At 47.7% G+C, this 144,179-nt stretch overlaps 1 protein-coding gene across 3 annotated transcripts; it reads right to left on the reverse strand.

Moving 5' to 3' along the window:
- Nucleotides 1–10,196: 10,196 nt before the first annotated feature.
- On the reverse strand, nucleotides 10,197–72,096 carry LOC126526611 (deoxyribonuclease TATDN1). Of its 3 annotated transcripts, none has more exons than XM_050174476.3 (10): nucleotides 71,851–72,096; nucleotides 66,863–66,926; nucleotides 64,057–64,151; nucleotides 49,266–49,329; nucleotides 48,039–48,191; nucleotides 37,114–37,286; nucleotides 30,368–30,444; nucleotides 28,417–28,487; nucleotides 18,053–18,185; nucleotides 10,197–10,418 (listed from the first exon to the last, which is right to left on the reverse strand). In XM_050174476.3, exons 2-10 carry the CDS (start codon nucleotides 66,906–66,908, stop codon nucleotides 10,277–10,279), a joined length of 954 nt encoding a protein of 317 aa, XP_050030433.2. In that variant the 5' UTR covers nucleotides 66,909–66,926; nucleotides 71,851–72,096; the 3' UTR covers nucleotides 10,197–10,276. The 3 variants fall into 3 exon arrangements, with proteins under 3 accessions (XP_050030433.2, XP_050030431.2, XP_050030434.2); XM_050174474.3 differs by lacking the exon at nucleotides 71,851–72,096 and adding an exon at nucleotides 71,493–71,761; XM_050174477.3 differs by lacking the exon at nucleotides 71,851–72,096 and adding an exon at nucleotides 71,218–71,322.
- Nucleotides 72,097–144,179: the final 72,083 nt, after the last annotated feature.

Here is a 144,179-nt window from a genome sequence, read left to right on the forward strand (position 1 = left end):
CCATTCCAGCAGATTGGGATGGATTTGTTGGGGCCGTTTCCGATATCAACATCCGGGAATAAGTGGATCGTCGTGGCGACGGACTATCTCACCCGCTTTGCTGAAACTAAAGCTCTACCAAAAGGCAGCGCAGCCGAAGTGGCGAAATTTTTCGTCGAGAACATCCTGCTGCGACATGGTGCCCCAGAAGTCCTCATCACCGACAGAGGAACGGCTTTTACAGCGGAGCTCACCCAAGCCATTCTGCAGTACAGCCAGACAAGCCACAGGAGGACAACTGCCTACCATCCGCAGACGAATGGTCTCACGGAGCGCCTGAACAAGACCCTCGTCGACATGCTAGCAATGTACGTTGACGTCGAACACAAGACGTGGGACGCGATCCTGCCGTACGTAACCTTTGCGTACAACACGGCGGTGCAAGAAACAACACAGATCGCGCCGTTTAAGCTGGTTTACGGCAGGAACCCGACGACGACGCTTGACGCCATGCTGCCGCACGTAACTGACGAAGAGAATGTTGACGTCGCTAGCTATCTCCAGCGCGCCGAAGAAGCCCGACAGCTCGCCCGCCTGCGAATCAAGAGCCAGCAGAGGACCGACAGCCGACACTACAACCTCCGACGACGCTTCGTCGTGTACCAGCCTGGCGACCGTGTTTGGGTCTGGACCCCGATACGCCGACGAGGACTCAGTGAGAAACTACTCCGACGCTATTTCGGACCCTACAAGGTCATCCGACGTAATGGCGCTCTGGACTATGAGGTCGTGCCAGACGGCATTTCGCATTCACAGCGGCGCCGCGCACGATCTGAAGTGGTCCACGTGGTGCGCCTTAAACCCTTTTACGGACGCTGACGAACTTCGTTATTTTTGTTCTTTTCTTTGCCACGAGTGCTTTCGTTTATTAACTTCGTTTGTTTGCAGCATCGGGTCGATGCTTTTTAAGAGGGGGGTATTGACACGTGTGCTTATCTTTACCGGCCGATCACGTTTCGCCGCTTAACAACTGTAATCGCACAGCGAGGGACGCGCCTGCATGTATCCGACGTTTCTGGAAAGTTATCGATGCTTCTACCCGGCTGTCTGTTGTCGCCGAACCTTGTGTTATCTGATTTCATCGCGTGACTCGAATGTTGTAGAACTTTGTGGAAGGCATGCGGGTCCCAACGATTAGTCTGGAACATTCGACGACTGTTGTATAAAAGCCGACGCGCTTGACCCGCTGATCAGATTTTCGACGATCGCCGAGCGTGTTCGCCGCTATCGTTGTGCTATAAGTGTAGCCTGATTTGTGGGCACAGGTTCGCCCAATAAAAGTTTGTTTTGTCGTTCACAGTATTGCTACTGTGTTATTCAACGTCACCACCACGTGACAATATACTTGCAGGGTAGTACGAGAGATGGTGAGAGTATTGCTCTGCTAACGCCACCTAACGGCGGGGTTACTTGGGCGCAAAAAGGAGAAGGCTCTTCCTCTTTGGCTCCGGATCGGCAAGCGGCGTGGACGTTCCGCGCGTGCGCCGAGAACTCCTGTGAGACCGTCAATGCTTCTACGAGACCGTCTTGCGAGGCCTATACCGGAATGGACGAAGACGATCGTTCGAACGCGCCACCGTTCGCGTGACCGTACGCGCGGACTTCCTCGATTTGTCGAGCGCCCATCGGCATGTTTTGTGGATAGCAACTCGGGTAGCAGGCATTGGCCTACGAAAGGTACAATAAATGCCCTTGTGATTGTTTGCACTACTGTGTTGTCGTTCCTTTGTCCCAAGAGCAAGTTAAGGTTAGAAGTTAAGTTAAGTGTCCCACAAGTTAAGGTTAGAAGTAATGGAAGAGAGTGAAAAATATCTATCATAACAACGACAGATAAGCCTGACAGCCTTTTTCTGTACTGATTCTAACAATTTGATGTCTATTTTATGATGGGGATTCCATGTGATAGAGGCGTACGTACTCCAATATTGGCCGTATTAGGGATATATAGGTTAACAGTGTAGTGTGTTTTGGTGCTGATCGGAGCGTGAGCAGCAAATAACCGAGGCGTCGAAGAGCCTTTTTGCATGTTAGTTCAACGTGCAAAGCCCAAGATATATCGCGTGAAAAAACAACTCTAAATTATTTATACTGGTTAACTCTCTATAAGGTTTGGCTGTTAAAGGAGTATGTAAAATCGGATATAGAACGACGCCTTGAAGATGTTAAAAGGACAGTTCTGCTGAAGTTGATGGTCATCTGCAACTGTTTGCATCAGCTGAAAAACCTTCCGAAACAAGTGTCAAGAGCGACGTGATTAGATGGACATTTGATGACTGTCACGAGCTGGAGTAGAAGAAGGAAAAGAATAGAGAAGAAGGAAGAAGGCTGAAGTGGCATGGAGAGAGATATATAACTTTATCATGTCCTTGATGGGGTTCAGGGGTGGCGGAGGTCGGGAGACTAACCCCAATCCCCCCCTTCCTCAGACGGCGGCCAGTCCTTGCTTTCTGGCGGCGTCTTCGGCCATCCGGACGGCCCAGAGCTGCTCCTATGGGTCCAAGCTGAGCAGCAAAGTCTCCCACTGCTCGGCCGTAGTTATGATGCGTGTGTTAGTGCGGTAGTTATTGGTTGGTGAGGCTTTGGGGCATTGCCAGATAATGTGATCGAGGTCAGCGCGGGCCTCGCACGCTTTGCAGAGTGGGGAGTATGCATCGGGGTAAATGCGGTTGTAAAGCACGGGGTTCGGGAAAGTTCACGTCTGAAGGAGTCGCCAAATGGTGGATAGATATTTATTCAGTGTTTTGTGTGCTGGGGGGTAGCGTAACCGCTCTCTGCGGTAGTGAAGGAGAATTTCTCTGGACGTGACCATTCGGTCCCGCGCGTGACCGCGATGCAGAACAGAGGGCTGGTCGGGATCGGAAGACACAGGATAAGGATGATGCGCCCGGTGTGCGAGAGCTCGGGCGGCATCGTGGGCGGCTTCGTTTCCTGCCAGACCCGAGTCACCAGGGGCCCAGGTGATCTGGATGCGGCGTTGCATAGAGGGAGAAGTGCCAGAGAGTATATCTTCTGCGCTTGGGGCGCTGTCAGTCCTCTTGTGTAGTTGCGAATGGCCGTTTTTGAGTCGCTGATGATGCAGCGTGCATTAGTAGCCGCGTAGGTCAAAGCGATGGCCGTTTCTTCTCCTTCTTCGGGTTGCGTGGTGAGCGTTGAGGCGGCCGCAGCGAGGCGGTACTGCGAGCCTGCGACTGCGGCTAACGCCATGGCGTTTTGGTTGGGGTGTCCCGCTGTGTCCACGTAGGCTACGTCAGCGGCTTCGTCGTAGCGCTTTTGTAGTTGTTTAGCTCTTTTTGCACGTCGCTCCGGATCGTGTTCAGGGTGCATATTGCGAGGTATAAGCGGGGTAACTAGCTGAGCGCGAATGCTTGGAGGGATGGGTACTTTTGGTCCGAATTGGGTGGTGTAGGTTATGCCTAGGGTGCCTAGAATGTGCCTGCCCGTGGTGTAATTGGCGAGTCATTCGTATTGGCTAATACGCTGCGCTTCATTAAGCTCGTCTATGGTGCTGTGAATGCCGAGGGCGTCCAGTTTCTCGTTAGAGGTGGAGATGGGAAGATGTAGGGCTTGTTTATAGGCTCTCTTGATCATGGTATTGAGTTTGAGCTTGTCAGTTGCATTCAGGCTGAGGTACGGGGCGACATAGGTGATCCTACTCAGGGCGTAGGTGGTTACCAGGCCTATAAGGTTGTTTTCTTTCATGCCGTGATGTCGATTTGCGATGCGTGCAATGAGGCGAGTGGTTTGGTGTACATGAGTATCTGATTGCTTGAGTATCTCTGTATTCCTGCCGTTTTGTTGGATGCGTAAGCCAAGGATACGGATACTATAGGTACAGTAGGTATGCGTTGCTGGTGCACGTGGAGTTCTATCTCGGGCGGGAGAGGGTCTGGACGTCTACCTCCCCAATTCGGCTTGTACAGAAGGAGCTCCAATTTCTGTGGGGAGCATGCTAGGCCTCGCGGTTCTACGTATGCAACTACCTCGATAATGGCTTGCTGCAGCATGTCCTGGATGTCCCCGTCGCTGCCCCCGGTGACCCACAGAGTGATATCGTCTGCGTAGAGGCTATGTTTGAGGTTGGGGATGCTAGCTAATGCAGGCGGTAGTCCGAGCAAGGCCACGTTAAACAGAAAAGGGGACAGAACCGATCCTTGCAGCGTGCCTTTGCTGCTGAATGGAATAATTGGCGACCGCAACCCTCCGATGGTAATGGTGGCCGTGCGACCTGTAAGAAAATTCTTCACGTAGTTATATGTTCGATGTCCAACCTGGAGTTGTGCCAGTTGGTTCAGTATGCCCTCATGCATGACGTTATCGAAGGCCTTGGTTAGGTCTAGCCCCAAGATGACTCTGGTGTCCAGCCTGGAGCTTTTATCGCCATCGATAATTTGGTGCTTGAGCTGAATCATAATATCTTGAGCAGAAAGTTTCGGGCGGAAGCCAACCATGGTATTGGGGAAGAGGTCGTTGTCGTTCATATGTCTGCGTAAGCGTGTGAGGATGACGTGTTCGAGGACCTTTCCGACACATGAAGTAAGGGAGATAGGGCGGAGGTTTTCGAGTAGGCGCTTCCCTGGTTTTGGAATCATAATTTTGGCTTCTTTCCATTGTGAGGGGAGGTTTCCAGTTTCCCAGTACGCGTTAAAATAAGCTGTGAGGGCTAGTATAGAATCATCATCTAGGTTGCGAAGCATTTTATTAGTAACACCATCAGGTCCCGGGGCTGAGTTAGGGCGGAGTGCTAGGATGGCTTCACGTACCTCTGCTGCTTGTATAGGCGCGTCCAGGTGGTCGTGAGCGGGGCCAGTGTATGCTGGAGCGGGTGTAGTAAGTTGAGGTCCTACGTATCGATCTATCAGCTCTTGAAGAACTTGTGCGTCCGTGCCCGGATGGGTGTGAATGATTTTTTGCAAGTTGTGCTGTTGTGTGTTCTTGCTTTTGGCCGAATCGAGGAGGCAACGGAGCATATTCCACGTTTTGGGCAGGTTTGGTTGCCGCTCCATGCTGTCGCATGTGCTGTGCCAATTTTGACGAGTAAGTTGTTGCGCATAGTTTTCGATGTCATGGGTGAGAGTGCTAATACGTTTCCTGGGCGTTTGGTTGAGCTTGTTGTTTTTGTATCTGCGTTGCAGACTGGCGAGGGCTTCCAACATATGCAGTAACTTGCTATCTGCCTCCTGCAGATTGGCTTTCTCAGGCACCAATTTAGTGGCTTCGCTCACGTCTTGCAGCAAAGATGCGACCCAATCTTCGAAAGGGGTTTCGGTACCGGAGAAAAAGGTGAGAGCTCTGTCTTGCCGGAAAGCGTCCCAGTTCGTTATGCGGAGTTCACGGCCCTTAGGCTTTGGCGGGCCCGTTCGAACTGTTGTTTGGATTAAATAGTGGTCGCTGCCCAAGTTTTCTTGCGTGTTGATCCAGTCTGCTTGTGGAATTCGTTTTGCGAATGCCAAGTCCGGAGTAGTGTCTCTGCTAACGCTGTTTCCCATACGAGTGGGACAAGTTGGATCCGTGACAAGAGTAAGACCTAGATTCTGTCCGTCAAGCCATAGTTGTCTTCCCTTTCGGCGGTCCACTGGGTATCCCCATGCCACCGCAGGAGCGTTTAGGTACCCTACAATGAGCAGGGGTGCTCCCCTGGCTACTTGATCCGCTTTGGTTAAAAGTCGTAGAAACCTATGTTGTTCTTTGGGGCTGCTGTACACATTGAGGATGAAGAGGCTCTGTTGCGTGTGCCTTGTAGACGGGATGATCTCCAGAAAAATGTGGGCTGCTGTATCAATGCCTGTGTGATGCTGTATAACCGGAATGTTTCGCTTAACTAGTGTGGTTACTTAGGGCCTGCGGTTATCATCGCAAACTGCGGTGTACGCCGCGTATCCCGACAACTTAGCCGGTTCTGCAGTCTCTTGTAATGCGATAACATCGGGGGAAGGATGTGGTGCGAGAGAGGCAATGTATTGCTCTAAGTGTGCTCGTTTGCGCCGGAAGCCCCGGCAGTTCCACTGCCAAATGCAGTAGGTAACACGTTCGGGATTACTCGCAGCCATCTTCGTCGGGACGCGAGTACGGCTTCTTTAGGGGACCTGCTCTGGGGCGGAGTAGGGTATAGGAGCGAGGTGGGAAATGGTAGAACACCACTAGAGGAGAAGGCAGAAGTCCGCTAGGTCGTCCAGTGGTATCTTTGAGGCAAGAAAACCAGCAAAGCGCATGGTTTCTTCCCTCAAAAAGCCTTAAACGTGCGCCCGAACAAGTATTGTCTAAACTTGCCGACAGCCCAAGCTAGTGCGAGGTACTCGCGCTCAGTGATCGAAAATTTGCACTCTGAAGAGGAAAGAAGGCGACTGGCATAGGCATGGACGCGGTCTCGTCCTTGTTGTTGCTGGACAAGAACAGCGGTGATGCGATGTCCACTGGCGTCGGTGCGGAGTTCAGTGGGGGATGACGGGTCAAAATGGGCCAAGATGGGTGGTGACGTAAGTAAAGTCGTGAGCGTGTGAAACGCGGTGACCCGCCGTGGTTGCTCAGTGGCTATGGTGTTGGGCTGCTGAGCACGAGGTCGCGGGATCGAATCCCGGCCACGGCGGCCGCATTTCGATGGGGGCAAATTGCGAAAACACCCGTGTGCTTAGATTTAGGTGCACGGTAAACAACCCCAGGTGGTCGAAATTTCCGGAGTTCTCCACTACAGCGTGCCTCATAATCAGAAAGTGGTTTTGGCACGTAAAACCCCGTATTTTTTTTTTTTGAAACGCAGTGGCCTGTTAGGACCCCACGAAAAAGACGTGTCCTTCTTCAAAAGTTGCGTGAGTGGACGGGCAACGTTGGCGAAGTTCTTGATAAAACGTCGAAAATAGGAGCGCAAGCCGACAAAGCTCCGTACGTCTTTAGTAGGACGTGGCATAGGGAAGTCTTTGACAAAGCGAATTTTTTCTGGATCAGCCTGCACGCCTTCAACCCTCACAAGGTGGCCAAGCACAGTGATTTCGCGACGGCCAAAATGGCATTTGGCACAGTTGGGCTAAAGGCCTGCTTGCCGGAAAATTTCGAGAACTGCCGACAAGCGGCTAAGGCGGCTTTCAAATGTTGGTGAGAAAACATCGCCAAGGTAACAGAGGCATGATGACCATTTCTATCCACGAAGGACGGAGTCCATCATTCTTTCAAATGTGGCAGGGGCATTACACAGTCCAAAGGGCATTACCTTAAACTGGTAAATCCCATCGGGCGTAACAAATGCGGCCTTTTCACAGTCTTATCATCGACGGATATCTGCCAGTATCCTGATCTATAGAAGTAGGCAGAGCCGTGTAGACAGTCGAGAGCGTCATCCATCCGCGGCAGATGGTAGACGTCCTTGCGCGTTACTTTGTTTAAGCGCGGCGGTAGTCCACGCAGAAGCGCCAGCTGCCATCTTTCATCTTGACTAGGACGACCGGTGATGCCCATGGACTGCATGAAGGTTAAATGATATCCTTGGTGAGCACCTTGTCGACTTCACGCTGTGTCACTTCTCGCTCGGCATAAGACACGCGATAAGGACGTCGTCTGATTGGGCTGGCGTCCCTAGTTATGATCTTATGAGTGACCACAGATGTCTGTGCCAAAGGACGGTCATTCAAGTCGAAGATGTCGCGGTAGGACTTCAATATGCGCCGCATATCGGCTGTCTGAGCAGCAAGGTCAGAGGTTATCATCTTGTCAATATCACCGTCGACGAGATTGTGCGAGAAAGGGGAAGGGGTAAAGGACAAAGAAGCGTGGCAGCACGGTAGGTCTAGCTGAAGCAAGCCGGTCCCACAGTCAATAAGGGCAGAATGGGCAGACAGAAAATCCATACCGAGGATGAGTTCATGGGAGCGTTTCTCGAGCATGGTAAGTAGTACGCTTGTGGATCGGTCAGCAACACTTATTCGAGCGGAGCACATCCCTAGCAAGGGAAACGTTCCGCCATCGGCGATGCGAATGAACGGTACTGTGGGTGATGTTAGGACCTTCTTAAGGCGGCGACGGAGCTCCGAATTCATCACTGAAATCTGAGCCCCAGTATCCACTAGAGCAACATTTGCGCCATCCAGTTTAACGTCTATCAGGTGTTTTCTGGTCTGCAGTGTGGTCAGAGGATTTGGCAGGCGAGTCGTCGACGCAGCATCATCTCTGGGAGCTGCGCCGTCTAGTTTTCCAGAGGGAGTCATTCAATCGACGACGTAGGGCGGCGGAATTGGGGCGAGCGAGATTATTGGCGACGAGACAACGGTGAATGGAACTGGTAACCACATGGGGATGGTGAACGACGATACGGCATTGAAGGAGTCATTGAGGCAGGGTTGCCATGTGTTATTAGCGTGTCAGTTAAGTTTGTCCATAAATGATAATTCTTCTCGGGGTCAAAATGTTCTTTCTTTATTAAAGGGACACTAAAGGTTACTATGAAGTCCAGTTAAAGTGATAAAGCAATGCTCTAGAACGTCTAAGGCGTCAATATAATCGCGAACAGAGCTTTAGTAACTGAGAAATTGAGGTAAATGCATGACACGATGACGAAGGCAGTCCTCATCATAAATTATGTCACTAGTAATCAACTACTCGTATTAGAAAGATCATTTCATTAGGTTATAAGACGGAATAAAATGCTACTTGTCGACTTCTCTTCATTTCTAAGAAAAAATAACATTTTGACGTTACCCTCGAGTAGTATGGGCAATCGAAAGGTTTCGTTTTCGCTCGACTCTGCGCCGTGCACGCTTTGAAGTTTCAGTTGTTTCGTTATCGCGTCGTGCTGCGCTAGTTCTGCTGGCTCGCGAAACTTGCATTTGGAACAAGCAGCGAGAATGCTACGTCCATGTGATGTCGTGGGATGCGCGAACGATCTGCGGAACTTGGTCAAGGGCAGTAGCAGCGGCGAATCCAACGTTACTTATCACTGTTTGCCAACGAGCGAACCTCTCCGTTCGAAGTGGTTAAGTGCCGTACCTTTGCCACAGCGCGTTGGCAAAGAGCCGAAAAATCGCATAGTGTGCTCGCTGCACTTTTCTCCAGAGGATTGCGAGTTCAACCCCGACTTACTGGAGTCGTGCGGAGTGCCTTTCAAAGCAATGCTTTCCCGTAGCGCTGTTCCGTCGGTCTTGCCTGCATTCTCCGAAGCGCAAGAACAACTGCTGGTCGAAGACGGGGCGGTGAGTGTGGTACTTGGTTTTCACGAAGGAAAAGCTACAAATTTACAGCCATGACATACAGTTGGCGTCGTAGTACTACACAACTACGCCGGCAGCGCGAGCCCTCAGCAGCAGGTCACGTTCATCAGTGCTTAAATCGCTGAAGTCGAGCTCAGCATTGCGAGCCAATGTGTCGTTGTCAGCAGGGTCGTCCATTGCAACGAGCGTCAAAGTTGGCGTCATAAAATAAAGAACGAGCTTATCGTCACGCGCTTGCCCTTCCGCTAGCCAGCATAGTTCCGCTTTCGCGCTGCTGTCGGCTCTGCATTGGCTCTGTTTCTGGCCGCACGTTGGCGTTTAGCGCAGAAAAGCCGTAGCGCCGTCTGCGGGCGCAGTTTTACTCACCGACGGCGCAACGTCACTACGAGGCCATGACGTCGCTACTCCTCAATAGGAGGGCGGGCGATTTCAACTGCGCTAGAGGTACGCGGATGCTTCAGAACGCATTTTCACTTAAAATAAGTCTTTTCTTCGCATAAAACAAGCATTTCGAGGTTTCTGGGATGGTATTTCAACAGTTCATGTTGACTTTATATTAACCTTTAGTGACCCTTTAAGTTTGGCAAGCATGTCCCGGATAATATGCCACAACAGTGCTAAATTACCGGAGCAGTGGCAGCATGTTATGCACTTCAAAGCAAGTGCGGGCAAGCCAATCAGATGCTCCACTTTGCACATGCTTTGAGGAGAAATCAGAGCCTGCAGAGAAAAGAAAGATGTTATAGTAGCACCAATTTGCAATGATTTGTGGAGGGCTAGAATCTGCCATTGCAAGCATTGAAATGCTATGTGCGACAGTGAGAAGGCAGACAAGAGACTACAGTCTAGCATTGCAAACGTTGGCACATCATGCACGATTGTGAAAATGCAGATGTATAAAACACTTGTTAAAAAGCAATATCAACGATAGAGCAGCCTCCGCACATCGTAAATGACACAAAGGCATTGTGAAGTGTTTGCATAGACATATTTATCTGACGAAACACAGTTTCCCCTGCGTTGTCTTCATCACAGCTCATTCACTTTTACTGAAGGAACTGTGCTGGGTCACTGGCCACCAGTTCCTCCTCACCAGGAAAGAAGAGGCGGCAGGTGTTGATGTGGACTTGTTTAGCCAGGGCATCAGGGTCTTCCCCACGGATACCTGCCAAGACTTCCAGCACTTGCCTGCACATGACATCATTTACCATTATTTTCCTACACATGCACCCACTGTTTTATAAATATGCTATGGCTTGGTGACTGTTGTGTGTTTTGTGTATCCTGTGTATACACAGGATACACAAATTTTTCACCATACCCACTTAGAATAGCATCCTACATGCTAGGCGTGCCACAGGGCAAACCTCTCCAGAATTTATTGGAGCCCTTTCTATGTATGTATGTAGATATGTACTGGTACCTGTACATATAAAACTGGCAGCTCTCTACTGTATACGTAGAAAACAGGAAAAATGCAAACATTATACTAATCCACAAAAAGGGCGACATTAAAAATTGAAAAATTATAGGCCCATTAGCTTACTTCTAGTATTATATAAAATATTCACCAAGATAATCTCCAATAGAATAAGGGCAACACTGGAGTTTAGTCAACCAAGGGAACAGGCTGGCTTCGGGAAGGGATACTCTACAATGGATTACATCCATGTCATTAATCAGGTAATTGAGAAATTCGCAGAATACAACCAGCCTCTCTATATGGCTTTCATAGATTACAAAAAGGCATTTGATTCAGTAGAGATACCAGCAGTAATACAGGCATTACGTAATCAAGCAGTACCGACCGCTGATGTAAATATCTTCAAAAATATCTACAGAGATTCCACAGCTACCTTAATTTGATGTAGTAGTTCTGCGGAAACCCGCAAGGTGGAGAGAAGTAATGAATAAAGGGAAAATCGGACATCCACCCGTTCGTAGCAATTGCTACAAAGGAAGCCCACACAGGTTCCTCGAAAGAAAAGCCTCAGAGTTGAAGAAAAATTCGTCCTGGTCCGGGACTCGAACCTGGGACCACCGCCTTTCCGGGGCAGCCGCTCTACCATCTGAGCTAACCAGGCAGCTAGCAGATGGCAGGGCGAAGTCGAATTTGTCGACAACACGAAGCAAAGGCAAGAGTTTGACGTAGTAGTTCTGCAGAAACCCGCAAGGTGGAGAGAAGTAATGAATAAAGGGAAAATCGGACATCCACCCGTTCGTAGCAATTGCTACAAAGGAAACCCATACGGGTTCCTCGAAAGAAAAGCCTCAGAGATGAATTCGCCCTGCCATCTGCTAGCCGCCTGGTTAGCTCAGATGGTAGAGTGGCTGCCCCGGAAAGGCGGTGGTCCTGGGTTCGAGTCCCGGACCAGGACGAATTTTTCTTCAACTCTGAGGCTTTTCTTTCGAGGAACCTGTATGGGCTTCCTTTGTAGCAATTGCTACGAACGGGTGGATGTCCGATTTTCCCTTTATTCAGCTACCTTAATTCTACACAAGAAAAGTAAGAAGATACTTATAAAGAAAGGGGTCAGACAAGGAGACACAATCTCTCCAATGCTATTCACTGCGTGCTTGGAAGAAGTCTTCAATCTATTAAACTGGGAAGGCTTAGGAGTAAGGATCGACGGCGAATATCTCAGCAACCTTCAGGTTGCCGAGGACATGGTTCTATTTAGCAACACTGCAGACAAGTCACAACAAATGATTGAGGACCTTAACAGAGAGAGTGTAAGAGTGGAGTTGAAGAATAATATGCAGAAGAGAAAGATAATGATGAATAGCCGGGCAAAAGAACAGGAGTTCAGTATCGCCAGTTAGCCTCTAGAGTCTGTGAAGGAGTACGTTCACCTAGGTCAATTAATCGCAGGTAACCCTGATCATGAGAAGGAAATTCATACAAGAATAAAAATTGGTTGGATCGCATACGGCTGCATACACTGTCAGCTCCTAACTAGAAGTTTACCATTATCATTGAAAAGGGAGGTGTACAATCAGCGCATTTTACTGGTGCTGAGATATGCATGGGACAGGAACTTGGACAAAGAAGCTAGAGAACAAGGACCACGTGAAGAGCAATGGAATGAAGAATGCTAGGCATAACGTTGAGACAGAAAGAGAGCGGTTTGGATCAGAAAGCAAACGGGTATAGACGATATTCTAATTGACATCAAGAGAAAAAGAATGGTTTTGGGCAGGTCATGTAATGCGCAGGGTAGATAACTGGTGGACCATTAGGGTTACAGAATGGATGCTGAGAGAACGGAAGTGCAGTCAAAACAAGGTGGGGCGATGAAATTAGGAAATTCGTGGGCGCTAGTTGGAATCGGTTGGCGCAGAATAGGGGTAATTCGAAATTGCATGTATGTATAAATACATACATACATACTTACATACATACATACGTATTCATATATGTTACGGCACAGTGACATTATCCTGAAACAACACTAAACACTAAATGGTTTGCTCATAAACCTGAAACCATAGCCTCAGTTTCACTTTATACTTCTCTTTCACATTGACCTATCTGCATCATTGCCTTTAGCCCACAATGTTATATATAAATACTTTAATACAGAAAGTTGGGCTAGTAGGTAACATAATTACAGTAGATGCAACAACACGAAAAGAGATGACTACTTGCCCACACAATGTACTAAAATCGCAAATGGCTAAACATAGTTGAAAATCCATGATGTCAGGCCGATGTGCCAGGCTGAAGTGCCAAAGCTGAGCGTCTGGCACAAAGTTAACATGCGAAATGAAAGTTAGCATTTCCATTTGGTACAAAAGTTTCTGTATTGTTGTTCCAACCATTGCTTGTCAAATGAACGAAAACGGAGCTTTTAAAGATTATGTTCCCATACTAAACTAATATGGTTGTACCCACATATAACAATACTCAAGTGCCACGAAAATTCCACTGTTATAATCGCGATAATTGTTATAACTGGGCTGCATGAAAAAATCAAAATAGGAGGACGGCGGAGCTGTTGTGAGAAAATTATATGGTGGTGCCCCTCCCCGCCACCTTCCTCTATCTGGCTGCCGATTGTGTTCACTCGTTTAACTGCTTCCTGGGCACTCCGATTGCATGTAACAAGCCACGGCTGTCGGCATTAAAGAATAACAACTGCAAAGAGGGGTCACAGGTGGCAAGCGATATACGAGCACTGCCAAGGCATCGCTTAAGTGGCCCCGAAAAGGGCCTTAAAGAATTGCGAGAAGGCTGCCGCGACAGCCTGTCAGCTTCAGAAATTCAGAAGAAACACTGAGGCGAGATCGCCACAAGCATCTCGCCACGTACTTCTCACTGGCTTGCACGAGAAAACCCCATGTCCGTCAGCCTTGCATGCTTTACGCGAAGCTTGCCTACATCCTTCTCCAAAGCACCCAGGTGCTCCACCTAGTGCAGTGGAAGGTGCCTCGCAAGAACTTCGGAGGGACTAAATCGTCTGCCGGCCCTCCTGTGAGGACAACGTTGAGGCAGCCTGCCCTACTGCGTCATCGCTGCCGTCGTCGCCGTCACTGACGCAAACATGTTCGCGACGATCGCCTCATCCATTAGAAGCACTTAGTTTCCAAATCTGTAGCCGTGCACTTTCTTTTCACCGGCAATGTCGTGCATTGCCGATAATCATCGGGCAGATCAGCCATCTTCCGTTTCGGCGGAAAGTCAAACGAGACTGAGAAACCACGTGGCCAGGAACGATTTCGAAGCAAAAAAGACGAACGCGAGCAATTGAGCTGCTGGCAGAACTGCGCTGAATGAGGAGCCAGTAAGCAACATGCGAGCAAGCTGGGAGCAGCGCAGTTGACGCGGTCCATTCGTGTTCGGAGGGGTGCAAGGGCGATGGGAGAGAGGCACATGGAGACGGCTGGAAAATGAGCACGCAGCGGCTGTTGGTGGTGGTGGTAAACTTGAGCAACGGCCCATCGTGCAGCAGCTCGAATTTCTCATTTTCTTTTTTTTATTTTCAAGGATTTCGCATTTCGCCACCTTTCGGCTTCGGACAACCAGCAGCCAGACTTCATCGTTATAACCAATAATGCGGCATCGAGGCATTATAGTAAGTGGGTTATTTCACCATAGAAAACATACAAAAGTTGACGGTGCAGCAGCTTCTCATTGCTATAACTGATATATTGTTAAAACCGGTATCATTATACGAAAGTGGGTTCGACTGTATATTTCATTCTCATTTACTGTGAAATACCAAGCATGGGCCCATGTCCCAATAAGTACCCACCCCACGCTTTTGGATCATTTCAAAAACAAGTCAGGGACACATCAAGCACCCGTCATACTATTTTAGGCAAAAAACAAACAAACAAAAAAAGAACATGCTAATGACACAACAGGCTCCCAATCACCGCGGGAAGTCAGTGCTTCCTCGAATGTGAAGCGACTGACACCAGCAGTGAGTCATAACGGCACAGTCGAAGGGCTGCAGTGTTAAATGGGTCACTAAAAAACAACGTATGAGGGGAAAGGAGCAAGAATGAAGATGCCTTGGAAAGGGGGATTTAGCGAATTGCAAGCCACACAGAGTGCTTCTTGTTTTGGTCAGTTCCGCATTATTTGCACTGTAGTGCTTCCATTTGCTTGGTCTGCTTGTCTGGACAATGCATTCGTACACAGTTGCTAAAAAGGTTGAGGTCGTGCAACAGCATCAGCGCCTTGGAAAGAATGCAAGTCGGACATCGCATGAATTTCATACTGTCAGTAGAAGAGTGCACGAGTGGAACTCAAAGTATGAACTCCTGTAAGAAGTAGTAGTAGTATACAAATTTTATTGAAGATTAGATCCAGGTTCAGTGAGTGGGTCCCATAGTCCAGGGTCCCACTGGTGATTGCAGCATGCCAGACTTTAACTATGGAAAATTGTGGCTGAAATGCAAGCTGAGTGATGGAGCACATGTCTTCAATGAAGAGGTCTATGGTGCCCTATTAAAATTCTTGGAAGGCAAACAGAGGGCTGGTCGTGTGGTCAGTACCGGCTTTTAGAAAAACAAGCACTGAACATTGCCGACGAATTGAACCTGGGGAATTCCAAAGAAGTGTCACAGTACCTAAAGTGGTGGAAGAAACGGTTTAGTGCGTCCATACAAATGTGTACAAATGTGAATGCCTGCCGTAGTGGAATTGTAGCTTTACACACTCGTAATGACCACACAGAATATAATGCATAGATTATGGAGCAGACTAGGGTTAGGATGGACAGTCTTGGAAGGGTATTTCTAACGATGCCATAAAGATATTTGCGTAATTTGGCGCCATCTTCGTTCCCATGGAGGTTCCCCTGATTTGCAGATAATGCTTGTCCTCGAACTCAAAGTGATTACATTTCAGTACTAAATTTAGAAGAGCCTCAACTGAATCTTTCACTAATTGCCTAGGTTGGCTGGAGCCAGCATAAGCTAAACTGTGGAGGCTATGCCCTCGGCGTGAGGTATGTTGGTGTACAAAGATGCGACATCCATAGTGACCAAGTAAACCCCCACCGGTACCGTCAGGTTTGATACCTCCCGAAGGAAGTCATTTCTGTCTTTCATGTACGAGGGGAATGAAGATGGAATGTGCTTAATGAGACTATCAATAAAGCCGGATATTTTCTCAGTCACTGTTCCATTACTGGAAACGATAGGCCGACCGGGATTGTTTATTTTGTGAATTTTGGGTAGTAAGTAGAATTGGCCGGGGCCAGAGTTTCTTAGTATCAACGCTTTGAACGTCTTACCGGTTATCTGCCCTGCCTTGTGCAGAGTGGTTAAGATGTCCCTTCGTTCGCTTTCAAATTTCTCAGTAGGATTGCTTGGGAGTTCTGTATAAAAGTTAGAGTTGCCCAGTTGACTGAAACCTTCGGCTAAGTAATCCAAGTATTTATCGCGTGCCTCGCCAGGTGTCCATAATTATTCGGAGAGTTCAGGTAGCTGATCACGACGCCCCTCTGTAGTTTTTCTATCATAAAAGTACAGTCGAACCCGACTATATCAAACCCGTTTACATCTAATTCTTCTATATATATCGAACAATTTCTGGACAAGGTACAGTTACCATGAGTATATACAGCAAAAATTCCGCTTACATCGAACAAAAATAGCAGCGACTCCCGATATATCGAACGTCAAGCGGCGGAAAAATGCCCCCAGATGTTGGCTTTCCCTCGCAGTGGCAGAGAAACCTGGCGGCATGGCTACATCCAACCACTCTCCCTACCGTGACCGCGCTGTGTTGAGCGAGCCGTCGACAACCCCCTGCAAAAAATTATCCTGGCCCACTCGCAGCGCTTGCTCAGACAGCCAATCAGAGGCTCTTGTGCCCTCGTCATGCAAGATCGCGAAAGTGCGAGTTGTCTTGCTGCTTTTCTGGTTCATTGTGTGTGCGTCTTGTGGGCCTTCTCCCACATTGTTGCCGTGATGAAGCGGCAGAATTCGCCTTTTGACATGAAGCTCGAAATCATAAATCGGGTTGAACACGGTGACAAGTCGGGCGTCCCCGCAGCGTGCAAGATTCCGAGGAGCACTCTCAGCACGATCTTGAAGAATAAGGGGGAGATTAGGGCTAGAGCGAAGAAACTCGCGACCCGGTGCCCGTGGCGCCCAACGTGTACGTATGGCCGTGTATGAGTGGTTCACTGGAAATTGCTTCAGCCGTGCCGGCTTGTGCGCGCTTGGTGATGACTGTAAATTCTGATGAATGCGACGAAGCCGTTGCCGGTGTTGCCGAAGTTTGGAGTGAGCTATCAGAATTCCCGGAAGCTGTTGACGGATCCACGGTGGACGAGTTTGTGAGTGCAAATGATGATGTCGCGACCATGGGAGAGCCCAAAAACGAAGACTGCATTGCCGATATCGTACCGAGCACAAGTGAAAGTGGGCACAATGAGGAAAGCAACGACGGTCCTTTGCCCACATCCTCCGAAGCGATTAGTGAGCCTGCACTAGCCCAGTGCTTCTGTGCGAATGCGTAAAGTTGCAGCCTCAGCGGCTCCGACTCCTTAGAGAATGTGGAGCAGTGCGTGCGTCGCAGGCAGCAAAATTGCCAGAGCAGAAGAAAATGCAGGAATATTTCATGCGAAACAGCTAGTTTCATGAATAAAGTGATTTTGTAAATGGTATGTGCTTTTATGACATCCAATTATTTAGCAGGCTTATATCGAATTATGCTCTATATCAAACTGATAGGCGTTTTATTGCGAGTTCGATATAGCCAGGTACGAATGTAGTCGAACGTTTTGATATTTGCACACCCCTAATCTTTTTCACGTTTCGGCGGTTCAGTTTCAGTAAAGGTTCTTGAAACTTCTTGAGTTCAGTTTCTGGCTTTATTAGAATAAATACGATGTAGTCCATTTTCAGCGATAAAAAGTTAACTAGGAACAAGCAGACAACATCAGATAACATCATGGCGAGCTGAACCAGAAATTACAAGGCGGCGTCGCCACCCATCTTTCATTTTTTATTTCTGTCTGGCTTGTCATGCCTTTTCTCTCAGTAAGAGTACTCTTGGTTTTTGTGGAAGGCTAATTTACTGGCACAGCTAAACTAATCTTTCTCCTTAGTGTTTCCATGGAATAGGCAAGACAGAATGCCAACAATGCAGAGGGGTCAAAGGGGTTAGACGTTCCAGCTTCCACACTTTGTTGCCTTGTTTGTAAACAAAGCCAAGATGTCTAACCCCTTTGGCTACTCCACATTGGAAGGTGGCATTTTACCTCGCCCATGATTAATATGAGCCTGTCTTGTCTTATCGGGCATTTCGTAACAATGGCATTCACTCTAAGCAGCACCCAACTGTCAACCCCATGGCTCACACAAGGTTTGCAGGTTCGTTGCGGCCTTTGACCATGAATCCAGCCTCAAATCGCTCCTTCTTTTTGGCCGGAAATGATGTTCGGATCAGCTTGGCTCCAGCATGTGTGGGACGGATCTCGCACCACGGGCAATCTGCATAGAGATGCACATCTATGTCAAGTACATGAAAAAAAAGAAGAAAAAAACTAAACCCTCTTTTACGGATACTTTACAGCCTCTTACTGTGACAGCATGTAGCAAAATGTCGATGCGCAGCACACAATAACTGCCATTTTTTTATTGGCGTTTTTACGAATCTTTACATACACCTCGTGCTCCTACTGATAAAGTGAAATCCTAATTCAATATGTCTTAATTCGAATCAACGGACAGCTTGAACTGCTTTGTTGGCCTTGGCAAATCCATACAAGCATTTGAATTTTAAAAAAGGTCCCCTGAACTTGAAGTCTGAAAATTATGTAGTCGTTATTTCAAGTAACATTTTTTCAGTCTCACGGAACGCCTTTCAAACACACTTGAGCCAGAAGCCAAGATTTGATGAATCTCTAGTCAGTGCAATGTCATATACTGTGTATTTTAGCTTTGAGTGATAAGTTAGCGGGGCACATTAAGCCCACAGTGTATGCACCGTAGAACCACAGTAGACATCCTGTGTGATCAACGTTTTAGCATACAGAAATAAATTCGAGTTTTATAGTACCAATGCGTGACAACGTTAAATACTGTGATTCCATCTGATAGGTGCATATCAAAACACTTTTCACCACTTCGTAGCCCTTCTGGCCTAACAGCAAACACTTAATCTCAATAACAACAAATCGCAGCTAATACTTTGTCTTCAACAGGAGATGAGACCAAGCAAAGGATGATTTTACCATTAATCTCATGCTGCCACAATAGAGTGGAAGTGGCAACGTTGAATTTAGATTGAAAGAGGCAGTATGGGCGCAGCCGTGTTGTTACACAATGATGATCACCAGAGGTAGCTGCTGCTGCAACTGTAGATGTCCTGCAATTAACGCTAGCCACGGGTCACCAGTCACAGTTCATAGAAGCAAACGGGTACACTTATCTATTTTTGAATTCCAAGACTGAATTATCAGCACTCTCTCCATAAACCGCGCTTCTGAGACACTGCTACGAAAATACAGTCAAACACATTGTTATAATAAAACTGCAAACAAAAGATATATTTGCTATATCTAACATTTATTATAAGAGCATATTCAATACACGTTGATATTGACCATAAACATTTTAACTTTACTTCATTACATCCAATAATTCGTTATATGTGTATTCACTAAATATCAACGTTCAACCATACGGTAAAAGCTTGGTAATTCAAATTTCACGGGGATGCTCACTGATTTCGAATAAATTAAGTTCTAACTAACAGAAGTGATAAGAGAAGGTTATAGCTAAAGATGAAAGGAGCGGGAACACCTCTTGAACCATCACCTTATATTTATGAGAGAAATCTGTGATTGTTTTCTGCTTCACTTTCCCCTTCAAGAGTTCAAATGTATTGGAAAGCATCTTCCTCTTCAAAACTGAATAAGCTAGCGTTATCAGCAAATTATGCGTCGCGTGCCGCTGCTCATGGTGTGTTTGATTAGGCACGTGGTGTGTAATCTTGCTTATAACCTGAGTGCCAGTAGAAGGCTTCGATGGTATCTCCAGCCATGCATTCGCAAGTTGTTAACAGACCTGAGGTCTGTACCTGAACAGGAATGCGATCGTTCTGCTCAGGTCCACCAGCCTCCGGTACTTGCCACGCAACGAATACATGGTGGCATGTGCGGTGTAGGTGTGGACGCCGTGGCAGAAACGTCCCAAAGCACACAACAAAGATGATAAAAAATGGCACAGCTTATCTCACTTGCTCGACCTTTGTGACTGGCAAGTTGCCCGACTGGCCAAATCAGTGGCATGTTCCACTGTCGATGCTGCTGCAACTGACCATTTGAAAAAATAAACGTAAGAACATGGTGGCCATGATGTGTTTCTGGCTCCTTTAATCATTTAAAGCACAGCCTTTGAGATCTGAGGGAGTTGTTGCTGGGGCGTGGATCGATGACGATGGTGATAAGCACATCGCGCCATCTGGGAAAGTGACAACCAGTGCGAGCCATGAGCCGGCCACGGTGGCACACAGTTTGAATTATCTGTGTGGCACGGTCAATTCTCATGCAAATTAATGAGCTCTTTAGTAGATGAAGTTCTACGGATCTCGGCAGGACAGTGCCAGTAAGCTTGAATTATCCAAAATTTCAAATGAATGAGGTGTGAATTAACGAGCTTTTACTGTGGTATGTAAGGCCGACACTAGCGCTCAGCGATACGTTTCTGTTAATGGTATTGCAGCTGTACCACAAGAAGACTAGGCATTTTCTTTAAAAGGGTGCTTTCTTTAGTTTGAACATGAGTTTATTTGATTAACTTTCTGGTTGAATTTCAATTACCAAGGTTCTAGCGCACAACATTCTGTACATACGGCCATAATTAAGTGGCATGTGGCTGTTTAAGCATGACAAAGACAACAGAAATGCATGGCAGCTAGTTCCTTTTATCGCGTTGCTGAAGTAAACCAAGGATGCCTTAACTGTACGAGAGAATTCATCGCAACAGAGTGCATCTCAAAGGCAGTCTGTAGTATGCAGGAAGAAGGGGCAGAGGTGATAGAAGAAGCAGTGACTGTGGAAAACACTTCAGAACGTGCATTCACATCCAGTGATCAGATAGAGTGTTAGCGAGTGACAAACGGTGCAAGTGGGGGAGAGTACAAATGGTAGTGAGTGCCGACAAGTTTGTGTCGACACAAATTACGAAGAGGCCGTGAGTAGCTTGGAGAACATAGCCAGTGGTCTATTTGTGTTACAGAATGGGTGCCAAGAGAAGGGAAGTGCAGTCAAGGAAGGCAGAGAATTAGGTGATGCAATGAAGTTACGAAATTTGCAGGCATTAAGATGCGGTCCACTGGTGCAAGACAGGAGCAGCTGGAGATGGTTGGAAGGTGCCTTCCTCCTGCAGTGGACTTTTATACGGTTAAACCTCGGTATAACGAAGTCGGTAAAATCGTCAATTGGCTTCATTATATAAAAATATTGCTACACTGAAATTTGACCTTGTCTGCAAATCAGTACGATCAACAATGGATTTTTGTTACACAGAAGGGGCCACTAAATTTTTTTAATTATTGGGCAACGGGAAAAAAGCACATTTGAACGAGAGAAAGATTACTTTTGTTAAATTGAATAGTCAGCAACAAGAGATACAGCTTTATGCAGTGTCAACAATCTCTTCACCTCATTGGTACAAAGTGAAGCCAGTAACGCTTTCATGTCCACTCCACCCCCACAGCTGACAGTGCTGCCCGCAGAGGGACGTCACTATCATAAAAAGCACCAGCAGCAGGGAGTGACTGCTTTGTCTGCCTCCCGCTTAAACGCGTCTCCGAAACCTGTGATTAAACAACCTCCAGTACTAAACGTGTGGGAAGACAGCGCACACGGAGCCACGCCATTCGGCACACCTACTCTTTGCAGACGTGGCAGATTACCTCTGAAACGGGGCGCAATGGCTGCGTATGTTCCCAGCCGCACTGGCAGCCATGGCCGCACTAGAAAAAAAGACGTGCGGCAGCCTGCCATCCGCCCTTACGTGCGCTTGATAGCATTACCCCAAGCTCGCCCCCTTCTTCCCCTTTCTCCTTGCTCGTGCAGAAAGACGGCGCTCATCAAGCAGCCATCCTTCTTGGCTCATGCTCAAGCGCTTTCGCTCACACCTAAAGCACACAGTGCGCAGAGAGCGATAGGACCTCCTCACACATGGATTTTATACGGAAGATGACGCCACCGTTTTGGCAGTTGCTCTTGGTTGTGCAGCATGCAATGTGAGAGGTGCATTCGCAAGCAGTCGCTTGTAGTTCAATTATTTAACCATCTTCATGTGGGGAAGTTTCCATTTATTGTCTTGGTATCCCTTCGTGGCAGAAGTGAAATTTCCTCAAACAGTTAAACCTTGATACAACGAACTTCAATATAACGAAATTCTCTATATAACAAAGTATTGACTTTTTTTTATAATTAATTGTCCACAGAACACCCTGTACTTTGAACCTCAATATAATGAAGTGTGTTTATATACCATTTCAATATAATAAAGTTTCACTGCCACTGCAAAGAAATCAGCAGGCAGTCAGCATGGCTCAGCACATACGCAGCAAGCGCCCTGTTTTAGAGGTAACCTGCCACGTGTGCAAAGACTGGGCGAGCTGAGATGGCGTGGCACTGTGTGCCTTCTTCCCACGTGTTTAGCGCCGCAAGTTGTGCAATCTGGAGTTTTGGAGACATGTTGAAATGAGAGGAAGGTGAAGCATAGCTCACCGCTGCCAACGTTTTTCATGATAGGGTCGTCCCACTGTCGGCGACACTGTTAGACGCGGGGTCGGAGTGGACACGAAAGTGTGGCTGGCTTCGCTTCGTACTGTTAATGTGAAGATATCTTCGAGATAGCATGAAGCCTTACCTTTCGTCTCAGACCCTTTAATTCAACAAAATGACTTTTTCCCTCAAACTTGCCGTTTTTGACTGCCCGATAATTCAGAAAATTTTGTGGCCCCTTCAGTGGAAGGAAAATCCATCGACGATTGTACTTATTTGTTTCAACGATTGAATTTCAGTGTGGTTGACTTACGTTAATTCGACCCTGACGGGACTGATGAAACTGGATAAAGTATTTAGCAGGTCGAATGAAACAAGTTGCAGAAAACCACCAACACACACCACTGATTCATCTGCCGGTATTTGCCCGATTCTAACATGCCCCCGAATCAGTTGGGTCGCCACTATTTATTTGTCCAAAGTAAAAAACTAACGTTGAATTGACATTAAAGCTCCTAAGCAAAGCAGAAATCTAACGCGCACCGGATTTTTCAGCAAGAATAATGTGTTGCACAATGGCAACCGGTTACCTAAAGACTGCTCTTCCGCAATACAGCCGTGTTATGCGGTAAAGCATACAAATGCCGTTAGGGCGATTTTGGTTTCTTGTACAATTGCACGACGCAGGCAGTTTTCAACCCAGTTCTCGTAAAAAAAGAAGAAATATGTGCATTGAATTAGGTAAATACCATAATAAGACATTGCGAGCTTCGGTTATTGCTTGAAAATATAAACTGTACGTCACGATGGCGGGCATTGTACTGACACTGCTGAGTGGTTTGCAAGGCCGTCAGTCGAGCACGGGCAAGCTGGCGTGCATGGTCAGCGAGGGCGATGGCGTCGCGCGCATACTCGGTTGTTGAGATCGCAGCAGGAGGAAGTCCCATGTCTAGGGGCAAGGTAGGTTCGCGACCGTGCAGTAGATAAAATGGAGAAAATACAGCAGTGTCGTGCCAGGAAGAATTGTGTGCAAATGTGACGTGAGGGAGTGCAATATCCCAGTCGTGACGGTCCTTTAAAACGTACTTGGACAGCATATCGGTAAGAGTACGGATTAACCGCTCTGTCAGGTTTGAGGATGGTATGAGGTAGTCAGCTTGTGTTGAATGGAGCAAGAACGTACAATGTCGGCGCTAACTTTCGAGAGGGAGTTTCGACCACGGTCAGTAAGCAGCTGTCGCGGGGCGCCATGAAGCAAGACAATGTCACACAAGAGAAAGTCCGCGACGTCAGTGGCGCAACTGGCAGGGAGAGCCCGCGTGATAGCGTATCGGGTGGCGTAATCAGTTGCGACGGCTACCCATTTGTTCCCAGAGGATGACGTGGGAAATGGACCGAGGAGGTCTAATCCAACACGAAAGAACGGTTGCACAGGGATGGTGATCGGCTGGAGATAACCGGAAGGTAGCACCTGAGGTGTTTTTCGACGCTTGCAGGGATCACAGGCAGCAACATAGCGTCGAACGGAGCGAGCGAGACCAGGCCAATAGAAGCAGTGGCAGACGCGGTCGTACGTGCGGGTTACCCCAAGATGTCCTGCAGCGGGTGCGTCATGCATCTCAAAGACCACAGTCTGTCGTAGCTTTTTTGGCCCGACAAGAAGAAGATCAGAGCCGTCAGGGAGGAAGTTCCTTCGATACAGAATGCCGCCCTGGAGGACATATCGGCAAACGGATGTGTCGGTAGGTGTAGAGCCCAGACGCTCGATAAGTGCTCGCAGCGATAGGTCTCGGTACTGCTCATCGGCGATGTTAGCGAAGGCAGACACAGAGAAAATGCCGTCGGCGGTACTACTGTTGGCGTCGTCAGGCTCGTCTACCGGGTAGCGAGACAGGCAGCCAGCGTGCTTGTGTAGTCGGCCAGATTTGTAAGTGACAGAGTACGAATATTCTTGGAGGCGTAAGGCCCAGCGACCAAGTCTTCCTGTAGGATCTTTCAGTGAGCATAACCAGCAAAGCACGTGATGGTCTGTGACAACGGAAAAGGGTCGGCCATATAAGTATGGGCAGAACTTCACAACCGCCCAAACTAGGGCCAGACACTCATGCTCAGTGATGGAATAATTGCGCTCCAAGGGTGAGAGGAGCCTGCTGGCATAAGCGATAACACGGTCGTTGCCGCGCTGGCGTTGTGCCAGTACTGCGCCACTTCCGTGACCGCTGGCATCAGTATGGACTTCAGAAGGCGCAGAAGGATCGAAATGGGCCAGAACGGGAGGCGTTGTGAGAAAGTCGATAGATGCGAGAATGCAGATCGCCCCACTGGAGAGGGGCGTCTTTCTTCAAAAGCTCGGTTAGTGGACGTGCTACGGCGGCAAAATTTTTCATGAAACGGCGGAAGTACGAGCAAAGGCCGATGAAGCTGCGCACATCCTTGACGCACTTTGGAACAGGGAAGTGCGTAACAGCATGGACCTTGCCTGGGTCCAGTTGCACTCCGTTCACGTCAACGAGATGTCCAAGGACGGTAATCTGGCGACAGCCGAATTGGCACTTTGATGCGTTGAGCTGCAGACCAGTTTGATGAAAAACATCCGGACTGCTGAGAGACGCTCGAGGTGCGTAGTGAACGTTGGGGAGAATACTATAATGTCGTCCGAGTAGCACAGGCATGTGGACCATTTGAAACCGTGAAGAAGGGAGTCCATCATGCGTTCAAAAGTTGCAGGAGGGTTACATAGACCGAACGGCATCACTTTGAATTGATAAAGACCGTCAGGTGTTACAAAAGCAGTCTTCTCGCAGTCGAGATCGTCCACGGCAATCTGCCACTAGCCGGAGCGAAGGTCAATAGAGGAGAAATAGCGAGCACCGTGGAGGCAGTCAAGGGCGTCATCAATCCGAGGTAGGGGATACACGTCCTTTTTGGTAACCCTGTTAAGGTGCCGATAATCCACGAAAAGCGCCATGAGCCATCCTTCTTTTTGACCAGTACAACAGGTGACGCCCATGGACTACATGACGGTTCAATAATGTTCTTGGCAAGCATTTTGCCAACTTCTGCATGAATAACTCGACGCTCAGCTGGTGACACTCGATACGGGCGGCGATGAATAGGAGGGGCATCGCCGGTATTAATGCGATGTTTGACAGCTGTAGTTTGGGCCAAAGGACGATCGTTAAAGTAAAAAATATCGTGGTAGGAAAACAGAACGCAGTAGAGTTCACGAGCGTGCTCGGACGGCAAGTCGGGCGCAATCATTTTCTGTAAGTCAGCGATGGTACAATTTGCCGACTGCGATGGTAGAGGAGCATCGGATGAAGTGTCGTCTACTGCAATGGATGCTACTGAGTGATCCGCGAATGAGCAAGGCTGGGCCAGAGACATCCCGCGTGGCAGCACTTGTGTCGTCAAGCCAAAGTTGACCACTGGCAGGCAGACGCAATTCGCCGTAATAGATAAAACTGTATGAGGTACTGTGATCCCGTGTGTAAGTAGCACGTCTTGCATAGGAGCCGCGATGTAGCGACTGTCGGGGACTGGTGGGGATGACACTAAGTCAACGTAAGTCAGTGCCGAAGGTGGCAAGCGAACGAAGTCGACGGAACTGAAGCGACTGGGGTGTGGTTCAGCGGGATCCAGAACAGGCAGGTCGAGGCGGAGAGTACTGGCGGAGCAATCGATGAGAGCAGAATGTGCGGAGAGGAAGTCTAAGCAGAGGATGATATCGTGGGGACAGTGAGCGATGACTGTGAATGGCACGATTGTTGAGCGATCGGCAAAGGAGATGCGGGCGGTACACATACCAATTACGGGGGCCGTTCCACCCTCGGCGGCACGAACAGGCGTCGTGGCGGGCGTGATAATTTTCTTGAGCCTGTTACGAAGGTCAGCGCTCATTACTGACAAATGCGCCCCAGCGTCTACAAGTGCAGACACAGAAACACCGTCGACTTGCACGTCCACAAGGTTCAGATGAGTGGGCAACGTCAGTAGAGGATTTGGCGGCGTAGGGAGCAATGCAGCATCACCTCGAGGCGCTGCATTGTCTAGTTTTCCGGCTGGGAGCGGCGTCCGAAGGGAGTCGGCGAATAGGAGCGACGGGGCTGGGGAGAGCGAGATTGTCGTCGTTGGGGCAAAGGCCAACGAGAATAGGGGCGGTTCGGTGCAGGAGAATCAGCGGCGGCATTATCGGAGCGTGTGGCATAGGGACGAGAAGGGCCACCTGGGGGGCTAGAGTAGGCAGTATAAGTAGACCGGGTCGGGGAACTCCAGTGACTGCGACAGTGAGAAATATGCCTGATTCGATGGTAGTGAAAACTAATGGGCTTGTCGTCAGCAGTGCGCCATTCAGATGGGTTGCGGAAACTTGGTGGGTAAGAAGATGCGGGACGGGGCGGAATCGAAGAAGCCGGGCGGGTATCAGGGCAATGGGCCGAGCAGATGGTGTGAAGACCCATGTTTGCGAATTCCTGGCGGACAACCGCCTGGATCAGCGAAATTGTGACTGCAGATGCGTTGGTGGGACTGGAGTCGAAGGCAGCCGGATAGGCGGCCTCGATCTCACGCCGGACGATCCTGGTAACATCGACAGTGTTGTTGGGACAAGGAGCGTTGGCACAGGAAGATGTCGCTGGGGTGTTGGGGAGACAGGCAAACTGCTGGTCAATACATCGGCTTTTAGCGAGTTCTCTTTTATAAGCGGCACTCTTTTATAACTGCATCCACCGTCACCTCGTTGTTGCAAACGAGCAAGTTGAAGGCGTCATCGGCAATGCCTTTGAGGATGTGGGAAACCTTGTCTGACTCAGTCATGTGTGAGTCAACTTTGCGGCCCAGAGCCAAGACGTCCTGAATGTACGCGACATAGGGCTGTGTTGACGTCTGCAAGCAGCCGGATAACGCCTTCTGCGCGGCAAGTTGGTGACCGTAGGGGTTGCCGAATAAGTCTTGAAGCTTTTGCTTAAGGCAATCCCAACTGGTGGGCTCATCTTCGTGCGTCCGAAACCAAACTCGAGGTGTGCCACCGAGGTAAAAGACTACGTTGGCGAGCATGATAGTATGGTCCCACCGGTTATTGCGGCTGACGTGTTCGTACAGGCTGATCCAGTCATCGACGTCTTCCCCATCTTTGCCCGAGAATACGCCAGCATCACGGGGAGCAGGGAGAGTGATGTAGGTCGTCGAAGTGGCAGCTGGTGTCGGAGCCGGCAGATTCGAGTTGTCGTCGCCGGGAGCCATGAAGGAAGGCTCGAAGTACTGTCCACTGCGAAGCTCCGTGACGAGGTACAGGGAGCGTCCACCTCCACTAGATATGTTACGTAGAAAGACGCAGATGAAAAGCTATATAGAAGCATATTTACAAGAAAATACGCCGCACTTTGCCAAGAGGCAACAGCCCACGCTAGCCTCTAATCGTCATCGTCGTCTTCACACTGCTCGCCTTTTCGTGATCGCAAATACTGTTCCATAGCAATATAAATAAACTTCGACATAAAGAAGCAAGGTGCAGATTTTACTTACTATGGTTGATTGAGGTTGAACTGCATTGACATCGTGTATAAACACACTTTGTTATAGTGTTGAGATTCCAAGTACATGGTGTTTTATGAACAAGTTAAATAAATTGTTGTATACTAGAGAGCCTTGTTATATCAAGGTACAAGTGTACAGGAAGATGATGATAATGATGAATATCAATAGGCGGGACTACAAATGAGGCACCGACAGTGATATTGAGTGGATGCGAGTACGAACGTGAGTGACTGTAGGTGAGTGAGTGCCAGGGAGTGGGAGTGAGTGCGAGTATAAACGTGGCTGGGTGCTGGTAAGTGTGAATGGAAGTGACTATGAACACTATGAGCAACCGCCGCCGAGTGTGATTGCACATGAGTGTGACCGAGTCTTTCAAGATATTGGTGAGTGAGCATGACTTACTCTGTCATCCTATGCTCACAGAGCACATGCACATTGCCCACCTGTCTCGATGAGAAGTCGTTCCCTGGGGATAGTGGCAGCCACCGCCAGGTTCTCAGCAGTCTTGAGGGAGCTGTCAAAAAGAAGGAGCTGTCACTCACATACAACCTGGTAAGCCAGTTGTCTTCACCTGGGGTGACTGGTCGAGCAAGTGGCTAGACTAAAGCCCTAGTCACACAGAAAACTGTAGTGAGCAACTTCGTTATTAACTTTAGCAAAGTTTAATGCATAATGTTTAGGAAACGCTGTTGCTGCCTCGACAAAGACAAGTTCCCCGGCCGAAATGTTGGCTCAGTCAACATTCCTTGCTTTGCCACTGTTCATCACTTTATGCCTCCATTTTCTTGCGAACCTCTCTCTTGTTTGGGAAGATTTAATGCCATTTGAATACAATGACATTTAAAAAAAAACAAGTCACATTAGGTTCCAGCAGTGCCATGTGGAAAAAACGTTAAGTAGTTCACAAAGATGGCATTCAAAGGTCAGAATGTATGCACAAAGCTTTCTAAATATAGCTGTCTTTTCATGAAATTCTTCTGTGACACGATATTACCGTATTTATTCGAGTATAAGGCGACATTTTTTTCCAAAGCCCTTAGCCCCCAAGTCCTCCCTTACATTTCAGGATAATAGATTCAGTTACTGTGTAGTTATGGCGGCAGCAGCGCCACATTTCAGGCGATCCAGATTATAAACGGCCCTGAAAATTGTACCAACCAAAATAGGAGGGAAGCCAGTACCGTATTTCCACCCGTACAACCTGCACCAAGAATCTCGCACGTTTAACAGTAAAAGCAGAGGATAAGACGTATGCGAATTCTGCTTTGACGTGTGTCTTCACAGTAGTGTGAATTTCACCTTATAGCATGGCTTCAGGGCACCGCGGTGCATGCTGCTTTAAAGCCAGCCCTCAAGAGAATGTTACCATCAAACCAGTTTCGTTATCTCCTAGGGAACACCTCCCTACCCCTCCCTCAGTGTGTTAAAGCTCCCTTCCCCTCTATTCCATGGTTGTCATTTTGTGTTTTGGCTGTGTTAATTCAGTATTTTGGGGAAATCCCCGCCAAGTCCAACTAATCTGTCTGCTATCTATATCACCGTATGGGAGTGTGCACATTTCATATCTAAGTTGTTTCTCTTGGGTCTCCCAACTGAACTTTCGCCTTGTAACTGTGACCACCTTATAATCAAATAAACACCGCATCCGAAATTGTGAAAAGAAATGGTCAAATTATTGTTAAAGATCTTAGCTGTCCACATGTTTTCTCCGCAAGAAAAGACTCACTACTGCTTGTGCTGCCCCATGAAGTGTGCGCTGCCTTCTACCAGAAGCACAACAGAACACTGAGACAAAAGCAGCTCGTCTATGGCACTGCAGCAGAAAACGAAAAGCACTGTCTATGGGCTGTTGCCAATTTCACCTGCTTCAGGAACTTGTGAGTAGAGTAAACTTCCTCAAAGCAAGTGTCCATCTAGTGTCCTTTTGCCATAAGAATACTCCAAAGGTAACATGAACGAATGAAAGGCGAAACTTTTTTTTGCAAATCGTATTTATTTTTAGTAAAACTCGACGCAACATCAGTAACATCTTAGAATAAGCCAAATTTCATAAACTCTATGGAAATTTCGGTAATGTTGGCAGGTATGCCAGAAGGAAGCAGATTGTTGCAGTTTCTTTCTCGCTCACTTCCTATCGTCATCATACATTGTCGTTTCTAAATGTCCCGGGCTCATATTGTAGAAACCCATGAAGGACCACACAGGAAGAACGGTCAATGAAAAAGTATAATGGTATTATGGAACAACAAAGGGATGATGGTGACAGTGGTTGAGTGAGGAATGAATTTCAACACGGAAAGACAAAATAACGGGGATGAAGCCCTATACCTCTGTTCAGCTTTGTCTGTCTAACTGGTTTGCTGAAAGTGGGCAGGAGGAGGCAAGAGTGCTCACCAGCCATTGATGCCAATGAAGAGGCCCAAGTCCAGGAATGCAGCTGCCTCTTCCTTGCTGCCATCAAATGAATGCACCTGCAACACAAAGTTCACCCACGAATGGAACAACACTACCCAGCAGAACTTAAGTAACGTGAGGTATAAGCGAGAAGAACAGGGAAAACAGACGGGCTCAATTCTTAAAATGCGAGAGCATTGTTTGCCTGCCCCTATCCACCTCAATCCACCATCTGGTCTTGATATTATGACTGCGTTATAACAACCAAGAAAATCTAGCCCCTACAAGAAACTGGACACAGGCCTGTAACACTGTAAGGGAGTACCTATCCTCGATGCTATGTTAACATTTGTGAAGCAGTGCAAAATATGTGCGACAGTAGAGCAAAAGAGCTCCATCGTGATTCCACAACATTAACGCACATGCCCAGTTCGCACGTTAATGGTTAGAAAGTCTCCAGGGATGCAGAGAGCATGTGGCTGGAAAAATGACACAGCCAAACGTATACATGTACTGTCATGCAATTGGCTATAATGGAAGTTGAATAAAGTGTGTTTGGCTTAGTAACATCGGCCTTCGAGCTAGTTGGTACATGACCAGAAGGGCTTGAGGTGCAAAACAAGACGAAGACTAAAAAGAGACACCATCGAAATTATAACTTGGACAACAAATCATAGGTGGGCTGCGTCAGAAGTTTCTCACAGTGGCAACAATATGAATCCAACTGAGAATGAAGCCAGAGAAAGCAAAGGGGAAGTTAACAGTTGTTCTCAATAGAGTTTTCAGCACAGATTACTGGAAGGAACTTTGACAATGCAATTGCCGAGCTACCAAGGGAATAATGGGTTAGTACAACATCGATTTGCCTTTACTTTATGCTTGTGGTTTCGGAAATAACTTGTGGCTTTACTTACTGTGCTTTTGTCTGTCGTTATTGCCCTAAATCTTGAGGCGATCCTGTTTGTCTAAATGTAGAAGGCAATGAGACTTTGCACAGATGCATAATCATTGACAATTGTTGAATTTATAATAGAATATTTTGTTGAAAGTGATCAACGTGCAAAGTCGCAAAGCTGTTTGAGGCCAGATGCACGAGTTTTACGCAAATCCATGTACTAGCCATGATTCACACGCATGCAACTTCTATCCACTCTAGTGCAAGGGTTGCAAGATGAAAGCAAACAAAAAGACTACTAGCCACTGGCATGAAGAGTCACAACAGATGCGTAAGAATAATTTATTCATTTATATTAAATATTGCCAAACTCACGTGAGAGTACAGCAAGTGGGCACACATAGGGGTCCCACGTATGTGGTGCGTTACCATGTTGCTCATCAGAGAAACTTTCTTTACCACTGATTATACATTCCTTAAATAATATTGAGGGCATACATACTGAATCTGCTGTTACCATTCAGGGGCATTATAAGGAAACTGTACTGAAAAATTATAAAAGAGACATTAGGCTTCGCAATAATTGCAGTCAAACTTCTTACACGAGTTACAAAGAAAGAACATTATTCCACACTATTAAACATAAAAGGCATGTCAAAAATGGAACCACAACCACCAGCAATGGGTCAAAAGTTTCTGCTCCCCTACTTTTTGCTTCTTCAAGACAACACAGACAGCTTTCCTGGGGACAAAACTGTCATCTCCACCTACATCCATCACATATGGGGTGCCATAGACGTTTCACATTTTTAAGATAATGAGACTTCATATACAAAGTATTTGCAGGATGTTGTGCGCAGATGGACATTAGGTATGACGCAAAGAACCCAGCATAACCAAAGGTGCAGAGCACTGATCCTATATTCACAACACTGTTGAGGGGTTGCAAGCTCAGTTTTAAAAACTCGGTTGCTTCTACAAAACCGTCCTATGACAAATCACAAGTCAGTGACTTCATTGAACAACTGGAATCCGGCCTGCAATAAATCACTTCTTTCTCTCCCCACTGCCTATGACACTGCCAGAAAAGGAAGACACGAAGAATGACCAGCTGAAATGTTGCCACTTACGTAATGCTGTTCTCCCAACATTTTAAGGTGAATGAGCTAGCCAACAGGGAACATGGGAACGTGAACCTCTTGGGCTATATTTCTAGTGCTTAGCACAGAAACTTGGAACAAAGCAGACGAAAGTCAAGTCACACAAAGTGCTCGTGTGTTTTGACTTTTGTCCGTTTCATCCAAAGTTTCTGCGTTAAGCACTACAAAAGATGTACCAACAAGAATAAAACTCTGCTACTCCCACAATGCCGTTCCCTAAAATGTACAAGGGCATGGCAGCGACAGTTGCTTCAAAATGCAGATTGAGGTGGCACATTCACGACGGCGATGGAATTCAACAGCCTAAGCGGCATTCGAGGTACACATTACGGCCATTATTCCGTACTTTGCCACACTAAGTGCCCCAGCGACAATGGCCACGCCACATTCTGGTGAGGGTCCAACACTGCAAAACTTTCAATATCGTGTGTTATCGAGACAAGAGGCAGCGACTGTTTTCACCCCTGCAACTAAGCTGCTCCAAAGCCCTCTGCCTTGCTTTGCTATCCTTTACACCGTCATGCGGCTACGGCATAAAAAAATGGAGAAAAGAAACCATTGGTGGTTCGCACATAAACAAAATACAGTCAAACCTCGATATATTGAACATGAATATATCAAATTATTGCATATAGCAAACACTTTCTATATCACCTGGAAAATTGCATGCATTTTTAATTTTTTATTTCGAACGGGGTTGGACGTAAAATGGGTATATCGAACTCTACCGTCCCAGACCATGTGCGCTCTGTTGACAAGCGATAAGCTTTCCCGCAACAGCCTCGAAGATAGCGGTGGCGCGATGGCCGTTCCCGACTGCTCACACATAGATTGCGTCGAGGGCGCCATTAGAACGTAACGGCACACACACGTGGCGGCTTGGCTAGTTCGATAGCGTCAATGACGCATTGCATTTGTCGCACTGACCCCTCCTCAGTGCCACGCTCTGTGCTTGCCGTGCCTCGCAAGATTCGCATCCACAAAGACAGTGCGCACTCACTGCGCTCACTCCTCGAAGCATATTGAAACACTGCCAATAACAAAGTATTCAGTGGCGTCTGCCAAGGCATCCTTGGCAGGCGCCACTGAATACTTTTTACTAAGCGCTCCAAACAACAATCCCCTATCGCACCCTTGGTTCATTGATTGATTTGCAGAAATTTCTGACGTGTCTTTTACGTGACTTCATATATTGAATTCTGGCTATATTGAACTCTTTCGTGATCACCACGCTGTTTAATATATAGAGGTTCAACTGTAATACTGCAGCTTAAGCAATCTTCACATGCAAAAATTAGCCAGCACAAATGGGCTGTATGCCACCTATGAAGCACAGCAAGCATTATCATGAAAGAAGTGAAAATACAGAAAGCCCCCCCCCAAAAAAAAGACCAACACGACCCGAACAAATGGCAAGCACAATGCCATGAAAAGTTTCCCTTTGATAGCAATGTCATTTAAATAAAGTTTCTGGGGTGGAGACAGTGTCTTGGAAGTGATGCCGAGCCACAGCCCTCTAACACCCCTGTCAGACAGGCTAGTTTAGTGTCCCTTTGAGCGAGTGCACATTGTTGTTGGCGCCATTCGCAGATTTTCGCACGGAAAGGTTTAGTGACACTGCAGTAGAATGCCCTTGCCTAGCACTGCGGTCGTCTAAGCGCATAGCCTCAATGCTCAGTAGATGGTGGGCACTGATTCTGGAGCCAGTTGTTTTGTTATTTCATGTGTTCTATGCACCCCCATTAACAAAATGGCAATTCTACCTTTGCCAACAAAATCCGCATTGTTTCTCAGGCACCGACACTTCTCTGCTGTCATGCGGTGCATCGCTTAGGTGTGAGATAAAATGCTGTCTGGTCTTCGCTCCTGAGAAATGATCCGTGTTGGGGCTATTTTGCAACTGCAAACGTTGGCTACAGTAACAAGTAGGTATATAATGTGCTGGCTGATTTATCGATCAGCAATGCCATAAATTATAAATGAGACTTTCCTTTCTCATCAAGCTGCACACCACCACAGTGGTGTGCACTGCAGTGAATTGCCTTTGCTGAAAGTGTCACTAAATTTGCCTGTCTGACTCCAGTACTGTTAGCAGGAGCATGGCAATACATCATCCTTTAGTGGAGAGTAGCGAGTGCTTTCTCCTCACTCGATGCAACTTAAGTTGGCTACTATTTTTACTTGCCTAAGACCCCTCGGTATTTCTTGTCAAAATCTTTGCAAGGTGTGGCTCTTACATGAGTTGCGCATATGACTATCACGTAAAACAGCGGAAGGTGTTGCAAATGATGCACAGAATAATGCAAACACTGGCTGCACACATACTTATTGCAGATTCAGCACCAACGATCAAGTTCCACTTCATTCCTCATCAGTCCTGCTTCTTGAGCTTAAGACCTCATTAGCACACTCCACAAAATGCTTGCTGTGCAGCTGCATGCACAGTGCCTGGTAACTTTGCTGAATTTTTGTTCTTAATATCAGAGCTCAAAGACCTCTTACGCGCTAAATAAGGTAATTTCAACATATGTATCGTGCCCATGCCATACCGATAATAATCCCCACAAGGATCACGATACAGATTATGCTCATGATCATGTCCTTGTGCAAGTGTTCCTAGGAAGAAACTTCACAACTTTTACGAGGACATGATGTCAATATCCAAAGGTAATGTGTGGCCTAAGACAGCAAGGTCCAAATTCTTAATGATCCAGCTTTGACCGGAAAACCACTAAATTTACCTCTGTTGGTATAAATGTGCAAGGGCTTCAACTCCAGAAAATATTTTCAATAGAGTTAAACCTCGATATAGCGAAGTATATTACTTTTCATAACCACTTGTCCATAAAACACCATATATTTATAACCTCAACATAACGAAGTGAGTTTGCATGCGATTTCAATATAAAAAAATTTCACTGCCGCCACAAAGGAATGCCGAGACAATAAATGGAAGCTTCGAAGTATGCAGATGGTCAAATGATTGAATTAGAAGTGGCTATTTGCAAACGCAGCTTTCAAATTGTATGCCGCGTGACAAGAGCAACAACCGAACTGGAGCCGCATCATGTTCTGTATAAAGTCCAAGTGCAATAAGATCCTATCGTGCCCTGCCCACTTCGTGCTTTAGGTGCGAGTGAAAGTGTGCAAGGGTGAGAACAGAAAGGTGGTGGCTTCACACACCAGTGCCGCCTCCCTGCGAGAACAAAGGGAAAGACGGGGAGGGAGCGAGCTCGCAGTAACCCAATCAAGTGCGCACGAGGAACGAGGCGAGGAGTAAGTTGGCGCGTGGCTACGCAAGGCTGTAAGGCCAACCGAGAGCATATGCAGCCGTGCTCCCTATTTATAGGCATTGTGCCGCGTGTGCAAAGAGTGGGCGTGCTGAGACGGCATGGCACTATGTAAGCTGTCTTACCGCACGTTTAGTATCGGAGGTTGCATAATCTCGAGTTTCAGTGACTCGTTGAAGCGAGAGGCAGACGAAACATATGCTCCACGCTGCCGGCGCTTTTCACGATAGCGTCATCCCGGCATGGCCGATGCTATCAGCCGCGGGGGTGGAGTACTCCGCACGGGAAAGGCTGGCTGACTTCGCTTATCATCGACGTGGCTTGAAACCGTATCATTCGTCACCGGCTCCCGAATTCATCAAAATGAATTGTTTTCTTATTTATATTAGCTTTTTTTTAATTTCCCCATAAGTCAGAAAATACAATGGCCCCTTTCCTTGTAAGAAAAATCGATCGGCAACTGTACTTATTTGCATAAAAGGTCGAATTGCAATATTACAAAATTTCGATATAGTGAAGCAAAGTGCTCACTGCGGTATATTGATGAACCATGTGGCAGCTCTTACAGTTGTGCAGGTTTCCTACACCGTCCCTTTACCATAACATCTACCCCAACGCCTTCACACCGCGCTGCAAAACACGCCATGCGCCACATGCAGATTTCGACCGCATTATCTGTGCATGTCCTGCAGCACCACGCACCATCAAAGCACAGCCCCGATCCTATATTCAGAATCGCCATGCCGGAGCAGTGAGAGGCCGTGCTGCTCAGTGAATGTCTGGAGGACTAACTCTGGGTAGTCCAGTTGGCCCCCGCTGCCGCCGACACTTAAGGTGTGGCCACTGCCTGAGGAAGGGAGGCTCCAGTGGGGCTAGCTTCCCAGCGCCCCCGCCTCCACTGAACCCAGCAAGGACTTTCGATAAAGCTTTGTCTCTCATCTCTCGCACCCTGACTTTACCTTTAAATTTTTTGAATTATTTGAATGGGTTATGCTTGCGAATATATGGTAATTAAAAAGTGATTCAGCAATTTCTTGTTTATTAGTCGAATATATATTTCGTTTTCTTCTGTAATGTCCACCTCTTTGAGTATTCCAGCCAATGACTGGAATTAAGCTATCTGCTGCAGGCAATTTTTAAAATATTTTGTGTAGTCTAAATAATTGAAGGGAGACTAAAACCGCGCGAGAAAATGAGGACAAGCGAAAGAAACACACAACACACCACAAGCGCAGTGGTGTTTCTTTCGCTTGTCCTCGTTTTTTCTTGCAATTTTAATCTCCCTTCAAGTATGAACCAAGCAGTCCTCAAGAAGGTCCTACTGTAGTCTAAATAAGTACACTCGGTACAGTCTCTCAAGGCACAGACAGCCCAAGTCATGTGAAGTAAGGTGGCACTGACCACGGCACCGGTGAAGAGGCCCCTGTTGCGACTGAGAACGTCCAGCAGGTCGGGCGAGGCCTTGCGGCAGTGCAGGAACAGTGGCAGGCCTCCACTGGGGCGCACCAACTGAAGCTGCAGCTCCAGGTAGCGCAGCTGCGTCTCACGGTCACAGAACTGCAGCCGCTCATAGTCTGCATGCAACACAATTGGGAAACAACACTGTTACCCACAGAGTTTCTTACAATACAACCTAGTGAGAAATCTGGCAGCACTGTCAATACATGTTTCAGGGCGGGCACACAGCCACCATAGTTTTTAAAAGCCAAGATGTGAAAGCTTCAGCTTCCGCATTACAGCTGAACATAGCTTAGCCTAAAAGTGATAGCGATGCAAATAAAGCTTCCTTCGAATGAAATGTTAATTTTACGCAGATTCCACACATGTGGGAATCCAGCAACCTTGTGGTCGAGCTAGCTGGTGAAACCTCAAGGCTAGACACAGGGCTAAAAGAGTCCATGAAACGGTTAGAATAAATTTTGTGTACACGTAGCGTACAGCTACAGTAAAACATTCGGGCCACAATTTAGGTGAAGCATCTGATATTAGGAGAGCTACAAATGATTACAAGTTACCCTCCTCCATGGCCATGCTTTTTCTCCTCAACTCAATCACCGAGCGATTGGGGCAGCTCTGCCTTCACTGGCTCTGTGTCACGATGTGACGTCGTGACGTCTACTTCGGTTGCCTTGGAGCCAGCACGTGAGGCCTCTCCACCCTCTCCACTAGCTGCCTGGCAGCCGTTCACCAGCAAGAGCTATCCAAGCAGCATGCATTCCAAGCGTTCTGTCACAGCGCCGAGCAAGTCCAGTTTTCTGGTAAACACAGGCAAGCTGGGTGTTTTGACAAATGGGTGGAGGAGTAACTCTGCACACTACTACCACTGCAATGAAGGGGCTTTAGCATAAATGTCAGCACCCTGAATGATGCCACCAGCTGGTGGCACAGAGCTAATACAGTCAAACCTCAATATATCAAATGGATATACCGAATTATTGCTTATATCGAACACTTTCTATATCACCTGGAAAAAGGCATGTATCTTTAATTTTTTATTTCGAACAGGCTCAGACGTAAAATAGATATATCGAACTCTGCCACCCTAGACCACGTGCACTGTTGACAGGCAGTGAGCTTTCCCGCAACACTCTCAAAGATAGCGGTAGCACGATGGGCGTTCCCAACTGCTGCGCACAATAACTGCACACACAATCGTGGCGAGGGTGCCATTTGAACTTAGCGGCGCACACACGTGGCGGCTTGGCTAGTACGACGACGTCAACGACACATTGCATTTGCCGCACTGACTCCTCCTTGGTGCAGTGCTCTGTGCGTGCCGTGCCTCACAAGGAATTGCGGTTTGCATCCATAAAGACATGCAACAGCACGCGCTTGCTGGGCTCACTCATAGACGACACTTCATATTTTGTTATTGACAGTGTTTCAAAATGCTTCGATTGACGGACGTGGAGATTGCAGCAGAATTAACGGCCAAATTAAGACGCTGCCGAGGTTGATGCCGCAGGCGCTGATGTTGCCCTGTTCTGGACTTCACCTGAGGATGCAGGTGCTTTGGCCCTTCTACGCCACAACCGGCCTATAACTTCTGGATCTTTTAAGACTATGTAGAGGACTCAGGTTTAAGCACATGCCTGCCAATAAGAAGCAGACTACACTGTTAAAGTACTTTCAGCCAAATAAATAAATACTTTGTGTGAAGCTTTAAGTGAGTATTTACTGCACCACAATTGGGGCACGATCGGGTATCGTTTGGAGTGCGCATTCAGTTGTGTCGCACGTAATTAGCCTAGACCGTGCCGACTTTGCGCGGATGATGAAAGTGGCACATCCTATGCTAATTGTGTGTGGCGCAATCGACCGTGCACTCCCAGCTGACAAAGTCGATGCGGCCTAGGCCAAATGCGCACGGCGCAACCGAACGCACACTCCGAACAATGATTCCCGTTCGCATCCTTAGTTCATTGCTCGATTTGCAGCATCCTTGGTTCATTGACTGATTCACAGAAGATTTTGAAGCATTTTTTACATGATTGTATATATCGAATTCTGGCTACATCGAACTATTTTGCGATTACTGTGCTGTTCGATATATCAAGGTTCGACCAAGTGTAGAACATTTTGAACATTTAAAAAGACATTATGTTCATGATTAGGCTGCTGCTGAAAATTTACACAAGCAGCAATGTTGAATACACTTGTTTATTGCTATATTAGCTGTGTGTTTGTCTAGTTGAGCTCTGTGCCAGCAGGTGGCGGCACCCTGCAGGCTGCTCATGTTGGCACCTCTGCCTATCTGACAACTGCATTTACTGAAGCACTGGACATGCTAAAACTCTCTATTGTGGAAGTAATCCTCTAGTCTGAAGTGACAGCCACAAACGCATATATCCTGCCATTGATCTGGTAACATGCTGTTCGGATACCGATCAGGTACTCCGCTCGCCTGTTGCCTTGCAGAGGTACACGGTGTCGGAGCTTGACATGTCGCTAATCGCTAGATTTGTAGCCCACAATGCAGCAAGGGCAATGCGTGGCCTTTATGAAAAGAAACCACAAGACTAACACTCATCGTGCAGCAAATGTCAACATGGAGCGTGTTGTAACACAAGCAGACGGCACTTGGGGCCCTATAACGTAAAACTATCCAATATGTTTTTATTCCATTCTCCTGACGTCAAACTTGCATAACTGCCGACGCAAGCATCGGGCGGTCACCCGCAGGGTTGTCTGAACAGACCAATCAAACGCTCTCCTCATTCATAGGAGGTCACTTTTGTTTGCTTGAAAATCGAATAACATTGCCTACACTGAGCGGCTTGTCTTTTGTAATTGGCTGACAAGAGGCTAGGAGCATGCTCAAGTGGAGAGGGATTCGATGGGGCCGAGCCACTGCACTGAAAATCGATAACCGGATGAAGAGGGTGGTGCCAGCGTCTGCAATTGGTCCGCTTTCCCTTACTTAGCTTGTGGTGGCTGGTCGAAAATCCTGGCAGCATGCAACGGAAGCTTACGAATGACGCTAGAACGGATCGCCAGCAAAGAAGGGTTGGGAGAACAAGACCGTAAACGTGCCAAAAGTGCTCGAAAATGTTACACGGCCACGCAAAAAGATTTATTATACACAAATAAACCTATGCTCTCTGGCAGGTGCGAGTAGCCAGTGCCTGAGCGATCGGCGGCAGCCATATTTTATTCCTTTCGGAATGATGCTGCCTGCGGCTATTCAGAAGAAAATTCACGGCATATTAATGCGTCTTTAACGCGTACACGTCACTTTGACGTGATGTGTTCTTGCGGTTTTGTGATGTCGCGTGACAGGCAGGTGAAGTGGGTGCAACCCAAAAACTTTTGACCAACTGCGGAGGGCTGATTGCAGAATTGGAATAGAAAAGTTTCGAATAGAATTATGTTATAGTGCCCTTGCTGTCTGTCAGAAGTACTTGAGTGTAGTGATAAATTTTCGTTGTGTATTCTCTTTCTGATACTTTCTTTTACAGAAACAAATTAACAAACATTCCAACTACTATTGCGAGCAACATTTGATCACCATAACGTTGGATAAGTTATCGATGATGCAAGCTGCATAGCTAATCGGATAGCTCGCCAAACTGACATCAAATGTGCTGGCTACGTAGATTGTAATTGAGATGCTGAAAGCTCAGGGGAGCGGTGCCGCTGCCATTGGTAGCGATGCACATTTTAAAAATCTTATAAATTACACGCTGTACGGAGAGCAGTTAAATGTGTCACTTCACGATTAGAAGATCCTACCCTATTGACTCAGTATGTTTGTACAATATCGTCAAAATCATTTCAGGGTGCCTTTAAGGCATAACAAACAACTGGATAGGGACATGAGAAGAAGACAGACAGTCTTTCCATTGCCCCTAACAGTTTAGGGACCACATCTAGGCTCTGGGAATTATTGTAAACAAAGCTTTGGTAGATTGTCAGAATGAAACGGCACCTCTCAATGAGAGATGTGTAGCAGTCTCTAGAGACCACACCATATAAACGTTCGAATGCCACAAAGCTCTTCTGCGAGAGCATATCTGTGTAACGGAAGCATTAAGACAGTGATGTCCTCCAAGGACTGGGCCTGGCCATGGGCTAACATTAAAAATGAGATATTTGACTAACAATGGGTATCTACAATGAGCCATGCTTATCCTGACCTCTCTTCTCCTTCCCAAATGAGCTTTTCCTTCTCTTTTCCAAATTATGATGATGCAACAAACATGACAGGATCACGACCCCGACCACATACCTAGTGGCCTACTTGGTCTACTTGGTCTACTTGGTCAACTTGAACTTGACAACTTGACCTACTTGGTCAGTGTAAAATGTATGACAACTATAGCAATTTTAATTTTTTCATTTAATATTGTTTTTAATTTGCTGAGAAATTCTGCTATCAGACACGAGACAGGAGGGTCTCAGGAATATAGAATTTCCATAACCCTGACATGGTTGAAAAATCGCCTCAGTACCAGCTTAATCAATCAAAACCAATGACCTAAACAACCAATCAATCAATCATTTAAACCAGGGGTCTCCAAACTACGGTGCACGCTGGACCTGGCTCGCGGATACCTCCCAACTAGCCCGAGGCTGGCGGTGGTCTATCCAATGATGGCTGGGCCCGCAAAGCCTTTGCTGCAATTCCACCTGGGAGCAGGACTTCTCCACAAAACCTTGCGCTATTTCCTTCCTTCCTGGGAGCTGGCTTCACTGTAGTTACATGATCACGTCACGACGGCACCTCATCTGAGGCTGTGCCGAGGAATCGGGAGCCTCACGCCACCATGTCAGAAGACGCACCAAAGTTTTCTCGACTTCACCCAGGCGCGCTAGAATGAGAGACCTTTAGCCCACTTTTGGCTCTCAAAACTACAGCACATGTGCCGTGCCCCGGCTAACACTAGCCAAGCTGTTCAAAGAAAAGAAATATTTAAAATACACGGTGCCAGATATTATCTTAGGACCTATGGTGTTCGGTCGTCAGACCTCCGATGATGGAACAATGTAAGTAAAATTGTATTTTGCACACTGTTCTTTGAATCTTTTATTTTTCTTTGATCAGCTTGGCTAACATTAGCTGGAACACCCTTTAAAGCTCCTTTACTCCCTCCTGTTATTGTAGATGGTACAATAACAGGAGAGGACAACTTAAAAATATTTGAAAAGACTGTTTACATATCTACTGTAGCGGGGAAACCTAAATTCTGCAACACACAGGCGGAAATTTATGGTCGCTCTAAAAAAATTGCAGTAAATTTTTGTGCAAGTGGGTCACTCGGATCAGTTTAAATCTTGCAAAAAAGAATGACCCAAGAGGGTCGTATCTGGTGAAAAAAATTTACCCCCAAAGGTTTACTATACGTTGCTAAAGCTTTAGTAATTATGTGAAATTTTTTTGCGACTCGATGCATATTGTACTTCGTGCCTTGTTGCGGCGCTGTCACACATTGTCATTGCCATATGTGCGATTTCATCTCCCATTTCCTGTAACTATGGAGGTTCCTGTGCACTCTAGAAGGCCTTTGATATGCCTGATGTGTTCTATGTAGGAGCTATGGGCACATTGTGGGCATTACGTAGATATGGAGTTCTCACATAGAACACTTGCAACCATTTAGCTCTGAAGTTTTCAACCCCACTTAATGACTTTTTAGGGCTTAAGAATTTTGTCGATTCATTATTTAGTAATTAGTAGATCAGTCACAAGTAATTATTCAACCAGGTTAATCGACCCAACCATGCAAAAAAATTAGCTTAGTGTCCAGTCAAAAATGTTTCTGCGCAACTAATAATATCCTGGAGTAACTTGTCTTCCTACAGAGTAAGGTATCCATTGCAGTATTGATTATTGGTCATAAAAAAACATACCACAAACTATAACAACTGACATAACTTAAGAGTGCAAGAAAAGAAAACCTACATGGCATGAAAGAAATAAAATAGACACGAGACAAGGGGGAAAGTGCTTTTTAGTCATACATGTATAGCAAAAAATGGGGTGGCTTTTCAAACAGGTAGTCGCACAACATTTCTAACTAATTTTATTGAGTAAGCTTACACTACAACTTACAGAAATTTCTTTTTTTACTGGTGACTGTTAGAATTTAAACACTGTCAAAAATAAATAGCACAATACACAGGACAGAGAGCAAAACAAACCAACAAGAGCGCTGTCTGCCCTGTGTATTGCACTGTTTTACGTAGTTTCTTCCATTCTCGTTTCAGTGCCGTTCAAGCTCGTTGAAAATGTCTAGTGTACTTAGCCGCGTTCACGGCTGTCTGCTTAAGTGCAGTTCAGAACCAAGTTGTTAGAACCATCTGTAAATCTATAATGACACACTGCTACCTATCGCAATCAGTAAAACCCGTCTATCACACATAATTCAAGGAATGTTTTAGACACGTAGGGTTTACGAAAAGGGCTTCGACTGACACTACTGACATATCTTGCACTGACTTTCTAGTGAGAACACCCAAAAAATAATCTAAACTGGACCAATTCCTAACATCTGTTTTAGTACTCATCTACTGGATATACATGGCGTTTTTAAAAAAGTGGACGAGATTTCCCCTTTGTAAACCTACTTACATATGAATTTGCTGATATCTATCTCGCAAACATACTCAGGCAACTTAATACGCTAACAGATGTTAGCACTGTACAATTCATAACATACTAAATGTACAAGAATTTATCTGCAGCAACTTTCGAAGCGCGCTGCCGAAACGTGCTTGCTTAGATGCCCCCCTTTTGCAATCGAAGCGAGTGCATGTGCACACTATTTTTTTAACGCGAGCACCTTAAGGGCACCATTTCGCAGAAAATCCGGCGTTGAACTCTTCGGATTTGTCCTTAAGCAAAAGTGTCCGTATCTACTTAGGTATATGTCTATGCCAGTGCACCTTAGTCACACTCGATGGATTAGCCTTCGACATGGCACAAGATTAGTTCGGGTAAATATTTCATGCACGGTTGTCCCCCCGCGCGAAGTGTTCAAACCATGCCTTACTGATCACACCACCTCTAGGGGACAGATGCGTTTGATGTACATAAGAGGCATAGCGTACCATTTCTGATTCGATGGCGACTGGGTCTGAAAAGACTTATTCAATGCCTGGGACAGCCAGATGCACCAATAAGCCGCCTATCGCAAAAAATTCAAGGGCGTTTTTAGGAATGTAAAATCCGCTGCGCAGGTGTTCTGCACCATAAGGTGGCCTCGCCGCCTACAGGGTTACCTAACTGAGCTATCTCGGTTGCTATATCCAGAAATTCAAATTCTCCCACCCCTCTATTCTTCTTTTTTCTTTGTTTTTTTTTTTTCTTTTTTGAGCAGAGATAGAACACTGAACTTCCAATGTGAAAGTCGTAAGTTAGAATCCTCCTCCAGTCCACTGCATCTCCAGGCTTGGAGTGGTGCCTGACATCGGCAAAAAAGGGAAAAGAAATGCCAAGTGCCAGTGGGGCTATACTACTCCAGGTGCAACCAAATCAGAAAGGCCCACTAAGCTTCACCAACACACTCCCCCACCAGAACAGGAATTGGCCTCCCTGGTGCAGTACATGGCCACTACCTCCCAAATGACTCATTCGATTAACCAAGGGCCCTCAGTCCCCAGCAGCTGCAAAGCACCTGACCAACGTGGCGGTCAGACCTGTAATGCAGCAGAGGGTGCTAAGAATCTCTGTACCCGGACAGGCCACCAATGAAAATTGACCTTTGCAACCTTTAACACCCGAAGTCTGTTGAGTGAGGCTAGCTTAGTAGAACTCTTTGAGGAACTATCAGACATTGTTTTGGATATCATCGGCCTTAATGAGGTTAGAACTGGTGAGGCTTGTACAGTGCTGACAAATGGCCACGTCTTCTGCTACAGAGGACTTCCACATAAGAGAAAGTATGGGGTAGGATTCCTAATCCGTAAGGACATAGCGGGCAACATTGACAAATTTTACAGCATTAATGAGAGAGTAGCAGTAGTCATAATAAAGCTATGTAGGAGCTATGGAATAAAGGTAGTAGAAACCTATACTCCAACCTCCAGTCATGATGGTGAAGAAATAGAACAGTTTCATGAAGATGTTGAATTAGCAATGAAAAAACTGAAAACTCAGTATACTGTAATAATGGGTGACTTCAATGCAAAAGTGGGTAAAAAGCAGGCTGGTGAACAAACAATTGGCAACTACGGCGTCGATTCTAGCAACACTAGAGGAGAGATTCTGGTAGAATTAGCCAAAAGGAATAGGCTCCGAATAATGAACACCTTTTTTCAGGAAGCATAGCAACAGAAAGTAGACCTGGAAAAGCCCTATTGGTGAAACAAGAAATGAAATCGATTTCATACTTTCTGCCGATCCCAGCATAGTGCAAGATGTAGAAGTGTTAGGAAGGGTAAAATGCAGTGATCATAGGTTAGTGAGGTCTAGAATTTCTCTCAATATGAATAATGAAAGAGTGAAATTAGTCAAGAAGAAACAGGCCAACCTAGAAGCAGTAAGGGTAAAAGCAGACCAATTCAGGCTGGTGCTTACAGCAGACATACATGAATATCTTGGAAAATATCTACAGAGATTCCACAGCTACCTTGATTCTCCAGAAGAAATGTAGAAAGATACCTATAAAGAAAGGGGCAGGCAAGGAGACACAATCTCTCCAATGCTATTCACTGCATACTTGGAAGAAGTATTCAAGCTATTAAACTGGGAAGGCTTAGGAGTAAAGATCAACGGCGAATATCTCAGCAACTTTCAGTTTGCAGACGACATTGTCCTGTTCAGCAACACTGGGGACAAATTACAGCAAATGACTGAGGACCTTAACAGAGAAAGAGTAAGAGTGGGGTTGAAGATTATTATGCAGAAGACAAAGATAATGCTCAATAGCCTGGCAAGAGAACAACATCTCCAGTCAGCCTCTAGAGTTCGTGAAAGAGTATGTTTACAACCCGCTGTGGTTGCTTAGTGGCTATGGTGTTGAGCTGCTAAGCATGAGGTCGCGGGATCAAATCCTTGCCATGGCGGCCGCATTTCAATGGGGGCGAAATGCGAAAACACCCGTGTACTCAGATTTAGGTGCACGTTAAAGAACCTTAGGTAGTACAAATTTCCGGAGTCCCCCACTATGGCATGCCTCATAATCAGATTGATGTTTTGGCACGTAAAACCACACAAATTTTTTTTAGAAGTATGTTTATCTAAGTGAATTACAGGAGACCCTGATCATGAGAAGGAAATATACAGAAGAATAAAATTGTATTGGAGCGCATACGGCAGACATTGTCAGCTCCTGACTGGAAGCTTGCCATTATCACTGAAAAGAAAGGTGTACAATCAGTGCACTTTACCAGTGCTAACATATGGGGCAGAAACTTGGAGACTTACAAAGAAGCCCGAAAAGAAGTTAAGGACCACAGAAAGAGCAATGGAACGACGAATGATAGGCGTAACATTAAGAGATAGCAAGAGAGCAGCATGGATCAAAGAGCAAACAGGTATAGCCGATATTCTAATTGACATTGAAAGAAAAAAATGGAGCTGGGCAGGCCATGTAATGCGTAGGAAAGATAACCAGTGGACAATTAAGGTTACAGAATGGGTGCTAAGAGAAGGGAAGCGCAGTCAAGGACAACAAAAGACTACATGGGGTGATGCAATTAAGAAATTTGCATGCTCAAGGTGGAATCAGCTGGTGCAGGACAGGGGATAGGCTGATGATGATCATTGGCAATGCTACACCAAGTCTCCAACAGTTCTACACTAGTGAAACATAAGCACTATGGGCTAGAATCAGTACGGAAGTTGCAGTAACGACACACCAGAAAAACAAAGGGCCATTTATTTATTTATTTATTTATTTATTTATTAAAATATACCTTATAGGCCCAAAGGGCACTGAGTTAAGGGAGGTTTCGTTATTACAATGAAAGGTTAAGCAAACTAGTAAGGAACAATATTACAAAGCAAATTAACATCCAAATGCAATGCAACAAAGCAAATTGCAATATACAAAACAAGGTTCCAACACAAGTGAAAAAAAAGAAGAAAAAAATGCAATAAAACAGAATAAGCCTGCGAAATAAGAACTAAAAGGGCGTTTGACTGCAAGTGAAAAGAAAATGCAACAACAGATGACAAAATAAGAAGATTAAGAAATTAAATGATGAATCCATGTTACAGCACTATTGTAAACAATGTACCTCATGCTTGTGACGAAACGTATTCAGGTTATTATCAGAGGTGATAACATCTGGAAGATGATTCCACCTGCGAATGGCTTGTGGAAGTGTGGATGGGTTAAAAGCATTTGTGTTTGTAAAGAATAGCAATGCTTCCCAGACCTCCTCAATGTCCTGTAGATATCTGCATGGTGCAGGCAGAATATATGTGAACAAGCAAAAAAACTTGCATGCTGCTGGAAAATGAGGACAAGCCTGTTTGTCACAACGAATATTTAATCTTATTCAATATCAGTATATCCACCAAGACGTAGCAGTAAAAGGGAAATTATAACCCTGATGTGGTTACTTCATTCCCTTTATGGATGTAATCCCAGAAGGTCAATGCAACTAATTAAAATAAAGAGTTATTTGAATGAAGCAAGTCAAAATAATGAAATGCCGTTTTTAGTCTACGCCCAGCACTGTCACCTATGTTAAATAATTTTATTGATTTATTTTTTTATTTAAGTATACAATTCAACATTTATATAAGTGTTTGTTATTTGGCCCACAACACTGTCACTCGTTGCCAATCTGGCCCTCTGGCCAAAAAGTTTGGAAACTCTGACCTAAAGCAACCAACCAGCCAACCATATGTTGGCACCTCTTGTAGACTGCCTCACCGAGTCCCATCTCGCCCAGGGCAGCCACCCTGCCGGCACCCTGCCGCACCAGCCCTGATAGCTGCTCCAGGTAGCGGTCAGGTGGACCATGTGGACCCTCAAATTCCCCACACCTGGTTGGGTGGCAGCCGACCGTGCTCCACAGCAGGCCCCCTGCATTGGTAGGGGTGGTACGTGCACGAGTACTAAGAGACAAGAAGGCAACGGAATGGACACCAGAAAGCAGACAAATACAGCCGGTATTCATGCTGAGATGAAGAGGAAGTTAAGCACATTCTGGTAATGTATGTGTGTAGCAGACAGTCAGTGGTCTTTCAGAGTAACAGAATGGGTGCCTATGCTTATTCATTAAAGTTATGGAAAGTAGGTCAGAGGTCACATTCTCAGTCAATCATTTCACTTCTGCATGATGTGGCATCTCGTGCGATGTCTCACTGAAGCAGCCAGTGCTCTCTTTGACGACTTAGCCAATCAGCACCTACTGGAAGCTATATTTGTGAAAGTGGCCAACTAAGAATACCATTCCAGGAGACGACACGAGGCTTTTGTCACTGTGTTGTTGCAACAAGCAGCTCGGCACAATGTTAAGTTCCGGTAAATTGAGACACTGGGCGCCAGTTGCAAGATGTTCAATTAATTTTGCAAGCTGTTGTATAGGAACATTAGCAGTGTTGTGCTGAATAGTCGTTCATGCACCTCCTTAGTCAAGAAGCTTAAAAGCCATCATGCTTTAGTCCGACATAAGCATGCAGTGACTTCCATAGTGGCAGCCATTATTGATGTCCTCACGTACCTTTTACTCCATGTGCACCAGCAGTAACTTCCGATCAGCATTTGTTTCATCCTAGCTTACTCAGACAGTGCTATCACAGTCACTGCCTTGTGTTAGTGCGTCCAAGGAGCCCACATAAGAACAATTTAACTTTGGAGTTTTAAGTGCCAGAACAATGCTATGATTATGAGGTACACCGTAGTGGGGGCTCTGGGTTCATTCTAATAATTTGGGGTTCTTTAATGTGCACCTAACTCTAAGAACATGAGCAGTTTTTCATTTCACCCATTACTGGAATGCAGTCACTGGACCAGAGATCCTGTGACATCGAGGTCATTGCAACCACATAGCCACAAAGGTACCGCGGCCTGTGAGGAGCCCATGTCGCAGGCGCATTGCCATGATGGAAACCTTAGCAACCAGTGCCGTGCATGCTGAACAGGCGAGCCACTTGCCGTGGGCGCTAGCCAGCTCCAGAGCTTGACGGCTGTCCTCCAGGCTGCCTCCCGTCACCAGTATCTATGCAGGGCAACAAGAAATAGCACCGGACTTTTACCATGCACGAGAAGCAAAACTGGATTCCTGAATTCCTTATGTTCCATAATGTTGAATTGAATTATTCATTTATGTGCCCAAAAACAGCACACAATCAGCCTTCTAATTTTGTGCACAATGAAGAAAAAGAGGCACAAAAAGAGATCATGAACAAAATGCATGCAACTCCGAAGAATAATTCGACACTGTTTTAAACCCTCTTCAGTGTCGACACAATCCCCAGCACCTGGCATTTTTTTCTTGGATACTAAAAAATGAGCACATTTGTTCATTTTTCGTTATGCAGAAGTGGAAAAGATGGCATGCATATTGGCAAATGCTCTCTTAATATTGTTACACAGGAAGACACCGACGAAAAGCTATCTACAAGTATATTTACAAGGCAATACGCCGCAGTTGGCCAAGAGGCAACAGCCCGCGCTAGCTTCCAATCATTGTCGTCGTCCTCTTACTGCTCGGCTCTTCGTCATTGGAAATACTATCCCGTAGCACTACCCCCGGCGGCAAAAGCGCCGTCCCGGAGCGACTAAAGGCCGGACTCTGAAGCAGTGTAGTAGGTCTTGAGCCTACGGACGTGCACGACATCACTAGATGCCAGAGTAGATGATGAGGTTGAGCTCACAGGAGCAATTTCGTACGTCACAGGTGTCACCTGGCGCAGCACGCGGTAGGGCCCTGTGTATCGCGAAAGGAGCTTTTGTGAAAGTCCGACGTGACGAGAGGGCGACCACAGGAGCACGAGTGCACCAGGCGAAAACTGTACGTCACGGTGGCGGGCGTTGTACTGACGCTGCTGCGTGGTTTGCGAGTCCGTCAGTCGAGCACGGGCAAGCTGGCGTGCATGGTCGGCGAGGACGATGGCATCGCGCGCATACTCGGTTGTTGAGGTTGCAGCAGGAGGAAGTACCGTGTCAAGGGGCAAGGTCAGTTCGCGACTGTAGAGTAGATAAAATGAAGAAAATCCGGCGGTGTCGTGCCCGGAAGAATTATAAGTAAATGTGACGTAAGGAAGGGCAACATCCCAGTCGTGGTGGTCCTTCGAAACGTACTTGGACAGCATGTCAGTAAGAGTACGGTTAAACCGCTCTGTCAGGCCATTGGTTTGAGGATGGTATGAGGTAGTCAGCTTGTGTTGAATAGAGCAGGAACGCACAATGTCGACGATAACTTTCGAGAGGAAGTTACAACCACGGTCAGTAAGCAGCTGTCGCGGGGCGCCATGCACTAAGATAATGTCACGCAAGAGAAAGTCCGCGACGTCAGTGGCGCAACTGGTAGGGAGAGCCTGCGTGATAGCGCATCGGGTGGCGAAATCAGTTGCGACGGCTACCCATTTGTTCCCAGAGGATGACGTGGGAAAGGGACCGAGGAGGTCTAATCCAACATGAAAGAACGGTTCCACAGAGACGGTGATCGGTTGGAGATGACCGGAAGGTAGCACTTCGGTGTTTTCCGACGCTGGCAGGGATCACAGGCAGCAACATAGCATCGAACGGAGTGAGCGAGACCAGGCCAATAGAAGCTTTAGAAGCAATAGATCAGGGCCATCAGGGAGGAAGTTCCTTGGGTACAGAATGCCGCCCTGGAGGACATATCGGCGAACGGATGCCTCGGTAGGTGTAGTGCGCAGACGCTCGATGAGTACTCGCAGCGATAGGTCTCGGTACTGCTCATCGGCGATGTTAGCGAAGGCAGACACAGAGAAAATGCCGTCGGTGGTACTACTGTCGGCGTTGTCAGGCTCGTCTACCGGGGTCGCGAGACAGGCAGTCAGCGTTCTTGTGTAGTCGGCCAGATTTGTAGGTGACAGAGAACGAATATTCTTGGAGGCGTAAGGCCCAGCGACCAAGTCTTCCTGTAGGGTCTTTCAATGAGCATAACCAGCAAAGCGCGTGATGGTCTGTGATAACGGAAAAGGGTCAGCCATATAAGTATGGGCAGAACTTCGCAACCGCCGAAACTAGGGCCAGACACCAATTACAGGGGCTGTTCTGCCATCGGCGACACGGACAACAGGCGTCGTGGCGGGCGTGAATATTTTCCTCAGCCGGTTACGAAGGTCAGCGCTCATTACCGACAAATGCGCCCCAGTGTCTATGAGAGTAGATACAGGAACACCGTCAACTTGCACGTCAAGAAGGTTCAGATGAGTGGGCAACGTCAGGAGAGAATTTGGCGGCGTAGGGAGCAATGCAGCGTCACCTCGAGGTGCTGCATCGTCAAGTTTTCCGGCTGGGAGCGGCGTCCGAAGGGAGTCGGCGAATAGGAGCGACGGGGCTCGGGGGAGCGAGATTGTCGTCGTTGGGGCAAAGGCGAACGAGAATAGGGGCGGTTCAGCGCAGGAGAATCGGTGGCGGCATTATCTGAGCGGGCAGCATAGGGACGAGAAGGGCCACCTGGGGTGCGAGAGTAGGCAGTATATGTAGACCGGGTCGGGGAACTCCAGCGACTGTGACAGTGCCGAGAAATGTGCCCGATTCGATGGCAGTGGAAAAATGGGCTTGTCGTCAGCAGTGCGCCATTCAGATGGGTTGCGGAAATGTGGTGGGTAAGAAGATGCGGGACGGGGCGGAGTCGAAGAAGCCAGGCGGGTATCAGGGCGATGGGCCGAGCAGATGGTGTGAAGACCCATGTTGGCGAACTCCTGGCGGACAACTGCCTGGATCAGGGAAACAGTGACTGCAGGTGCATTGGAGGGGCTGGAGTCGAAGGCAGCCGGATAGGCGGCCTCGATCTCACGCCAGACAATCCTGGTAACATCGCCAGTGTTGTTGGGACGAGGAGCGTCGGCTCAGGAAGATGTCACTGGGGTGTTGGGCAGCCGGGCAAAATGTTGGTCGATATGTCGGCTTTTAGCGAGTTCCAGGCGGTGGCACTCTTTTATAACTGCATCCACCGTTGCCACGTTGTTAAATACGAGCAAGTTGAAGGCGTCATCGGCAATGCCTTTGAAGATGTGGGAGACCTTGTCGGACTCAGTCATGTTTGCGTCAACTTTGCGGCACAGAGCCAAGACGTCCTGAATGTACGTGACGTAGGGCTCCGTTGACGTCTGCACACGACCGGAAAGCACCTTCTGCACGGCAAGTTGGTGACCGTAGGGGTTGCCGAACAAGTCTCGAAGCTTTTGCTTAAGCGAATTCCAACTGGTCAGCTCATCTTCGTGCGTCTGATACCAAACTCGAGGTGTGCCACCGAGGTAAAAGACTATGCTGGCGAGCATGATAGTAGGGTCCCACCGGTTATTGCGGCTGACGTGTTCGTACAGGCTGATCCAATCCTCGAGGTCTTCCCCATCTTTTGCCGAGAATACGCCAGGATCACGGGGAGCGAAGAGAGTGATGTAGGTCGTCGAAGTGGCAGCAGGTGTCGGAGCCAGCGGAGTCGAGTTGTCGTTGCCGGGAGCCATGAAGGAAGGCTCGACGTACCGTCCACTGCGAAGCTCCGTGACGAGGTACAGGGAACGTCCACCTCCACCAGATATGTTACGTACGAAGACACAGACGAAAAGCTATTTACAAGTATATTTACAAGGCAATACGCTGCAGTTGGCCAAGAGGCAACAGCCCGCGCTAGCTTCCAATCGTCGTCGTCGTCTTCTTACCGCTCGGCTCTTCGTCATTGGAAATACTATCCCATAGCAATATAATCCTCACATTTCTATCTGACAAAAGGAATAAAATGCACAGCAGACAGAAAAACATCACTGCACTTCGGATTTTTTTTAGTTGTCTGTCAGAATCCGATGCGGTCAAAGTTGTGTCTTCCTCGGATGACAAGCTGTCATTTTCTAAGTCTAAGCTTGGCTTGTGTTTAGAGTCAGAAAAGACACCGCTCCAATCAACAGTTAAAGGTCCCGTGCTATCAGCCATCTCAAAGCTATTATGCACCCGCACTCGAGGTAGGAACACTTTCTTTTATTCGAACTTGACTGGACAAAGTAGAGAGAGCAACTGAATAAAAATTATGCAGATCCTATGCTTTGTGGCAACTAATTCCAACAAGCGCCTGCGAATTTCCTAATTTTATCGCACCACCTAGCTTTCTGCCGTCCTCGACTGCATTTCCCTTCTCTTCGTATCCATTCTGTAACCCTAATGGTCCAATGGTTGTCTAACCTGCATGTTACATGATCTGCCCAGCTCCATTTTTTTCTCTTAATGTCAATTAGAATATCGGCTATACCCGTTTGCTCTCTGATCCAAACCGCTCTATTTCTGTCTCTTAACGCTACGCCTAGCTTTCTTCGTTCCATCGCTCTTTGCACAGTCCTTAACTTGTTCTCAAGCTTCTTTGTCAGTCTGCAAGTCTCTGTCCCATATGTCAGCACTGGTAAAATGAACAGATTGTACATCTTCCTTTTCAATGATAAAGGTAAGCTTCCAGTCAGGAGCTGGCAAAGTCTGCTGTATGTGATCCAACCCATTTTTATTCTTCTATGAATTTCCTTCTCATGATAAGGGTTTCCTGTGACTCATTGACCTAGGTAAATGTACTCCTTCACCGACTCTAGAGGCTGACTGGCGATCTTGTATTCTTGTTCTCTTGCCCGGCTATTCATCATTATCTTTCTCTTCTGCATGTTAATCTTGAACCCCACTCTTACACTCTCTCTGTTGAGGTCCTCAATCATTTGTTGTAACTCGTCTGCACTGTTGCTGAATAGAACAATGTCATCGGCAAACCGAAGGTTGCTGAGATATTCGCCATCGATCCTTGCTCCTAAGCCTTCCCAGTTTAATAGTTTGAATACTTCTGCCAAGCACGCAGCACTGGAGAGATTGTGTCTGCTTGTGTGACCCCTTTATCTATATTTACCTTCCTACTTTTCTTGTGTAGAATTAGGGTGGCTGTGGAAGTATTTATGTAAGCGGTTTGTACCCCTTGATTACGTAATGCCTCTATGACTGCTGGTATCTCTACTGAATCAAATGCCTTTTCATAATTTGTGAAAGCCATATAGAGGGGTTTATAGTACTCTGCGGATTTCTCTATTACCTGATTAATGGCATAGATGTGATCCATTGTAGAGTATCCCTTCCTGAAGTCAGCCTGCTCCCTTGGTAGACTGAGGTCCAGTATTGCACTTACTCTATTCGAGATTATTCTGGTGAATATTTGATACAATACTGGGAGTAAGCTAATGGGCCTATAGTTTTTTCATTTCTTTAATGTCTCCCTTTCTGTGGATTATTATAATGTTTGCATTCTTTCAATTTTCTGGGACCCTTGCAGTCGATAGACAATTCGTATAGAGAGCTGCCAAGTCAACGCACCAACGCACCAAGTCAACACTGTAGACAACAACGCACCTGCTGATGTGTTTGACATGTGGCCAGTCGACACCATCACACATTCACCACCCTTCACCGTGACCATCAGCCTTTGCGACAAGCCGCTCCCTCTGGAGCTGGACACCGGTGCGAGCATTTCTGTTACTGCAAAAAACCACCTTCAGGAGCTAGTACTGTTGTTTACTGTCACGCCATTGGATGTGTTCCTGCAGAGACTCAGGCGAGCTCACCCAAATGTAGGGCAAAGCAGATGTCGCAGTACAGTTCTGCGACAGAAAAGCTGTCCTACTTTTGTTCCAGACTAGGGAAGGTTCACCAACACTGCTAGATCGCAAATGGATTCGAGAAATGGGCATTGACATTGCCGTCTGGGAAGCAGATGTTCAGGCTGTTTCTGATGTTAACGACGTTATTCAAGCATTTTCTGAGGTATTTGAACAGAGCCTTTGAACTATCAATAGCCCAAAAGCCACAATTCATGTTCTGCAAGATGTGGTACCCAAGTTTTTCAAGCCACACTCCCTGCCCTTTGCCCTGAAGGATGGGGTGTCACAAGAGCTTCAGCGCCTATAGAGGAAGGGCATTCTAGGAGCAGTTGCCTCTTCAGCTTGGGTTGCACCTATTGTTCCAGTGGCTAAGGAGGATGGACGGGGAGGACAATGGGGAGGTGCACCCTTATATCGATAAGAAGACCATGGGGGCAGAGAGTGTTAGGTTGAACCAATCCCTAGCGGCAATACAAGTAGAGAAGTTGAGAGGGTTGATTCACAAGTTCGAGGAATGTGAATTGACATATGGAAGGAGTTTGTGCTATGCACTGATGCCTCCGATAAGGCATTAGGTGCAGTACTCTTGCAAGAGAAAGACGAGAGACTCCATCTGGTATTTTTTGCAAGCAAGCGACTTAACAATGCAGAATGAAATTATACTCAACTGTAAAGAAGGAATGTCTCGCCTTTGTATGAACAATAAAGAAATTCCACATCTATTTATTTGGCAAACAACTTATGGTGCAAATGGAACACCATCCCCTAGAGTTTTTGAGCAAAGCTAAGCTAACTAATGGCAGAATAATGAGATGCAGCCTCACGTTGCAAGAATACTCCTTCCATATCATCATCATCATTATCATCATCATCAGCAGCAGCAGCCTAGTTATGCCCACTGCAGGGCAAAGGCCTCTCCCATACTTCTTTAACTACCCCGGTCATGTACTAATTGTGGCCATGTTGTCCCTGCAAACGTCTTAATGTCATCCGCCCACCTAACTTTCTGCTGCCCCCTACTACGCTTCCCTTCCCTTGGAATCCAGTCCGTAACCCTTAATGACCATCGGTTATCTTCCCTCCTCATTACATGTCCGGCCCATGCCCATTTCTTTTTTTTTTGATTTCAACTCAGATGTCATTCACCCACATTTGTTCCCTCACCCAATCTGCTCTTTTCTTATCCCTTAACGTTACACCTATCATTCTTCTTTCCATAGCTCGTTGCATCGTCCTCAATTTCAGCAGAGCCCTTTTCGTAAGCCTCCAGGTTTCTGCCCCGTAGGTGAGTACTGGTAAGACACAGCTGTTATAAACTTTCCTCTTGAGGGATAGTGGCAACCTGCTGTTCATGATTTGAGAATGCCTGCCAAACGCACCCCAGCCCATTCTTATTCTTCTGGTTATTTCAGTCTCATGATCCGGGTCCGTGGTGACTACCTGCCCTAAGTAGATGTATTCCCTTACCACTTCCAGTGCCTCGTTACCTATCGTAAACTGCTGTTCTCTTCCGAGACTGTTAAACATTACTTTAGTTTTCTGTAGATTAATTTTCAGACCCACCCTTCTGCTTTGCCTCTCCAGGTCAGTGAGCATGCATTGCAATTGGTCTCCTGAGTTACTAAGCAAGGCAATATCATCAGCGAATCGCAAGTTGCTAAGGTATTCTCCATCAACTTTTATCCCCAATTCTTCCCACTCCAGGTCTCTGAATACCTCCTGTAAACATGCTGTGAATAGCATTGGAGATATCGTATCTCCCTGTCTGACGCCCTTCTTTATTGGGATTTTGTTGCTTTCTTTGTGGAGGATTATGGTGGCTGTGGAACCGCTATAGATATCTTCCAGTATCTTTACATATGGCTCATCTACACCCTGATTCCGTAGTGCCTTCATGACTGCTGAGGTTTCGACTGAATCAAATGCTTTTTCGTAATAAATGAAGGCTATATATAAAGGTTGGTTATATTCCACACATTTCTCTATCACCTGATTGATAGTGTGAATATGGTCTATTGTTGAGTAGCCTTTACGGAATCTTGCCTGGTCCTTTGGTTGACAGAAGTCTAAGGTATTCCTGATTCTATTTGCGACTACCTTAGTAAATACTTTGTAGGCAACGGACAGTAAGCTGATCGGTATATAATTTTTCAAGTCTTTAGCATCCCCTTTCTTATGGATTAGGATTATGTTAGCGTTCTTCCAAGATTCCGGTACGTTTGAGGTCATGAGGCATTGTGTATATAGGGCGGCCAACCTTTCTCGGACAGAGTTCCCACCATCCTTCAACAAATCTGCTGTTACCTGATCCTCCCCAGCTGCCTTACCCCTTTGCATAGCTCCCAAGGCGTTCTTTACCTCTTCCGGTGTTACTTGTGGGATTTCAAGTTCGTCTAGCCTATTCTTTCTCACCTTATCGTCGTGGGTGTTACTGGTACTGTATAAATCTCTATAAAACTCTTCAGCCACTTGAACTATCTCATCCATATTAGTAACGATATTGCTGGCTTTGTCTCTCAACGCACACATCTGATTCTTGCCTATTCCTAGTTTCTTCTTCACTGCTTTTAGGCTTCCTCCGTTCCTGAGAGCCTGTTCAATTCTATCCATATTATAGTTCCTTATGTCCGCTGTCTTACGCTTGTTGATTAACTTAGAAAGTTCTGCCAGTTCTATTCTAGCTGTAGGGTTAGAGGCTTTCATACATCGGCGTTTCTTGATCAGATCTTTCGTCTCCTGCGATAGCTTACTGGTTTCCTGTTTAACCACCGACTTCTATTGCGCACTCCTTAATGATGCCCATAAGATTGTCGTTCATTGCTTCAACACTATGGTCCTCTTCCTGGGTTAAAGCCGAATACCTGTTCTGTAGCTTGATCCGGAATTCCTCTAGTTTCCCTCTTACCGCTAACTCATTGATTGGCTTCTTATGTACCAGTTTCTTCCGTTCCCTCCTCAAGTCAAGGCTAATTCGAGTTCTTACCATCCTATGGTCACTGCAGCGCACCTTGCCGAGCACGTCTACATCTTGTATGATGCCAGGGTTCACGCAGAGTATGAAGTCGATTTCATTTCTAGTCTCACCATTCGGGCTCCTCCACGTCCACTTTCGCCTAACCCGCTTGCGGAAAAAAGGTATTCATTATCCGCATATTATTCTGTTCTGCAAACTCTACTAATAACTCTCCTCTGCTATTCCTAGAGCCTATGCCATATTCCCCCACTCACTTGTCTCCGGCCTGCTTCTTGCCTACCCTGGCATTGAAATCGCCCATAAGTATACTGTATTTTGTTTTGACTTTACCCATCGCCGATTCCACGTCTTCATAGAAGCTTTCGACTTCCTGGTCATCATGACTAGATGTAGGGGCGTAGACCTGTACAACCTTCATTTTGTACCTCTTATTAAGTTTCACAACAAGACATGCCCCCCTCTCCTTAATGCTATAGAATTCCTGTATGTTACCAGCTATGTTCTTATTAATCAGGAATCCGACTCCTAGTTCTCGTCTCTCTGCTAAGCCCCGGTAGCACAGGACGTGCCCGCTTTTTAGCACTGTATATGCTTCTTTTGGCCTCCTAACCTCACTGAGCCCTATTATATCCCATTTACTGCCCTCTATTTCCTCCAATAGCACTGCTAGACTCCCCTCACTAGATAACGTTCTAGCGTTAAACGTTGCCAGGTTCATATTCCAATGGCGGCCTTCCATATAGAGTACATTAAAGGACGACAGAATCTGGGGGCAGATTTTACAAGTAGGGCGATGGAGTGATGAAGTATCAAGAGCATAACGCAGACGGAGCAGATATATACATATAAAGTTGTGGGAACAATGAACTCACAAACATTGCTAACAGTGCTTGTGAAGTGTGCATGACAGTGTGGTGATATGTTGTGAGCCACGACAACACAAGAAAAAGTACCCAAGTCACAGCAGGAAAGTCAAATTCACCACCACGAAAATCGACAGAAGGCGTTTTTTGAAAAAAAGAAGAACTCCTGAAAAGGGGACCCTTATTATATGTAAGAGGCATGTGGTGCAGAAAGAAAGGAAGAGGACGATTTGAACACATCAGTCCGAAGGGCACGAGCCCTCGAGGTGCATGACCCAAGCGGTGATCGAGGGAGAAGTGGCGCCGAGCTGACTGATCATCGACGTGGCTCTGAGCCAAGAAGGTTGTAGTGTCATCAGCATCGCACTGGTTATGGGAGCCATGAAGGTTCGATCAAGTTCGTGATGCTGGCGGTCCAGGGTGTGGCTTACGACCTCGGCGACGTTCGAGCGAGGCTCCATGGACCGACTGCAGCCTCCCATGACAGTGCCGGGCACTCTAGAAAGGATCACCCTTCAGAGGCAGACCAGCACATATGATAGTCCCCGGGGCATCTCGTCGGTAGTCGAAGAAGTAGCGGCAGAACCCGGAGTTAGGCCTAGCCGGTGAGGCCAGGGTGACACATCACCGATAGAGTTTGGGACACCGGCATCAGAGACGGACAAGTTGACTGGCCAACACCAAGGCAGCAGCGTTTACAGAGTCAGCGAGAACACCGAAGCTCCGACATGCTTCGGACTCGGAAGATACATGCGACGACAAAAGTCAGTAATAACGGTCCTTTCTAGTAGCGTCGCAGCCATAGGCTAGGGTGGCCTGACCTTTTCGTAGCAAGTGCCAAGGACTAACGTAGCTGAATAAGGACATGTTTAGTGATTATCAAATAAGTTGCATAAGTGTTAGTATTTCTTCGTTGTGTTTTAGTTTGAGTGAGTCTTATTTTGAGTTTGGGGTAGAGTGTAATAAAAATCTGTGGTGCTGCTCTGCCTCTCGCAACCCCACCTCTTGTAGCATCCGCATGCCCCCGAGATCAATGACCCACGACACTAGAACACATCATAAGCAAAGAAGGGCTATCTCCAAGCTTGAGCAAGGTATCTGCAAGCCTTCACACACCTGCACCCCATGACGTCAAGGAACTCCAAAGCTTTTTGGGGCTTGTGAATTCCTACAGGCGTTTCCTTCCAAACATTTCTGCATGCCTCCACCATCTGCATTTGCTTGTCACGAACGAGAAAAAATGTGAGTGGGGAAACGAGCGAGAAGATGCATTCACTACAGTGAAGCCGTAGGGAACTTCAGCTCCTGTCCTAGTACATTTCGATTCAAAGTAACCACTGTCTCGGTGCTGATGTATCTCTGTATGGATCGGCACAGTTTTGGCACATCAAGACGCTGATGGTCAAGAACTGCCTTTGCCTTTGCCTCCCGAAGTTTGTCTTGTGCGGAGAAAAACTACAGCCAAATTGACAAAGAGGCATTACAGTTCATATTTGGAGTAGAAAAGTTCCACCAGTACCTGTGGGGCATTCATTTCACTGCTTATACAGATCATAAACCACTACTGGGATCGTTGAGTGCTGATAATCCTGTTCCTGTGCAAGCTTCACCCCGATTAGTTTTCACACTTGAACAATCACGCCCAGGACTCTTGTCACCAACTGTTGTAGCAGAGGCTACAAGAAATGATCCCCTCCTGAACCATGTAGTTCTTGATCTTTTGCCAGGAGAAGGGCTTCCAATCGGACTAGAGGGCAATCCATTCACAGCAAGCAGTGAATTCAGCCTCCATGAAGGTTGCTTGCTGTGGAGTTCCAGAGTTGTTATCCCAAAATCTCTGCTAGGCAAAGCCCTGACTTTTCTTTATGGTGGACATCCTGGCATTGAGAAAAGCAAGTCAATTGCCAGAAGCCATGCTCGGTGGCCAGCAATTGATGGTGACATCGCTAAAAGCGTAAAGGGTTGTGCCACATACCAAGCTTACCAGCATGCACCTCAATGCATACAGCACACACTCTGGCCATTTCCACAAAGGCCTTGGTCAAGGCTTCACTTTGAGTTTGGGGACCCGTTCTTGCAACATATGTTTATCGTCATTGTTCATGCATATTCAAAATGGGTCGAAGTCTGTCCAGTGGCTTCAACGTCATCCGATGCTGTCATCACAGCATTTCGGATAGCAATTGCACATTATGGTCTGCCAAATCTCATTGTGTCTGATAATGAACCTGCCTTTGCAAGTGAGCGATACTTGGAATTCCTGGCTTGGAATGGGATATGTCGCATGCTTGTACCGCCCCACCATCCAACTTCAAATGGTGCAGCATGGCATGTTGTACAGAGATGGTCAAGAACAAGATCAAGAAGATTGGTTGTGGATCCTTCCAAACCCAAATTTCAAGGTTCTTATTTCATTACAGAACCACATCACATTAGGTCACTGACAGAGCACCATGTGAAATGCTCATCGGAAGGATGTTCAAGACACCTTTGGATGTTCTTCACCCAAGCTTACAAAGTTCAGTGCAGCTGAGACAGCTTAAGCAGAAGTTGCATGCCGACAGAGGGTGCTGTTCTTCCCCGTTGCCGTATGTGGGAGATAATGCACTTGCAAAGAACTTCCGTCAAGGCCCACCGTGGGCACCTGCACGTGCCGTGAGCACCACACGTCAGTCACCAACTATCGTCTGTCTCAGTGATGGCACTGTCTGGCATAGGCATGGCGACCACTTAAGTCCTCAACGCGAAGTCTCCACACCAACTGCTGGACCATTGGAGCCTGAACCTCCTACAATACCAAGCATCAATAACCGTCCAACTGTATGGGATACTCATCTGACTGTTTCTGCAAGCTTGGTTCCAGCCGTTAATGTGACTGGTGGCACAGAAGAGACCGCTGTGAACTGTCGTGACTCAGTATGCAGCAGGTCTCACTTACGAAAAAGCACCAGAAGCCGCAAGCCAGTACAGCACCCCCCCCCCCCCCCCCCGCCCATAATGCTTTTCTTGAATGATCTAAGGGAAAAGAATGGTTACAGTTTCGTTTTAGCTGTTTGTTGCATGGCTCTACTTATGCCACCCTGTAAAGGTGGAGAAATAGAACACGAGATCAGTTTTCAAGTGCAATCCCAAGTGTACGGTCATGCTTAGTTCACGACGTTGGTCCTTGTTCCTTGGGCATAACCGTTGATGGCGACCGCAGAGTTGGTTCGCCTCTCGGAACTGCTCAGCTACACTTGTAACAATTGTCCTCTTGATACCCTTGGTTATTCGACATTCTGTTAACTTGGCCATTTATTCAGTCCCATGAAATCCGAATTAACGAGGTTTTACTGTCGTCTCTTCGCAGTGAAAAACTTTCATGGTGAATCAGTGCTGCAACAGAGTAGCAAGAAAATCACGAACACATGTTTATCAGTGAAATGAGGACTTTCACCTTTATGAATATGTTGTCATGGCTGCTCATGATCATAACAATGTTGTTGGACAACAACGTTGTGGTGACTTCATTCTCAAGCAAGTCTGAGTCTTGTATTTTCACCTCTAACTAGTGTCATGTGAAAAATTGGAGGATGCTTAAGCTTCACCTTTAAGAGTGGAACGTGATAGCATTAAAATATCCCTGTGTGCTTCTCTCCCTTCCCGGCAACTGCAGCTTATGTAATCATAATGTTTAATGGGAAACGCTGGCGGCAAACGCTATGCACGAAGGCAAGCTTTCTGGTAGAAACGTGACCTCTTGCATGGGCTGATCTCGGAGGTTTTGCAAAGCGGCACCAAACCTCAAAGGCAGCTGGAAAAGGGGTTTGTGTTTCAGGTTCTGCGTAACAGAATTATGTTTTCTTGAATATTCAAATTACAATCCGACGCCATCATGTCCGTAAGTTGTGTGCAAGCCATACTTTACAAATTTTCAGACATATTTTACTTTGAGAAATTAAATTACAGTCAACGTCCAATCTTTCAGGCTCCTTAGAGGCCGCGAAAACGTCCGAAAAAAAACGAATGCATGCCTTATACTGCTCCCAAGCGGTCAAATCACCACAGGCAAGTCCAATATAGCTCTAGAAGCCTGCCAGTACACGTATTAGGCGTATCGGTGCTCATACTGTGGTAGGAGGCTGTGGGTGCACACGTGTATAATTAAGGAATACCTACTGTGTCCCATGACACTTGCCTCATCCCACCCTTGGTATACTTCATTGCGTAACACTGTTGTATTGAGGTGAAAATAACTTTCAGGAACCAGCATTATGCAACATGTGCTTTCTGAGCTTCGAAGCCATTGGCGAAGATTACAACAGCGAAGTCAGCACCATTTCTAACAGCGGCAAATTGTTCTTAATGAAAAACACAGCACCGAACAGCAAGAAGCTTGGTAGCCACTGTCAAAGTAGCTAGGCCTAGCATTGCTGCGGTGGTGACTACGGCAGCAAGTAGATCTGCGTGTGAGAGCACCTGTTCAAGGCAGCAAGATAATCAACATGGCGGCGGTGGTGCCTTCGATGAGTGCCATTTCAGACCTGCAGTCATGGTAAAATGTCTGGAAAATTGGACGGCAAAGGATTTTTACGTCCGAAATTTTAGAGTAGTTCTTACACAATGACTCTATGGGGTACTGTGGCGGTGCCTCGAACGCGTTCGAATTATCGAGCATGTCTACAAAATAGGTCATTGACTGTGGTTTAGTAATGCCCATGAGCCATGTGGAGGGCCTGCGTTGTTCAGGATGCATGGTGGGGTATGATTTTTCTCTCACGAACAATGCTGCCAACGCCAACGCCAAATTTTCTGCAACACGGGGCCGTTAGTGCTGTCATGTTAATAATCCCCGCAACAATACTGCCACGCTGTATGGTGGAGTCACATGAAGAGCAGGTCAAAGAGCACAGGTCAACATGGCAACTTACGTGGCAGAATGCAGCCTGTCAATAGTCTCATCTATTTGTGGGAGGAAATATAGTACATCTTCCTCCACCCCCGAGTTGAGGCGTCAATAGTCAATGTAGAATCTGCATGAATCTTCTTTTTGGTTATCGGTATTCTTTTTTTCCTAAACTGGAGCTACCCAGAAACTACAAAATGACTGAAAGAGGCCTTATTAAAGGACCTGTTTGCCTTGTTTCTGGATAAATTTCCACTGTGCAGGAGAACAAGGGTGAAACTTCTGTCATATTGAGAGTGCTAATTCAGTGCTGATGTGGCGGTGGATGGGGGAGTGTGGTGGCAAGGAGATGTCATGTTGGACGATGAAAAGAAAAGCTTCACTTCATTGAGTAAATAAAGAAACTCACCCTATGCACTCCGTTGGCTTGTGCCCTCTGCAACACTTGGTCGAAGTCATCAGGGTGCTTGCGTGACCCGTTGTACAGGCCACGGAACATAGGGTCTGCACATGCAAAATACCTCACTAAAGTCCAACAACAAGGCCAAATTGAAAGCATCTGAAAATAATCAAAGAACTGGGCTGATTGATTCATTATTTCATTGACTGACTAACATGTCGAACAATTGATGGGGATTGACATCACAGGGGCTATGACAGTTGCCACAAATAAAAGAAGTGATGTGTGCATAAGAATACATAATTAACACTGCAATAGCGGTAAGATATCATCATTAGCACTAAAAATTTCAGCAATCCAATCTGACTGAGAGTTGGGCATGTTGGTAAGGATTCGTGTCACACAAAGGCAGACGTGCAAATACAGACACCAGAAGGAATGAAAAAGTGTTTGTGCTGTCCTTTTCACTCCTTCTCCTGTTTACACGCCTGCTTTTCAATAACATGAATCCAATCCAATCCACAAGGCAATGCAGCTGTAGGAGCTGCAGTAGCTGCAGGATTGTTTGTGTCCACTCTGTAAGTTGGTTAGGCTACCATGATCGGCAAGGTATTAAAGAAGTGTAATATTTTAAATACAATGGACAACACTGAAGATGACATGCTACAGGCTAATGATAGTCACATGGAAGCATCCGACAGCAACGATGAGGTGTCTGATCCACTGTAGCTTGAATGCAATAAAATTCCTTTCTCCAATTAAGAATAAATCACGATGACTCTGAACCTTATGAAAATCTCACGAGTGAATAAAGTACATTGCTTTTTTTCATTTCAGCTTTCTGGCCACAGGACTCATACACTCGTTACAAGTGTGGGTATATTAGAATTGGGTGAACAGTGCAGTACTTCTGGTTTATTATCTATAAAACTGGCAAGTAATATACCAAAATGTGGTACTAAACTATATTCATTGTGAAATGACAACTTAGTACAAGATTTTGATGTAGAGAGTTGAGCCGAAAAGAGTTATCTATAGGTGAAGCTCTTGTTTACACATCATTTAGTAGCTTAAGTTGTGGGCTGACCTGTTTCAAGTCTACAATAGAGCTGCTATTTGAAATTGTGAAAAACGATGCCTCAAGCTTCTGCCCAAACACTGGCCAACAAACATTACCATAACTTACCTGTTCCATTGAATACTCATAATAACTTGTAATACTCATAATAACTCTTTGGCCAGACTTGGCCCTTGTGCCAATCAAAACCACATATCATCATCACCACAGCTTACCATCAGTTACTACTACTTTGTTGGTACTGAATTTTTTAGTATGCATCTGAACTAAAACATCAGAAGCCAAGGTGGGCTAAAAAACAAACTTGCATTCTGTTTTACATTCACGAAGCCTACTATACATAATAACATCTGTAAATTTTAAGTTCCAGAAGCTTTCTGCATATAGCTGGTGGTGTTACTTTGAAGCCCTGTGTTCCATATGAGTGCGAGTGAATATCTGCTGCAGGTGCCGTGTGTAAAATCTTGTGCATTAATGCAAAGGCACTGACGAAAACAATGATGTTCAAAAAGTGTCGCATACTTCTTAGACAATTCTTCCTGGACCTTTGCTGCACATTTGTATAGAAAGTGTTTTAGCAGAAGGACTTAGAAGCTAGACATGTGAGTATTAGCTCTTGGTGCCAGTATGACATAATGTAGCAGTTTCATTCCTTTCATTGTTTCTGAAATTGCTTTACATCAAGCATATAGTCATGTTACTACATACATAACAAAAAATATTAAGTTTAAAGCAAGCAAACAGGTCCCGTCCGCCACTTTCACTGAGGGTGCATCTTCAGAAGCGGCAAACCTACTACACGGCCAACTGTTATGCTCATGACAATATGTTTCAAGTGGCTTGATGCTTGCTTCCCAAGTATGCTGGACATGTAATAGTGGATGTTCTCACATCTGACGTTTCTGTAGAGAGCTCACAAGAGCCCGCATATTGTAAATTTGACAAAGCCAAATGAAGAAATGAAATACCTTTGCAGGTGTATGCCAGTCTGAGCAACTGATGCATCAGAGACAGGGAAGCTGTATGCATGACTTCTCACACCCTTCGAAGTATTAGGAGTTTGTTTTGGCACTGCCAGAAATCTGCTCAAGACTTTGCAAATGATTCACTAATCCTTTTCATGTGCTTAAATACAGTATCCAAGTTTTTAAAGGAGACCTGGGTACTTTTTATCATTTAAGAAAAGACGGGGCATGGCGCAAACATGTTCATCAGAACAGATTCCAAAATTTATTTGGCCAAAAGCCCAGGACACAATACCCAGGAAATGTTTGTCAATTTGCACCCCTCCTAGCTGACCTCCAACTAAGAGTCGAAACATGACGTCAGAAACAAAAATTAGGGATTGGTGGCTAAGATATACCACACAAAGTTCTTGTCTGCTTGACTGAGGTGTTCACAGGGTAATTTTTCTAACTCTTCATAATAAAGTTTCCAAGCAAATTTGGGGTTCTGACACAAGGTGCATAGCGGGCTGCTTTTCATCATTTGGTGCCAACCCTGCTGTCTCATGCTGGCCTTCACCGCTGCTTGGAACCTGTTGCCGAACTCAATTTACTAGCTTTGGTGTTAAATTCTTGATCTTTTCTAATGCAGTAGGCGTTCAATGCTTCCGAAGGTGCAAGAAATGTGGTGAAACTAAGCTTGCAAAGAACTGAACTCCTGCCTGAAGGGGATTTGCATAAACTTCTGCAATGTGCACAACCCGCTCCCCATGGTGAGCGAGTGTTGACCCACCGGTCAGGTTGGCACCGATGTCGATGAGACGACGCCTGGCTGCCATGGTTCTCTAGCCTGGGCCCTGCGCAAGTTCAGTCAACATCATCCCACCTCAGCTGAGACGCACTGTGACTGGATTGTCAAACCACAACTTTTTTCAATTACAGTTCAGCAGAAAAAAAAGTTTATTTGCAGTTAAACTGCGGAGAGAAAAAAAAAAAAAAAAGCTGAGACCGGTCTGAACTTGCTTATGCTCAGTTGCATAACTTAGGAATAATTACAGAAAAACAGTGGAAATATATTCCATACAACAAACTGAACATTTCTACTCAGCTGCACAGAAAGAATGAAAAAGAAAAGGTACGTGTTCCACTGCTTACGCAGCAAACAGTAGTTACAAAAAAAAAAAAAAATTGAACACATTCTGAAAGCACACCTCACAATCAATGTGTAATTTCTACTGCACCGACATTATACTTTGGCAAGTTGGTGTAGCGTCATCTTAAGAAACAAAGTGCAAAGACAAGAAAGAAAGAAGCAACGGCAAGATGCTCTAGCAAATACTAAAAGGTTCACTGAAAACAAAACAATATTTATAGGCACAATTAAGTCATGTAAACACTGGGAACATGGTTCAAAAACATCAGCATTCAAAAGCAGAAGTACTATACTCTAAATTAGCGATACAAAACTTCTCAAGCGAGCTGCGTGCCACGTTGGCACAAGGACTATCGCACTGCAGCACAAACGACGCAATCAAAAAAGACCACATAGCAGCAGTACAAAAATGCAACACAGGCTCGAAAACAGCAAATGAAGAACCATCATCATTGTCATAATTTATTTTACCCTCAGGGGTGTCATAGTCGCATTTGTTTATTTATTTAATACGTTCAGCTCATTGTACAGTATGTAAATAGTTCCTTTCCGCTTACTCTACCCTTTCTCACTATCCCCTTTCCCCGTCTCTTCCCATAAACCCACAACCACTGCTTACAGTCATTCAGGTGTCTTCAGGTTCAGATGTAGCTAGACATTTATAGTGTGGTGCGCAGTAATTTTCCTTTTTTCGTCTTCTTCATGCGATGTAAAAATGAACATTCAAATACTACTACCGAAAGCAGCATCAGCTATATCCATAACTATGGTCACTCAGTTGACCTCCAGGATGGTGATAACATGGCTGGACACTTTAGGCTTTAGTTGCAGTTTTTATACCGATGCTGCATCAATGGAAAAAGGCTTTTCTTCTGATGCTTCATTTGGCTTCAAGGTACAGAGCACTTTCCTGCTAAAATAGCATACTTGAGCAGAATGGCGTAAAGGTAGGTACAGCTGTTCTGTTGCTGCCTAATAGCTACCTGTGATTACTATGCACCAATGAACAATTCTGGATGAGGATGAACTTCTGCATCCCTATACATAGGGACCAATGGAAACCAGTTGCCGGTTAACACTAGAGTTTGTCCTAATAATGCAAACTGTTTAATATGGGCACATAATGCGATATCTAAAAAAAGAGCAAGCACACTAGCAATGAAGATGGCTCCATGTTGTGGAATGCAAGCAATTTTGGAGCAATACAGCGCTTTGCAAGATGTAGTGGTTTACCAGCTTTTAGAGTAAACATTGCTTCATTGTTCCCTTACTTCATCAATTTGTTCAAGACTTTCACTTACATCAGTGAACTGTTTTCCTATTGAAGAAGTGTGAAAAGATATGCCGACCAAGATAACTGAAAATTCAATCACATTTTGTCTCCCCATATGCCAGCCTTGTTCCCAATAAAACCCATAACAGAAACACAGCGTGTGCATGTTTCAGTATGTGACGCAAGCAGCGAGTGTACACCGTCAGAAGTGTCCCGTCATTTCTATTCAGCATGTGCACCGTGGTCTTTATGTGCAAGGATTCTAGATGCAGGCATGACGCAAGCGTCTCTTCCTTGGCCAGAACACATGCACTTGGCCAGTCAGTATTGTGGCTTGTAGATTCAGCAAGGGTATTTGAGGTCACAAACCGTTTCCTGTCATCATACTAATGCTATTTCACACGTTTCTTGAAGTCATCTACTTCGCCAAATATACTTGTAATCACAGTTCTCACACATTATGAATAGACTACACTGGGGAAATTTTCCTACGGCAACTTGTCTTTTACGCTTACTAAAACGTTTCTTAGTTTGCGAGTTCACACATGCGCAACTTTGATGTTGTACCTGCGCATGATACGAGCAATGGTCTCACTTGTGCCAGGGACATATGGAATGGAAGCTCGCTTCTTTGGAGACTACATACAACGCTGTCTTTCTGGGAGTGACACTTTTTTCCATACCGAGGACAAAAAGGACGGAAGGCAGCCACAGGTTCTTAAATCTTCACAGACGCTCTCAATATCAAGCATGCAGTCCTCATGTCTTGTGTAAACGGTTTTTACTTGCTGGACGGCATAGAAGGAACAGACCTTTTGTGTGAATGCGGATGTGCCGAGTTACAACGCAGGTGCTGGCCTGCATGTGTGGGCTTCCTGTAGACGTAGGAAGAAAAGCCAGAGTCGCCGCACTTGGCAACAACATCAAGAAATGGTAGACAACCGTTTGCTTCTTGCTCGCCAGTAAACTGAATCGCTTTTTCCATGCTGTTAAGATGAGCAGTGAAGGCAGTGAGAGCATCCTTGTGAATTATGCAGAAGCAATGATCTACATATCTCAGGAAAACCTTTGGAGAAGGGCTAAAAGATGCAAATGCCCGACGTCCTCAAAGACAAGATTTGCAGCAGAGACAGAGAGAGATAAATCCACAGCTGGTGTACCATGCATTTGCAGGTAAAAATTCAGTTTGAAGACAAAGTATGTATTCGACAAAACAGAACCTCAGAAGTCCTAGAACATCAATTCGAGACCCCTCGGGCAGCAACCCGTCAGATTCGAGGGCAGCGGTGCAAACCTTTACAGCCAGTTTCACTGGAACACTTGTGAACGGTGTCTTAACATCAAACGAGACCCGGTATTTTCCCGGCCAGATTGGCTACCGTCAAACTTTAGATTTCAACTGTTTCCCTAAGGGTATTGCTACGTGCATAGGGCATCCAACACATATTCCTGTATTTTTCATTGTATACGTGAGGACTTCTTGCCCAATGTACATCACAAAGAGTGACAAAAATAAATGATACAGCTAGTGAAACTACATAAGTTACAATATGCATTACTTTCATTGCAAGTTTCAGGTAAGCGCACTGGAGCAATCAACTTCCTTGCACTGTGTCATGTAGTTCAGGACAGTTCAGTGCTCATATTGATACTTCATGCACAAAGCCTGCTCTAGCTCTCTTGCAAAAAGCAAGAAACACAGTGAATTCACTGCGAATGAACATATCAATTTGTGAAAGAAATGGCAATATTCATATTCAACCACGTCAAACATGCCAAACTAATATTGGAACTTGCTGCACATCCTGAAGTAAGAGCGCAGGCTGACAATTAATATGTATAAAGGATTAGTGGCATTAAGGAAAAGCCATATTATGCCTCCAAAGGTATTCTGGATTTACATAAGCTATGACATACATGTAGCCTTCCGTTGTCAAGTACTCGGAGAGTAAGTGGGTCAACATGACAATACAAAAGAAGCAAACTTGAAGATCATTCCATCATTTCTTAGATGAAAAAAATTTCTCAACGAAACAAATTCATGACAACATGGTACAGACACTAGGAGACGAAGCGTTATAATAGCAAACAGTAACGAAACAAGTCCGAGAGTTAAAATGCAGCCCCACAAGCACTGTAGCGGAACATTACCCATGGCAACCTGAGATTGTAGTACAGCGTAGAACAGAGTTGAGAAGTCGTAACTTTTGCTGTGGCAGTCTATTGCAGCTATTTAAAAAGGAAAACTGTTGCACAGCAGGAGAACCTTGGTGAAAAATAATTTAATGTGGTTCTCCTGTGTCAGTTCTTTTATTGGTTCCACCCTTACAATTCACGGAGTGCAGGCCATTTGAATGGACCTGTAACACACTTGGCAATGCAGTTATCAGTCTGCCACAAAGCTCACAGCTAAGAAAACTCCTTGTTAAGTGACCATGCAGTGCCTTTGCAGGGCAGGAAACAAAACAAAACGGGAAATAAAACCTATCAGCAGTAGGGGGCATTGATTATGTGAAGGGTTGTTATTAAAATTGTCTTTACTGTTAAATTTCACTCCAGAAACATGGGAGAAAGAAATACGAAATGGAGTCCGCATAAGTGTTACAACGCTTCTTGCGGCAATATTGTACAAGAGAACGTTAGAGTACACCACTATGTAATACGATTAACTGATTAAAACGTGAAGAAGATAGTCGGAATAGTGCAAATGCTATATACAGACCTCGGGATAGCGTAACATGTCCCGCACAAGTTCGTGATTTTCTGCAGGAATGTGCTGACAAATAAATGTTCATTCGTTAACCCGACGTGAATCCGGCATCCTTGTTTTCCGATCAACGTTAGCAGCTAGCTATTAGCGCTGCTTCGCATTCCTTGACTATGCACCACGTGACCCATCAAAGAAGTTTCCCAGTTATGCTTTTAGACACAGCTCGGCGCACGCAACGATCAGGCGGCCGTCCCACTTCCCCCGCATGCAACATCTGCTGTACGAACCTCGTAGGGATACTTGCGACGCGGCAGCACTCCCGAGATCAACTGAGCTCGCGACAAATGTCGATTCGGCACACACCGCTCCAAGGAACCGTTACTTGCACTCGGAGTTCTCTGACAAAAGGAGCGGAAGTCTGAACGGGTTTTTCGAGCGGAAAGTGCGGTTTAAACACCGCGCCGCCGGCCGGACCACGGAGCGCGTTTCGACATTTTACCGGTTTGGGCGGAAGGCATGGGCGACAAAAACTTACAAAGACCACATCCGCGCGTTCCTTTCTCTCGTTCCGTTTCCCGACAGAACGATTCGAGCTGAAACCGTTCGAGCTAACGTTCGCAATATAAATGTGAATGCAAACCGTACCGTTGGACCGCACGGCTCCCGCTCAAGCTGTACGTTACAGCTTTTCGGCGCCGATCGGAAGTGACAACACCGTCGAAGGATTCTTCAGTTCACTAGGAGATTGCGCGCCTCATCTTCGGAAATGTTTACAAGCACTTTTCACTCATCAAAACGCAACTATCATCACACCAGCCGCACACACTCGGTCCCTTCGACGGGCTTTCGGCTTGTATTTGACCATTTCGCCGGCGCTTCGGCTGCTTCGCGAAGAGAGCATAGAAGATAGTACCGAAGCCAGCGCCAGATACAAGGCGGAGCGTGAACTTCCTGTGGTATGCAGCCGCCAGAGGAGCTGTTGTCACATTCCCGTTTAATCACTCATACAAGCAAGCGGGTGCAGTAGTGCAGCAGCAGCTTCCAGGTTTATTTTGTGCGGACGACATTGTGTTGCTAGCTAACAATCAAAGTGATTTGCAACGTCTGGCTAATATCTGCGGACAGGAAGGCAACAATTTAGATTTGAAATTTAATGTTAGAAAATCAGGTGTTATGGTATTCAATGAAAACAGTGAACAGAGAGTGGCAATACAGGACCAGGAAATACCTCGGGTAAGAGAACACCTTGGTATATGGATAAAAAAAGACAATAGATATATGGACACACAGGAAAAAACAACAGTGAAGGGTAAGAGAAATGCAGCCATAATGAAGCACAAAGCGCTATGGGGATACAATAGGTACGATGTGCTCCGGGGTATGTGGAAAGGTGTAATGGTTGCAAGACTTACTTTTGTAAATGCGGTTGTTTGCTTTCAATCAGGGGTACAATCGGGACTCGATGGGAACCAAAAGTCAGTGGAACGCCTCGCATTGGGCGCTCACGGAAAGACTACAAATGAAGCTGTGCAGGGTGATATGGGCTGGACTAATTTTGAAGTGAGGGGAGTTCACAGTAAGATTGATTATGAAGAACGACTGAGGAATATGGAAGAAAGTGAACGGGCTGGGAGAGTGTACAGGAAAAACATTGATTCACGGTGGAGGAAAAGAACTAGGAGAGAGAGAGAGAAGTTTAATGATACGAAATGCTGAGAGGTCGGCCTGAGGTATATTCCTCTAGCCAGCTACTCGGCATTGGGGGACTAGGGGAAGAGGGAAGAGGTGCATGATGGGTGACGATGACGATAGAAGGAAGATGTAGAACATATCGCAAGCAATTGGGCATGCTCAAAGTCTGCAATCCAGGCCCGTAGTTTTTAAAAAGTTCAGTAATGCCTGAATGGCCTTGAAACTCGATTGAGCATCTGGCCAAGGGCCTAAAATAACGTCCTCCGACAACGGTGCGCTGTCGAGACGCGTAAGGTCGTTGTCCAACCTCTCACGCTCTTCCACGTACTTAGGGCAGTCACAAAGCACATGACCTATAGTCTCAGTCACATTGCACACCTCACAGTGTGGAGACTCAGTGCGTCGCATGAGGTGCACGTATCCGCGCGTAAACGCTACCCCCAGCCTAAGTCTGTGCAGAAGACTGGCACAGCTTCGTTGAATTTTCGGTGGTAGCCTAAAATTCATGGCAGGGTCCAATCTCTGGAGTCGTCTGTGGCGATTATCCGGATTGTCCCAGTGCTTTGCTGTCAATTTTCGGATGACACTGGAGAGGAGACAGTTGGCGTCCGCTCTTGAAAAAGGAATTGAAAGCAGTGACTCTCGTTCTTCGAGTGCTTTCTTCGCTTCGGCGTCGGCCAGTTCGTTGCCCTGTATGCCACAGTGACTGGGAATCCACTGAAATGTGATGTGGTGGCCGTTTTCTTGCGCTAAAGTGTAGAGTTCGGCAGTTTGAAGAGCCAACACTCTGTAAGCGCTTTCTTTCAACACCACTCTAAGTAGTTGAAGAGCCGATTTTGCGTCGCTGAAGACTGTCCATATTTGAGGAGGCTGTCGCGAAATATATTGAACGGCCTCTCTGATTGCCACTAGTTCCGTATATGTTGAAGTCGTCTTGTTATGCAGACGAAACCGTCGAATGACTTGATGCGCAGGCACGACGAAAGCCGCACCAGACGCATACGACGATACCGATCCGTCTGTATACACGCTCACCGAGGAGTCATATTCTTTCGATGTATATTCAAGTGTTAAATGTCTGAGGCCGACGGTAGGTATTCGCGATTTTTTAGAAATTCCTGGAATAGATAGACGTACCGGTGTTTTGGACATTACCCATGGGGGCATACGTGGAAGGTCAGCCGGGGCAAAGTATGCTGGTATGGCAGATTCTTGCCATTTAACGGCTCTTGAAAAAGTGGAGTCCGGCAGTATATCGGGTAATGTCGATAAGGGATGGCGTCCATGACGACAAAGCAGTCACAGGAATACTCGAAGAGGTTCGCATCGTAGATAGACAGGTAAAGGGGTGACGCGAGCCACCTCAATTGTTCCGTGGGTTGAGGTGCAACGTGGAACACCGAGACATGTTTTCAGTATTCTTGCCTGGGCACTTTCCAGCATGCGTAAACATGACGGGCTCATACCTGATAAAACTGGCAGGCTATACCGAATGTATCCGACGTAGAGAGCCTGGTACAGCCGGAGTAGCGAACGCTCAGATGGACCCCACTTCATACCGGCCAGAAAGCGAAAAACTTGAGCAAGCCCAGTTAATTTTTTCTTTAACATTGCCACATGTTTCGACCATGAAACACCGCGGTCAATGACAACGCCGAGGTACTTGTGGTGGGTGACATATGGGATGGCATTTCCATTGATCATAATTGGATACCAACACATAAGCTTCCGTGTGAACGCTATCGCAGCGCACTTGTCTGGGGCCAGTTGCAGTCCTTGGCACTGCACGTACTGAGACGTTAAAGAAACAGCTCGCTGCAATCTGGCACGAATTTGCGGTCGCGTGACTGCGGATGCCCATATGCATATGTCGTCTGCGTATGTACTGATGCGTACTGTATCAGGAATTATTTCCGCAAGGCCAATAAGGGCAACATTGAAAAGAGTCGGGCTGAGAACTCCTCCTTGAGGCACTCCACGGACCACAGCGTGTCTTGTCGTTTCGCCATCATTCGTGGACATGAAGACTGTACGACCATCTAGGTAATTATCAATCCACATGTAGAGACGGCCGCCGATGCCAGAACTAGGAAGCTTACCTATAAGTATGCGTGGGCAACACAGCAACACAGAACGTCAAGCAGAAAGTCAGAGAGGCTGAAATAATCTCATGGGGGGCGGCAATGGAGAAGAAACCTGCCATGAGTAACTACTTAAGATGAAAAAATGAAATCAGGAAAGAAACAATTTATGATAACTCAAAGGGAAGCTCATTACTTCTCGAGGCAAAATCGGGATGCCTTAGAACACGCACCTAGAAAGCGAGATATAAGAAGGAAGAACAAGAAGCATGTGCTTGCTGTGGTAAAGCTGAGGAAACGATGGTGCATGTTTTATTAGAATGTGAAAACGCCTGCGCAGTGGTCGAGTTAGGCACCACTGGCCTCCTTGAAGCCCTTGGGTTCAGCGAGAGCAGTGGAAAAGTAAACGTGTGCGCAATAGAGATTAGTTTAAGAGGCGATCGGAAGATTGGTGGAAGAAAAGTAGGGAAATGACAAAAAACGGAGATGTACAAAAGCAAAGTTCCCAATAGGGGATCAGAAAATTTGTTTGTGGGAGTTCATAGGGGTTCTTTTTTTATTGTTTAACCTAGGTAGGACATTATAGGCAGTATAATATAGCAAGAGCTTGGTGGCACAGCCCACCGCCCCGTTCCAAAGGGCACGCTCATAACATCCATCCTCCCATCCATCCGTCAGTGCAAGCGCATGAACTGTACATGGTGGGTAGCGGGCGTTTGATAAGAATATTGGCGGCGAGGAGTTACGGAGTCGCCATCTATCGGAAGCGCATCGCTGGCGTAGTATGTGGGATCACGTGGCGCGCTCCTCATAAGTTTTGCTGTCAGCGCTCACTGAAAACACCACGCGCGAGCTCTCCCGGTCATTTCTGTAAGTACTTTAGAAACGAGAGAAGTTTTTTACTGTCTAAATAATAATCTTGGGCAAACTGAAAGCATATAATCCTTTACAGACTCTATCTCTTTACCGAATACGTACAGTGAACGCCACTGCGCGCGGTCGCCGCGATGGAGTCTCCCAAACCGGCTTCTTGCGTGAAAGGTACGTAAACGCTGAGAGCAAACTATGTGAAATATGTTCTTATAGTGTTTGTATAACTAAATGGAGCGTAATAGAACGAAGCCTCAATGCAGCGATCGCGCAGGTTCGCAGCGACCGAATGCGCGTCTGCATGCTTGTCCGCGCACTGTTTCGCTTTCTCCGCGCGCGGCGCGTTTTCGCACCGTGCCATTAGCTTTAGGCCGCAGAATATGAGCATTTGACAGTATACAAGCAACCATTGTTGCGTGGGCGCTATCAGAGCGGTTGAAAAGTAATTTCATTGTAGAGACTTCGACGCCTACAGGGACTGTGATGTGCCGTCGCGACGATTCAATATTTTTTCTTCTAAATTCTTTGAACTTTCAATTATTTCCCGAGTTGCGTCGCACTGTATGTTTATCGGTGTTCTCAGCGCGCAATTTCCCGCTGCTCCTTTTTTGTAATCCAGTGCATTAATTAATAACATAAACATGACCATATGCCATGCTTTTTTAAGTGTGCTTCTTACCGCTGCCTTCCCACTCCACTGAACTTGCCACTATCTATAGCATCGACAAGTTCATAGACTAAACCATCATGACATTAGTCGGACTGGATCGCGCGTCTCAGTGCGCGTTTTCAGAGAGAGAGAGAGAGAGAGAGAGAAAACATTTATTCGAACCATCGAGGTGGTTGAATTTGAGGTCGAGTGGGTGGTGTCCTCATTCCAGGACGCCACTGGCCATGGCTGCTCGACGTACTTGCTGGACGAGAGCTTCTTGTCCCGCCAGGGTATCGCCGGTCAGCTGTACCTCCCACCGCTCAAATGACGTGCTAGGCGTCTTTAAGTGTTGAGGTTTGCCCCCGCACCCCCACGAGATGTGAAAGAGTGTAGGGCGTGTGTCGCCGCACCAGGGGCAGATGCCGCGATATGTATGTGGGAACATTTTACTCTATCTGTGTAGGTTTGGAAATGTGTCTGAATTTCAGAACTTCGCAGACCGGGCGCCGTAGCAGAAATCTTCCTCGCGTCTGTGCTTGCTGCATACCCGAGTTGTAGCCGATGACTGTTTGCCGGTTTTATGTTTCGCGAGCCAAGCTTCACGCAGCTTCTTGTCCTACGGCTACGTGTGAATAAGTCTGACACCGGCCTCCGTTACGTGCGTCCGGCCCTGCGGCACCGAGCAGTAGCCTACCATGTTGCGCGCCTTCAAAGGCAGCCACTACCTATTGTAGTGCTTTCAAGCGTTGTAAAGGAGACACTCGAAGGGGGAAAATTTTGCCACTAAATGAGGACCGCAGAGTACGAGGGATTTTAACTCGTTTTCAGCTCGCTTCGGCGCTCCCGAAGCAGCCGACGTGGCCGCTATGTCCACGTGATCCCTCCTAGCACGTCACGCCGACGGTGGCGCCAGCTTTTCCAGTGGTGGAGCTCGAGGCCAATACTATGATATTGTCACGTGGTGGTAGTGACGTTGAAGAACACAGTAGCAATACTGTGAACGACAAAACTAACTTTTATTGGGCGAACCTGTGCCCACAAAACAGACTACACATATAGCACAACGATAGCGGCGAACACGGTCGGCGATCGTCGAAAATCTGATCAACGGGTCAAGCGCATCGGCTTTTATGCAGCAGTCGTCGAATGTTCCAGACTAATCGTTGGGACCCGCATGCCTTCCACAAAGTTCTACACCATTCGAGTCACGGGATGAGATCAGATAACACAAGGTTCGGCGACAACAGACAGCGGATAGAAGCATCGATAACTTTCTAGAAACTTCGGATACATACAGGCGCATCCCGCGCTGTGCGATAACATTTGTTACGCGGTGAAACGTGGTCGCCCGATAAAGATAAATACACGTGTCAATATTTTAGTTCACGGTGCGCACACTCCATGATGATTTTTGATTTCACAGTGCAGCAACCATGGCGTCTGTAACGCTCCAAATATGCGCTTGTCTCTCTTTGTATCTTCAATTTATTGGTTATTTTAAAAAATCGTCTACCTATATATACACTCTTAGACAAAGGTACACCCTTTGGGGTGTATATCTGCCACACAACGATAATCGTCATCTACCTTGTTTGCGTTTCCTTTGTTGAAATCGCCGCGCCCACTACTTTCCTGTCGGGAATGCTCTGTCATGCTGATAACGCGCACGCCGTTCGTTACTGGGAAGTACCGGGCTTGCAGCGTTAAAGAAAGGAAATGCGGACAAGACAGATGACATTTATCGTTGTGTGGCAAGATACAACACAAAGGGTGTAATTTTTGTTATAGAGTGTAAAACAATTTTCAAATTCGAGCACTGTATAGTGGCCCAGTGTAACTACTGCTTGTTTAAAAACAGGCAAGGGAAAGCACGCGCCGGAAGGATTAAATTTCCAGAAAAAAATTATTAATCTGGCAAATAAATCTGGCAGATTATTGCCGTTCGACTGGCCGCTCGAGGCACTTTGAGTGTATTCGTCTGCTTTCGTGCTTGGAAAATCACTTATGTAGCACGTATACTGAGCAAAAGAAAGGTGTAACGGTAGTTTTTTCATGTTGATCTACAATTTTTTCATTGACACTTCTGATTTAATTATAATATGAGAAGTTGTTTAATTAATATTAATGATGTAATCAGGCAGAATGAAAAAAATAATCCGAGTATCTGCAAGCGACGGCAAACAATATATATTACCTCGGTTCTGTCCAGCTGCGTCGCATTTGCATATCTTTAATGTTTGGCTCAAGTTATATACTAGTACAGTTGAGATTTGTTAACAGATCATACTACCAGCAATTTATAATTATTGAATATATACAAAATAGATCTATAGTCGGATACAACTCAACTCAGCAGTGAAGCCCCGCCCGCGCCCTCAGAACCGCCAGCCACTGTTCCTCTGCAAGGCTGCAAATAGTTATATTGCGGATGAATTGTCAAAGCCTAATTCTTTATTGAACTGAACTGAAACGCTTGCTTCGACATTGATGTCAGACATTGTTTTCGCTTGCTATCAGACATTGTTTGGGATACCATCGGTTTTAGTGAAATTAGAAGAACTGGTGAGGCTTATACATTGCTGAATAACGGATATATGTCCTTTGCTATAGAGGTCTCCCAGATAAGAAGCAATACAGGGTAGGATTCCTAATCCATAAGGACATAGCGGGCAATGTTGACGAATTCTACAGCATTAATGAGAGGGTAGCTGTAGTAGTAACCTAACTTAATAAGAGGTATACAATAAAGGTAGTACAAGCTTACGCTCCAACATCCATTCACGATGATGAAGTAGATCAGTTTTATGAAGATATTGAATTATAGCGATGATCAAAGTGCAAACTCAGTATACTGTAGTAATGGGTGACTCCAATGCAAAAGTGGGGAAAAAGCAGGCTGGTGAACAAGCTATTCGCAACTACGACGTCGATTCTAGGAACGCTAGAGGAGAGATGCTGGTAGAATTCGCAGAAAGGAATAAGCTTCGAATAATGAACACCCTTTTCATGAAGCGTAGCAACAGAAACTGCACCCAGAAAAGCCCTAATGGTGAAACAAAAAATGAAATTGACTTCATACTTTCTGCTGATCCCAACATATATTACAGGATACCCGCCGTGGTTGCTCAGTGGCTATGGTGTTAGGCTGCTGAGCACGAGGTCGCGGGATCGAATCCCGGCCCCGGCGGCCGCATTTCGATGGGGGCGAAATGCGAAAACACCCGTGTACTTAGATTTAGGTGCACGTTAAAGAACCCCAGGTGGTCGAAATTTCCGGAGTCCCTCACTACGGCGTGCCTCATAATCAGAAAGTGGTTTTGGCACGTAAAACCCCATAATTTTATATATTGCAGGATGTAGAAGTGATAGGTAGGGTAAAGTGCAGTGATCATAGGTTAGCGAGGGCTAGGATTCACCTCAATTTGAAGAGAGAAAGAGCAAAATTGGTCAAGAAGAAACAGGTCAACATAGAGGCAGTAAGGGTAAAAGCAGAGAAATTCAGGCTGGTACTTGCAAACAAATATGCAGCCTTAGCACAGAGAGATGAAGATTACATAGAGCTACTGAATGAAACCGCAGCTAGGCTGGCTTCAGAGGCAGCAATTGAAGTGGGAGGCAAGGCACCAAGGCAACCAGTAGGCAAGCTCTCCCAAGTAACAAAGGGCCTAATAAGAAACGACAAATAATGAAAGTGTTCAACTCAAGAGATAAGAAAGAATTCGCGGAACTGTCAAAACTGATCAACAAGGCGAAAATAAGTGATATTCGAAACTACAACGTGAGAAAGACCGAAGAAGCCGTAAAATATGGACACAGCCTGAAATCAGTGAGAAAGAAACTTGGCATAGGACAAACCAAATATGCACTCAAAGATAATCAGGGTAATATCATCAGCAATATCGAAGGTATAATAAAAGCAGGGGAATAATTCTATACTGACCTGTACAGTACCCATAGGGTTAAGGATACCTCCATTCGAAGCAGTAATGAACAGTTTGCAGACAGTGGCGTAGCTAGGTCGTCTGGCACCCGGGGCCCATAGGTCTGCTGTCACCCCCCCCCCCCCCCCCCGGGTGTAGTCGAGGAAGGCGAGGATATCAACAATTTCCGGGTGTCTTCAGACGTACATGACACCCCCCCTGGCCCCTTGCACCCGTGGCCCACGGCCCCCCGCCCCCTCCCCCCTCCCGTTGCTACGCCACTGCTTGCAGAGACTCCTCCTATAACTAGCGATTAGGTGAGAAGGATCTCGCAAGACATGAAACGGGGAAAATCGGCAGGAGAAGATGAAATAACAGTCGATTTAATCAACGATGGAGGAGACATAATGCTTGCAAAACTGACAGCTCTCCATACGAACTGTCTATCGACTGCAAGGGTCCCAGAAAACTGGAACAATGCAAACATTATACTGATCCACAAAAAGGGAGACGTTGATGATGACAAAATGGATTTATTAAAGGATGGCGCGAAGGCCTATAATGGGGAATAGGAAGAGAAGGGGGGAGGCGTATTCAGAGCCGTCCTAGAAGCTGCGCGTCCTTGGCGAAAGCCAAGAGCGAGTCCAGAATGGCCCTGTCAGAATCCATCGAGCCAGTTGCCGGTCTAATCCACTCCTCGTAGGACGACACTCGCACCGCCCTCAGGTGGTGGTCCCGCTGTTGAGCGTGTCGCTGGCACTCCCAAAACTGATGGGCTGCGGATGGCCGCGTGGCCATGTCGCAGTCAGGGCACCTGTGTGGCGTCTGGAGCGCTTCTTGGTCCGCGGAGGCTGTGGGATGGCCGGGTTCCTGCGATGGAAGGGAGTTGGGAGACGGAGATGGAGGGCGTCTTTCCCGGCGTGGCCGGTACTGTCGCCACCGTTCCAGCACATCCGGTGTGAGGACGAAGCCGGAACGGAGCCTATGCAGCAGCACCTGCCCCGACCTGGGAAGACCCGCTGGAAGTGGGTCTGGGTCTGAGGGCACACTCGCACGGAGTTCCCTCTTGCGTCGGTTGGCTGCTGCTCTCAGAGCTCTGTCTGGGTCATACGGGGCTCCATTTGTCGTGTTGCTTGTCCTGGTTGTGAGGGCTTCTGAAGGATCCCGGGAGACGACGCGGTTGGAAAGAAGGGCGCGCGCCGCCTCGTGGGCTCTCTCATTTCCCTCGATGCCCTGGTGACCAGGGATCCAATGAAGTGTTGCAGTGACCCCGTGGGCTTCCGCACGCCTGAAGGCCTGCTTGACGAGGAGTACTTCCGATGATGATGTGTGGCGCGACTTGCAGGCATGCAGCGCATACTGAGAGTCGGTGTATATATCGATGTGTTTTGCTTGCGTGGTGCTTGAAACTCTATCTAATGCCCAGACTATTGCGCGGAGTTCAAGTTCCGTTGGGTCGTCAGCATCAGCAGTTGTAAAGGTAGAATGTGTCTCACAAGAACCCACTACGTAGTAGGGGACTGCTCCCTCGTTGGTGCGTGGGTCGAAAGCTGCGTCAGTGTGCACTTGTTCATGGCTTGGCGGAGCGTCTGCCAATGTCTGCACATGACGCGCAGCGAATGCTGCCGGCGGTGCGCATGTTGGGCACCTATGTTTCGGGGCGTTGGTGTAGTGTCGACGACAGCAATGTCATCCCACGGTGAGATGTCGGATGGCAGTTGTGGGAAAGTTGATATATCCTTTCCCATGTAGGCCAGTAGAGTCCTGCCTTGTCTGGTGTGCTTCAGGCGTTCCTCGTGTCCTGCCTTCGATGCTTCGATGGTTGCACGGAGGGTAGGCAACTTCGCATAGCGATGTAGCTCCTCGACAAGTGTGTGTTTCGGGAGCCCTGTGATAACACGGAGAGCTGATCTGTGGAGTACCTCTAGCTGTGTCCAGTGCCGAGCAAGCAGGTCATAACAGCGCGCTCCGTATATCGCTCGGGATGTCAGCAAAGCACTAACAAGCTTTCGGCATACGTCGGTACCAGCACCGCCCATGCGGAAACAGATTCGTTTTATGAGGTGCAGAGTGTTGTGCCATGTCCGACGAAGGTCTGCGAGCCACACATCCGCTGTGCCTGTGCGGTCAATAGGTATCCCGAGAACGCGCACTGATTTTTCTGCTCGCTGCAGCGTTTTGCCTGCGAGAGTGAGCGTGAGGGCTGCTTCGTCCTGCGTTGAACCTCGGATCACCACATAGGTTGTCTTCTCTGGAGATGACCGCATGCCAGTTTGTGGCAGGTAGTCGTCAATAACGTCAAGTGCCGCTTGCAGGGTCTCCTGCTGCTCATCAATTGGTCGTGATGCAGTCCATAACCTGATGTCATCTGCGTAAATTGTGAAGCCCAGTTCGGAAATAGCCTCCAGTCGCTCAGCCAGGCCTATCATAGTCAAATTAAATAGGAGGGGTGATAGTATGGAGCCTTGTGGGACTCCCACTATGTTTGGGTAAACCTTCCCTACGTCTCCGTCGATCCGTATGGAAAAAGTGCGATCTTGAAGGAAGGATCGACGCACAAAGTTGAGGGGGCGGCCCGTGATTCCGTGCCTCTCAGCTGCCTCGATGATTGCCTCATGCGTCACAGTGTCAAAAGCTTTACGGAGGTCCACCGCCACCAGGACGCTCGGGTGTCGCTTTGCGCGACCGACTGTCTTTCGACGCAGTACACCTTCCCTCACAAGTAGGAGGCTGTCATGAGTGCCAAGGTTTGGTCTAAACCCTGTCTGGGCTGGATGAAAGCGACCCTCTGTTTCTAGAAAGTGAGATATGCGTGTCAAGGCCATTCGCTCCGCCAGCTTACACGTAGTAAGTGTGAGAGATACAGGGCGCATGTTCGACAGTACATCTGGCTGTTTGTTTGGTTTCGGTATGGGTGTGACTATCGAATGCTTCCATCCTGCTGGGATTTCACCGTTGATCCACACTTCGTTAATCTCCTCGAGAAGTTGCTTTTTTGCGTATTCTTCCAGATCCCTCAGAGCCGCCCACGTCACGCCGTCATAGCCTGGCGCGCTGCGCGCGTTGATGGAAGAAAGTGCCTGTTCGAGCTCGAAGAGTGAGAATGGGGCCTGGATGCCCTCGTCGGTCACTGGCGGCGTTTTCCGGTAAATGTCGACGTTCGGGGGCGTCGCCGGTTGGGGAAAAAACGTGTTCGCGGCATCATCTTGGAGTTGGCTGACTGACTGGCTAGTTTTGAGCAAGACATTTGAAATAGCACTGCGTGTTTTACGCTGACCTGTCATAGCCTTGAACGTGTGCCACACCTTGTGGAGGCCAGTTCTTTCGTTGAATGATGAGCAGTGCTGGCTCCAACGTTCCCGATACAGGCGCTTGGCGTATCTTCTAGCGATGGCAGTGCGACGTCGAAGTCGCACACGGTCGCGATGTCGTCGGCCATTGGCTTCGTACGTCAACTGTGCTCTATAAGGGTCTAAGGCGACTATGGACAACGATAAGAGGAGAATAAATTCACAACTTCTTCACAAGCCACCAGATCCGCTAGAAATTTATAGCTGAGTAAGCTGCTTGGTGGGGAGGATTCTGGGAAAGAATGGTTCGGTCCGTGAAAACATCGTTGAAGAAGGTCTTGGAAAACAGCTACTGCAACTTCGAGGAGCTCACGACAATCCTAACTGAAATCGAAGCTGTCATCAACTCTAGACCCTTGACCTACGTCTACACGGAGGCGAGCAAACCCGAACCTCTAGCACCGTCGCACTTTCTAGTGGGAAAGCGACCGACCACTCTTCCTGATAGTGGTTCCGCTGCAGAGGTGGCTAAGCCCCCTCGTCAACTCACTCGTCGCTGGAACTACCGACAAAGAATGGTCGACCAATTTTGGCATCGCTGGCAAAGAGTACTTCACGAGTCTCCGATCAGCACATTTCGCTGTTCCAAATTCGTCAAGCGCACTGAAGAAAGGAACTCGCGTTTTAGTCCATGAACACTATCAACCGAGGCAACTCTGGAAAACTGGACAAGTGGCAGAAGTGCTTCTCGGACGAGATGGAAGAAGCAGAGCTTGCATGGTGCGCATGCCTAACGGAACCACATTGAGAAGACCGATTCAACTGTTGTACCACATGGAATACATGGACGAATGACCTGACGCTCATTCCGGGGGGAGTATGAAAAAACTGCCAACTTTAGCCTCATTCTTTTCGTCAATCGGCAACCCTGTGCTCCTCCGCACTCGCTCGGCAACGGGCATCACTATCGAAAAAAGTTTAGTTGTTCACCTCAAACGAAGCAGTCGGTTCCTTTTGACCTGCCATAATTTCCTCACTGGTCGCTACAAAAAAAAAAAAAGCCCCAAATAATTACCTGTCGCGCTCTGTAGCAAATGAGGCTTCGTGTCGCGATTACTGGGTCGTTAACTACTTATTAAAGCAGAAAAAAACCACATGGATGTTTCTTGTGTCAGTACTCCTTTAAAACACAACGATAGCGGCGAGCACAGTCGGCGATCGTCGAAATCTGATCAGGGGGTCAAGTGCGTCAGCTTTTAAACATGAGCCTTCGAACGTTCGAGAGTAATCGCTGGTGCTCGCGTGTCTTCCGGAAATTTCTACACCATTCATGTCGCGCATACATGCAATCACATTACACAATGTTCGGCGACAACAGACAGCGGATGGAACCATCTATAACATTCGAGAAACTCCCGATACATGCCGGCGCGTCCCGCGCTGAGCGATAACATTTGCTTGACGGTGAAAAGTGGTTACTCAAAAAATATAAACAAGTATACGTGTCAGTATGAAGTCCAGATGTCTCGGCGACAGCGAAAGCACCCCTGAAATGTGTAAGTTACACAATAAGACGCGCCGCTCGACTCCAGAAGACGCCGCACAGGAAAATGAGCCTTAGTACGTACCATACTACATCCAGATTCGCTAAAGGAGCATAAAAACCTTCTGCAAGTAAATATATCCCTTTGCTTGGTGCTGACAAGAATGACGAAACGACAACTAGCAACGATTGCTAACTAGCACTATCAGCTACTTCCACAGTGCACGCTCTTTCTTACGTGAGTCCGGCAGTGCAGGCGAGCTTGGCGCCGACATGCAGATAAGTACGCCGACATCACGAGCATTCGCTGAGCGTTTATAAAGCTGCAAGTGCGCACGGTGTGAAGTTGCTAAATGACGGCGTACTAGCGACGGACGCACAGAGACAATAAAAAAGAAAGACACTTCGCGTTTCAGTCAACCAGGTCGCGCGAGCTCAGAGATCGTTTGTTTCGTTAGCTCAAACATACATTTGCGTCTTCGTCGAGATTATTACAACTCAGCAATGACAATGACGAGTACAACTCAGCAATGACAAAAACAGAGAGGTAAACTGCATATGGCAATATATACCTATCACAAATTGCAGCCCTAATCCAGGCTTCACGGCGCAGCCGATCGCGTTTTACCGACGGAAATCGGAAAATCCGCATTGCCCTGCTGGGATGGTCACGGGAGGTGCAGCCGTAAACGAGACAAGACATTGGCATCGCGCCAAATTTTGATGGCAATAACCTTCGAAAGGCGTTCCGTGCGCGCGGCAGCGAGAATGGCAAGGCTGACAAGTCAGTGAAAGAGCTTTATTAGAGTTCCGCCAAGGACGCGAACTCGTCGCGCACCCGGCTAGTCCCACGTCGGGAGTGGCAAATCTAACCCACCCCCGGTGACGGGCACGCCGGACAGCCAGGATTTGCTTGTCTAAAGCGGGGCCACGCAAATGCAATTCCCACTCTTCCTTGCTGAACATGGGGTATCTCGACCCGCACACCCGGAGCGTGTGTGCTAGAGTGGAGGTCTGCCGCTGGATGGACAGGCGTCGTCGCGATATACGTCGGGGTAAACCGCCTAGAACGGCAATGCACTGTTGGAATCTCAGCGCTGACGCCCGTTGTTGCAAATGGGTCGCAAGCCCCAAGGGTAGCGTTGGCCTGGCGGCCTGGGGCACAACTGGAAGCATCCGAAGGTCCCGGCAAAGCATGAGTCGACTGGTAACAGAACAACTTGTTTATTCTAACATCGCAAAAGAGCGGGCGGTCAGGTCGACCGAAGTGGAGAGACGGGAGAGCACGTTACTCGACAGAAGAAATCGGAGCCTCTCTCGGCGTCCGGGGGCAGCTGCTTTTATAGTCTCGGAGTCGAGGGCAAGAGGGAACGCCTCGATAGAGGCGCACGTGACTGGGCACGGACAGGCGGAGACACATGTTGAGACGAGTGTAGTGACGCATCCGCCGAGGCGGCGCCTGTCAGACCTCCTCGCTTCACACTTGGGGAGCTCCTCTCCCCGGCTGCCGCGCTTTGACAAGCGTGGGCACGAACATGCACACACACACACACGCACACTTGAATACACGTAGCACTGAAACATGCCTGGACGCGCTTGGCAGGGAGGCGTATCGGCGGCGCTGAACGGGCCAAAATGTCCGCCGCTTTGAACAAAGCCCCGGCGTACGTTGCATCCGCGCCGGCTATACCGCGCGTCGTAGGCGAAACGTAACAGCACTGATATGGGCCGGTCTGTAAGAGTCTAAGAGAAACGGCTGGCGCCCTGTTCCACTGACCAGTGCAGCGCCTGCCACGGCCGTACTCCACTCACTCGGAGGAGGGAGTCGAGTCCGGCTGTGCGCCTGCCAAATTGCTTCGGTCCTCAGCCGCTAGGGCACTGCGCATGCGCAGTTCGGCGTCGCAAAAGGCGGGATGCGCCAACCGATTCCAACTAGCGCGCGCGAATTTCCTACTTTCATCACTCCACCTAGTCTTCTGCCGTCCTCGACTGCGTTTCCCTTCTCTTGGTACCCATTCTGTAATCCTAATGGTCCAACGGCTATCTTACCGGCGCATTACATGACCTGCCCTGCTCCATCTCTTTCTCTTGATGTCAATTAGAATATCGTCTATACCCGTTTGCTTTCTGATCGAAACCGCTCGATCTCTTTCTGTCTCAACGTTATGCCTAGCATTCTTCGTTCCATCGCTCTTCGCATGGTCCTTGTTCTCGAGCTTCTTTGTCATTGTCCAAGTTTCTGCCCCATGCATATCTCAGAACCAGTAAAATGCGCTGACTGTACACCTCCCTTTTCAATGATACTGGTAAGCTTCTAGTTACGAGCTGACAATGTATGCAGCCGTATGCGATCCAACTCATTTTTATTCTTGTATGAATTTCCTTCTCATGATCAGGGTTCCCTGTGAATAATTGACATAGGTAAACGTACTCCTTCACCTACTCTAGAGGCTAACTGGCGATCCTGAACTCCTGTTCTTTTGCCCGGCTATTCATCATTATCTTTCTCTTCTGCATATTATTCTTCAACTCCACTCTTACACTCTCTCTGTTAAGGTCTTCAATCATTTGTTGTGGCTTGTCTGCATTGTTGCTGAATAGAACAATGTCATCGGCAAATCGAAGGTTGCTGAGATATTCACCGTCGATCCTTACTCCTAAGCCTTCCAAGTTTAATAGCTTGAATACTTCTTCCAAGCAAGCAGTGAATAGCATTTCAGAAATTGTGTCTCCCTGTCTGACCCCTTTCTTTAGAGGTATCTTCCTGCTTTTCTTGTATAGGATGAAGGTAGCTGTAGAACCTCTGTAAATATTTTCCAAGGCATTTACGTAAGCGTTCTGTACTCCTTGATCACGTAATGCGCGCCTCTATGACTGCTGGTATCTCTACTTAATCAAATGCCTTTTCGTAATCTATGAAAGCCATATAGAGAGGCTTATTGTACTCTGCGGATTTCTCGATAACCTGATTAATGACATGGATGTGATTCATTGTAGAGTATCCCTTCCTGAAGCCAGCCTGTTCCCTTGGTTGACTAAAGTCCAGTGTTTCCCTTATTCTGTTGGAGGTAATTGTGGTAAATATATTATATAATACTGGGAGTAAGCTAATGGGCCTATAGTTTTTCAATTCTTTAACGTCTCCCTTGATCTTCTGTCGCACATCCTCTTCATCGGTGTCGCTTCGGCCACACATCGAGACAAGTCTCGGAAAGGTGCGTTGCTTTCTGGCCGCTTTACGGCCGCTTTTACGCGCCAGCGGGCGGCCTTGCTAAGCCTAATGCATGGCCATGACTGCGTTGATGACCGAGCCCGGGTCATCGAAGCTACCTCCATCTGACGACCATGAACAACGCCAGGGACAATCAGCTTTGATGACGCCTGCCCAAGACTGGGGCCAGGAAGCGGCTACGCCACGTCCCGAAGGCGTTCCGGAAGCGTCTACCACAGAACGCTCTGCTGGGATGCATGAAGAACGCTGTGGGCATGCTACCGCTGACCAACAACATAGACGCGAACGCCAAAGACGAAAGAACAATAGGGAACCGAACGAACGCAGCCGCAGCCGCCACCGTCGTGATAGAGACCGCTCTGCAAGTCTGTCAACGACGGCCAGTGCGGTATCGAAACGAACGCGGCCCGACTCTTTCACGTCATCGACCTACGAAGACGCGTCCGCCCCTTCCAGTGACGAAGACGACATGCAAACACAAGCACCACCGACATCCTCAAGCCTACAGTCTGATATGACAACGCCACGTCAAGCAGAGACTGCATTGTGTCCGAAGCAGAGACTGCATTGATTATGTCCGAGAGGGCGTCACCTACTTGCTACATGCATTGCACGCGTCTCAAGAACTGTTTTCTTACGCAAACTCAACTGAGAAGCTAGAGACAATTCGAGACGCCGGAGCCCTCTCCCAGGACGCGTTTGAAGATTACGGTGACGAAGGAGTGTGGAAAGTGCAACGCCGTAAGCACAACCAAACGCGGCCCGAGAAGGAAACACCGCCAGAAACTTTTGTGCTAGTCGTGAAACCACGGGTAAACGTGGCGCTCACGACTGTACCAGGCAAGGACCTCCACCGCAACTTCGTGATGGCCACACCCGCTGCCGTCAACACCAAGCCTTTGACGTACACGTTGCAACCAGCATCTAACACCATACGATTGCTCGTTCACGACAAGAGGCAAGCAGACGGGCTTCTCAAACTTTCACACCTAGATGTGAACCACGGACAGATACCAGTACAAGTGTATCAGGCACCCGGACGAGACATGTGTCGAGGTATTATATACAACGTTGACTGCAATGAAACAAAGGCTGAACTCCGGGCAGCCTTGACCTGTGAGCACCGACGTATCCTTGACGCGCGCCCAATGGGAAAGGGTGGGGCATGTCTACTGACTTTTGAAGGACGCCACCCCCCTAACAGAGTCGTGTATTACGGCCGCATCACCCGAGTTTCAATTTACGAACCTAAAAGCATCGTGTGTAATCGTTGTCATCGCTTTGGTCACAAGAAGGATGTCTGCCCGCACGAAGCGGTATGTCCTACATGCGGCAAGACGCACGAAGGTAGTACTACTGGCAATGAATGCAAACAGACGACGCCCAGATGCCGCAACTGTGAAGAAGAAGGTCACACGGCGACTGACCCGAAGTGTCCAGCTAAACTGAAGTCCGACGCAAAAATTGCTAAGAAACTCCGCTCAAGGCCCCGCTCTCGTCGTAGAAGGCACGGCGCACACCGATCGAGAAGCCGCACTAGAACTGTCCAGTGCCATGACGTCAAATTGACGCAGCAGCTACTTGAAAGTGAAAACATCTCAACGCAGCCACGTACCATAAAGGAAGCAGTGAACGAGATTGTTTCAAAGAACTGCGCACAACCAACAACGGGAGGAAACGGCTGCAACCTCAACTACGCAGCAGCGCTCAAGCGAACTCAACCAAGTGGAGACAAACCGGCGAACTCTTTACCTTATACCACACCTATGCTGCCTTCACCATCGCAGCTGGTTGATACATCGAAAGACAGTGTAGAAGCTGAGATTGCGGAACTCGCACGACAGAACGTCGAACTGCGGCGGAAACTAGAAGAGAACGAAAGAAGGCATGCATCACTGCTCGAACGTGTTCGTGCCAAGCGACAGCAGCAGCCATGCAATCCGCAGGAGCTCACTAAAATGCAAGAAACAACCTCTACTACCACACAGCAGACAGACCTGGCTCTGGTGGTACAACAACTTTTGCACCCTCTCCTCCAAGCGCAGGAGAAGCACTTCCAACGACAATATGGCTTGCTCCAACAGCTCTTCGCCTCGCGTCAATAGCCACCCGGCTTCGCGTACAGCCCTCGACAGTCCCACTCCACACGTTTTACAGTGGAACTGCCGAGGGCTCGGCACTTGTGCGACAGAACTGAACCTCTTGTTTGACTGTGTCGGACGCCCCCTTGCGCTTTTACTTCAAGAAACTAATGGCACAGATCGGACACTACGACAGTTCAATGGTTATTACCAACCGTCCATAGAGCATAGAAACAGGAAACGACACCGAAATCCGCAGCACAATGGTATCGCCAGTGCAGCCGAAGAATTTGTAATACGGGGACAAGCGGCTGTCTTTGTCCGCACAGACATTCCGCAAACGCAGACACTTCTCAGTACTCGACTGCCGGGCAGGAGGTGGTGGCTGTCCGTTGCAAGATTGCAAAGCGAAATGCAGTGCTGGTATCGGTATACATGCGCCCTGAAGTTAGCTCACGTACACGCGGTTCATTCACGTGGATTCACGCTTTGCGGAGACGTTACCCAAACGACGACTTCCTGATAGGCGGCGATTTCAACGCCAAGCATCCGCAGTGGGGCTATGACTATCACACGCCCCGCGGAATGGCGCTCGCAGATGCCACGGAGTCAGCTGACTTAGTGCTCGCAAATGACACCGACTACCCCACCCGCGCCGCCCTGCACAGTGGACAACGTAACACGACCCCAGACCTGACGTTATCCACACCAGCCTACGTGAAAGACTGGCGATGCGATCCGGACGCCTGGGGCAGCGACCACTATCCACTGTGGATTACTTTGAACGTGGGACGAAAGCGTGCGGCCGGGCGCACTGTGCGCACGATCAGATGGGATGCCTACAGAAGAGCATTTGCGGAGCAACCCAAGACTTCATCCGTACGGGAGCGGGCGTCACGCGCCCTGCGCAAGGCCACTACTGAGACTGAGGTGAGAGCTGATGCTCCGGCGCCGGACATACATATGCTAAACCTTTGGGATGCGCGCAAGCTAGCAAGACATGCAGTGGTGAAACGTGATATTCGCCCTAAGAACTACCCTTCAAGCCCTATTTGAGTCATACGTTTTTGTGCGTACTCATACAGCTTTATTACTTATTCACTTTACGCCACAGGTGCAGCGGTTTCAGGCCAAGGAGGAGCTTGTAAAGCGTTGCCGAAGCTCTTCTTCCAGCCGTTCGTCACGCAGAAAAAACCTTCGGTAAAAGCATTCACCAGCGGGCTCAATGGCTATCTGACGATGACAAAATATGACGACGCGTACACGCATTGTTTCAGTCTTGTCTCACACGCTTCTTGTTTGGTCGCTAGTCTCGCGTGGGGCGGCTGTCGCGGTGCGCAGCGGCGCCTGCCAAATTGTTTCTCGTGGTCACCACACGATGGCGCCACAATGCACCGCAAAAGGTGGCAGAAATAGGCTAAAATTGGAGGACATCGAAGAGCAACTAAGGCAGGAGAACTTAATGGTTTATGGGATTGTAGAGGCACATCTTAGGGACATGGAACAACCAGTGGCGTAGCTAGGTCGTCTGGCACCCGGGGCCCATAGGTCTTCTGTCACCCCCCTCTGCGGGTGTAGCCGGCGGAAAGAGGGGTATCTTCAGACGTATATGACACCCCCCCCCCCCCCTTCACTGGCCCCTTGCACCCGGGGCCCATGGCCCCCCAGCCCCCCCTGTTGCTACGCCACTGGGAACAACCGCCCTGTAACCCTGATTATGCATGAGAATACTGCAACAGAGTGCAGGGTAGCAGAAACGGCGGGAGAATTCGAGCACTCATTCATAAAAATACAAATTGGCTAAGGGTCAAACAGGAATGCAAGGAGCATTTATGGCTAAAAGGAAAAGTATCAGGGGCGAAAACACTTTTAGGCTTTGTAAACCTTTGGGCAGGATCAAATGCTAAAGAGGAAAAAAAAAATGTTGGACTGTATAGCAGCGGACATCAATGAGCTAGGAAAAGGATGTGAGATAATTGTATTAGGAGACATGAATGCGCATGTTGAAGATATGCATGGGTACACAGACTCCACAGGTAACATGCTGCTAGATATGTGTGAGAGGCATAACTTAGTTGTCTGTAACTCTACTGAGAAGTGTGACGGGATAACAAGATGGGAGGTAGGGGGTCGACACTCGAGAATAGATTATGCGTTAACGTCACATAGGAAGTACGATAGATTAGGAGCCATGATTATAGATGAACAGGGCTCCAGAAGTATAGGTAGCGACCACAAAAGTATCAAGTTGAGTTTTAAGAGGGAAACTAAAGCACGTACGACGCGTGAGGAAATGCCAGATGTAATTTTTTACTCAGAAGACCAAGTGGAAATAGCGGCCAAACAAATTGAAGAGGAAATAGAGGGTACTGAAACTGACTGGACTTACCCAAAGTTAATGAGACTATTTGAGCGTGAGCTAGGTAAGGCGCGAGTCAGGAAAACAAGGCAAAGGATACGAAAACTCAAGAGCTGGTGGGATGAAGAGGTTAAGAAGGCCATAAAGAAATGTCAGGAAGCCTCCAGGGAACACATATATTCCAAAAGTAAGGGAGAACCTGAACTAGAAGTAGAGAGAAAATGGGTAAACTACATCAAATGCAGAAGGGAAACATCCTATTTGTTCAACGAGAAAATCAAGATAAAAGGGTCCCAATGGCTGTCAGAAATAAGCAATAAAAAGATAAACAGGCAGCTAGGAAATTCTGGCAACATCTGGACTCCTTGGGTAATAGGACAAGCCTAGAACAGAGGTATATAGTAATAGCTCAAGGCACTCGGTTAGAAGGAAAGGAGGCAATGGGGTATATAGGAACCATGATGAGGGAAAAATTTACAGAACAGAGAAATGGCACATGCAGTATGTCGGAGAGGGACAGCCCAGTCAATCCAATGCTTTCACTTGGACAAAGAGAGTGGGAAAGGGGCGAGAAGAGCGTACCAAGTAGCACATCGGCAGGCCCGGATGGTATTCCAATTATGTTAATAAAGAAATTGGGCCTGAAATCAAAGAAAGCATTAAGGGAGGTGGTGAGCAAAATGCTAATGGATGGTAAAGTACCTGACGAATGGAGGCTAAGTAGGATGAGAATGATATATAAGGGAAAGGGGGACAAAGCTCACATAAATAACTACCGGCCTGTAACAGTAACGTCAGTGGTTTACAGGGTGGTTATGTAGATTATAAAGGACAGACTCGAGGCATGGGTAGAGAAGGAGGGGGTGCTTGGAGAGCTAAAAATGGGTTCCGGAAGCATAGGAGGCAAGAAGACAATCTGTTCTCACTAACACAGTGCCTTGAATTAGCTGAAAAGGAACACAGACCCCTATGGCTGGCTTTTTTGGATATTAAGGGAGCCTATGACAGTGTACTTCAAGAGGGCTTCTGGGGCATTCTGGAAACTTTAGGACTGCAACATTAAGTAACTAATTTCTTAAAAGATATCTATAAATGTAACCGGGTGATTACACAATGGGAAAAGCAGGTTTCGGAGCCTGTAATGATTCGGCGCGGGCTTAGGCAGGGGTGTATATTGTCACCTCTGATGTTTATGCTGTACCTACAAGGTTCAGAGGCGAAAATACAGCAAAGCGGACTCGGCTTCAACTTATCATTTTTCAAACAAGGGAAATTGATTGAACAGTCATTACTAGGACTGATGTATGCGGATGATATTGTATTAATGGCTGACAATACAGAAAATCTGCAGGGATTGATGGACATATGTGGTACAGAAGGAGACAGACTAGGCTTGATGTTTAGCAAAGAAAAATCAGCAGTCATGACTTTTAATAACATTTGCGGCGAGCATAAGGTACAGGAGGCCACGCTGGAGATAGTCGATAAATACAAGTATGTTGGGGTGTGGATAAATAATGGCATTGAGTATCTGACAGAGTACGAAAAATATGTAACGACTAAAGGTAACAGAAGTGCAGCGATTATGAAGAGCAGGGCACTGTGGAACTACAATAGGTACGAGGTAGTACGAGGGATATGGAAGGGGGTAATGGTTCCAGGCTTGACTTTTGCCAGTGCAGTTCTATGTATGAGAGCAGAGACCCGGGCACAGTTGAAAACTAGGCAACGTGGTGTGGGTAGTGTTGCAGATGGGTCGCAAGCTCCAAGGGTGGCGTTGGCCTGGCGGCCTGGGGCACAACTGAAAGCATCCGAAGGTCCCGGCAAAGCATGAGTCGACTGCTAACAGAACAACTTGTTTATTCTAGCATCGCAAAAGAGCGGCCGGTCAGATCGACCGAAGTGGAGAGACGGGAGACCACGTTACTCGACGGAAGAAATCGGAGCCTCTCTCCTGGCGTCCGGGAGCAGCTGCTCTTATACTCTCGGAGTCGCGGGCAAGAAGGAACGTCTCTGGATGAGGCCACGTGACGGCGGCGCTCGGGCACGTTGAGACTAGAAGGTGGCGCATCCGCTGGGCCGGCGCCGGTCAGTCCTCCTCGCTTCACACTTGGGGAGCTCCTCTCCCCGGCTGCCGCGCTTTGACAAGCGTGGGCACCAACATGCACACACACACACGCACACACGAATACACGGGGCATTGAAACATGCCTGGACGCGCTTGGCGGGGAGGCGTTGCGGCAGCGCTGAACGGGCCAAAATGTCCGCCGCTTTGAACGAAGCCCCGGCGTTCGTTGCATCCGCGCCGGCTTTACCGCGCGTCGTAGGCGAAACGTAACAGACCACCCCACCGGGGGAAGGAGATCCCGATGGTCAGGGGACTGCATCCGCTGTCCGGAGGGATGTCGCTCGATGATGCTCATAACCGAAGTCGGTGGTCCCTCGGCGTTTCTTGAGCGCAGCGCACAGAGAAGGCCTCGTTCTCACGTTCAGGTTCACCCAGGACACTGCAAAGTGACTTCGGGAGAGTTGCCATTTTTCTCTCGTTCCCAGCAAGCGTTAGAACTACGCCGAAACTCAACCGCTCAGTGAGCAAGCACGACACAACCCTCACTAAGCCATGCCAGGCTCTTTCCCCTTTTTTTTACTACTGCCTAGTTCCTTACAGTAGTCTAGCAGCACCCAGAACGCGTCCACAAATTGGAAAATTGCACTAGAAAGCACGTCATCACTTTGAAACACTAAACAAAAGCAATATGTTAAAAATCCTGCCTCAGGAAGAAAAACATCAGTAACAAACAACTCTGAGGCTGATTCCTACGTTAGGGGATTCGACTTAAGCCATCGGCGTTACCATTGAGACTCCCCTTTTTGTAACGCACCTCAAAGGAATACTGTTGCAAAGGGAGGCTCCAGCGCAGGAGGCGGCCATTTGTGGAAGAGATGGTCTGCAGCCATTGGAGAGGGCAGTGATCCGTCTCGAAGCATGCGAAGCGGAGATCGCAGCGAGCGACCGTACACTAGCTCAGCTGGCGAAAACCCCGTAGCCGCATGCGGCGCGGTCCTCAATGCAAACATCACCCCAGGCAGACACAGCTCCCATTCAGTTTGTTGTTGAAACCACAATGCTCTCAACACGCGCTTCATGACGGAGTGGAGCTTCTCAACGGAATTCGACTGTGGGTGGTACACTGAGCTGTGTAACAGCTTTACCTCACACCTTTCGAGAAAGGCTGTCGTCAAAGCGCTAGTAAACACTGTGCCCTGATCTGATTGGATTTCCGCAGGAAAACCAACCCGCGCAAATATGGACAGTAGTGCATTGACTATCTCAACTGAGCTGAGTTCGTTAAGCGGCACTGCTTCAGGGAACTTTGTCGCTGGGCAGATCACAGTCAAAATGTGTCTGTACCCCGTGGCTGTTACCGGCAGAGGTCCCACTGTATCAATAACGAGCCGTCTAAAAGGCTCCGTAATGATAGGTACCAATTTCAACGGCGCCCTCGATTGGTCCCCTGGTTTGCCCACCCACTGACAGGTGTCACATGTCCTCACAATGTGGTCTGCGTCCCGAAAACACCGTGGCCAATAGTACTCTTGCAAGAGACGGTCCTTAGTCTTCTTAACTCCTAGGTGCCCGGACCACGAACCCCCATGCGACAAGCGCAACAGATCCTGACGGTAGCACTGAGGCACGATCAGCTGATCGAACTCCACTCCCCTGCGGTCTAGATACTTCCGGTACAGGACCCCACCTCTTTCCACAAAACGAGCATTTTTCTTGGCGATATCTTCCTTGACATTGCAGCGTATGTTTTGTAGGCTGCCATCCTTTTTTTTTGCTCTGCGCGCTACGTGGATGTAGCCAAGTATCCTGGCCGAAACGCCTTCGCCATCAGCGTGACAGACTACAGGGGGACGACACTGGCGTTGGCGACAATTCTTGGCAAACACGCGGAGACAGCTGAGGAGGCCGCTATAGCACTCGCCACCCATACAAGCGAGGATGCCATAGTGGTCTTCACCGACTCTCATACAGCGGCACGCAACTACATGAAGGGCAGGATCTCCATCAAAGCGATCAACTTACTGAAACGTGGCGATACTCCTCCCCCTTACACCTGCGTCATGTGGGTTCCGGGACACGAGGGACTCGAGGGGAATGAAGCGGCACACACCGCGGCCCGCGCAAGCATCAGCCGGGCTTCCCCGCACGACATTCTAGACAGGTCCCACCCACCCAAATCAGAGGAGGAAACGGAAACAATACCGTTAACTTACCAAGCACTGCTACAACACTATCGACTTGGACGCAGGGTCTACCCTCCACCACATCCAAAACTAACAAGAAACGAAGGCACCGACTACAGGCGACTCCAAAGCAATACCTTTACCCACGGAAGCTTACTGCATCATTTCCACCCGACGCCAGACAGTTACATCTGTCCACACTGCAACGTGCCAGACACCCTGGCGCACCTCCTCATGCAATGCACGAACGCCCGAGCAAGCATCACAGCGCCACAACTAATAGCAACAGACGCAGACCCAAACCTCCTCGCTGAAACGTGGGAGGCTGCGATCTCCAAGCCGGACCTGGTCGACCAGCGCGAACTCGTCGCGCAGGCCCGGAGGGCGATCCAAGCCATAGGGTTCCTGGAATAAGGCACCCTCCCACGTCGACTGACAAATCACTACTTCAAATAAAAGTTTCTTCTCTCTCTCTCTCGGCTATCAAAGCCGACCGGCTGACTTTTAGCAACCTATTAAGTCCGTCTGATTTAGGCGCGATGAGCAAATCTGCAGATAGCTCTTCTAACTTTCCCGTGTCGGGCATTTCCTCTCCAGTATCTGGTGCCTTCAACGCTACAGGCTCAATTTTATTCAGTTCGGACGTGCTCTGAATATCAGCTTGCTGCGCCTCTGACCCTTTCTCATTGTTCGACAACGTCGGCCCCGCAACCACCGCCTTTGCAGCGAGCTCCCGAACCTTCGATCTGGTTAAGGCCTGAACGCTAGCCTCACCAAACAAAAGCCCCTTCTCGCGCTGGAGGTGATCGGACGTGTTCGAAAATAGGTACGGGTACTGAGGGGGCAGCATAGATGACACTGCGGCCTCCGTCTCAAGCGCTCCGAAAGGTCCTTCAATAAGCACTTTTGCTACGGGCAGACACACGCTATGAGCTTCCACGGCTTGCTTGATCCATGCGCACTCGCCCGTGAACATATCGGGTTCTACGTAAGAGGGGTGAACTACATCCATCGTAGCTGCGAAATCGCGAAGCACTCGGTACTCTTTCCCGTTCACGAGGAGGTCTCGCATGTAAGGCTCGAGAAGCTTCATGTTCTCGTCAGTGCTGCATAATGACAAAAACACGACTTTTGTTTTTGTTTCTGGACACTGCGCCGAAAAGTGACCCGGCTTCTGGCACGTATAACAAACGCGCGCTTGCCTCGTCTCGAACCGCTTTCTGCGTTCGGCTTCGGCTGCCGCCGTCTCCTTACGTTCGGTCGGACTGCTTTCACTCGCATCCGCACTACGTGTGTCCTCCCTTGCTCTCATGGGTGTGAACTTCGACCTCTCAAACTTGGAGCCAAATTCACCCTTTTGACCGTCCTTAGCTCCGCGAGCTCGACGCGTCACAAACTCCTCGGCTAGCTCGGCGGCTTTAGCCACCGTACTAACGTCTGGCCTATCCAAGACCCAGTACCGCACGTTCTCAGGTAACCGACTATACAACTGTTCCAGCCCGAAACACTGCAGAACTTTCTCGTGGTCACCAAACGCTTTCTCTTCTTTGAGCCACTCCTGCATGTTTGACATTAGCCTGTAGGCAAACTCTGTATATGACTCACTTCTGCCTTTCTCATTTTCCCGAAACTTCCGACGGAAAGCCTCCGCTGACAGCCTGTACTTTTTTAGCAGACTCGATTTCACTTTGTCGAAATCCTCTGCCTCCTCTCTCTTCAAGCGAGCGACTACGTCGGCCGCCTCGCCGGGTAACAAAGTGAGCAAGCACTGTGGCCACGTTTCCCGAGAGAACCCCTGCTTCTCGCACGTTCGCTCAAAGTTAACCAGGAACAAACCAATGTCCTCTCCAAGCTTAAACGGCCGCATCAGGTCAGTCATTTCGAACAATACTCGTTCTCCTGCACCGTGTGCCTGACTTCCATTACGAGCGCGTTCCATCTCTATCTCGAGACGCTTCATTTCCAAAGCGTGTTGACGGTCGCGCTCCTCTTTTTCTTTCTCTTTTTGTTCTTTTCGTTCGCGCTCATCTTTCTCTTTCAGTTCTTTAAGTTCGCGCTCCTGTTTCGCTTTTTGCTCTTGAAGTTCGCGCTCCTGTTTCTCTTTTTGCTCTTTAAGTTCGCGCTCCTGTCTTTTTGCCGTCTCCCTCTCCTCAATGGTCTCAAGGCATTCCGACAGCTCGTCATCCTCAGCCTCTAACTCAAGAATAGCCCTTAGCAGTTCTGGTTTTCTGAGTTTGTCTGAGACATCCAGACCCAACTCTCTTGCAAGCTGCAGCAATTTCGGTTTGCGCAACGACTTCAAATCCATGGCTGCTCTGAATGCTGCTTTCTCTACTGCCTACTATTGTCTTGCCGCAAACTAACCCGGCAGCAACGACAACCACAATTACCAGCTAACAAAAGCCTGGCAAAACTCAGAAGAAGAAAGTCCCGCACTCACCAAACCTCGCAGCCAAGAATTCAGTGCAGTCGTTCCGCTGCAGGCAACCAGTCATCACACAGGGCTCGTTGCACTGCTCCCGGATGGTCGTTGTGCTGCTCAACATACAGTCAACCGCATATCTTCGCTGCTGGCCTCCGTTGTCGCGATCCCACCGCTGCCACCAGTTGTTGCAGATGGGTCGCGAGCCCCAAGGGTAGCGTTGGCCTGGCGGCCTGGGGCACAACTGGAAGCATCCGAAGGTCCCGGCAAAGCATGAGTCGACTGCTAACAGAACAACTTGTTTATTCTAGCATCGCAAAAGAGCGGCCGGTCAGATCGACCGAAGTGGAGAGACGGGAGAGCACGTTACTCAACGGAAGAAATCGGAGCCTCTCTACTGGCGTCCGGGGGCAGCTGCTTTTATACTCTCGGAGTCGCGGGCAAGAAGGAACGTCTCTGGATGAGGCCACGTGACGGCGGCGCTCGGGCACGTTGAGACTAGAAGGTGACGCATCCGCCGGGCCGGCGCCGGTCAGTCCTCCTCGCTTCACACTTGGGGAGCTCCTCTCCCCGGCTGCCGCGCTTTGACAAGCGTGGGCACCAACATGCACACACACACACGCACACACGAATACACGGGGCATTGAAACATGCCTGGACGCGCTTGGCGGGGAGGCGTTGCGGCAGCGCTGAACGGGCCAAAATGTCCGCCGCTTTGAACGAAGCCCCGGCGTCCGTTGCATCCGCGCCGGCTTTACCGCGCGTCGTAGGCGAAACGTAACAGTAGGCACGCTCTGGGAGCACATGGCAAGACACCAAATCTTGGGGTGCAGGGGGATCTGGGATGGTCTTCTTTCGAGGGCAGAGAGGCTAGTAGCAAGATAGCATTTGAGGAGGGATTGAGAAAAATGGGGGAAATGCGGTGGGCTAGGAAGGTTTTCAGTTACTTATACACGAGGAATGTTGACGCAAGGGGTGGAGGCGAACTAGAAAATTGACAAACAAATACGTGGGCAGTAGTGGGGGGACAGGTAAGGAATGATCTGTCAAGAAAAATGTTAAGAAGACATAGAGGGGCATGTGGAAAACAGAGATGCAAACCAAATCAGCATTAGAGACATACAGGACGTTTAAGCAAGAAATAACCAAAGAAAATATTTACGATAACTCTAAGGGAAGCTCATTGTTGTTTGAGGCCAGAACAGGTGTACTGCGGACTAAAACGTACCGAGGCAGATACCAGGAGATAGATTTGTTGTGCGGGGCATGTGGAGAGGAGGAGGAAACGGCTGAACACCTGATACTTGCTGGTAAACAACTTCACCCTGCAGTTGAAGGTAACGGGGAACTATTCAAAGCTTTGGGTTTTAAAGAAAGTGAAAGTAAAATAGACTTTGAACAGGTAGAAATAACTAAACGGAGGCTATCTGATTGGTGGATAATATCAACGCAAAAGTGAAGCAGTAAATACATATGTACGCATGGATATAGTACCATTCAAGGCTAGGTGGCACGCGCCGCCGCAGCCCGATTCAAAGGATTGAGCCTCATCCATCCATCCATCCATCCATCCATCCATCCATCCATCCATCCATCCATCCATCCATCCATCCATCCATCCATCCATCCATCCATCCATCCATCCATCCATCCATCCATCCATCCATCCATCCATCCATCCATCCATCCATCCATCCATCCATCCATCCATCCATCCATCCATCCATCCATCCATCCATCCATCCATCCATCCATCCATCCATCCATCCATCCATCCATCCATCCATCCATCCATCCATCCATCCATCCATCCATCCATCCATCCATCCATCCATCCATCCATCCATCCATCCATCCATCCATCCATCCATCCATCCATCCATCCATCCATCCATCCATCCATCCATCCATCCATCCATCCATCCATCCATCCATCCATCCATCCATCCATCCATCCATCCATCCATCCATCCATCCATCCATCCATCCATCCATCCATCCATCCATCCATCCATCCATCCATCCATCCATCCATCCATCCATCCATCCATCCATCCATCCATCCATCCATCCATCCATCCATCCATCCATCCATCCATCCATCCATCCATCCATCCATCCATCCATCCATCCATCCATCCATCCATCCATCCATCCATCCATCCATCCATCCATCCATCCATCCATCCATCCATCCATCCATCCATCCATCCATCCATCCATCCATCCATCCATCCATCCATCCATCCATCCATCCATCCATCCATCCATCCATCCATCCATCCATCCATCCATCCATCCATCCATCCATCCATCCATCCATCCATCCATCCATCCATCCATCCATCCATCCATCCATCCATCCATCCATCCATCCATCCATCCATCCATCCATCCATCCATCCATCCATCCATCCATCCATCCATCCATCCATCCATCCATCCATCCATCCATCCATCCATCCATCCATCCATCCATCCATCCATCCATCCATCCATCCATCCATCCATCCATCCATCCATCCATCCATCCATCCATCCATCCATCCATCCATCCATCCATCCATCCATCCATCCATCCATCCATCCATCCATCCATCCATCCATCCATCCATCCATCCATCCATCCATCCATCCATCCATCCATCCATCCATCCATCCATCCATCCATCCATCCATCCATCCATCCATCCATCCATCCATCCATCCATCCATCCATCCATCCATCCATCCATCCATCCATCCATCCATCCATCCATCCATCCATCCATCCATCCATCCATCCATCCATCCATCCATCCATCCATCCATCCATCCATCCATCCATCCATCCATCCATCCATCCATCCATCCATCCATCCATCCATCCATCCATCCATCCATCCATCCATCCATCCATCCATCCATCCATCCATCCATCCATCCATCCATCCATCCATCCATCCATCCATCCATCCATCCATCCATCCATCCATCCATCCATCCATCCATCCATCCATCCATCCATCCATCCATCCATCCATCCATCCATCCATCCATCCATCCATCCATCCATCCATCCATCCATCCATCCATCCATCCATCCATCCATCCATCCATCCATCCATCCATCCATCCATCCATCCATCCATCCATCCATCCATCCATCCATCCATCCATCCATCCATCCATCCATCCATCCATCCATCCATCCATCCATCCATCCATCCATCCATCCATCCATCCATCCATCCATCCATCCATCCATCCATCCATCCATCCATCCATCCATCCATCCATCCATCCATCCATCCATCCATCCATCCATCCATCCATCCATCCATCCATCCATCCATCCATCCATCCATCCATCCATCCATCCATCCATCCATCCATCCATCCATCCATCCATCCATCCATCCATCCATCCATCCATCCATCCATCCATCCATCCATCCATCCATCCATCCATCCATCCATCCATCCATCCATCCATCCATCCATCCATCCATCCATCCATCCATCCATCCATCCATCCATCCATCCATCCATCCATCCATCCATCCATCCATCCATCCATCCATCCATCCATCCATCCATCCATCCATCCATCCATCCATCCATCCATCCATCCATCCATCCATCCATCCATCCATCCATCCATCCATCCATCCATCCATCCATCCATCCATCCATCCATCCATCCATCCATCCATCCATCCATCCATCCATCCATCCATCCATCCATCCATCCATCCATCCATCCATCCATCCATCCATCCATCCATCCATCCATCCATCCATCCATCCATCCATCCATCCATCCATCCATCCATCCATCCATCCATCCATCCATCCATCCATCCATCCATCCATCCATCCATCCATCCATCCATCCATCCATCCATCCATCCATCCATCCATCCATCCATCCATCCATCCATCCATCCATCCATCCATCCATCCATCCATCCATCCATCCATCCATCCATCCATCCATCCATCCATCCATCCATCCATCCATCCATCCATCCATCCATCCATCCATCCATCCATCCATCCATCCATCCATCCATCCATCCATCCATCCATCCATCCATCCATCCATCCATCCATCCATCCATCCATCCATCCATCCATCCATCCATCCATCCATCCATCCATCCATCCATCCATCCATCCATCCATCCATCCATCCATCCATCCATCCATCCATCCATCCATCCATCCATCCATCCATCCATCCATCCATCCATCCATCCATCCATCCATCCATCCATCCATCCATCCATCCATCCATCCATCCATCCATCCATCCATCCATCCATCCATCCATCCATCCATCCATCCATCCATCCATCCATCCATCCAAAGGGGAGATCGCAGGGAGGGGCCTTCGTCCAGCTCTACGCGGACGCCTTGCTCCGAAAACACACTGACCGGGCAGCGGTGGTGGTTACATCAAAAGACAGGCTGATCGTCAGCGCGTCCCTGAAGACAACAGACCCTGCAGTTGCCGAAAAAGTGGCCGTGGCCCTCGCATTCGCACAGCCAAGCGTGGACACAAGCTTCCGCAGGGGGGTAATATCCTCCGCGGTCCGAGCCATTCTAGCCAAGCCCAAGCCTCTGGGAAGAGCCATAGAGCTCGTGTGGGTCCTGGCTCACTCGCAGGTAGCGGGCAGCACCATCGCCGACTACCAGGCCCGAGAAACGCCAATCCGGGCCGAGCATGAGCCGGAAGAGCTACCGCACCCGGTTACCAGCTTTCGGGACATTAGCCGGATGTACCGAGAGGAAAGGTGCAGACTGCCAGAACCGCACCCCAAACTCACCAGGCAACAACAGACGATCCTGCGTCGAGCGCAGGCGGGATCACTTGCGCATCCCGTACTGATGAACCGCATGTACCCTGCGGAATACGATATGCTCTGTCCTTTTTTGCAGAAGAGAAAAGGGCACCCTGCCACACGTCATGGCTGAGTGCACAGAACTCAAGACCCCCCCTCCTCCCCTTCCCACCAACACCCCCAATCCCCAACCCCCTTGAGCGATGGGAGACCTTGTTATCCAGCCCCGCCCTACCGAATCAGCTCGCACTGACGGACAGGGTCCAGGATCGAGCTGCTGGGAACATATGGGTCCAGTAACTAGGGAACCACCCGTTCTGGTGCCTGCGTGTACCATCGATTTATTTCGGGCCCAGTAAATTTGCTTCATCATCATAATCGTCATCCTGCAGTGGACATAGAACAGGCGGATGATGATTATGATCACTGCAACTCATCATCATCATCATCACTATCATCATCGTCATCAGTAGCAGCAGCAGCCTGTTTTTTCTGCCTAATAATTCCTGCCTAATAATTTTATGTAGTTCCAAAATATTCCAGGTGCGGCCTTCTTTTTCTCACGTATTTCTGATAACCAACGTTCACGTTCACCTTTTATCTTTGCTAGCGCCAGTATCTGAACCATAGACTTTTTCTCCCGGTATATTCCCATTTACTGGCTACTCCACTCTGCGGCAACTGCACCTTCTTTGCCTACCTGTGCTCTCGGGAGGCTTTCTGTCGTTCGGCGATCGCTTCTCCTATCTCCCTGTTCCACCAGATTTTCGGTTTATTTTTTCCTTTCCAACGAACATGTTGTTTCTCTTTCCGTATTTCCGTCGTTATTACACTTAGAAGCTCACTATATTTCCATTCCTTACTTGGCCATTTATAAAGTCCTTCCTCGGCTCTTGTGACTATATTTATTATTTTTTCAGCGTTCCAAATTGGACTGGCCTTTTTGCCCTCCTTGCTCTCTTTCCCAACTACATATATATCCCATTTCCAAAACGATGCATTTGTGGTCACTCCCTACGCTGCTATACCCCTCCTCGTCAATGGCCATTTCTCTCAACTTATCATGAATTCCTTTTGTCATCACACAGTAGTCAATGGTCGATTGCCAGTTTCCCACTTCCCCACGTGATCTGCCCTTCACACTTAGGCCCTGTGTTCACGATAGCGAGGTTATGTTGCTCACAAAGATCTAGCATTGATTTCCCGTTGTTGTCAGTACAGCCCTCTAGATCCTGTATGTAGGCATTCATGTCACCTAATAGGATAATTTCGGCATCATTCCGGAAACGCTTAATCTCCGCACTTATGCATTCCACTAACTCTTTATTCATCTCTGTGCAATAATTTCCGGTCCACAAATACGTGACGCCCAGCCAAGTTTTTTCGCCACTCATTATACCTGATAACCAAAGATGCTCTTCACATTTTGAATTTGCTCCTTTCCATTTCGCTCCGTGATGGATGAGCATTCGGACTCCCCCTTCTTTTCTTTCCGACTTAGTTCTGTTGCACCCTTCCCAAACATAATTCACTATCACTGGCGGCCCTTACGATTTTCTGAGGTGCGTTTCTGTAACCGCATACACCCCTATTTGTTCTCTATGTAACTGCTCCTCAATCTCTGCTCACTTTTCCTTTCTTCTGCCGCCCTGAATGTAGCCTATTGCATGGCGAGCTCTCTTTCTTGCTTTCCTCCTTTTTCTGTTACTGACGGCGTTGCTATTCTGAGGTTCCCTTAGGGGATCTTCTTCATTAGTACCTACTCTGGCCTCCTGAGCGCCCGTGGGCCCCCTAAAAACGCAACAGCGCGACCAGCAAGTCGCCAGCCCACTTCTCGTACAAGCCTGTAATTAAAGAAGAGAGTCCCGTCTCGACTACTGACTCTGACTTAGCACAAGTGCCGCAGGTGCGAGGCAGTCTGTCCGACACAGCGGTCGCCAAAGCGGGCGTCAGTGCCCGCTGCTTCGCCTATTTTACCGCGCCGCGAGCCAGCGTCCGGGCGTTAGCAAACCCCCATCCGCAATGCCGGCACGCCTAGGGACAAATGCCTACAACCCGCGCTAGAAACCTCCTCCGTAGCCAAGGCAGAGTCATAAATTCAAGCAGGAAGAAGCCCCAGATTTTCTCTCTCGCGCCCACTCTTACTCGCGCGTGCGCACAAACGGTGGGCGATGCCTCAAATGAACGTGTCGTTGCGCTTCCCCGTCGCCAGTCACGGTGTAGCTGACCTTGTTCACCGAACGCACGCTTGAGAGCAGCACGGTACCACTGCTCAAGCGCTCCATCTAGTGGCTTTTTTTAATATTTTGCGGGCTTTCTTGGCAACCCGGGGAAAAGGACTATGTGAGACGTATCGTACAGGAAACAACTAGATTGGTGGTTTCTGAAGGTGGTCTACAAATCTGCCTATCATATTGGGGTCCTCAGCCAAAAGTTAAAAAGTTGGGTAATTAAAGCTAATTAATTTTTGAGTTATTAAGTAAACAAGAAAGTTTCTCAGTTACTACAGGTCAGTGTGAATAATTTGCGTTCGGCTGAATACGCTTCCGACGCGCCTTTCCTTTTTAAAATCTTGGTTCAAGTTACATGGGACACCCTGTATACGCCGTTGCGCTGCTGAGCTCAAGGTGGCGTTCTCGATCACAGACTCTGCTGCCGCATTTCGACGGGGGCGAACTAAAGAAAAAAAAAAAAAAGAAGAGAAACTGTAAGTTGAGGTGCACATTAAGATTAAGCCCGGCTGGTAAAAATTAGCCCGGAGTGCGTCGTGCCATGTAACAAGATTGAGGTTTTGGCGCGTAAAACTTCAAACTTTATCCCCATTAGGTTTAATGTGAACGCGCACGGTAGAAATAATGTTTACGACGCACTGCATATAATTCCCTTCCCTCTCGTTTTTCTTTTAAGCAGATCTGACATCTATTTCCTCTTCACGCGCCGCGTGCATGATACGTAATTAAAAAACAACAACAATAGCAACAAAAAGAGTTGCGTAATATATATCAGCAAGACCGAATTCCTTTGTCGAATAAAATTAATACAGTACGCTGTGCATGTTTGATCAAAAAGCCACAGGCAGCATGTCATGCAGCACGTGTTTCTTGCAGTTAAGTCGTTTTTTCCTTCTTATCTCCCCATGCCTGTATATTCATCTTACCTGTGGCTCAATGCGACTATCAGTTCCACTCACCGCGCGTCAATCTAACAGTGGAGATCAAAACCGCCAATACGCTGCCGTTTGGGACAGTGGAACGTCCAAGCTTGATTTTGCTGCCATCGTCATAGTACCAGTGACGCCACCAGTCCACAACATCTCAGATAGATATTCTAATCACCATGTAGTGCTATAGCATTAATATAGTTATTGTGTATGCTCGGAACAGATAAAGTAACTCTAGCCTTGAACAACTAGAGAAGCCACCTGAAGCTCAATTCTCGACACGCATGGCGGCTGCACGTCCGCCATTATCCGCCATGTTTACTCCCTGATTGGCTGTCGAGAGCTCACGTGTCTTAACATTCCTGCCGGGAAATGGAAGTTTTGCGAAATGCGATCTTGCATTTTCATCAAGATGACGAAACGTGGCGTGGGGCTGCAAATTTTATCGACAAATGCATTTTTTTTGGTCCTTGGCAGCTTATTGCGACCTCTGCGCTTCAAAAAGAAAGTGAACGGTAGCGTACAGAAAGAAGCCAGTGCAATGCATCTGCAATTTCGCGAATATGGGTGGCGACTCAATATAGGCGCCATGTCAGCTTGCTGACGGCCTGAATATGCCGTGGGGAGCGTCACAGGAAGGGCCGTTTCTTAAACGCCACTTTCACGTGGCGGGACGTTGAGCTGGGCCGCCATTGCGAAGATTTTCCGCCATAATTTGTGGTGCGATGGGCTGCGCGAATTATGCGCTTTATTCTGGACATTCGGCCATTTTCGTCAATGCGTGACGTAGACGCGATGCGTATAAAATGGCGCTGATGGCCCCATTTTGCTTTCGTAACGTGACGCAAACTTGACATACCGACCGAGCCATTCCGGTCGTGTCGGCTTAGACCTCCTAGCTTCCTTTGCGTCATCTACATCACCCGAGGAACACGTGGGTTGCGGTCGGTGTGGAATACGTCACAAGATACGCTATCACAGGTGCTCTTCTGGTCATTTGTGCAACTGATGTGGCGAAGTTAGTGTCACACGACGTTGCCTTTATGCGTGATGCTCCACGTGAAGTCCTCGCAGACTGTGGCCGTACTCTTTTTTCAAGGATTATTGATGACATCATGCGTGGCTTCTCTATTCACAATCACCATCCCCTATTTAATTTAACTGCTCGGTCAGACCTCCACAAACCAACGGTCTGACCGAGCAGTTAAATCGAACCCTTAGAGGTGTGCTTGCCGATCAGCGCAATTCGGACCTTGCTCTACATTACAATACTTTCGCTTACAACTTTTCCCATCTCAATACTGCCGATTATTTCCCTTTTGCTTCTAATATGGTAGTGAGCCAACGATACCTGCAGACACCTTGCGTGCGTCCAGTACATGCTGTAACAACGAATATTCTCATGGTGTCAATGGCCACGTCCCGAAATTTGCACGCGCTCGCCTGTCAGTGTCCAAAGAGAACGAAAAGCGACGCCACGACGTCTATCATCACGACGTGCACATTTATCCGGGATCCCACGTGGTGCTTCGGTCGACATCCAGTGAATATGGCCGCTGCGAGAAACTCCATTAATGTAAGAAAAGCCTATACCACGTGGTAAGATACGTCACTGATGTCACCTACGAAAACGTTCCAGCCAGCCCCATTACGCCATTTGCTGCCACAACCAGTGACATTGTGCATGTCGCCATGCTGAAGCTGTACAGGTGTCTCCACACCAGACATATTTAACGGCAATTACGCGGCGCCTCTGCCACCGTGGCCATACTGTTACGATACAACAGACGCTTAATTAAGAAACCGGTCGCAACAAAGGAAAAAAAAAAGACGCCTTTGAGTTCTTGGTGCAAGATGCTTTCCATATTGGTCTCTGGTGGGCCTGCTTATGTGAATACAAAGGAATTGTTGCTGTTGCCTCAAAACATGCCTCGTGCCCACAAGGGGGATTGGCCACACTGGGTTGATTGAAAAGCGCATCTAACAAAATACCAAAAGGGGTGAAGGCAAACATTCAAAACGAACCATTCGGCAACTAACTGCTAATAGAAATTTCAAGAGGGCCCATACACAAATTAAGGATAAAACGAAAATAAAGTGTCCCACAGCGTCCCTAGCAGTGAAGCCTTCCTGACGCCTCAATCACCTTGTGTCCAGAAGTAATAATTGACCCATGGCTTGTCCCTAATTGAGAGGCACCAAGGGACAAAATGTTAGGCTTTTTATGCATGGAATGCTTTAGCCCCTGTTGTCGGCGACATTCAAGTGACCTTGAACCAAAATCCACAGCCGTTATTAGGGCACTCAACCGTAAACATCCGGACATCATTGCGAGAACAAAACGGGACCATCCGGGCAACCAGTCAAAACTTAAGAAAAGGTGATCTCTGGCCCCAACCCTTTGTACAGGACGGCATTATATACGCTAGTTCCTGTCCAAACAAGTTACAAAAATATTGCTTCTGATTTCTTCCTTATGTTTGTTCGCAATATCACTTAAGCTGTAACTTCTTGTACGCTGAAGTTTAATTTGTCATTTACAATAGTGACCTTCAGAACGCAGATACAGCGGACCTTATGCTTCATTGTCATCTTTTGGCACTGAGACAGGCTGGCTGTGCTCGTTTGAACGCCAGTGGTCCGTGAGTTCCGCGGCGCGGGTTTCGCGTCGCCTCGAGAGATGGCTCTACGCAGCGTGGCGCCTTCTTCGGGCGGTTTTCATCTGGCTAGGCAGTGCGCTCCATGGCGTCTTTCTCTGCCTGTTGCACCGCCTTCAGCCGGTTTTCTTCTTCTAGTTGGGCAGCGTCCATATGAACCAGTGTGCAGTATGGCGTCGTGCGGTGCGGTGGGTTGTGCCCTTACGAACATGCGCTACACTCATTTTAAGATTGTGGCTCGTATCATATCCAACCAATGTGCTTTGCCGGTAGCCATTTCATGCTTACATCTCCTCTCGATTTCGGAAGAGCCAGCAATTTGTTTCTGTTCATTTGAAAGGGTTTCGATCAGCGTTTTCCTTCCTTCATGGCGGAGTGGTAACGATGTTCAGCTCCATTGCAATACATCCGGTTTCATACACATCCTTTATACCGTCTTTGGTCTTCATCTACATCGATTGGCACGAGGGCTGTGGAAGCACACAACGGGGGCTGTATGACGGGATAGAAGACAGGTGTGCTGAAATACGAGATCTGGCTGTGATTTATTTACACTGATATGGACACGCGAATGCGACTGCCCTACAGAATGATCTGTTCTCATGGAGAAAAGATAAAATGTTCATTAACCTTTTCTTACGCACGAACGAAACAGGCATGCCAGAATAACTGAAAACGAGACATATCGTATCCATTTAACGAAGTGCACTACGCGATATTTTAGTGGTAAATGAACAGACACCCACGTGCGATTTAAGAAGAGAAAGAGGCTGTATAATATAGCACCCAGAGACAGAAGCGAAGCAGTGTTGTCTTTCAAGGCCGTCAGAGGTGAGAAATGCGTTCTCCTTGTTATTGCATCTAAAATATGGCTTTAGTAACCTCTCATTGAACACATAATAGCGATTCGCAGTTTCACCACTACATGCTTTCTTTTGACGGTCGAGACGAATCCACGAAGTAAGGCGCCTCCAGTACTTTTACATAGGCGCCACAAAGCCGCGTCAATGTTTTCTTTCTCTTGAAACGCTGAACTCGTTCATCTGTTTGGCAGAATATTATGGACGTCGTATTCTCCAAATCATTGCTTCGAAGAAGTCAGTTCACACGATATGGATAACCCTTACCTAGCAGCTCTGTTGTAATATATATATATATATATAGTTCAACTTGTTTTATATCCTCTCTGATACCCCCTCTCTCTGCTCTTTCACTTTCTTACTCTCAGCCTCCCGAGTGTTGACCGTCATTTAGGTGTCAGCAGGCTGCTCTATAGACAGTTGGAATGTAGTCAGCAGTAATATGCCTTTATTCCTTTATTTATTTATTTCAATAAACAATAGACTACTATTCTGTAATAGCCTTGCAAGCCTTGTCTCTGTCTCTTTGTGGTGTGAATGGCAAATGCATTAATTTTAAGGTATACGAATGGAAGGTGTTCCTATTGACAGAACACCTATCACTCAAGCAGCATAAGGCATCTCGACTTGCTCATCGAGACGGTCTGCAGGCACTGGATCTTTGTGATGTGTGGCAAATCCTGCTTCTCGCGTCACCAAAGTCTCATCGCAGTTTTTTTTTAGAGCACGAGTTGGCCTACGACATAATATATAGTCGAACGCGTGCAGGGCTTGTTCGTAAACAACTTGAATAACGTGCCTGCGACACAAAGTGTCCAGTGCGGTGCGGGTATAGACAGACAAAAAGAAAACGAAGATGAAGGTACGTTGACTCTTTTTTTCCAGGAATTCAGTTTGAACCACAGAGTCAGTGAAGGGAAATCTGCAGGTGGCGTTGCAGCTGCGAATCAACGTGCACCCCAATGCAAAGAAGGAAGTTTGTCTCTGCTATGAAAACGAGAAGCGGAGCGATGGAGGGGAAAGGCAGAGTGGTCAGAGAAGTCGTGGCTCTGGTTCTTGCAGTCTTGGCGCTGCGGTGGATGAGCCATGGAAGTTCACTGATACTAATGACTCGGGGTAGCGCCAATCTCGTAATTTTTAATCCAATGACATTACGGGCGGCGCTCACCCACTTTGTAGGTATCCGTCTCACGAAAGAATGTGGGCCGATCCCAAAGGCAGCACAGTGTAGCAACTCGTCTCATAGTTGTCAGAGTGGAGCTGTCATGAGGGAAGACTGCGAGAGAAGCTGGCACATGACGCGCTTTAAAGAGCCAGTGTCACTCGAGAGAAGCACAACGGTTCGAGCATTGGGCTGCTTTGCAGAAGGACAGAGGCGCGACCCAACCATCGGTCACGCATATCTATTACAGCATAATAGGCAAATTTCGCCCAGTTTAGAGGTATCTAACAGAAAACTCGAGGTGTGTTGAGCGTACGCGATTGTGTCACAGCATGCACAGGCCGGAAAATTTCGAATTTCATTGCGCCGTCAGAAGAAAGCTGCGTTCTACACCGATTATTGCGCTAAAGATAAACTTCAAGAAAGACCCTCCGATTCTGCCCCAAAATAAGCTCCGAAAATGTAGAACTCTACTTACATAGGCCACACGGAATGGTGTTTGAACGATTACCTTAATGAGCACCGGCCTATCATCGACACTTTTGCTACGACATTTGCTACGGCATCTGCACCTACGATCAATGTGATATGTGCAAATAGAGCTTTCTTTTCGAGTACACGAGTTCGGGTGGCTCAGACGCTGGGAGCTTTCACATCGCAGCTTTCACATATTAGCAGCCGTAGGGCAAGGAAACCTTATTTTTCGCATTTTTTGCATTTTTACTGGGAAAACTGCCTACGAATCTGTTTGATGCTTTCAGGCAGAAAAAAAGGCCCGTAAGCACGGCTGTTGTTGGCAATCAAAAGTATATACATTGTGCATTTGCACGTATATTTTTCTTTAACTGTGTAGCTGGGTTGAACTATATATTGTGAGAGAAGGATATAGATACGCAAGCTTTAGTGATATGCTGGATATTTTTATATATTGAATCGATCGTTCGCACCATGCATAATTTCAGTAAAGCATCTTAAGTATCCGCTGAAGTGTAGCTCTTCGTGGTTCACCTCTCTATTCTTGTTTGGGTTCTTTTTCTACTATGGCTACAACGCATGACGCTAAAGCAGCCACAACACTTAGAAGCTACACAGAAGCACAGAAGCCACACAGAAGTAGCGCAGAATACAACTAGCGTGTCGAACCGAGTCCGAGGCTCGACTTTAAGCCGGAGCCGTACTACAATTTCGGACGGTACCAAACCAAAACACGAACCGATATTTTTTGGAACGTGCCCGAACACCAACCTCAATTGAACCAAACAAATAATAATGCTGCCCAGCTTTAAAAATATTCTGCTTAAGGCATGTTTGACGACGCAGTTATTATGACCATTATCTCATACCAATAGATCGGGTCGTGTAGGTCCGAAGTTCTCATGCAAGTCCAAGGTCATATGATATGACGCTTTCAGGACGACATTCATTTGGGCTAGATGGTGCATACTTGTATAAGGAAGGAATAGCGCCAACTAAGACGATCACAAGAGGGGAAAACGACACAGGACAAGCGCCAATTGGCGCTTGTCCTGTGTCGTTCTCCCCTCTTGTGATCGTCTTAGTTGGCACTGTTCCTTCCTTATTCGATATGACGCTTGTGGGATATATTGCCGGGCATTGTTGTTTGAATTTTTGCTGCGGTTGGTTTTCCACAGACTGACATTGCGAAGTAATCGCTCGGCGCAAGACGCACCTGCAGTATTCGAAATTGAACGCCGTCGCGAATTTATATCGCATGAGCACTGTCTGGTCATATTGTGCGCGCCACGCGAATGGTGTAAACATATTCGGATATACACGTACACTAGCGATTACTCTAAAAAAATATGGTTGATCCCTCTTTCATGGGAATCGGCAGAACACGAAAGTGAAGCGTGTCTTCACACAACTTGTTGCATGTTTGTTTCGTGAACTCACTGTTCGCTGTAGCGAAAGACTCGCGATTGGTGGGCCGCCGACCGTGTCGCAGGTTTGCTTGCCACGCGGCGTCCTGCTGCCGAGTCCCTTCGGCGAAGGTAGGATCCCTTTGGTCCGGCTTGTAGTGTCGTGGGCAGCCAGTTGAGTTGCGACGCGCTCAGCTTCAGGTACGCGAGGGGCAAAGTACGCAGCGTGCGCTGCGAACGCGCGAAGGCGTTCTGCTTCACGCGGCGTGCGTAAAACTTTACTGGCAACAAGGATCAAAAGGTCACTAAGCGGCCAGGAGCCCATAGGCCCGGCGGCCTCCACAGCCCGTTGGACGACCCGATGTTGTTGGTCGGGGTCCGAGCTGTGCAGAGCAGCCTCCCAATCCTTGGTATCTAACGTTGCGAGCGCTCGTGGTGGGTGGTTGGCTGGGCAGGCCCATATAATATTATATTAATGTCCGCTTGTCTGTCGTGGCCCCAGCGGCAGATTTCAGAGTATTCCCCAGGATAAATTCTGGAATAAAGCTTTAAGTTGGCGAAGGTGCCCGTTTGCAATCTCCGCCACGTGACTTTGCCCCTTAGCGATTTGTCGCCTGCAGGGTACAGCTTCTTGCTCAGGCGATAGTGGGTGCTGATCTCATGGAAAGAAACCATCCGATCCCTCACCGATGCCAGGTCATCGTGGTCAAAAGCGCGGTCGGCAAAATGTCGCGCCATGGACTGGGTCACTTCGTTCCCGGGCAAGGAGAAATGCGCCGGTGCTCAGATGATCATGACGGGGCGCCGATATCAGTTTCGTTTCAGGATATTAGAATCCTCAGGGGAGATACGCCCCTTAGAAAAATTGCAAACAGCTGACTTGGAGTCGCTGATTATAATCTTTCAGATCGAAGAGGCGATGGCCAAGGCGATGGCTGCCTCCTCCGCACACTCAATGTTGTGGATTTTAATCGCGCCTCCGGATGTGATAGCACCTCTCTAGTATATACCACGGCCACGGCATGGGCACTGCGGGCTTTATATGGCGATGCGTCTACATAGACTACATCTGCGTTATTGCGATATTGCTTGTGGAGAGCTTGGACCCTGGCTAGCAGGCACTCCTCATCGTGAGTGGGGTGCATATTTCTCGGCAAGGGGAGTACCCGGATGTCTTTCCAGTGTAGAGGGTCTATACTGACTTTGGGGGACATCAATGTCTCATAATGGGGTCCTATAACGTAAAAACATTCCAATATGCGTAACCGCGCGCCGACGCAAGTATCGGGCGGTGACCCGCACGGTTGTTTGAATAGACCAATCAAACGCTCTACTCGTTTGTAGGAAGTCACTTCTGTTTGCTTTAAAAACGAATAACATTGCCCATAGTAGTGGCTTGTCTTATCTAATTAGCTGACAAGAGGCTGACTGGCATGTCGAAACAGCAATCAAGTTTGCGCAGGTCAAGGCTGGATCAGTGCGAAAAGTTTCAGAGAGAAAAGAGCCCAACGTAGAAGAAATATGTTGCTGTAAAACTTTGATTTGGGCGAGTTGGTTGATAGCTATTCAAAGGGCGCAGCGCGACTGAGATGGAGACAAAGAAACACGAACGACATCAGAAGCGCTGACTCTGTACTGGCATATCGAAACAGCAGCCAAGTTTGCACAGGCCAATGCTGGATGAGCGCGAAAAGTTTCACAGAGGGTGAATATGGAAGCAGAAAAAAAAAGTAAGCTCAGATACAGAGTGCACACCTTCGCAAGTACATATGTACGAAGGTTGACCCAGCGATAAGGTTTACATCAATTTTAGAAATAGACAACATTGTTTATTATCACAGAAATCTACATCGTGGGAAAGATGAAACTTTGCCCTACATAACTGCCATCTTTTTCTACGCATTTTTGTAGGCGGTGCACCAATTTGTGCATCCCAATGTCGTAGAACTCCGCCGCCAACGCGTCGAGGAAGCGTGTCAGCTCTCCTCTGACTCCATCGCCGCTCCGGAAGCGTTGGCCACTCAAGTGTTCCTTTAACCTGGGGAACAAGTAATAACGCGCGAGGTCTGGACTGTACGGTGGGTGGGGCATGACAGTCCACTCAAAGTTTGTGAAAAGTTCCTGGGTTTGACGGGATACGTGAGGTTGGGCGTTGTTGTGAAGCAGCGTTACACCGGCCGCCAGTCGTCCTCGCCGGTTGTTCTGGATAGCTCGCCAGAGTTTTCTTAGTGTTGCACAATAACTGTCCGAGTTGATTGTTGTCCCACGTTTTATGAAATCGATCAGCAGTATCCCTTAAGATCCCCCCAAAACACTGGCCATGACTTTGAAAACCGAAGGAGTTTGTTTGAACTTCTTTGCGACTGGTGACTCTGGGTCACGCCACTGTTTGAATTTTTTTTTTCGCTTCGGGAGCGAAATGAAACACCCACGTTTCGTCTCGCGTAGCAATGGAGTCCAACAATTCTTCTTTATCTTCTTGACACTTTTTGAAGAAACTGGCGAGCACAGTCAAAGCCTTTCGCCTTGTGGTCTGATGTCAATAGCCGCGGTACCCATCGAGCAAAACACTTGTAATACCCCACTTTCTCAGTGAAAGTTCTTTCCACTGTACCGTAAGAACTCCCGGGAATCTGAGCAACAAGTTCACAGGCGGTGATCCATCTGTTTTGAAGCATTTCGCGTTAGACCACCTAGATAACCGCTTCCGAAAGTGACAGTCTTCCACTCAGTTCTTCATCGTGGACTCCCTTCTGACCTGCACTAAACTCCCTGCACCACTTTCGAACGTGTTGAGCGGACATACACTTGTCGCCATACACCTCTGTCAACTGGCGATGGACATCCGCGGGTAGAGTCCCTTTGGCGTGCAAAAAGCGAATTACGGAACGAATCTCGAACTTGGCGGGATCAACAATGGGAACCTCCATTTGGGACCGCTGCTGAGCTAAAAATGAGTGGCGCAGCGAAGCGCGGCCGGGAGGAACCGAGAGTGGGGGAAAAGCCGCGCGTAGCAGTGTTGCCGGATTTCGCCTCGCACGTTCCCGGTGGCTGGAGCTCTTTGGGAAGCTCATTTCTGGATCAACCCTCGTACCTTAGCATATATATATATATATATATATATATATATATATAGTGCGCGTGATACAGTGCGCGCGTGGCATCTTTGCTTTCCCATGCGTGTATTTATATGTCCACCTGTCTCGAATAAGAACATTTGCTGAAGCTAGCGCTTGTATGCGTCGACTTGCTTGTCGTGAATATTCTTAAACATCCCTATCTATTTTGATTTGGGAAGTTGCAGCAAAGAACACACGGGACGAAAGAAGAGACAATACGAAGCGTCCCGCGTGTTCTTTGCGGTAACTTCCCAAATCTTGATCCACCAACTGGCCTGCAATCACATTCTTCTAAGTTACCTATCTATTCCATGAGTTCTATCAGTATAGATCGATTATATCTGTTATCTTTCATTCACAGAAGCTAGCAAAAGGTAGTCGACAAGTTATACAGGAACAGCCGATTTTTTTGTTCTTGCAGATGCAGCAAGAAATGCAGCCTCAGCCCGTGTTCCTGCCATACCCGCCTGGAGGGGTCGACATCCACGCAGTGGCACCGGCGCCCCCTACCGGCTTTTCCGAGATAAGCACGGCCGGTGGTAGGGTGAGTATCCTCGCCACCAGCCTTCCCTTCCGCGTATCTCTTCCCTTCCCCGTATCCTTCTTGCATCGCGCACCACAGAGCGATGGGATGGCGTCGTTCACGACGGCGCCTCCGAGGTCCGCCAGGGTATGATCCGGCGCGGGCAGGGGCCGTCAGCGAAGGCCTCCCAGAAGTCCGGGGCCCCTTCCCAATTTCGCCTTGCCTGTCAATAAAAAAATGTTTCCATCATCATCATCATCATCATCATCGCAAGTGACGCTCGCGTGTCACGCGCTACCGCATCAGGCTAGGTCATGTATCTGCCAGAACACGAGGGCCTCGTTCCTGCTCGAACTGTTCGGAAACTTCGAATATTCTTCAGGCAGGCTGTCAAGTCGAATTCCGCGATGGCTGTCGTGCAAGACTGCAGGCCGGTGTGCTACGGAGTGGACGGTGTCAAATGTAAATACCAGGCGACGTGTGCGGGTGACACGTATTGGACCTGAAGCGTAATGATCAAGGTTTACAAGTCCTTATGTTTGCCTTCAGCAAGCCACACTCCTCGTCAGCTTGAAGTTTGCTCTAGGCTGAGGTTTCCCGTCTTCCTTTGAGCTTTTTCACAGTTGTCGTAGGAATCCTCTCCGAAGCAACCAAGGATTCCAGCTAGATAGCTCCAAGACAATGTTCTGCGTGCACACGGCCCGGGCCTTACACCATCCGTTACTTGGGCTTGGGGATCGACAATAGTCGAGCAATAAGGAGCGTGTCTCAAACAGTTGACGAGAACGATAGGTGGCCACAATTATCTCCGCTCATTTACTGCTAATCCTTTACTGTGAATCCTTCGCTGCTAAACAGATGAAAATATCTTGCATTCTCATATTATGTTATCCTCTCAATCTGATTATGTATTCTTGTTTGCACTCACGAAAGGAGGTGCACTTAATGCGCATTATTCCGCCTGAAGTGTTCTTGTCGAGCATTTTATGTAGGTCTGGCCAGTAAGATGTTCTATGCTCTGCTGTGACAGAAAAGAAACGATGTCAATGCGCTCTCACATTTTATGCATCTCGTGATCAAAGGATGAGTGATTGCCTGTGCGTTTGTGTTTGTATTTAGTTACGACATTATTCCGTGTTTTTGTGAGGTCATTGTAGCCATATATACCTGTGTGTAAAAACTTTTCTTGTCCGTAAGGGGTGACACCGGAGCTCCGTTACCGCTCGTAGGCGTCCAGGGAGCCCGATGTCACCCTAAGGGGCAGGGGTTAGTAGACGAAGTGGTTTGCCGCTTTGGCTGCCAGACGGACAATGTTGTCCTGTGCCGCCGACTCTTCGCTATGAAGCGCGGTCTCCCATGCGTCTTCGTCCTTGAATAAATTATATCCCGGGGAGTAGGTGCACTCACACAGGTTATGTTTTAGAGTTCCTATTTTATCGCAGAATCTGCAGAATTGGTCCTCCGGATTTCCCGTTTGCATGAGTTCATCTCCATCTGGGAGACATGTGGTTCTTGGTTTGCGGGCGGCGCCATGTGACTGACTGCCTCTGTGGACGTGAGGGACCTAGCCGGGAGTGGATATTTCCCGCGACCTAATCTGTAGTGCTCTATGACCTCGTGGTATGTCGTGAGCGTCTCGACCTTAAAGTTAGGTTGAGGCCGTCCTCCCCCCCCCCCCCCCCCCCGGATAATGAGCGCTCGGGTGAGGGCGTTGGCGGCTTCGTTTCCTGGTATGTTGGAGTGAGCGGGGCACCAGGTTAGGGTGATCCCTCTGTCTATGTTGGCTTTAGATATTATGCTGTACGCGTAGTCTGATATTTTGCCTTTGCAGGAATTTCTTACTGCCGATTTGCTGTCGCTAACGATCACCCTCGCGTCCATACTAATGCACGCTAGGGCGATCTCCGCTTCCTCCGCTGCCGTGTCGTCTACTCCACCTGTATATATTGTGCCCATTTCTACTCCGGACCCGTCGACTACCACTGAGACGGTGCTTCCGTCTTCGACAAGGGCGGCGTCTGTGAACGCAACCGTCTCAGGTGGCATTCTGCTTAGCTTTGTTGCCAAGTGTTTGGCTCTGTGCTGGCGCCTTTCCTGATCGTGTTGTGGGCGCATGTTCTTAGGTATCGGTGTGACTGTGAGGGCTTTCCTAATTTTGGACTCTATGTGGAATGTCGGGTATTTGGTTCCTCTGTTCCCCTGTAGTCCTACCCAGTTTAGAATCTGCTGTCTTGTCTCGGTCAGACTCAGGCGCTCGAGTTGTGCCGTTCTCGCCGCTTCCGCTAACTCTTGCCATGTGTTATGCACCCCCATTCCCTCTAGTGCCTCGGCTGAGGTCGAGATTGGTAGTCCCAGTGCACGTTTCGTGCATTTCCTTATTATTACGTCTAAGTTGTTTATTTCTGGTTTTTTGATGTTAAGGAATGGGGTTGAGTAGCAGATCCGACTCAAGATGAAGGCCTGGACCAGCCTTAACTTGTTCCTTTCCTTTAGCCCTCTGCCTCTGGCCGAGATTCTTCTTATGATGCTTATCACTTGGTTTGCGTGCGCGTCTAGCTTAGCAATAGTCGTGTGGTTGTTTCCTGTTTTGCTTATGAGCATGCCCAGAATTCCGATCTCATCTACTTGCGGAATTTCTTTCCCGTCTAAGTCTATCGATATTTTGGGAGGGGATGCGTTGTCTGTCCTCGTCCGGGGTCTGATGATTACTAGTTCCGACTTCGTCGGGGAGCAGCTCAGCCCTTTACTTTTGCCATGGAGGTCTATCATGTCGGCTGCCCGCTGAAGCCTGATGCCTTTTTTAATATTATGCGCTTTTAAAAGATCGCCTGTTGCAGATAGCATAATTCTAGTCGGTGAACTGGAATGCTAACAAGCGGATATTACTTGCACAATAAATCGAAATGCATAATCGAAATGAAGAAGAAATTTCCAATTAAAATTGTAATTAATCCACGGCGCACATTGTAAATCTCGAATTGCAGCCGGTTATTTCAAAAGGCGTATTCAGTTGGAGCTAATTCTCAGGATGACAGCAATATCGAGACATTCATTCCCAAAGTGTGCAACGAAATACTCCGGTGTTATAGTCACTAATTCAAATATTAAAACGGTAGTTTAGTGAAAAAAAAATAAAGTCTGGGGAACAATTGCATTTTTACGACAAGTTTGACGACGCATATCTTGAAATCCATGTGACCCCTAGAATTCATTGCTAGACATGCCTTATAGGGTGTTTCAGCGAACGCTTTAAAAAACTTTTGAAAATTGCCGGTGGCAGATAGCACAATTCTAGTCCGTGATCTGGTCTACTTGAAGAGGCGGGCATTACTTGCACAACACATTGAACTGCATAATCGACTAATTAACAAAGAATTCACTGATAAATTTAACGTAATTACTTTATGGCACATATTACAATTTACAAATTCGAGCAGTTTAGACGGCAAGGCCTATCCACTTGAAAATGATTGTGTGGATGACACTATTTACGAGAGATACCCTGTGAAACTTGCGGTGAAAAAAATGCACTGTCATTCTATTTACTTTCTTAAAACGTCGTTTTATGCATTGAAGCACAAAAGTAACTGAAATGGCAGTGCATTCTCCGCAACTGCCGCCATCCAGAGAACTCGTTCCAAGTGGATTCACCCCAGCTAGAATTCGTAAATTGCAATATGTGCCCAATGTAATTAGTTCAAATATTAATTAGTGGTTTTTTAATTAGTTGATAATGCATTTCGATTTTCTGCCCAAGTAATGTTCGCCTATTCGAGTAGACAAGCTCATGGACTAGAATTGCGCTACCCACAAGAGGGAATTAAAAAATATATATATTTGAAAGCGTTCGCTGAAACACCTGGTATAAGTGCTTCTTTTTGCAAGCTGCATGACGGATCTGCACTGCTCTTGCTTTTCGCGCAGTATTTAGTGTCGGCTACGGTTATACTTTCGTTTCATGTGGTGCCTTTCCGTACTACCTTATGTAGTATGTTGCCGATGCCTCCTCGTTCGCTTTTTCTGCTCATACTTTTTGACGCGTGCATTTTATTGTAGATAAAACAACATGAAAAAGTTCGTCCATGCGCACTGCTTCTATTCGCAGCCACCCTTGGACCCCAAATACCAGGACACGTAAGTGTCAGACGGCTGCGTCTTTCCTGCCAAATTGTCGTTGCGATTTTCGTTCCCCAAGTATCGTCTTCTAAATGTTTTCTAAAAATTGCCTGGGGCAGATAGCGCAAGTCTAAGCCTTCATCTAAATTACTTGATGAGGCGGACATTACTTCTAGGAGAAGTCAAAATGCTTCATTAAATAATTAACGTAACTGAGCTAATTAACGCTTAAATAATTTACTTTGAAGCACTCATTAAAATCAAAACAAATTATAACCGGTGAGTTCACAAGGCGTATCCACTTGGAACAAATTCTCGGGACTGCGCCATTTACAAGATATTAATCTTCAACATATCGGACGAAATGCATCGGCCGTCCAGTTACTACTTTTAAGAAAACGCTGTTCTATGCACCGAAGCACAAATCTAAATGAAACACCAATGCACTTCGTCGGACGCATTGAAAATTAATATCTCGAAAGTGGTGCAGTCCTGAGAATTCTTTCCAAGTGGATACGCCTTGAGCAATCAGAAATTTAGATGAAGGATTAGAAGCGTGTTACCTGCCACTGACAATTTCGTAAACTTTTGGACCTTCTAAAAAAAAAGAGTATATCCTTCCGAGTGCCTTCGCGCCCCGTATAAGTAAAGAAATAAGCTTGAAACTTGAAACGTGTCAAACTGCTGATTGCAGCTATTATCACAGGAGTTCATCCAGATGTTCCTCGGAAATAAAATTGATTTCATTTGATTGGTTCTTAAAGAAGCTGGTAGGTTAGCAGGGTGAAAAGCTCTGGGGACCGTTGCATGGTCGCAGCTGTACAACGTGCACATGTTCAGATGAAGATATGCCTTGTCAAAGGCAAAATGATAACCAGCCGATGAAATCTAACGAAATGAAGCAAATGATACAAGCCAGCGTTCTTATCAATCACACAATTACGCTTAAAATGTAGCGGTAGAAAAAAAAAACATAATAATTGGCAAACAACACCATCAATATCATATATAGATGCTTAGTCCCTTTCTAAGACACAATAGAAAAAACGTATAAAGGCAAATGTGCCTTTACTCTCGCCAGCTGTATCACATGCCTACAGGGTTTCGCTTCGCGTGATGTCCATTGGTGCTCGAAGCGCCAGTTCGCGTTCATCTGCCTTTTTTTTTCTCTAGCGCTCACGCTACCTGTCAGTGCAATTAAGGGTTATCGACGTGAGGAAGGTATTTCTTTTTATAAGTGAACAATTTTATCACCTAAGAGTATATTGTGAACAAGGGTGCAGGACCCTAATTCATTAAAGTTTCATATATTTCCTTTTGTGTTTCCGTGTTTTGTGCTGCTTAAAACTAAGTTTAGCAGTTGAGACAGCACTTCTGCGCCACATACGCAGTGGATTTGCCGGCGAAGAAAATTGGAGGATTTGCTTGTACATCGTCCTAATGGTCATCCTCTTGGCAGCCCTGATCGCCACTATTCTCGCCGTCGTGATCGGCTCCTCCGGCAGAGGTACGTGCTACCATTAACTCACTCGCACACCGCGCATGCACGACGCGAAAGGCCAAATAGTTTCAGTTGGCCGACTAGTCCCAGTTAACAGTCTACTGAATGACAAACTTGCCTCTAAAGAAACAGAACAAGGAACAAGGAACAAAAACGACGAATCGGTGTTTCGCCTGCTTAGCGGTATACATGATTTTTGAAAACCAATGACGCCAAGTTATTCTCAAACACTTCAGCCTACCGCTCTGGTGCTTCCATCTCTGTCACCTGGCATCTTTGCACAGAGCGCCGTTTAGCTAGCACACGAGAAACTGGTGGGTGTGGTCAAGGCAACGGTAAAACGTGATATCGCTTCGCTAAAAGATTCTTTAGAACTGTGAAGAATGTTTCAGCGGTGTTCCCCCTGTATAAATGAGCAGGGGGGAAGGGCGCTTTCTTATGGCCGCCATTGTCAATGTGGCGTCGCAAAGCACCTATTATGCAGGGACGCCACCCGCCGTGGTTGCTCAGTGGCTATGGTGTTGGGCTGCTGAGCACGAGGTCGCGGGATCGAATCCCGGCCACGGCGGCCGGATTTCGATGGGGGGCGAAATGCAAAAACACCCGTGTACTTAGATTTAGGTGCACGTTAAAGAACCCCAGGTGGTCGAAATTTCCGGAGTCCTCCACTACGGCGTGCCTCATAATCAGAAAGTGGTTTTGGAACGTGAAACCCCATGATTAAATTTTTTTATGTAGGGACGCCCTAGGATTGGGGACAAACACTGCTTTCCAAGCGCTGAGGTCGCATAATGGCCGAGAAGCAGGCCGGGAAGATCTTTGCAGCTGTTTTGCCGGTATACGCAACCAGCCCTAGCTCTAGTCTGCCTTCTGCATAGTCACGACAAATTCTGAGGTGTAAGGCCCGCTGCGGCTGTACTAAAGACGCCTAGAAGCCAGGTCTAGACGTCTCCTTCGAGTTACGAGAGGGCTGTATGGCCGAAACAACGCGTGTTGCGACCTATCGTGACACAAAGTTTACCAAAAGAGCACGAATAGTTTCATGCGGGGACCGCCTCTCACATTCTACATAATTGCTGCTGCAACGCGAAAATGTAGTTGCACGATCGTTGACACGCGGTTAAGCTATGATTTACCTCCGATAAGGACATTCACACAACAAGGAAGTGACTCAAACGATCTGTAGTTAGCGAAACTTCACAAAATAAGGTACGTTACCGGCTTTGCAACCGAAGTGAGGATAGTAGTTTTTCATGGCTCCAGTAACAGGGAAATACGTAAAATATAACAAGCTTAGAGATAAGCTAAAGCTCTTTATTGTGTAGGACAAGATTGTGGGTTGAAGTGCTTTGCCACAATCGGACACACCGGGTGTCGTTCTTGTGAACGAAGAAAATGTCATCAGATTTATTATTTACTTGGTTTACCGTCAAGGCGCGCGTTAATGCTGTCCAGCCAAAGGCCGACCAGGTTTGGTATTTCTGAAAGTAAATTTGTTGCAACGCAGGAAATATCACCCCAACGCTGAAAAACTAAGAGAAAGGGCGATGCATCAGATGTTGTCACTGACTTTGTTGGACGTCGTAGTTCACTTGGAGAACAGTGGTGTAAGCCACCTCCAATAGAAGAAAAAGCCTCCGCGTACTGTGGCATTAGAGCTTTAATTATGTATAGATTAAACTGCCAGCCACGTCCAGGTGGCAAGGCAGTTGCTTATATACGTATGGTTAGCGGTAAAGAAGGACGAAACAAGTTCCGAAAACAACAATATAGTTGTTAAGTTCTCAACTGATAACGTTAGCGGGAAATACGAATCACGCGATATAACACGTGTTCAGTGCAAACGAAAGTGGGATACCAGAAGGGTGCAAAAAAGCAAATTATAGTAATGGCTATACCAAGGACAAAGAAGAGCACTGGGGGTGGGAAAAGAAAACAAAGTTGCCGTAGGACGAAATGAAAATAAAATAAAAAGAATCTACTGATCTCTCTGGGCGCAACTTCGAAAAACAACTTTCTTTTTTTGGTTTCGACATGAAAGACTTCACGCTGTTAGCATAAACATTTATTTGCTTGTTTGATACCCACAAAGGAGGTTCAGTGGAGATTAAGAGCGGGAATAGGGGGCAAACAGTACAGTAGATAAAGACAATTCAGTTATAAGCCTAAAATGGAACAAACAAAGAACACGTCATCGTGAGCAAAAAAAAAAAAAAAAAGAGAAGGAAGGAAACTCACACTTTCGCCCGGAAGGTGAAGCACCGATTGCGATAGCGAATGGGTCGACAGCTATACGAAGTGAGGATAGTAGTTTTACCGGCCGTATGAGCTCGTAAACATTCGCATATTAAGTAAATTAACACGCATGGTGCGAGGAGCGCACAAGCAAACATGAAACACATCTCGCCCGATGACCGCTGAAGCTCGCTGTTGAAACGCTGGAGTGAGGAAGAGCGGCAACGGCAGCGAGCGAATTGACCATCTTGCTGCATCTCGCTTCGACGAGAAATACGCGGCGAACTCTGTCCGCATCGCTGATCGCTTTCAAGAGGAGGAATGCGCGGCCGCGCCATTCGGCAGCAGCCGCTGGAGTTGAACGCCCCCTCCCCCCCCCTCCTCCCGTGCCTTGAGCGCGACGGAAGACGGCGCGTTTCCTCCCCGCGAGGGCGCGCGATTTCGCTCGCACAGCATATGGCGAGCGGGGACGATGTCATCGCCCCCTGACTTTTATGTGGAACGTCACGATGGCACCGACGACGACGGCAAAAATGCGCCTGGAGTGTCGATATGGTTACGACCGCAATAAAATTGACGAACAGCAAGATAATAATGGCAGTAACTCGACTCCGCTGTAGGCAGACCTGACGTAAGATGACAGGCAGTCCAGTCACAAAAACCCTCAAGATAAAAAGCATGCAAAGGTGGATAAAAATATGAAGGAATGGATGATTCAACGGCGACTCAATACATAATATCATCATCATCAACATGATTTTTTATTTTCAGCACTTCATACAAGGTGAAAAAGGGAGAGCCGGAAGAAAAGCCGAAATTTCTTCCGCTTGACAAAGCTCCGGTCTCCCAGACAGGCACGGTAGCGGCTGGTATATCAATACAATCATGCATAAAGTGCTGATATAAGAGTATTTTAAACGCAAGTACATGTAGATACTTTCATGTTATTACATAGAAACTAGTTACAATATAGTTCTGTAAAATAACTCCCAGTATAGAATTATAATCTGTTATCTTGCATATTATTATTTAACGCAGACTCAATCGCATATATCATGAGAATGCAAAAGCAATGTATATATATATATATATATATATATATATTGTTACACACGAGGTGTTTAATTCAGAACCAGATGAATCTGGTTGATAGGCGCTGTTGTTGAAGAGCGGTCTCGCGACAGCTTGGCTAACGTCGTTCTCTTCTTCTTCCACCTCGTCTGCGCGGCAGCCGTGGATCATGACAGAGCTCGTGACATTTGCCGAAGCCCGCTGGGCGAGTCAGTCATCTCGTGGATTGTAACGCCTCAGACGCGCGACGTGTGTCACTTCAGCCTTGGCCGAGCGTCGTCCACTGCTCGTGAGACGCGCAATGCGGTAGTTTACTTCGCTGAGGCGCTCCAGAATAACGTAAGGGCCGACGTAGTGGGCGAGAAACTTCTGGCACAAGCCACGCTTCCGCAACGGCGTCCAGAGCCACACAAGGTCACCAGGATCGAAGTAAACGTGGCGGTGACGCCCGTCATAGCGTATCTTGGAACGGTCCTGCGATGCTAGGGTGCGTAGCCTAGCGAGGCGTCGCGCTTCTTCTGCTCGACATAGGATCTCATCAATTGATTCGTTGTCGTGAGCGAAGTAGGGAAATATGGTGTCGAGGGTGTAGCGCGGCGGACGAGCATACAGAAGGAAAAATGGTGAGTAACCAGTGGTCTCGTGTCTCGCGGTATTGAAGGCATAGGTAATGAAAGGCAAGATACTGTCCCAATTCTTGTGTGCTGAATCGACGTACATGGACAGCATGTTAGCAAGCGTTCTGTTTGTGCGCTCGACCAGACCATTAGTTTGTGGATGGTAGGGCGTAGAATGGCGGAAGCTACATGAACACAGACGAAGGGTTTCTTCAACCACGTCCGCGGTAAACTGTCGCCCACGATCGCCGATTACTATGCGAGGAGGTCCATGTCGGAGTATAACGTTAGCCAGCAAGAAGATAGAAACTTCTGTAGCTGTGGCCGATGGCAATGCGGCGGTCTCACAATAGCGGGTAAGGTGATCTACGCAAACGATAACCCAACGATTACCCTTGGAGGATCGCGGGAGAGGGCCCAGAAGATCTATACCAACTTGCTCAAAGGGGACGCTAGAAGGGGGAACTGGTTGAAGCAGGCCATGTGGCGCTTGTGGCGGACGCTTGTAGCGCTGGCATTGAGAGCAGCTGGCGACGTACCGTTCGATATCTTTCCGCATCTTAGGCCAGTAAAAACGTTCTTGAGCCCGATAGAGTGTACGTGTGGAACCAAGATGACCGGAAGTTGGGTCATCGTGCATGGCGTGTAATACTTGGTGGCGAAGGTTCTTGGGGACAACTAAAAGGTAGCGTGCACCGGTGGTCGAGTAGCTCTTCTTATACAGCGCGCCACCATCACGTAGGCGAAAGCGACTGCCTGCAGGTGACTCCTGTGCTGCCGCGAAGAGCGGTTGTAAGCTCTCGTCCTTGTGCTGCTCGGATATGACGGTACCCATATCCGGAAATTCCGGGGACACAAAAGCGATGTATTCATCAAAATTATCCGCATCACATTCAGTTGTTTGAAGTGGCATCCGAGAGAGACAATCAGCGTCAGGATGTCGCCGGCCACTTTTGTAGCAAATAACGAAATCGTATTCCTGTGGATGGATGGCCCAGCGCGCTAGTCGTCCTGAGGGATCCCGCAGATTCACAAGCCAGCATAGCGAATGATGATCTGATATCACAGTGAATGGGTGCCCATAGAGATATGAACGAAACCGTTGCACGGCGAAGATGACCGCCAGACACTCTTGTTCGGTGACTGTGTAGTTGCGCTCGGAGCGGCTCAAGGACCGGCTAGCGTAAGAGATCACGTGCTCACTGTCGCCAACACGCTGAACTAGCACAGCACCGATGCCTACGCCGCTGGCATCGGTGTGAATCTCAGTTGGTGATGAAGGATCAAAGTGGCGAAGAATTGGTTGGGATGTCAACAGGAACTTGAGCTGGCGAAACGATGAGTCGCAATCTGCAGTCCACTCAAAGGGAACGCCTTTTTGGAGAAGACGTGTAAGGGGATGAGCCATGTCGGCAAACCGGGGAATGAATCGGCGAAAATAGGAGCAGAAGCCCAAGAAACTTCTTAACTGCTTGACAGAGTTGGGTACTCTAAATGCTTCGACGGCCGCAGTCTTTTGTGGATGTGGTCGGATGCCTTCTTTAGCGACCAGATGGCCTAGCACAAGAATTTGTCGTTCCCCAAAACGGCATTTTTTTTAATTGAGCACAGGACCCGCTTTCTCCAAGCGGTTCAAGACCAAATCCAAACGTTTGTTGTGCTTACTAAACGTTCGCCCGAAGATCACAACGTCGTATAAGTAGCACATGCAAACTTCCCATTTTAAGCCGCGTAATATCGTGTCCATGAACCTTTCGAACGTTGCGGGCGCGTTACACAACCCGAAAGGCATCACGTTAAACTCGAATAGTCCGTCGGGTGTTACAAATGCTGTCTTTTCTCCGTCGTCCTTGTGTATAGGAATTTGCCAGTAACCTGACCGTAAATCGATTGAGGAAAAGTAAGATGCCGCAAAGAGACAGTCGATGGCGTCGTCAATTCGTGGGAGCGGATATACATCTTTCTTAGTGACGGCGTTTAGGCGACGGTAATCAACACAGAACCGTCACGTACCGTCTTTCTTCTTCACCAATATCACGGGGGCTGCCCAAGGACTAGATGATTCTCGAATGACGCCTTTGCATAGCATTTCTTGGACCTGATCGCTGATTATCTTGCGTTCTGACGGGGATACACGATAGGGTTTTTGTCGGATTGGCTGGGCGGCTCCTGTGTTGATGCCGTGACGAGTTCTGGACACAGGAATTGATGGCGGGCCATCGTGCTGCGCAAATCGAATACCGAGGTATGTTTCGTAAGCAGGGCCATCAAAACTCGACGCTCGTGATCGCTGAGTGACTCATCAATCATGGAAAGTATCTTCGAGCTCCCGGGGCTCGAGACACTGGTTGCTCCTCCCTCGGGGAGCTCTGTAAGTACTGCCACCGATACGGGCGAGTCTTCCTGAAACGTGGCAATCTTTAGGCCTTGAGGTAGCACTGCCACTTCAGTGGAACAGTTTAGCGCCCACAGCCCCGCGCATCCATTGGTCACTGAGACTACGCAGTGCGGAACTAACACGTTTTTCTTGAGGCAGTTCCGATGTACAGGTTCCACTGCAGCATCGAACGAGATAGGAGTCGGAGATGAACAGGCGACGGCAAGACGCATCGCGGATAAGGCGGGCACAACTGTATGCTCAGACACGCACAACACACTCTCCAGGCAAGCTTCTCCTTCAAAGAGCACAGGTGAAACACTGGTGTCGGCACTGAGTTCTCCCGTCCGGCAGTCAACATTCGCACCACACAATTGCAGAAAGTCAATCCCCAGAATCACGTCATGCGAGGAGCGAGGAAGAATAGTAAACTCTGCATTAAAAGCTTTCCCACCCAAAGACACATCCATGTTACACACACCAACCGGGTATAAGGATTCACCACTGACTCCACGGAAACTTGTGCACTGGTCCCAACGAAACATAACCTTGCGTCCCAGAAGGCCTTTAAACCCCACACTCATGACCGAGACAGTTGCTCCCGTGTCGACTAAAGCCATTGTAGAGACCCCATCAATCAGTACATGAACCTCATTCTTTAGCATGAAAATAGTTGGAGGCAGTTGAGTCGGCAGCACACATTTTCCAGCGACCTCACCTCCATCGGCCGCGCTGGCTAGTTTCCCGGCGGGGGCGACACGAAACGGCGCCGAGGCGATGGTGACGTGAATCGCGGCCGAGGGGATGGTGATCGGGAGGCTCGGAAGGCTGGTGGTGGCGTCAGAGTACGGTCGGAGGCAGGGGAGCGGTAGCGGTTCCGGGTTCTCTCTTCTCCAAAGTAGGTCTCCTGGGGGGTGCATCGGTCCTCTCGAAAGTGGCTTCCTGAAGTGGAGTCTCCTGGCCACTGAGTGCGCAGTGTGCGACCGCTAGACCGCATAATCGGCGCTGACGATCCGTAGTTTGATGCTCGGCGTCGGCTACAGTACCTAGCTATATGGCCAGGCATGCCGCAGCAGTAACAGACTGGCGAAGGGCGAACTTCAGAATGCGGATTGAAGTATTCTGCCGAAGACATCGGTTGAGGGTAACGAGGCTCTTCCCCTTGAAAGTCGTAGGTAGCGGCGAGTCTTCGTGGACGAAAGTTACGTGGGCGCGGATCAAAACGTTGAGGGGGCGAATCATTGCGTGATGGTTCGGTCGTAATGTAATGCGGTTCATCTCTGGAGCCGTTAAGATCCGCGACGTTCACCGAGTGGTTCAAAGTAGCCGAAGGGGGTTCCCAAAGAGTGTCTCGGAAAACGGAGGAGCTGCAACGTGGCGCCGCATAACGTGCCTGTTCGTCATGTCGCTGTAGCTCCTCGCGGACTATCTGGCGGATGGCGGACGAAAGGTCTGGGAGCGAAGGACTCGTGTCAACACTTGCTACAGTTGTTACATTGGCCAGCCGTCCAAACTTTGGTGTAATTCGGCGAGTCTTCAGCGCCTCGAACGTACGGCAGTGCCGTATCAGTTCTGATACAGTGTGCAAGTTCTCTTTACCAATGAGGAAGTTGTACACGTCTTCCGCTATTCCTTTTACCACGTGCCCCACTTTATCTTCCTCTGTCATTTGAGGGTTGACGGTTCGGCACAGCTTCAAAATTTCTTCAATATAGGTAGTGCAAGTATCGCCGGGTACCTGAGCTCTCTGGGATAATCTGAGTTCCGCACGTTTCCTCTTTGCGTCCGAGCCACCGAAACACTTTTTGATCTCCTCAACGAAGCGTGTCCATGTAGTTAGCATGTCCTCGTGGTTGTCATACCATACCAACGCCGTGCCGGCCAAGAAGATGACAACGTTGCTAAGCTGACTGGCAGCGTTCCAGTTATTGTATTGGCTTACCCTTTCGTAATGGGTTAGCCACTAATCCACATCTTCCTCTGCCTTCGCCGAGAACGTGCGTGGCTCTTGGTAGTGCTGGATAGGGACTGGGCTCGCCGAGGCACTGCTGGTGAGGGTATTTTGCTCTGTGGCCATGATTGAGCGCGACGGCGAAAGTCCGGCGAGGCGACGGCTTCGGCGTAGCTCTTGTGCTGGTGGCCCCGTTGTAGGTCGTGGGAGTTACCCCGCACAGCTCCACCAAATGTTACACACGAGGTGTTTAATTCAGAACCAGATGAATCTGGTTGATAGGCGCTGTTGTTGAAGAGCGGTCTCGCGGCAGCTTGGCTAACGTCGTTCTCTTCTTCTTCCACCTCGTTGTCTGCGCGGCAGCCGTGGATCATGACAGAGCTCGTGACCATATATATATAACAAATTTCACAGAAGTGTAGAATAAACACAAGTTACCATCAGGAAACGTTCTTTTCTTAAAAATAATTTGACATACTTGCAAATATATGTTTGCATCTGTGTTAAAAAACATAGAAAAAGAAAATCTGCATATAGACTGCTGCTTTCACGACACACACCTCGACAACGTAGCCCAGGGCGTCGCAACATCCTTGAATTTTACAAACGCGAAGACACCCTTTGCAGCATCCAGTTTACAACGCAAACCCTGCTACATGGTCCGAGCACAATCGCTACAGCGGAAAGCTGGATTCTATGAATAATAGTTGCAAGTGTGAACGTATAAACACAACAAGAGTACATGATAAGCTCTGCGCAACTGTTCGAGCTGTTAACAATACACATCTATAAGAACAAATCGAATATTTTAGTTTTGCTTAGAGATAACACATCGACATATTGTAGGTTGAAATGTTAAGTAGGGAGGGTAGTGTGTGTTTAAGGCGTTGGCAGCCATAATTAGTACGTGAGAAAGGGATCTGCCATGGTGCCTGGTGACGTTATGAATATGCACTTCTCTTTTGTTGCAAAATTGCCAGGGTTAGGAATGACTCGAGTTCTCCCAGCATAGCATTTCTATTGCTTAGTAATGTTTTGAATTTATATATGTCACGAGCTCTGATTATTCTGTTTTGTTGGAAAAGCTCTTGCGTATGCTCGACAAAAAAAAAAAAACAACGTTCGCTATCGCCCGAATTGCTTTCTTTTGAAGTATTTCCAGCATTTAAATATCTTGCGCTGTACTGTCACCCCGTATAAGTGAACAGTAACTGAGATGTGAATGGAAAAGACGATGATAAATGAGACTCTTAACTTTAAGAGGTAATGCCCTTCGATTCCGATTTAACTCACCAACAACTTTTCGTACCTTTGAGCAAACATGACTAACGTGTTCATTCCGGGACATCTGCGCTGTGAATATTACGCCTAGGGTTTTTATGGATGACGTAATTTTAATTTTATACGGACCCACAACAATATTATCTAGCAATGTAGTAAAACTTCCCGGAGCATGAAAAATAACGCATTTTGTTTTGGTTTCATTGAGAATGAGGCCGTTTGCCTTAGACCATGCTCGAAGTCCATAACAAACGGAGCTTGATATAAGTGTTACTTCTTTTAAATCTTTACCTGTAAAGAAAACAGAGCAATCATCTGCATACGCGACAAATTTACACATATCGCTTACTTGTACAATATCATTAATGTAATACAGGAAAAGTATCGGGCCAAGGATGCTACCTTGGGGCACACCCGCTGTCAAAGGCTTTATCTGCGATCTGTTCTGATTAATTTCAACAAACTAATGCCAGCTTTCTAAATAAGATCGGATAAGTTCAAGTGTTATTCCTCGGAAGCCATATTTTTCCAGCTTTATCAGCGGTAATATATAGTTGACTCTATCAAAGGCTTTGCTGAAGTCTAAGTATTACCCTAAAGTCCGAATTTTTTTTCAATGTTCTGTAGAATAAGCTCCTTCTGTATACTTAAGCAGTTTCAGTAGACCGCTTTTTCTTAAACCCATGTTGACAGTCGCTTAGCAAGCTATGTTATTGCGAAAAATTATCATTACGAGAGTTGACAATTTATTCGAGTCCCTTTGATAGCACAGGAAGTATAGACACTGGCCGATAATTGCCAATATTATTTTTTGTCATCTCCTTTGTGAATAACTATTATTCTCGCTACCTGCATATTACGCAGGAAAACTCCGGTTGATAGGGAAATATTAAAAATGTGCATTACTTCAGGTGCAAGTAAGTCTATGACGTACTTAATTGGCCTAATTTCTAAATCATCTACGTCTCGACTGTGGCTATTTTTCAAGGATGAAAGTGTTGTAATCACCTCAGGAATGCTAGTAGGCTTTAGGAATAAAGATTCTCTTAATGAAGCTGCATGCATTGTATCTTGAATGTAGTGATCTACGCATCCTACTTTAACAGAAATTATTAAAATGGTTCGCAAGTTCTGTTTCACCTACAAAGGTGCCATCAGTGTTCAACCTATCTGTTCGTGTATCGACTGACTTCCGATTTAGTGTTTCGTTTATTTTTTACCATACTTTGTCACTTCTGCGCATACAGTCATTGTTAAATATACGGCTGTATAGTAGTCATTTTTCGCCTTTTCTTTTTCTGTGTTCAATTTATTCCTAAACTGTTTACATTCTTTCCACTTTGACAAGTCCTTCGACTTGATAAAAGACTGATAAAGCTTCTTTTTTTTTGGTTGATTTGCCTAACGAGTTCTTTCGAAATCCATGGCTTGCGCGACTTTCTTCGACTTCGATAATTTTCAAGCGGGAATGATTTGACGTACAGCGTTTCGAGTTTGCTCATAAACTTATAGTATGACTCATTGGCATCTTCAATGGCAAAAATGTCGCTCCAGTTTATTTCCCGCACGGATTCTCTAAATTTACCTAGCGTTTGAGCCGATATCTTGCGGTACGTTGTCTTTTCAGTGCACGGACTTTTAACGGCACCTTTACGTTCTAGAAAAAGATATATAGGCATATGATCGCTGATGTCACAGCTTGACTCCCGATGTCGTGCTATCGATTGTCGGGATTATTATGAAAGTGTCTAGTAATGACGATGTAGTGACGGTTACACGCGCCGGTGATCAGATGCTGCTGCAGAAGTCATTGCACTCTAGGATAGATAAAAATTGGGCAGTAGGCGCTCAATTAGTCATCATGTAAATGTTGAAATCCCCGCCCAGTGTAAGCAGATAGCCGTTTTCATTTACGTATGACCGAAGGTTATCTAAAAACTAAAAAAAAAAGCAGAGTGGCTGGCACTAGGGGGTTAATACAAAACCGTAAATACTGTCTTTTCTTTCTTTATGCATAAGACTTCATAATTTTCTGACATCATCATCATCATTATGAGCCAGGTTAAGCACACTGCAGGGCAAAGGCCTCTTCCATACTTCTCCAACTACCCCGGTCATGTACAAATTGTGGCCATGTCGCCCCTACAAATTTCTTAATTTCATCCACCCACCTAACTTTCTGCCGCCCCCTGCTACGCTTGCCTTCCTTTGGAATCCAGTCCGTAACCCTTAATGACCATAGGTTATCTTCCCTCCTCATTACATGCCCAGCCCATGCCCATTTCTTTTTCTTGATTTCAACTAAGATGTCATTAACTCGCGTTTGTCCCCTCACCCAATCTGCTCTTTAAGCTTATCCCTTAACGTTACACCCATCATTCTTCTTTCCATAGCTGGTTGCGTCGTCCTCAATTTAAGTAGAACCCTTTTCGCAAGCCTCCACGTTTCTGCCCCGTACTTGAGTACTGGTAAGACACAGCTGTTATACACTTTTCTTTTGAGGGATAATGTCAACCTGCTGTTCATGATCTGAAAATGCCGGCCAAACACACCCCAGCCCATTCTTATTCTTCTGATTATTTCCGTCTCATGATCCGGATCCGCAACCACTACCTGTCCTAAGTAGATGTATTCCCTTACCACTTCCAGTGCCTCGCTACCTATCGGAAACTGCTGTTCTCTTCCGAGACTGGGAGTAAGCCCCGGGCGTGCTACCGAACCACGGTCCTCTTGCACGCGAGGCGGATGATCTACCTCTACGCCACCGCTGCACCTCTTCTGCACCTCTTCAATTTTCTGTAGCTGTGCTATGTTCTCTAAGAATATCCTACCCTGTTAGAGAAGTTAGAATTGCAATGCCGCCACCTCTGCTTCCCCTGCGGTTCACGAAGAAATGCTCGTATCCTTGGGGTATCTAATGTTCTGAGTCATCATTGTACCAAGTTTCGGTAAACATCAATACGTCAAATTTTATCTTACACGATTCGATTAGCACAATGAGGTCATCCTTTTTGTTCGGCAGTGACCTTGCGTTTAAATGCATGAATGTTAGCAGCTTTGCTTCGCTGCTGAATTTGTGTCTCTTAATGATTTCCTCAGGAATCACACAGCCTGAAGGCACCATGTCTACTTGAGGTACAAGTTTGTCAAAGTTTATGTTTGTTAAACGCTTGCGATGTTGCTGAGGTCGCTTTCACGCCTGATGTGAACGACAGGTGAACTCTCTGTGCGACGTGCATGAATAATGCCATTCTTTGTCCACACAAATTTCCAGCTGTGTTCACGTTTGCGTGATATTGCCATCCCTAACATTTCCTTCACTTCTGGACAAAGGTGTTCATTTACAAACACAGGAGATTCAGTGGGCAAGCCGAGGGATGCGTTTGTTAGCCTTTTCTTTCGTGACTTCTGAAGCACTTCGTCTCGTTTGTCACGGCGTTGAAACTGAACAATCATATTTGTCTGATTTTCCTTTTTTTGTACGAACTCTTTGACAAACTTCGATGTCCCCACGTGCTATAGGTTCACCAACCAGCTCACCAATTTTCTTTAGCACTTCAACCAGATTTTCGTTTGGTTTCTCGACTATTCCTTTAATTTCAAGATTTTGATTACGCGAGTACTGCTCGGACTGCAAGAGGCCCAACTGGCAATCTGCCAAGTCCTTCTCCAGCGTAGAAGCTTTATGTTGTAGTAGTTTGTTTTCTTTCTTCAGCTCATTATTTTTACTTAACGTTGCCATCAATTTTTCATTTGTATCATCAAGGCTCTTGCTGAAGAAATCCATGCTTTTCTTCATTTCATCAGTTTCAGTGCGCAAGTTTCTCTCTTTGGATCGGATGCTTCGCTCTAGCGCTTCTGTCATTTGTTTCCACTCATTTCTCATTTCATCTTTGAAATCATGTAGCATTCTTGAAACTTCTTTGTTCATATTACACACTAGTCTTAACTCAAAGGCTACGTACACTCAAGATCGGGCAGCAGTGGCAGCTATTTAAAACTACAATTTGTATTCTGAAATGCGCTGAATGCACCATTAACCTGCAAAACACAGAAGAAATGGTTCAGCGTGTGCCTAAGAAGACGCCACTGCTGCCGTATGCGATCCCCGGTAAGGTGGCAGGCTTTATATGTCCAGATGGTCAGCTGGTCCCGGAATCACGTGGTCCCGGAGCCAGTCGCCTCGAGGTGTTTTCGTAGATTGCGCTTGCCTCCTTTCGGCAGTCGATGACAAGGGCACGTGTATGCGGACCTGCAGTATATTTAGCTGCCCGGTGAAAGTGCAAAACACAGAAGAAATGGCTCAGCGTGTGCCTAGAAGCCGCCACTGCTGCTGTATAGAGTACAGAAAGAACGCCACCATGGAAGAAGCTTTAGTTTTCTTGAAGCCTTAAGTTTCAGCTTTAGGAAGAAGCTTTAGCTCGGGCCCAACTTCGACGCGGCCTGTTGAAATACATGTAAAACGTAGAAACGCTTTTCTGAGATAACCTATGGACCGATTTTAATCAAATTTGTTGCATTTAAGAGAGAAAGTTAAATTATAGCGACTGTTGGCAGCGAAATTTTGATTTATAGGGCCTGAATTTTGTCTGAAGAATTTTTGAAAATTCAAGTGTTCGAAAAAAGTTAATATATTATTGGCTCTGCATCAAGAACAGATATCACGGTTCTGTAAATGGCATGCATGAGATAATTCAAAGCACACAAATTCGATATGTCAATTTATATCTTACGTCAATTTGTTACGTTGTGTACAAGGGTTCCGCAATATCTATATTTTCATATTAATAAATCTTTAGGTTCATGTGTAATGCATAAATGTCCAATTTAGATGTACTATTAGGTGCAATTCATATGATTGGGATATGATTTTTCATTGCTGAGTTACAGAGTTGTAAACATTATAGTTTCGGTTTATGAAAATTTCACATTTTCAATAAAATTTTCAATAAAAGAAACGACCTATACCAATAATTCAAAACCAACAGTGACTAGATTTTCATTTTTTTATATGCATCAGACCTCGTCAAGTTTAGTGCAGTGGTTACCGAGAAAAACGAATTCTTCTTTCACAAGCATTTAGATAGGAGCACCCGAGCTAACGCGCTCTCCAACTCGCGACGGAGTGAGAAAAGAAGCTATATCTGAATGAGGGATGCAGCAGCCAAAGAAGTCTCGGAACGTGGTAATGTGGCGACGTGTCATGCGTTTTTCGCCATCTGCTATGACGTCGTAGCTGCTACTGAGGCAGAAGTCACGCTGACCATAGAGCTCTGTACAAAAAATACCGGAAGGAACTGCGGCGTTGCGGTCGTTCAGCGTATGGTGAGCAACATGGCAAAAAAGAACACCAGGCTCGTTCCGTAAAGTGCTATAATATCCCTGAAGCCGCAGCCTTTCAGACGTATATGACAGACGGTTCGATGTTGCCGCGCGATTACTGCCCGCCACGATCATCGTGGCTTTATCAGCAAGTTACGGACAATCGGCCTATGACTCGCATACACGCGCGATCCGTTGGCCACATTGGTGAGTCCAGTGTAACAGCAAATAGCTCATAAACTACGAGTAAGAACTCCTCTCGCAGAGATGTAGCGTATGTCGACGCTAGTGTGAGTGATGATCACGTCACCACGGCTATCGCTTGTCCGAAAATATTGACAGAAGTAGCAACCTGCTCGTATGCTTGCTCCCCTGCCTGGCAGTCGGCACAGGTGGAACTCTTAGCAATCATAGACGCAATATCCATCCTCTGTCCGCTCGTTTTGCCATCTAGTAGGCACATTATTGTATTCACCAATTCTTCAGCTGCCATCTGTTGTCTGCGGCGTGTTCTGAATTCCGACGTTTTGGCACAAAAGACTCGGGACACAGCTGAGCAATTACCCGTTACAGTACGTGTTCAATGGATACGTCGCAATGCACATCCCACACAAGCCTTAGTGGATGCAACAAGTCACAACAAAACTTCTCGTCCCCTTCAATCAGCCCACACCTCTCCGGAGGCAAAGCTCCTCACAGAAAAAGAAAACTTTCGGCGCACCATGCGAGCACTTCTCCCACCGTATGGCACCGACCTCCCTGGTGGTCTAGCGCGATGGGAAGAGGTCTTGTTACGAAGGTTACACCTCTGTGTCACCCTTACCCCTGCGGTCGAGGTAGGTACAGTACCGTGCCTCCTTCAGCGATTCCTGCCCCTTCTGTCCCACTCCTGTCTGCGAGGGGGACACTGGGCACCTAATCTGGGCTTGCCCCTCTCTACACGCCCTCCGCCAGAAACACCTGCTTCGATGTGGACCACCCCCAGGTCGGCTGCCAGATGTAGAGAGTTGGATCTTGGGGCCCCACCACCGGACACTGCTGGACTTCCTTAGGGAATCCGGCGTGTATTTACACTTATAAATAATTCTTTATGCCAGAAAGCACACTGTCGCAATAAAAAAAATTAAGCGGAAAGTCAGAGAGGCTGAGATAACCTCATGGGTGGCAGCAATGGAAAAGAAACCTGCCGTGAGTAACTACCTAAGAGGAAAAAAACGAAATAAGGAAACAAGCAATTTATGATAACTCAAAGGAAAGCTCATTATATTTCGAAGCGAGATCAGGATGCCTCAGGACACGCACTTATAAAGCGAGAGAGAAGAAGGAAGAACAAGCATGTGCTTGCTGCGGAAAAGCTAGGGAAACCATGGATCATGTTTTATTATAATGTGAAGATATCTGCCTACTGGCCAATTTAGGTGTCTCTGGCCTCCTTGAAGCCCTTGGGTTCAATGAGAGGAGGGGGAAAGCAAACATGTCCGCAGTGTAAATTATTAAGCGACGATTGGAAGATTGGTGAAAGAAAAGTAGGGAAACGACAAACAACGGAGGCGTAAAGAAAGAGAGTTCATAATAGGGGCTCAGAAACTTTGGTTATGGTAATTCATCGTGTTTTTTTCCCCTTTTTTGCTTTTTTAACATCGGTAAGACATTAGGCAATAAAATAACACGAGCTTGGTTGCGAAACCCACCACTCCGTTCCAAAGAGGACGCTCATAACATCCTTCCTTCTTTCCTGCCAAGGAAATGATTGATAGTTCATAGATTTGTCTCACTTAAGTAAGTGTGGCTTTTAACGCTCTTGTCATGTTAGCCAAACATACTGCGCCGAGGCAGTGGGGGAAACCTGTTTATTTGCTGCACACGTGTACATATATAGGATTTCGAAAGGGGTGTGTCTTTTTGTCAATAACACATACATAACTTTGAGTGGAATTCTGAACACATGGCTGTCACTATCCGCCCGGGTTCGTGAACGAGGGAGGACTCGAGGGACTCTCCGTTAGACAGACGCTCGGCAGCGAGATGGAGATGAATGATGACTGACCGCGGAGCAGCTGTGCTCATCGGTGTTTATTTGGTGCTGCGACTAATGCTGCCCACCGAGCCTGGCAAGCCACCGAACCTGTCGGGCTAACGAATATTATGCCCGGGAGAGGAGGCATCATATATTCGTTACACTCCTTATCTCCAGTTTGTTGGTCGATCCAAAGAAAATACATCCAGGCTCAATGTATAAGGGTCTGCGCCATCCCAGCCGAATCAACGGTGCCTGCTATCCAGGCGAGTAATTGTACGGCGGCCTCCGCGGTCGAGTACTCCTCTGGGGCACCGCTGTTAGCGGGCCGGATGTGGCAACGCAGGGCGCTGCCTGAACGAGCCTCGCTCCGTCGGGAGAATCCGGGAGAATGGTGCCGGACTTGACACCGGCCCAATGGGTGCCGCACCACTGGCAACGATTGCCACCTCTGAGGTGAGCGGTGCTTCGCTGGAAGCGACTGGCGTTGCCGCTGGTCCTCCTGCGGGCTGGACTTCTTAATCGGCAGTTGAGGGCACGAGCCAGGTCCTGAGGCGAGGCCTAACATGGTCGGCGTGTCGGTGCCACGTGGCCCCGTCCTGCCTGCGGACGAGCCGCGATGATGTGCTGGCAGGAGGCACCATATGTCTGGCAGACCAGCGTGGGACAGGACGGAAGTTCCTGGCGAAGACTAGAGCTCCCGACTACGGGAAAGGCCCAGGACGGCACTCTTGGTCAGCAGCCAGCTTCTGCTTCAGCTGCTTCAGGAGCGCTGTGTATCGGAGGTCCGGATGTAAGACATCTAAGGGTGTCTTGACTATCCACCTCAGCAGGAGCTCACAGGGAGCATGGCGAGTAACATCGTGGGACGTGCTCCGGTGCTGAAACAGTACCCGGGCAACCTGCGCCCGGGAATCCCCAGACTGGCTCTTCTTGAGCTTGTCCTTGATGGTCTGCACCACCCGATCAGCTGCACCGTTTGAAGCAGGGTGGTACGGCGGAACCATCATTCGGCGGATTCCGTTCTTCGTCAGACAGGCCAGGTACTCTGTGCGGGCGAAAGAAGAACCATTGTAGGAGACGACGACGCCCGGCGACCCATGGGCGGCGAAGACCTGTCACAGCGTCACAATGGAGTGGTGGCAGGTAGAACCTCCGTTCACTTCGAAAAGGCGTCCACCACCACCAGGAAGTAATGGACCTTGAAGGGCCCCCAAAAAGCACATGCAGGCGGGACCAAGGTCTCTGTGGGAACGGCTAGGGGGTGATTTTCACACGACGTGACGCCCGCTGATGCTCCTGGCAGACTTGGCAGCTCTGCACCATGTGAGCGATGTCCTGATCCAGACTTGGCCACCAAACGTGGGACCGGGCCACCATCTTGGTCTTTTCCACGCCAGCATGACCCGCGTGCAGCAACTGCAGGACCCTGCAGCGGAGATCTTGTGGGATCACTAACTACCCTGGGTCCCCACAGTAGGCAGCCCTGTTGCAGGCTCAGCTCGGCGGCCTTGTGGCTGTAGGCCCGCTGAACCAATTCCTCCCCACGGGACACCGCCTTGGCCACCTGAGACAGGACTGGGCCCCGGCTGGTCGCCTGCAATACCGCAGATTTGGAGAGTACCTCCGGTTACGTGTGCACCAGCATGAACACTTCAGCAGGTTCTGGAACAGCACCAGGCACCTCTGGCAGGAGCAAGCGGCTCAGGGTATCAGCAGGTCCCAGGTACTTTCCCGGACGGTAAACCAGCTGGTAACTGTAAGCTGCCAGCCTCAAGGCCCAGCGTACCGCTCGAGGTGATGCCTGCACGGGAAATGCCTTGTCAGGCCCCATCAGCCGCAACAGGTGCTTGTGGTCAATGACCGCCTCGAACTTCCGTCTCCACAGCTACTGGTGGAAGCGTTCGACCCCGAACATGCTCCAGGCCTTCCTTCTCCAGCTGGCTGTAGCCTTGCTCTGCAGCATGAAGCCAACGAGAAGCAAACGACACTGGGCATTCCTGGCCATCCTTGTCAGATTGTGCCACGACGGCTCCCACGCCGTAGGGCGACGCATCTACAGTCAGGGCGACAGGCTTGGCCGGATCTAAGTGTACCAGCACTGGAGCCTTGGTGATTAGCTCCTTGCTGCGCTGGAAGGCCACGTCCTGCTCCTTCTTCCAGAGCCGTTGCTGACCCTCTCGAAGCAGAAGATGGAGCGGCTGTAGATGCTGCGACAGGTTCGGCAGGAAACTCCTGTAGAAATTTATGAGGCCAAGGTAGCTCTGAAGCTTCTTCTTGTTCTGGGGCTTAGGCGCCTTGAGCACAGCATCATCATTGCGGGGAGCTGGGGCTAGGCCAGCCTGGGAAATGACATGTCCCAGGCACTCCATACTGGGTGCCAGGAAAATGCCCTTTTCCAGTTTCAGCTTGAGACCGGCGTCCTGCAGTCATGCCAGGATGTTTTGCAGGTTCATCAGGTGGTCTCCGTTGTCGCTGCCAATAACCTGGATGTCGTCCAAGTACACCACCACGTGCCACATGCCCCTGAAGAGGTTGTCCATCTCCCTGTGAAAAATGGCCGGGGCTGAGGCCACGCCAAACGGTAAGCGCGTGTATTTGAAGAGGCCCAAAATTGACGATATTGTGACATACGGGGAGGTATCCTGAAGCACCAGCTGCTCTGAGGTTGAGCTTCGTGAACTTCTGTTCACCGGACAACGCTGACCAAATATCTTCAATCCGGGGCAGCGGTACTTCTGGATGGTAGCAACGGGGTTGATGCTAACCTTGAAATCCCCGCAGATCCCGACACTGCCGTCTCGCTTGAGAACTGGTACGATGGGAGCGGCCCATTCAGACGTCTTCACGGGCACCAGGATGCCCTCTCGTCGTTACCGTTGTAGCTCCTGGGTGATTCCGTCCTTCATGGCGAACGGCAGTGGGCGAGGCTTGAGAAAACGAGGCCGGGCTCCCTCAAGTACATAGATCCCAGCTGTCATGCCGGCGATTGTACCCACCCATGGCTGGAACAGGGACTTGAACTTGGTCAGGAGGCTGGGGACGTCTTTCAACACATGCAGGCTGGTTTCCTGGGACTCCGGCAGACGAACGCCCAGTGCGTGAATCTAGTTTCGGCCCAGCAGCGTCGGCGAGAACCCCTTGGTTATGTAAAGGGGAATGATTGCCTCCCTGTCACCAAAGCGAACGCTGACCTGGGTCCCACCCTGGACCTGGGAGAGCTGCCCAGAGTAACTGCGCAGCATCACGCCCGAAGCCTCGACGGACACGCGGGGAAAGTAGCTTGAAGAGTTTCCCGGCTATTACTGAGATGCTGGCCCCTGTGTCGAGCTCCATGGAAATGGGGTGCCCGCAGATTTCGACGGTCAGCATGTACACTGGCACAGACGACGGAATAAGGCCTGTGTGCCACGTGTTGAATGTCGGTGGGTCTTTGGCGATGACATGGAGCCTGGCCGCGCAAGAACTCCAGCCTGCTGCCTCACGTCTCCTCCGCGTACCCTTGCGACGGCTACCCTGGCCGAGGGCATATGTGGAACCTGCTGCTGCTGCCCGCTGTTCGTCCTCCCCCCTCGGCATACCCGTGCTAGGTGCCCAGTTTTCCCGCACGTGAAGCATTGTGCTCGAGAGAACTGGCACTTTGAGGGGGGTGGGCACCACCATAGCAACCACAGGTGGCCCTTTGTGGCCAACTTGTTGTGGCCCTTTGTGACCCTTTGTGACCAACTGTGGCCAACTTGAGCCAGCCGCACGTGCAATTTCGCCGGCGTCATTGGCGACAGCTTTCATTGCGAGCGCTGCCTTCACGGCGTCGTCCAGCGAGGAATCTGGTAACTCCAGGAGTCGCGTCTGCATGGCGGTGCTGTTTATGCCGCAGACGAAATGGTCCTGCTGGACCAGCGAGTT

Source organism: Dermacentor andersoni, chromosome 8, assembly GCF_023375885.2.
Source record: "Dermacentor andersoni chromosome 8, qqDerAnde1_hic_scaffold, whole genome shotgun sequence".
Classification (NCBI taxonomy): domain Eukaryota; kingdom Metazoa; phylum Arthropoda; class Arachnida; order Ixodida; family Ixodidae; genus Dermacentor; species Dermacentor andersoni.

Bases quoted from the DNA above. Each gene is read 5' to 3' on its own strand.
- LOC126526611 (XM_050174476.3), bottom strand. From the start codon at position 66,908: ATGGCAGCCAGGCGTCGTCTCATCGACATCGGTGCCAACCTGACCG. The intron at 64,152-66,862 runs GTGGGTCAACAC...TTGCATGTGCAG, and splicing joins CATCGGTGCCAACCTGACCG to ACCCTATGTTCCGTGGCCTG. The intron at 48,192-49,265 runs GCAAGTGGCTCG...CTACCAATGCAG, and splicing joins GGAGCTGGCTAGCGCCCACG to GGGGCCTGCTGTGGAGCACG.